Here is a 144,179-nt window from a genome sequence, read left to right on the forward strand (position 1 = left end):
AATGTCTGTATGTGGTATCGTAGCTCTCAAACGATTGACGTTTACGTGAAAGCGAATTCCTTAGCTATGTTAAAATAAAGTTTTAATCAATCAATCAGTGTTTGATAGAAATCAGTTCAGCTATTTTTAAGATTTGTAATTTGAACTGATAATGTCTTAAAACAACTTCGTTGAGTTTTTTTCCATGTTCTCCACAACAGAGGTTTTTCCGAATTGTTGGTAGTTTTTTTTTGACATTCATGAGTGCTTGTTACGGCCTAAATTGAATAAAGATATTTGACTGACTTTTTTTGGCTTTTTGTGCCAGTCAACCGATAGTTCTTACCTGGACATTAGCTGAATCATGAAGTATTGATGGAGCTATATTTTTTTTTTAGTGTGCCATGGTAAATTCTCCCGAGTTACTTATTAAAAGTATGATTTTATGGGGTACAAATGCGCTAAAAGTTAGGAGTTGTGACAGTTGGCAATTCCTTCATGGCTCATCTCCTAAACATGCTAAATGTTATTCCAACAAAGTGTATCACTGATGACTCCTAAGTGACGGGACCGAATACCATACACTAACCCCCTTATTCATAAACGACAATCAAACCTATTTTAGTTAAAATGCCGCTAAAATTAGTTTGTCCTTATCTGTCACTTCGACATTTGTATTTGTTAGAAAGGGACAAAGCATTTGTTAGTTAACATAGGCTTGTTAAGTTTTATGAATAAGGGGGTAAGGCAGTGCCGTAGGGTGGGTATTAGCCGCCCGGCGGAAGAAAATTTCGCCGCCCTCGTATTTAGGGTGCTCATTGTACTCGGTCATCATCATCCCAGCTCATACACGTCCCACTGCTGGGCACTCTCCTCTCAGAATGAGAACACTTGGGCTGTAGTTCCCACGCGGACCCAGTGCGGATTGGGAACTTTACACGTACTATTAAAAAAAATATGGTATTTGGCCGCCCCCTTAATGTGCCGCCCGGGGCGGACCGCCCTTCCCGCCCCAACTAAGCTAGGCCACTGCACTAAGGGCAGCGTACTCGCGGGAAAGTCAGCATGGCGTCCCAGCTCTATAATGTTACGCGCTCGCAGCGAAGTCGCTGCGAGCTCGCCTCGCCTTCAACTCGCCCGCAAATCTCAAGTGTGATAAGCAGAGCTCGGCAGGGGTGAGCCATTTTGACGTCACTTATGTCAAGTGTTGATATTAATATAGACACACCTTAGAAAGGAATATTAAAAAAATATAAAACTTTATTAATTATAATTAAACTAAAATGACAATGCATTATGTACAAAACGAGTAGGTACTAAGTTTTCTTATTTATTCTTAATTTTCTTTATTATTGTAATGTAATATGGCATCCTTGAACAGATTTATTGCCTATCTAAAGAGGTTTGATATCATATCATATCGCTTTATTAACTTTAATAGTATCATATACATATTATTTAAAGACGTTTGCTAAAAAAACTTGCTATAAAATTCATTTGTTTTAATGGCGACGTAAAGATCGTAGCGGAAAGGCAGCCTAAGGGGCTGTTTGTTTCACCATCCATTGATTAGTGTTAACTGGCGGTTAGGTGTGGTGCCGTCTCTATTTGTTTTGTTCGAATAGACGGAGACGGCATCACATTTAACCGTCGGTTAACACTAATCAATGGATGGTGAAACAGCCCCTAAATAAAATAATTTCTATAGTTATTAAATTACACCACATATACCATTGAATGACAAGGATGTCCATGTTATGCAAACTGAAAACAGCTCACCCCCGCCGAGCTCTGGTGATAAGGCACTAAATAAATATTTGATTGAAATTGAAATATTTGAATAAATAGTTGATTGACCCAAAAATTGATTGATTGACTTTTTGTGTGTTTAGGAGCTTCAGATCCGTGCGGTGCGCGGGCGCGGCAACTGGCAGCTGGCGTGGCGCGGCTACAGCGTGTCGACGCGGCGCGACCAGTGGACGCAGTTCGAGCTGTCGCCGGCCAAGTTCCCGCCGTTCGCGTTCAGCCGCGTGCGCGGGTACACTGCGCACGCGGCCGCGCCGCTTGAGTGAGTCAATTATTACATAGTCAAATAGGAGAAGTATGTAAACTCCGACCCTTTAGGAGATTTAACTGTCTATTCCGGCGCGGGCGGGAGGGTTGTCGATGTCTATTTTAGATTACTTACCTACCGGCAAATCATTTTTGTACGAATAATAGTAGTAACTTAAAATTGTCTTATGTTTGTAACAAGTTCTATGCCGCTATATTATTATTATTATTATACTAAATTTAAAAAAATTATTTATAAATTCGCTGGAGTGGCGATGGCGACTACGCGACTGTGTACAAACTTCTCATGTTTACCTACACATAATACTATAACTATATTATTTATAGGTAAGTAGGTATCTATTATTTTTGCATCCTTTTCTATTATTGTTTCCTTGCACGGGACTATTACACTTATATACTACTAATTTACAACTATACCTAATTCAAAAAAAAACGTAAATACGAGTACGCGAACGTAAAAGGTGATCATCTCTTGAAGCGAGCGCAAGACGAGCGAGTTAAAATCAAAGCGTACGGCACCGACGGCAGCGCAGCCTTGACTACAGAAAACTTAATCCTCCTTAAATTATCAGTGTGTGCGTGCGGCGGGTGCGTGCGTGCGCCAATCGTCGCGCACACATTTAAGCCGCACGATGTACTTTTGTTTGTAGTGAACTTACTTCTCCTATTTTACTACGTCGCAGCTCTTAAAAAAATGGACCGATTTAAATGCGATTTTTATAAAAAAGCGAGATTCCTTGCAATGACTCTTAGGTATGTTTGTTAAAAATCGGTTGAGGCCTTTTTGAGATATTTAACTTTGAAATGACAATGTTGGGGGTTTTCCAACTTTTTTAAAGTTATTACAAGCTTTTGTTTAACTTCCCTTGTATTTTTCCGTTTTTATTCTTTCACAGAGGTGATGCTTCAGTCATAACTTAGTGGCTTAATAAATCTATTTCTATTTCAGATAGGCCGACAACCTCGCAGCTCTGTTGTTAACTGCCGCGAAGTAAACTTTAGTATAAGAAATCTTAATGCAACGTATTTTTGTATGCAGTTTACTGAAATTGCTTGCATGTCAAACCATGTCATACTATCCAGGGCTGCCTTGTAGGGGTGCCTGCGCTGATGTCAAACATCGCCCCCTCTGTCGATTTGCAAGCGTCATTTGTGCCTAGTTTTATCTTTTATAAGATTTGGTACCTGTTCCACCACTCATTGATTAATTTTATGTGACCGATAAATATGATGTCGTCTTTGTTTATTCGTAAAAAACAAACAGAGACAGCATCACAGATATCTGTCACATAGATGGCATTGATCACTTTTTTATAATGTGCTCTAATTCCAAAACCATTTCGAGGAGATGGTTTATTAAGGGGCTGTTTCACCATCCATTGATTAGTGATAACTGGCGGTTAGGTGTGATGCCGTCTCTATTTGTTTTGTTCGAATAGACGGAGACGGCATCATATTTAACCGTCGGTTAACCCTAATCAATGGATGGTGAAACAGCCCCTTAATCATTTTATCTAATTTTAGTAAAAAAATACTAAATGATCGTGTGTATATTTGCAAAATAACGTTTGACCTTTATTTGACCTTCATCGTAAATAAACGTTATGTAACTAAACCGCCTAATCCTAACACTGACAGGTGACACTTCGTTATTTAAACGTAGCTTTTAACGTACGGTTAGCTATAATCCCGATAACTTATAAATGGGATAAAAATTTAAAACCCAACTCAAACCAAAATCCTTTAAATAGATGTTTTAAAATTGGTCCATTTTATGAAAAAAAAAAGTAAATAAAAATAAACTTTTTTTTTTGCGACCAATGCCAATCATTATCAATAAATGGTGAAACAGGGGAAAGTAAAATGCTGTCGAATAAAAATCGAGCTAAATGTGCTTGCGCGGCTAGCATACTTTAGCTGTTAAATACAAATTGAATAGAAGCCTAGCGAAGCTGCTTTGGATAATGATATTTTATATTTATTATTACAACCGAGACTTAAATCCGAGAACATTGTTCTACTAATGAAACGTCGAGGTAAAATTATTGTGTAGTTGCGCCCGCAAACATTTATAGCTTATTCATAAAAAGTTAGAGCCTCCTTGAAGGCTCCTTGAAGGCCCGATGCTAAAAAACATGATTCATAAACGTCTGTTAGCGCTAATCAGTCGATCATAAAGTTAGTGGACCGTAGACCCTCCTTTATCTCTCTGCTAAGTCACAAAATGGCCGCCACAAGTTTGAACAGCTGACTTTGACTAGAGCAAAAAACCTAGGTACGAAGATATTTATAGTGAGGCAGGGCTACGCAGATTAAAAAAAGGAAAATTTATTTCAGGAATTTGTATTTAAAAATCCTCTAAATAGCAACAATTATGAAAAATAAGGATGATTAACATAATTATGGCTTTTTGCACAACATAAACATGCGGATCGAAATGGCGGGAAAACAAATTCTCGCTTTTTATTTTTTTTCCTGGTAATTTGCTGTCACTGTGTCAATTTTTTTTTAAATTATCCATTAGGCCATTATTTGTCTTTGATTTGTCAAGGTGGCCAACATAACGCGTCTAATCCGTCTATCAGCAGCTCAACAACTAGCAGACTGCTAGCAAGCGTTTATGAATCATACTTGACAACCGTCTAACAAGCTTAATCAGTCTGCTAAGTAACAGACCGATCAAACCTCAATTAAGGATTTTTTATGAATAAGGCTGATTAGGCTTTTAACAGCCATGTTGTTTTATTTGTTGATATAAAATATGACTCGGAGTTTGATTCATAAATATCCCGCGACGCTCCATATTATGGAAATACTTTTACAACATTTTTCGTAATCCTCGTAGGTTTGTACAGTCGCGTAATCAAAATTATCGAAAAAAAAACTCATAATTTCTTGAGAATACAGTGCATGTTTCGATATTTTTGATCACCTCTTCTGTTCCGAAATATCTAATGGTGACTGTACAAACTCTGAATTTCATACCGAATCTAATGGTTTATGTACACGAAACCGCGGGTGAACCCTAATTATAAATAGAATAATTTGAGCGATACGAAATAAGTGAAAGTATAACGTAATGGCATTGTAAATTAACACTGATGAAGTACAAATAAAAAGAGCACTTTTATAACAGCACATGTTGGATATTCACACAAACGTCACGCCTGTATTCCCAAATAGGGTAGGCAGAGCACACGAAACGTTACCGCTTCGTGCCACTTGAATAAACTTGACTTGTGATCTCTCAACATCAGGCGTACCCACTTGCTTTGCCATCCAGTTGAATAAAAAAATCGCAACGATTAAATGCTGGTTCTATCATGAGTATTTCTGTTCACTTGAATCAACTAACTTATTTTTTTTTCTGTTCTATTAGTATGAAAATATTTTAATTAGAACTACTTAATAATAGAACATTCTGTTGACTATGTTTGAAATAGTACAATTCGCTTCAAAACTAGTGACGAGACAAGTAGTATTATGATTATTGTAGTAACATATGGGTAAGGTTCAAAAAGTTCATCATAACTGTATTAATTTTTAGTTATGCACTAGATTACCTTGCCTACATCAAAAGGTCTTGCTTACTTAATGTTCGTGTCAAAACTGAAATTTTCCATATTTATTTAACTACTCATTATAGTGTTTGTACTTTTTGAGCTCCACCCATATTTGGACCGGACTGCGGTTCGATTTTAATCCTAACACTGTCGTATTTAATAAATAAAAAGTTGTAAATATTTTTTCTAAAAAAATGCACGTCGAGCATACTCTAAGGTTTGCTTGGCTGTGCCCTAAATGTGCCTATGGATGCCAGCTAGCGCTTAAAGCGTAGCTTGCAGCGTCTGTCCTCCTTTCTCTAGTCTAAGTAGAAAGGGACGAGCTTATTTTACCCTATCTATGTCTTAAAACTTTAGGAATTATCAGTTTGACTTTGCAGTAATCTAATTAGAATAAACAATTAATTATAGATGATGGGGTGTATTGATTTTCCATCGTTTATCGGAAAAGTTTGTACTTATTTATCGCGCTATCTCAATTATTAGCTTCAGTACAAATCGTACAGTCGTTCTGACATTTGACACTAAATAATAAAGTTCCATATTATGGATATAAAAATGTCACTCATTTAATACATTATGTAAGGGGAATATTACTGCAATTTGAGTGCAGCACTAGCACAAAACCGTAAACAGGTTTTTGAGTATCTTAAATTTCCGTAGGATGCCATAATATCACATTATTTAAATTATTTTTTTTGGAAATATAGCTCTATCGTTACTATCGATGTAAATATCATGCTAGTTTGTTATTAATAAATAAGTCATCATGACTTAATCCGTCATGGCGATAAACTATAAAGAGAACTGACGTTGTCATGGCGGTTTGTTTACGGTTTGTGCTAATGTCGCCCCCTGCGCATAGCTTTGCTTAATATGCCCTATTGATTGACATTTCCGTCTTCAGAAGCACAAAACCGCTAAACAGTACTGATATCTTTTTAAATTTTTAAAGGATGCCATGTAATTCACATTATTTAAATATATGTTATGTTAAACATATATGACGACCGGATGGCTAAGTGGTTAGAGCACCTGACTACGAAGCTTGAGGTCCTGGGTTCGAATCCCGGCCGGGCAGATATTTGTGTGAATAACACGAATGTTTGTTCTCGGGTCTTGGATGTTTAATATGTATTTAAGTATGTATTTATCTATATAAGTATGTTTATTCGTTGCCTAGTATCCATAATACAAGCTTTGCTTAGTTTGGGACTAGGTCAATTGGTGTCAAGTGTCCCATGATATTAAAAAAAAAAACTTTATTTTTTTGGAAATATAGCTCTATCGTTACTATCGATGTAAATATCATGCTAGTTTGTTATTAAAAAATAAGTCATCATGACTTAATCCGTCATGGCGATAAACTATAAAGAGAACTGACGTTGTCATGGCGGTTTGTTTACGGTTTGTGCTAGTGTCGCCCCCTGCGCAGAGCTTTGCTTAATATGCCCTATTGATTGACACTTCGGGTGCCGCCGTCGTTCCGACTTTTCCCGATGGATACATACACCGCTATAATCTGTACTGCATCAACTTTTTAAATAATTTTAAAGTATGAAATGTAATTCAGTTTAGTTCAGTATAATTTGAGTGTTAAACACTTTGGTGCAATAATTAATGATTATGACCTTTTTTTAGTAAATAGTTATTGTAATAAGATAGATCGTGGAGGTCAACAGCTGAAATATCCGAACCTCTTGAGACAGTGAGTGTGCACCGTCCTGCTTACACAATAAGTAAATGAGCGAGATAGTGCGCTCCCTGTTGTCCTGATAGGTCTGGACTGCTTTGCACATATTAATTGTAAGTTGGGATTGTTGAATAAAATTCTTAATAATATTCCATAGCGTTTTTATTTCAAGCGAAAGATGATTTAAAAATAATCACAAGTTACATTTTAAAAATGGGGATAATTTGATGTGAGCACAGAGGAATCAACCAATAGAGTACGAATATCAAATCATACTACTCGTATTTGTTTGTATAAAAATTCTAGTCATGTTCTTAAACTCTCCTTTAGATATTTCGAATCGATGGCAGCGCTAAAAGAATCGAACCGCTATTTTGTTTTGTTGTCTGTGGACTGTAGACAGCGCCATCTGTATCAGTTCAATACCAGTAAAACGAAGACCAGTGGCTCTCTGAAAGTGCTCTTTTGCTGTCGCTTTCTGGCTAAATTTTATCTGTGCTTGATATACTGAGTAAAAATAGCTTGTACTTGTTTTGCAGTCAGCGAAATTCTTTTTCAAAATATTTAACAAATTCAAGATGGTGGACTATCGTTGCACATGCGCACTAATAGGCCAAGACCAGATATTAATGATATGAACCATCACCCAAATCGGTGGTCTATACCCTAAAGTTGATAATCGTTTTCATGTCATAAAACAATAATGCCGATAGACGTGTCTGTCGACTTGAAAGTTCGACTTAGCGACATATTCATTTGTTAGAAACTTGTTTAAAATTGATAGACAACTTATTTGGCTGATGGTACATACCTACACCTAGTCATAATGTTGTATTTCTTGTTGGCGCATCCAAGGGATATCACATTACAAATAAATACAAATAGTTTACTTGTTCAACATTTTTTTTAATGACTCTGCCCATTGGAGGACAATTTAGCCAGTAGGTTTTGCCGTAGTACGGTAAATAAAATCTATGAAACGAAATATGAGAGGTAATGGTGGACGAACGGTGACAGCGAAAAAAAAATCTTGTTCAACATTAAAATGACAGTTCTCTGAGAGGCTAGTTGGCGCTACTATCGTGACGTCCGTTTGACAACTTTGATACTTGTGTCAATTTGTGATTGGCTAAATAATTAAATGAACCAATCGCATCAAGGCTGTAACGTCAAACAGACCTCTCGATCACAGACCTTATATCAACCTTAAGAGTTTACCTACCTTGCGTGTAAAAAGTTTGATCCACGGTCAAAGTTTTGTCGGACCTAAATGCGCGATGCGCAAAGCCGCCGCTCGAGTCGCAGCGGCTCGCCTTTGAATCGGTACCGTGCGGTCTTGATTTCCCATCACTAAATCTCGCTCGTGACGTCATCGTTGGTACGAAAAATTCGCCACGCTAGGTTCTCATACAGATTGAAGCGCTCTTTTCGTCTATCTCGATATAAGGTCTGTGCTGTCGATACTAACGCCATCTAGCGATATTTAGCCCGTAAAGAAACCTTCATTTTGGACGCACGCGCAACGAACTCCAGAAATCATTTTCATGTTTTCATTTCACGTTTTGCACGTACCTACTTGGCTATTTAATTATGTTCCAAGAATTTTATCGAATGAACTTTGTCATATTAAAATCTGCCATGCCTTACTGACATATGTTTTGTAACTTGTTTTAAAATTGGGAAAATATTTACTTAACTATTTTGGCTTTAATACCTATAGTTCACATCAACCCATTTGTAGTCCTCTAGATTTTCCGGTTAGGTACTTGTTAGTTTCATTCACTGGCTACCAGCTAACATGCCCGATGTTATCTGAAGGTTGTATGGTCTAATGCGGGAATGTTCGCGATCGCATTCACCGTCTCTTTCTACCCTCATCCTACACTGATTGACAGAAGTGACATCGATAGTTAATTGTCTGAGTTAATGGAGTGCGTTAGACAACATGCCCACAGATTCTTTGACTAGCTATCCAAACTAATCTTCGTCAAAAGGGCACAAACTTACAAATGAAACAAATAGTTTACATATTTTAATATTTATTTTTACACATTTTCAAATAATACATGACTAAAAATAAAACAAACACTATTTCTAGAAATTACCTTTTTATTATATTTTTTAATTATATTTTTATATTGTTTTAATAATTTATGTACATAGTATAATTTTAAAATGTAATAAATGAGAGTGTCGTTCTCGCCGCGGCGCCGGGCGGCGGCCTGGGTCGCCGGGTCGCCGGGGGGCCGGGCGGCAGCGAGCGCCGGGCGCACGCGCCGGCCTTGAGCCCGAGGCAGGCGCGAGCGCTAGATGAGGCGCTCGCTGAGCCAGATTCAGGTGTCGGGCGGCGGTGGCGGCGGCCGCGGCGGCGGCGGCATCGACGGCTCCGTGTTGCGGCGCCGCACCTTGCCGCGCTGCTTGAGCATGGTCGCCTGCGGGACGGCGGGGGGCGTGAGAAGGGGCGCGTGTCACGGGCCCGCCGCCGCGGCGCCGCCGGCCCCGCCGGACCCGCGCTTGGTTTTCTTCAGCATCGTCGCCTGCCGGTCAACTGAGGTCACTCCCCGCCGAGTGACGCCCGCGCCCTCCCGCGCCCGCACCCCGCCCCCACTCCGCCCCGACCCAAGACTCCCGACAACGCGCACCGTTCATCTAACATCCCTTCCGAACGCCAATGACGACTGATATCTCGCGAGCTGTCGTATGCATCCAAAATGAACAACCCATCAGACCACAGTACCTGCTTAGCTTAAGGTAACCCTATTTCAGGCGTAGTATTATTATTGACCTTGCTGACTTTATAATAAGGCACTTATTAAGACGTTTCTCTTTTAAATAAATCTTGTCGTTAAACTACAATTCGTTCTCTGATCAAATCGTTATTTATCTTATCATTATTTTACAGAATGACAGTTGGAGCTGTCATTCAGTCGCAGACTCCTTAGTCAGTTCAGGACCTGGGGTGGCAAAGTAGAATGAGGCGCTCCCAGTCTGAAGAGTTGATGTAAGAGTAACCATATTTTAGCCTTGTCCAGGACTTGATCAAGAGACCTTATGGACATTTGGAGGCCCGAGGCGGGCCGCCCCTTCCGCCCCAATGTTAGTCCGCCTCTGCTGTCATTATAATATAGTGAATTAATTGTTAAGTATATGTATGAAGTTATCATTAATAGTAGCATTCCCAAATGGTATGGGCTTGAAAAAGGGTTAAATTTCATGTCCGCGAGAAATTTTTTTTTATTGGATGCGTCTTTGGCGTTCAACACTGACTGGTAAAGGATCTTTGATGTCATACATATCATCTCGACGTGTCGGGTCGTAACTCAACTTTTAGTTGCGTTACGTCGGGTGCGGCGGCGGAGTCTCTTACGTTAGGCCGTTGCGACCCGACGAAGCTTGTTGGTCTCTGTCGGGTCGCGCAGCCGTATGCATGGTTTGTGCTTTGGAGTTTCAAGTGCTCGGGCGTAACTCGACTCGGGGAAATTTTGGGGGTTAAATAGAAGTACTGGCCAACTTGCTACTTTATATTGATTTAATGTGAATAATATTTTATTTAACTGCTTGCTGCTTTAACAAAGACGCTGTACGATTTCTTAAAGATAGACTATACATCTACCTATTGAATTATATCAAAATGTAAAATTGAGTTGTAAAATAAAGTTTATACCATACTTAAGGAAGGTTTTTACTGTGGGCGTTTCTGTGTTATTGTTAAAGAAGAAATTGTACGCGAGCAGTTAAATAATTTGATTCTCTACATTCTGCAGTAAGTTTGAACTTAACGAGTACTTCTGTTTAATTATATTCAAATTGGTTCGATCGCTCTCATTCGATCTGGTATTCGAAAAATTTTGGAACAGAATTAGGAATAAGGTAGAATATCATGTTGTCTAGTGGTTGGTTAATAAAATTACAATTAGGTAAGAATTCTTAGTTTATTCTTAATTAATATATTTTATTACTTTGACAGGAAAGGTTCATTAAGTATCAGAAAAATATGAGGGTATGTTAGAGGAAAAAAGATTTCTGAAGTCACTAAAAAGTAGGTAACTAATTATTAAGCAAGTTCTAACAGTATTTAGAAAAAGAGAAAATTTTGAATTTCTCGTGTGTTCACAAGATAGGCCTCATATTGTTCAAGTCAGAAAGAAGACAACCAGAAATTCCACCTCAAGGACGGACAGACGAGCACATGCAAACGTTCAGGTAATGTGTTTACAGCATTTTTTGACCAGAGCAGGGGTAATTATAACAATTATGAGATTTATTTCATCTAAAATGCTATAAACACAATTTTTAAATTATTTTTTTTAGACAGAAAAAGAAAACCCATACAGCACTTATAAGTTCATGTATTGATTCTCTCTCTTATGTATTAACTATGTGAATGGGTCTAGTGTATATGGCATAGTGTTTGGAATTGGATCATTTGAATATAGTCTTAGGATATGACTCATATTTTCTGTAGTCACTCTTGTTTTAGGACAAATTGTTTTGTTTGTATCTAGTTATATATATGTTTAAAAACAGAGCTAACTTTAGGGCTCCGTACCATAGTGAAAACGGAACCCTCATAGGATCACTTTGTTGTCCCTCTGTCTGTCTGTCTATTCGTCCGTCTGTCAAGACGCTTTGTCATCATGTTTAAATTAATATCCAACACTCGAGTCTGCTACCCCTTGTAGCAGTAAAAAGTAAAACTTCTAAGTCAACGCAATCAGAATGAGAGGGCTTGGGCCGTAGTTCCCATGCGGGCAAAGTGTGGATTGGGAACTTCACACACCATTGAAGTGCTTCGCAGGTTTGTTTCCTCACGATGTTTTCCTTCACCCTAAAGCTCATGATAATTTTGCACATGAATTTCTAAAAGTACGAAATCGGATTTGAACCTGCGATCCCCTGCTTGAAAGACATGTTTGGAGAGAGATCCCTATTGTAGCCTCTCTCCAAGAAAAGTACAAAAAAACACTATTCTAACACGGCTTTTTATGGCCAGCCTGTGTAGGGCTTCGGAATTGTAGAATCCATTTAATTTCCTTTGGTTTTCCGTTAAACTGCGTCTAAAAATTTACTATCATACGTTTCAATTTTTTTTATACAGAAATAGACTTGCGTCTGACCACAATCACCCCTGATTCTAAGCACGATCTTCGCGTACCTCTAGTATATACTTAACCCCTTTAGGTGGGTATGGACTATGGATACTATGCCATAAGCAGTAGACCAGCAGGCAGGAAGGGGGGGGGGTACCTTGAGCGCCGACTTGAGGACCACGACCTCGCTTGGCGCCGCCACCCACGGCTCGCCGTCCACTTGGACTGGAATCTCGCTCTTCAGGTTTATCTTAATGTGGCCACCCTGGAAAATATAAGATGGCAATTAAGTACCCACAAAATAATAAAAAAACCCCTTTGTAAGTTTTTGTTATTTTCTTTTGAATATTTTGCTTATTGCTAAAGCCAAGCGGAGTTCCGCTCGCTTCGCTCGCGCGGAAGCAACTGTTGGATCCATTGCAACACCGCCCTAGTAGCCCACTCTTCCCGTTGCTTCTGCGCGGGGAGCGCCACTGTCGTTAAACTAGTCGGATTGTTTGATTTTGTCTTTTATCGCAGCAGTAAAATTTTCTCAAACATGACATGAAATATTGACGTTGTGTTACAAATAATAGGCTGAGATGTATCGCGCTGCAGGCTCTGTGGCTCAGCTGCGTGCGCGCGGTCACTCTAGTGGCCTGCAAAGAGATTTCAAACAACCTTGCAGGTCGCTGGCCGGCAATGCGACCGTCTTTTGTTTCAACGCGCGCTCTGCGACACGCACGCGGCCCACGCACAGCAACACCGCCAGCAGCCACAGTACACAACACCGCGACCAGACTAGCATCCCACCAGCTTCATTTCTTGTTTTATTTTTTTTCATCACACTTGCTCGTAAACAGTGTCGTAACATGCAGGCTACCTTGGTTGCAACCCCCCAAATAAAACCCTCGACCTTAATGTGCTTGTCATGAAGCCCAAGGTCGGTAAATGAGTCAATGCCCGTACTGATGGTGCTGCGCGCGCTGCTGCAGGACCACATGCACACGCACGTTGCGGCGCATGCTGCGCGGAGGGGGAGGGCGACGCTGCCAAGAGCGTAGGCTAAGGTATCGCCAATGTTTGGAACAATTTTATTTTTCTTTTACAAATATAAAATTTTACTCGCAAATGTGATGAAAAACATTTTATGTCGCACGGGCAGTACTAGAATTACGAACATCGACTCATCAAAGCCCTCAGTCTTCGACTCCGGGCTTCTGATAGACTCTCGTTCGTAATTTCTTATTTACCGCCCTTAAGACACAATATACTATTATTTTATTTCATGTAATGTTTGAAAAAAGCACTATAGAAGCCTACCGGCCTCTACAGTAATGTACTATTATTTTATCACAGAAATGTCAATGCTTAGATATTTTAATTAATGGGGGAATTCCAATGTTTAAGATACCAATGGACGTTGTTTTGTTTACATTTAATTGAATACCTATCCAAACCAAGTATAAGTCTGTGGCTAACATACTCGTAAAATGCTTAGATTAAAGGTGAAGGTGAGGCGTTACCTGCGCTATCCGCATGGCGCCGCGCATGCCGGACTGGATCTGCCCGAGGTGCACGACGCCGGTGACGCCGACCACCTCCAGCATGCCGTCCCAGTGGTTGGGCTTGCTGAACTGGTCGTCCTTCTCCGGGCCCCAAGGGTTCGCCCCCGAGCCCCAGCTGCACAAACAATGCTAAACGTTTACACCGATTAAGGTGTCTTGATGTGTCGCTAGATGGCGTTAGTGTCGGCCTCAACCCAGCACGTTACAGGGTGGGCTACAATGAAATTCGAAAATCGAATTTTATAAGCTTCAGAGGGACGGTAAGATACGAAGTTCGAATTTTGTACTTCGTAGTATAGGGCCAGTCTTACTTGAGATTGGCTCATTTATTTATTTAACCAACCACAAACGTGACGCAAATGTCAAAATTGGTAAACGGACTTCGTCTTTTATTGTTACGTGTCAAAGTCAAAGTCAAAATATCTTTATTCAATTTAGGCTATAACAAGCACTTATGAATGTCAAAAAAAATCTACCACCGGTTCGGAAAAACCTCTGTTGAGAAGAATCCGGCAAGAAACTCAAAGAGGTATATATTTTTTTTAAACAGATTTACAATATTATTAAATGATATGTATACATCACAAGTATTTAACACAACTTTATTTTAACACGTCGTTATGATTGGCGGGTTGTATGTAGCATGCGACGCGGAAATTTAACGATGACTGCGCTAAAGTATAAAATAAGGTATCGTGGGAGACGAGCGGTGCGCGGGGCGCCCATTCATTGCCGCGCGCCAGATTACGCTGGGCTAAAGAGTCATGAAATTTGGAATGTAGATAGCTGATGTCTGAAATAACACATAGGCTACTTTTAATATTCCCACGGGATAGTTGTTCTTAACACAACGCCTCTTATTTGACTGGATGGCAAACGAGCAAGTGGGTCTCCTGATGGTAAGAGATCACCACCGCCCATAAACATCTGCAACACCAGGGGTATTGCGGATGCGTTGCCAACCTAGAGGCCTAAGATGGGATACCTCAAGTGCCAGTTATTTCACCGGCTGTCTTACTCTCCACGCCGAAACACAACAGTGCAAGCACTGCTGCTTCACGGTAGGATTAGCGAGCAAGATGGTGGTAGCAATCCGGGCGGACCTTGCACAAGGTCCTACCACCTGCACAAAACCCCTGCCTCACCAAAACCAAAACAAACACAAAACCTGCCTCTATGAAGATTACGATATAAATTTTGGGATTTCCCACGGGAATTTTGTAAAATCCCGGAATTTCAATTGTAACTACCAGATCGAATAGTTTAGGGTAAACTCTGGTCTTGTAATAAAAACTGCAGCCCCGTACGTCATTGCGATGTGCGGAGCAGTGTGACAACCGTCTTATCCACAGGTCTTACCTGAGTATATTGAGGATGATGATGCCTTCAACGGCGGGCAGTTCCACATGCTTGCCGTCCACTTCGAGCCTGACGGCCTTGTGCAGGTCCTTGCACATTTTGCGGCCCACCATCTTACGGAGACCCATCTTCACGTAAACACCTTTGTTGCGGAGCCTGAGGATGCAATATGGAACTTTGAGAGGTCACTTTATGGCGTGCGGGTCCATATCGGCTCGCATAATTGTTGAAAGTCATGTTATGTTTGTCAGAATGTATTGTTTCTCTGAATCCATTAATTGTTCAGAATTGTAAAAGAAACGTAACCCATTTGAAAATTTCAGAAAAAAATACGATTTCGGTGATAAAAAAATTATGTCAAACAATAATTCTGACAAACTTATATCTAACATTATAACTTGCGAAAATTATGCCAAATCTGGCGCGCCCATGGCATGCATTGAGTAGGCCGCAGGATAGGCAGAAAATACAAGCCACAACAGTTTTTTTAGTCACATCTTGTTTGGTAGCCAGCTTCGGAATAGAAAAAATAAACTAGCTTCAAATGGGAATCTTATAGTTTCCTTCGTAACTAACATATCAAGTTACGAGATGAAAACTGGAAACTACCCATTTTTAAGCTAGTTACCAAATTTGGCTACGAAATAGGACTAAAAGTTGAAGTTCTCTGAAGGACTTGCTAAGACTTTTATACGTTTTCGATATCATCTGCAGCAGATAAAGCTGAGTAGGTACCAGATTTTTTAAAAACAAGTAAGTAATAAATTAAAGTACCTATTGTAAGTACCTACATTTAGAAAAATCATTATCCCGTTGTGTGTTTTCAGGTAAAAAATTAAATGTAGTTAGTTAATCGGTCGGGCACTGACCTGCTGTTGAACTTATTAGGGTTCTCCTCCCTCGCGTTGTGGAAGTCTAAGCAGAGGTCGGCGTCGATGCCGATGCCGAAGTAGTTGTTCATCACCAGGATTGCGAGTTGTCTTCGCTTTGGACCCTGCACAACACACGTCACACGTCACACGTCACGTCACATATACGAGGCTAACAACAGATTATAGGTGTACCTATACAAATAGTAGATTGTACAACAAGAGTATAAAACGAGCCATTTTACCCAAGACGTGCATATAGCCACCCGAGCCGGTACGGCGAGGGTGGATAGTCGTAGGGAGCCCAAGAGGGGATTTCGGGATTTACTAAAGCGCGACAGATTAATACACAGGGGGATACCTTGTACCCGGTTAAGTCCTTCCACCACTATGAGCCCATATACATGGCCGCTCGTCAAGGATAAGGATCAGATTACAGTTTTTTTTTACATTTTTGAAAATCTATAACTACTCCTCCCACCGATGAAAAGGTATATATTATATGACATTTTTTTCTTTTTATAATCTAAGCTTCGCAACCCAATAGGTCTCTATGACGCTCGAGTAAATCCCGATTTAGCATCGTGGGCTCCCCTACTATAGACAAGTCGAGAGGAAATGGATTTAATGCTCGAGTTTTACACTCTGCTTTTCACTTCGATGGCGAGGAAATGAAATAGCAACAGTGAAAACAATTGTTCACTTACTACGTAAATTTTATTTTTCATGCATTACTATATAATTATATTTTTATAAGTTTTAGTGATTTATTTTGATTGATTTGATTGATTTTTAGTTTTATATAAATAAAAAATGTATTAAAAAATATAAAGAAACTTCTTTGTTTGTGGCTGTTGACACCTAATTACCTTGGTCTTAGACAAAGATTTTATTTTATGCACTAGTGCATAAAAAGTCATTTTATGTCGCCTAGATCCAGCATAAACACCAACTTTACGAGCATGAGGAGTGAAAATGTAATTTGTTGAACATTTGACACAGGCGTTTCTTTGCGAAGGTCCTTATCAATTAACAATAATCTTTTACTTGCTCTTCCGAGCGTCTTTCTATTCCGAATATCTATCCCTTTGGTTGGAAGCGTAAGAGCAATATGGAAAGGCTGTAGTTTATTGCACTTGTACGGTGTGTTTAAAAGATTGTTTTTGAATAAGTATTTCAGCAGATCTTCCGGTTTGTGTGAACCATCTTAATTCTTATTTCAAAATGTAGTCACGCCTTTAACGCGGTAGGTACAGTTGGAAAACCAATTAATCCATAGAAATATTTATAAACCACAATAAAAAAAAAAAATCCTGAAGATTTTGAACATGAAACTACCGTGAGACTCACTCATATTAAATGATATTGTAACGGATACTCACGTCTTTCGTAGCCCTTCTTCTCAGGAAATACGAAGGAAGGGAGGAAGAAGTAGGAAGGGCTACGAAATAATACGAAATAATAGCTAAACTCGGTTTAAGACGTGAGTTATCCGTTACAATATCATTTAATACTTGAAGATGTTTGTTATAAGTTGTCGAATAATCTGTTGAAATATTACAGTTTAATCTAAATGCTGGAGCGACACTAACGGGAAACAGCGTTAATTATTCCAATGATGCACGTTCAACGTTGGTGTAGCCCCAACTTTTCGCGTTAATTTTTAATAAATTTTAAGATCACAGCTCTATGCATATATTAGTCTCAACTTGATGTCTACACGCAAAGAGCCATGACGTTGTTGTTATACATATAGAACTCCAAAAATGTCATACATAGTAGACAAACGAGCAGACAGTTCACCTGATGCTAAGTGATTACCGTCGCCCATATACATCCGCAGCACCATCAGGACTCCAGATGCGGGCCTTGCAAGAAATGGTACACTCGCTTTTTGTAGGTGACCATATCGTGGTAGAGTACTGACCGGGCAGCTGCTTGGAGAGCTCCTTGGGCTCGTCCTGCTTGTCCTCGGGGTGGAAGACGACGGTCCAGCGGTCGAGCCGGATCTCCTCGGCGTCGATGACGTCGCGCAGCAGCGACAGCGGGTCCTCGCCGCCCGTGTAGCCCGGGCCCCAGCGGAGCACCCGCGCCAGGTCGTTGCCTGCACCAAACAATGCATTCAATAAATGGGCTAGTTTCCTAAACGATACTAATTAATCCGTAATTTTTAGGGTTCCGGAGCCAAAATGGCCAAAACGGAACCCTTATAGTTTCGCCATGTCTGTCTGTCCGTCCGCGGCTTTGCTCATGGACTATTAATGCTAGAAAGCTGTAATTTTGCACGAATATATATGTAAACTATGCCGACAAAATGGTACAATAATAATTGAAAATAAATTTTTTTTAGGGTACCTTCCGTAGACGTAAAGTGGGGGTGATTTTTTTCTCATCCAATCCTATAGTGTGGGGTATCGTTGGATAGGTCTTTTAAAACCATTAAGACGCTAAGACGATTTTTTGATTCAGTGATTTGTTTGCGAAATATTCAACATTAAAGTGCAAATTTTCATTAAAATCGAGCGTCCCCCCTCTAAAATCTAAACCGGTAGATGGAAAAATTTGAAAAAAATCAGGATGGTAGTAAGTATAACTTTGGCTCAGAAACCCGGGTCAGTTAGATTATCAAAAAATAGTGGACACGTATTTTTTCTTTGTTTTTTATACGTGTAAATGAGAACTAAGATTTTCGGGAATTACCATGGCAATTTAGTGAAAATTCATAATAAATCAGCCGCCATTTCTAATGAGTCACGCTGGCAAAGTCACGGCTAGCTTTTTTTAATAACTAAGTACGCGATCTCTTTCCTTAATGTCAAGTACATTATGCTATTTTTAATGGCTGTTCTGTGTTGCGTAACTAATGGACGTTCATAATGCGATCCAAAAAATTACTTCCTATCAAGTTTCTTGTGGCGTGTTCTTTTTGGCGCTGATGGTCTTTCCGAAAGCGCGGGGACACTAAAGAAACATGTACCTACACGAGCCCCCTGTAGCATTGCAAAATATAGTTCTGATTTTGATTTGATTATTCCTCTGTACATGTCCATTGCTTCACAAAGGAATACCACCGACGCAAAAAGAGATAAGTTTGACGCCGACTCTGTCTGTCTACCTGTGGCATCGAAATTCTCAAACGAGTGGACCGATTTCAATGCAATACATTAGTTAGATACGTGAAAGGCAGCGGTTGGTTCTTAGCTAAGTGTTTTCTTCCAAAACATGCTATCTTTCAAACCATACTTCATCAGGTACGAATGGTGGTAAGAGCTTTCACCCATGATACTTTAATGGTTTAAGGGCAAGCAGTTACCAGTTCCAAGAGGTACGATGGCGCAGGGGGGGTTGGAGCACTGGGAGTCCTGGCCGACGTTGTCGAGGCACTGCAGCACCCAGCCGATGGTGCCGTCGCCGCCGCACACCAGGATCTTGTAGTTAGGAATGTGCCGGAACACGTACAGCCTGGGAAACACATAGATATATTACAACCCCGAATAAATCAGTGGGGGAGGCTACAATTGAAAGCTCTCTCTCCAGACAGGTGTTGTCCCTGGGGACCGAAGTTGGAAGGAGGAGCGTTGGAATATATATAGGTACGTCTGAGTTCGGAACTTCGATAGCGCGATGTAGGATTTGGTTGGATTTCACTGGATGGTTCATTTGCTCACTGGATGGCGCTTGCAGTCGCTACAATCCTATTGTCATGATCAGGGCTATTCTTTAATCTATCGGGGCTCATTCTTCGCGAGGAGGCTGTTGCTGCTGTTGTCACGGCTGCTGCCCCCCTCCCCTCTAAAATATCGAAAAAATTTACTTTATAAGTTTATTTATTATACAGTCAAGATCACGTTTAAGTTTTCACTTGCTCCATAAGCTCTCCACTGTACATACTTTTCCTACCCTCTATGCTTCTATTAGCCCCCCTTGATCATCGTCTGGCGACGCCCGTGCGCGTTTCTATTATCTCTGACGGTGTGCCACACACAGCACCTATTCTCCAAGCAACTCACGCGAAGCGAAGCGAAGACTTGGTTAAGGGTTGAGTAGTTTCCGGGAGAAGTTAAAGAGTTCATGCCCCTGTAGCCGGATTTGATGCTCACGAATACCAGTACCGACTTCCGTCCCGTGATTCTAGCATTTCTGATGGCTTTCACACCTGTTCTCCAAGCAACTCACCCGGGAAGCGACCCACCGTTCTCCAGATCGAACACCTGGTAAGGGTTGAGCAGCTTCCAGAAGGAGTTAGCCACCTCCGGCTCCTGGCAACCGCCGATTTGACGCTCACGAATACCAGTAGCGTCTTCCCTTTTATGACTCTTTTATCTCTGACGGTGTGCACAAACAGCACTAAGCAACTCATTCGGGAAGCGGCCCGCCGTTCTCCAAATCTAACACCTAGTGAGGGTTCAGCATTTTCCGGAAGGAGTTGGCGAATTCAAGCTCCTGGCGATTTCACGTCCATGATTCTATTATGTCTGATGATGTGCAACAGCACCTATTCTCCAAACCGCGGCCCACTGTTCTCCAGATCAGGGGTTGAGCAACTTCCGGAAGGAGTTAATCACCTCCGGCCCCTGGCAGCCGCCGAATTGACGTTGACGAACACCAGCAGCGGCTCCCCTCCTTTGCTTCTATTATCTCTTCTAAATATTTTCTCTGACGGTGTGCAACAGCACTAAGCAACTCACCCGGGAAGCGGCCCGCCGTTCTCCAGATCGAAGACCTGGTAGGGATTGAGCAGCTTCCGGAAGGAGTTGATGAGCTCGAGCCCCTGGCAGCCGCCCGACTTGACGTTCACGAACACCAGCAGCGGCTTCACGCCCGTCGGAACTTGCGCCGGCTCGATGCTGGGCAGCAGCATCACTGACGGACATAGTCCAAACACCAAGTTAACTCTAAGGGGTTGTTTCACCATCCATTGATTAATTTTATTTGACGGATAAATTTAATCATTGAATGATGAAACAGGTGGGGGGGGGGGTCAATGAGGGTTTTTGACAAGCTTAATAATCGATAAATGGCGTTGGTATCATGAGGTCTTCCTTGTGATTTTTTTAGCCTGTTAAAGTTTCCCATTGCTGGGCTTAGGCTTCCCCTTTTTTCCGCTATGTGTCCCTATCTAAAGCATGCTCCTGGCATTTTATTTGATGCGTCCAAGTCGTCCCTCCATCTCCTCTTCAGTCTGCCAACCAATCACAAACGTGATATGAACATGAATGTCAAAGTTGTCAAGTGCGCCAGATAGCTTGTCACGGACACCCTCATTTAGCTTAACTTGAGTACTTAAGAATGAGAGAGCTTGGGCCACGCAGGCCCAGTGCGGATTGGGAACTTCACGCACACCATTGAATTGCTTCGCAGGTTTGTGCAGGTTGGTTAGGTTATTTTGATAAGGCCTTTCTATTTAATACTAGAACATGTACAAAAGAGTGCGAAACAACGTTATGTCAGAGTCTATCTACATCTACAAGTTTGATGTTAAGTACATTTGTGGAAGAATTAGTTCCGGTCTTACCTAATAAATGCTTATCTTCATATTTGGCCTCTCTGAGAGCGTAGAGCGCGCGCACCGCTTTGCTGGCGTCCTCGTATGTGATCACCATCGAGCCGTACTCGTAGTAAATCGGCCCGATGGATGTGAATTTGTTATCTGTACCGACAATAATTAATGATAGGTAATTAAAAAGTCGCCTAGAAGAGATCGTTCTGTTGCCCGCAATTCTCAGGATGCCATCAGCCCACCTCGCCACTCTAGGACTTTTCTCTACCAACGGTTATATCTGTTCTTCGTTGGATGTGGCCTGCCCATTGCCACTTCAACTTGCATATCCCAGTATCAAAAAAATAAATATAATATATGGTATTGAAACCTTTGGGATTAACGGCTTGCATAAAATCAGAAGATAGATGAATTTTTTTGAGACATTTGGATCGAAAGTTTGTGCCTGCGATATGGCTAAGGTGTATGTACTGACCAGCCCCGAGGAACTCGACGAGTATGTTCTCGTAGTTCCTCTCGGAGAGGCCGGGCGGCAGCGAGGCCACGAACAGCGCCAGCGTGGGCCCGTGCGGGTCGCGCCGCGGCTGCAGGTAGAAGCGCGCCAGCTCCATGCGCCGGACAGACTCGCGCGCCAGCCGCACCACGATGCGCCACGGACGTTCATCTTCCTCCAGCACTCGGTCTGACACTGAGGGTGGAAGGTTAGGTTAGGTTAGGTTAGGTTAGGGCTGGTCAAGGGAAGGGAGGTCATAGGGCCTCTGACTGAACCCTAGGTATAGGTCTGGGTCAGGACAACAGTAGATATATATATATTTCTAAATTAATTTACTTATTTTTTTTTTTAACTAGCTTATAATGTGTCCCACTGCAGGGCAAAAACCTCTCCTTTCTTATTCCATTCGGCTTTACTCTTGGCCAGCTCTTGCCAATCTGACTTATAAATTTCATTATTCATTGTTTTTTAATTGATTGATTTTTCTGTAATAATAGAAGACAATTGATTTTATCTATGTACACCCATAGAGTAAATCCTCAATTCCACACTCGTGTTTTAAGGACCCCTATTACGATACAGTTTCATAAAATACTATTGACAATTTAATTAACGTTTGTTTACAGCATTGACATCTATGTACCTACGGGTTTACAATAAATACGATAACCACTACGTCATCGTTCATCCAGCTCTCATATTTCGTCTTCTAGATTTTTTTACCGTACAACGGCAAAACCTACTGACACTGGCAAATTGTCCTTCAATGGACAGAGCCATATTTTATTAATAATAATACAATAAATACGTTTGAATGCTCAAGGCGCTGCCAACCCTGGAGTTGACCCAATGCACGCCTATGGGTGCGTATGTGGCCTAAGTATAGATGTCATGTTGGTAATGGTGGGGTGTCGGATGAGACGGAGGTCTCACCGCCGCGGTCCAGCAGTATCTCTGAGCAGCGGTAGTCCTGCGTGGCCTGCGCGGGGTCGAGGCCGAAGCGCTCGAGCGCGGCGGCCATGAGGTCGGCCACGGTGTGCTCCCCGCGGCACGGCACCGTCACGAACGTCTCGCCCGCGCCCGCGATGCGCCCCGGGTACACCCGCACCTCGCCGCCGCCCGACTCCGGCTCCCTGCATCAAGTAACCATCCGTTAATCCTATTCAGCTACGTGTCTCGGTTTGGAGGTAAGGATTGTTGAGCCACTCACCGCTGTTCATAATTAGCAGTGTTACTCGACTTACTCGTACATAAGCTCTTAGCAAATTTTGTCATTAATGAACCAGGATAGTCTTAATACACGGCCACAAATAGAATGTTTTAACTCCCTTCCCCAAGCGCGCCTCTCAAAAATTACAAAAAAAAGCTTCAGAAAGACGTGGCTCAGACCTTCTCCTTAGAGAGTTGAGAGCATTATATATATAGTAGTTTATTGTTTAAAGCACTGTATAGTAGCTCTCACTATTTTTGACTCTTAAACTCACTTTGTCGGTCCCTAAATGCTCCTCTCATCTACTCAAAGGTTCACTGGTAGAGATCCCTTGAAGGGATAAGTCCGCCTCTGTACAAGCATCTCAAAGTTCTACCAATTGTATTTTTGTTTCTTTTCTTTTGTACAAGAAAGAGTTTTACATACATACCTACTACTATCTAAATAGCCCCTCCAGCGACATCTCCATTCGGTCTACTCGGTACTATCGGTACTCTCTCAAATGGAGCGCAGACATCTTAAACACGTTCACGGCTATACTCACTTGAACCGCAAGAAGAGTGCAGGCCGCTTGTTGGGGAGCCTCGTGACGCGCGCGAGCGGGGTCGGGTCCTTGAGCGGAGGCTCGTCGCCGGCCAGCGCGTCCGTCAGCTCGAACTGTTCGGGCTCGCGCGCCACGTGGAACGCGCGCAGTGCTGCCGAGACCAGCTCGCGCTCGTTCCAGTTGCGGCCCACCACCACCGGCCGGTACAGCCGCCGTGACCACGCCGCCTCGCCGTCGTACACTTTTACTACCTCTGTCGGAGGGACACAGGGTACTTCAGTTCAGACTTAAATTAAATGATAGCCCCTAAATTGGCAGCGTGCACCACAATACACATATGATTCAAGACTACCTACGTCGTTACCTACAAGGTAACGAGGTTGCAACCATGAACTTCTATCAATTTTGTTAATTTAAGGGTTCCAACGGAAGCAATTGGAGGTTTATATGACATGCCTATATGTTTTTGAGAGTTTTGTCTGTAAATTATTAAGCTTTAAAATGTCGGTATTTTATTGGTCTTTTCCAGACATGTTTCAGGTTTGTGAAAACCAGTTCTTGATAAAGGGATTCAGTTAACTTTAAAGATTTCAGCATTTTTGCGATACATTATACCCAACGTAAGCAGAAAAGCAGGTTAATAGTAGGTAGACGTATGGCCCCGGATTACCTTCATCTCTGTCGTCAGGCGTGCGGTCGCGGTGCTGCTTGTGGTCGGGGCGGTGGTCCTGGTCGGCGGGCGCGCCGGTGGAGCCGCCGCCGCCGCCGCCGCCGCCGCCGGAGCCCGAGCGGCCCTCGCAGCCCGAGCTGAACTCCTCGCTAACGCTGCGCGCTGCAACCACCCACACGCTCACATACACCCCCCGCGCCCCACAATACAACATGGATAGAACAAGGACATAGACTCTTTTTTTTTTCAAGGGATTCCAAATGCTAAAAGACAAAGGGACCTTAATGTCCTAAATTGAATTGGTCGAGTTTAGCGCTAAAGATGTTAGTTATTTGCTTTTTATTGTATCCATTTCATATCATAATTTAGAGTTTAATTTACACGAATTACTACGACATTTTATTAATTGTATACTATGTTATTGTTTGTATTAATTATTCTGCTTACATTTCAAGATAGCCCATAGACTTTTCAATTCATTGTACAACTTTGCGAATGGTTCAGACATTTATATATTAAGACAAAATTAACCTTTATGAAAAGTAAGTACTTAATGCAAAGCTCTTGATATGTAAGCTAACGTTAAACAATTATCTAGGATTAGAGATGCACGTCGATAGTTGGACCAAGGACCATGTTCAACTTTCTTAGCACAAGCTTCCCAAGTTCAGGTAGGTTATAAAAGCTTCTAACTTAACAAATAAAAACGTTACGCCTTACGTGATAACTTTAGGTCCAGTCCACACTCCGTCGTACATCTATTCTCTCTAACACAAATGGTTCCCGTTTAACACCAAGCCAGCCATGAAATAAACATAATTTTGTGGTCCAGCACAGCCGTTTACCACAAGACAAAATGACGGGACGCTATAACACAAAAACTCAAGTCATTTTCATCTATTTAATGTGCCAGACCAGAAGTGCTAAGTTTATCAGAATCTGTCTTTACAATATTACTGCGATAAACTGCACTTAAATCTACCAAACTAGTGCTTATCTAGGATTCGATTTTGCTATCCTTTTTCAATTAGTAAGCACCGAGAGGGACATTTTCAAGTCTGTCATAAACGCCAGTCTGGTAGGCAGATGTTCATGTTATGTCGGTGTACTATAGTCTGCGCCACAATACCTGGCCGATGGAATACTGCATCACGAGTATTCTTCAGGCGACGCCTTCGTTATAAATAAATGAGAACGAAAATATGAGGCGGACTTTAGATTGTAAAATTTACAGTCTGTAGAGATGTGAAAATTGAGATTTAGAAATAAAAAATTGGCTTGATATGCTCAACGTTTTTGAAAAGGGAAAGTCTGGAATCACTTTCTCAAAAATTATGCAATCGTTTCTAGAAATCTGCTGGATTTTGTTTTAAATTGTTTTCAATATAAAATATAACATTGTTTCAGATAGATATATGTATAATACACGGTCAAATTTTACCAATTTTACTGTGCAAGAACGCAAGGATATCATACCAAATTAGAAAGTAAGTTCGTCTCAAAGGCAAAGGACAAACCAGGAGTAGGTCTCAATTTAGTCGTATACTCGTAATCGTGCCAATGTGCGTGTGTGTGTTCAGTTATTGTTAAATTGCGTTGAAGCAATGTTAGAGCATGCGCAAGGCATGCGCGGAGCGTACCGGAAGGGGACAATGGGCTCGGCAACAGCTTTGAAATAGATCTGACGTTGAATGCTTTGAAGAGAGTGTAGAGGTCCAGTGTCATGGATAGTGAGTCGAATAAATGATAATATGAAGCACATAGCAAAAGCCTAGTGTACTGACTTAAGAATAACTATACTTCATGCTCCTGGTCTCAAATAAAAGTAAGTAAAAAAAATAGATAAGTAGTTAAGGAGAAGAAGACGCTGTATAGTCACTGTATAGTTGTGCTTAAGTAACACGTTCTTAGCATGCTTCGTAATCCTGGAGCTGACTCATAAACGTCAATACACCCGTCGCGAAAAGGAAAGTATTCTGCTGTAAACAAAAGTAAAAGGCAGTTTGACGGTCACGTCCAGCTCGCGTATCTCTCGGCTCGCACTGCATCCTCGTTCAGCTGCTCTGTTCGAAAAGTTTTAAGAATTTGAAAATCTAAATGCCAATGTCCGCGTGGTGGGGAGGCAGTGGAAGCGAGGTACAGGAGAACCACGGAGTACGACAGAAACCGATGTTGAAAAGAGGTTTCGACGTGCGTTTATAGTGGTTCCACATGCCGGTGGTAGGGGGCGGGGTACCTCTGGAGTAGGGCGGCGAGGCGCCGCCGTGCGGGGAGCAGGCGGCCGGCAGCAGGCGCCGCGCCAGCGTCACGAGGCGCGCCGGGCCCCAGCGTCGCTCCCGCGCTGCCCAAAGACACCGCTCACACTCCACCACTTTTACCTCTCACACATGTGCCGCGGTATTCGCTACTACCCTCCCCCCGCTCACGTTACAGGCGACTAATAGCTTCCAAAGATGAACTCAGATGCGTCTGATGTCGAGATTGGGGCGAACGACGATCAGGTTCAATCCGTATTTACTGTTGGCGGGGATGACGCTTGGAGATATTAAGACAGATAATAAACGGCCATCTCCGAGTAAACGATTGTTTAGACGAGGTGAGGCCAGGTTCATCGTTTACAGCTCCAGAGGCTTATTAAAGTAAGCTGATGATCTTGCAGACATCCCGACCGGCATACATAGCTATGGGTTGATTGAACGTCAGAATCTGATCGTGGTCGCAGCGATAGCTGACAGTCTACAAGCGGCTACAAAGCCTGCGAATGGCGAGGCACATGTCGGGCGGCGGCGGTGCGGCGGCTCCGCCGGCCTAGGCTAGCCCTAGGCTCCTAAATGGACTCAGGTCCATGGACTTACGGCAGCCGAAGTCTCGCTGCGAGGGCGGCGGGCGTACGTGGACGCCGATGATGGCCTCCATAGGGACCTCCGTGCGCGGGATGGACACCGCCGACGGAGGCAGGAAGATCGGCTGCAGCATGCCGAAGTTGCATTCTTCCGGGATTAGCGCCCTGCAGCCCGCGTGGCACTGCGCACCAAAACAAGCAGTGTAGTAGGTAGGTACAATTAACTGCAGTTGGGGAAAATATGATGTTAGTACAAAAATTCTTTTCCAACATGAGTTCACTCTTGAAGGATATTCGTGAAGTTGTGTTGATAAAATGAAAGGTATCTTCTCTTTGCTTTTACAAGATTTTATTTTTTCGTTTCACCTGTCCCGTTGTCTGTCTGTCTGTCTGCTTGTAATCAAATCTTGCAAGTTAAATTCGAACAACTTCCAGTGGTTGGATTGACTTGAAATTTGGTATACTTAAGTTAATTGCGTGACCTGGTAGTCCGGCCAGGAACGTCACCACAGGACGGAACTCTTCAACGGTTAATGGCATCGACTTGAAATTTGGTATACAAATGTAGTTTGGGTGACAATACAAATATAGTAAACAAAAAGTACAGTCAGCAAAAAAGCTTGTATTAAAAAATGACATTTTTACCAAAAACTTATTTATTAATAATAGCAAGATGTAATAGATAAGCATAGGTAAATGCTACATCTGAGAAGCAAGACTATACTAGGTACTTTTTTACGCGCAAGCTTCTTGGCTAATGCCTTCTGTTCCCTTGATGCAATTTCCGTTTTTTTATTGTTTAATTCAGATCTCCGAACGCAGATAAATTTCAGCCGCATACATATTATTCGTTTTCCTGGGGGGTCACTACGAAATTCAAAAATAAGTTCGTATCGTACCGTTCCCTCTCATAATAGGTATAAGCATCAGCGCGACGGCAAAATACGAAGTTCGAATTTTCCACTTCGTAGTATACCTAGAGCCTGACTGTTTTCTTACGGAAAAAATCTAACATTTTTGAAAAGCTTCTTGTTATAATCTGCTACTTACGTTCGTTCGGAGAGCCCAATTCGAAAAATTATTCAAAATCTAATCACGAAAGTAGGGCCTCCATTATACGGGACGGGAGCCCTTAAAATTTGATATATTTGCCTACATACACAGGGTCCCAAAACCCGCAAAAACATTTGGATTCCATTCGTCGAACCGCTAGGCTCTAGCGGTAACGCTTAGTATACCTATTATCTGTAATGTATGGATAATTAGCGTGTTGTCCACAGACAGATACTTGAAGTTGAAAGAAAGAAAAAATTTAGGTACCTACTCGTGACAATGTGTAACAAATAAAAAAGAATGAGATAAAAAATGCGCATGTCACGCAATAGTCCCAAATCAGCAAACTGCCGGTTTTGCGAATGGCGCTGAACTTGGATCTTGGCCTTTGGGATCATCAGGCACATTGAAAACACAATGAAAATGAAACTGGCACCGACAAATTTGACTTGGCAAGTAATGTTTGTTGACTGACCGTGCTGCCGCACCACTCGCAGCGGTATCCGGTGAGGCACTCCGCGGAGCAGCAGGCGCGGCGGCACGCGGCGCACTTGGAGTTGGCCGGCAGGTTGCCCTCGCGCCAGTGGTGCGCGGGCCGCGGCTCCGACCCGGCGCAGTACGTCGCGTTCTCCTTGCAGTCCGCCGCCGCGAAGTCCACACATTCTCCGTGGACGTAGTACTCGCATACTGGAAGGTAAGGGATGTGCCAACTCAGAAGAACACGAATTCACGTGACTAGAATCCAACTCGAGTTAAGCTGAGGCCTTTGGGCCTACGCTAGCTGGCACGGATGCACGGAGCGGACGCCCGTCCGGAGTTCAGATAAAAATCCGTCGCATGCGACGCGTGCAGTTAGCACTGCTCATAATTATTTTTCAATGGGTGTCCACCCGCTTTGTCTAAACTTAGTGTCAGCTAGCGTAGGCCCTTAACTATTGTCTACGCACTCGGAATCACAATCGTTTTCACCTATTCTTTCTGTTACTAGCTAGAGGGTAGAAAGAAATGGTGAAATACGGCCTATGGTACACATTATGCGTTTAAAAAAGCGCGCATGGGAAACACGCTTTTGAGGAATCAAGACACTCCGAAAGCTGTATATAAATACTAGAAAAGCGCGTCGGCTTGTGCACATCCAACTCATATATCTTAGTTCCTAAAAACGCGTGTCACTTTAGACGGTGCGAGAAATATATGCGAGTTTCATTATAATTATTGTCTGGCCACACGGGTACAGATGTATGTACCCGTCAGTGGCGTAGCGTGAGATATTTCCGTGGTAAAGCCGAAGTAAAGATCGCCCACATCCTTCATAATCATAAATAATTTGCGTCTTGTTCTCGTATTTTGTCAATACTGGGCAAGCCGTTGGGAATGGGGTTCTATGGAGGCTTCGCCACTGGTACTCGTATAGGTACATTTATAAATGCATCATCGACGGCAATCTATCGCACGTAACTGGCGAATATTTCTCGCATCGCCTAAATATTACTTTACATAAATCATTAAGGAAATAATTTTTAATATTCATCGTTCTAGCGATCACTTCAGACAAAACTAGCCGTAACTACGTAAAACATAAGTTAAAATAATTAATTACGCTTGCAGAATCGTCGTTCTGTATATCCTCTTAACAAATAAGAACAGTAACTGAAAACAAAAAAAATAGATTCACAAAAGAACTTTATTGTGACCACAAATAGAATAGAAAACCTAACCAATACACTACTGGAGACCAAAGGGCTGGCAGCTGTCTCTCTCAACGAATCGCCATCGCCATTCAACCAGAGAATGCTGCCAGCCTCTTGGGCACCATGCCACGGATGCCTTTTTTAGGTTTAATTTATTAGGTATTAAGTTTTTAAGTTAGTTTATAGTTAAGTTTTATACAGCGTGTATTTTTGATACTACCTCAAACTATAACCTGAGGAAGATTTAAGTGCTGTGAACCGATATCAAAACAAATTGTTTATTTAAAATTAACTATCAGAGCGTAATTAATTTTTGAAATATTTTCGAGCAGCAATGTAATGCGTACAATATTTTGATACGAGAGAGTTTAAATTTCGTGACAGCTGTCACGTCAACAAGTGCGACGTTTTGAATAAAAACAAAGCAATATCACTTTACATTGCGTGCTAATCAATTTTGTAAGGAAAATAATAAGTTTTTTTTTTACAAAAACATAATAAATTGTTATTATTAGGGCACTCACTAACTACCCTTAAAGTTTGAGGTAGTATCAAAAATACACGCTGGTTATTTTTCTTAAATTCTTGTATTTAAATATAATAATAATGTTTACCAATACACATAAAAAACTAAATTATCAACTGTACTGTATGTTGTATGGGGTCCCGACGCATGCAGACTTGGTTGCAAAAGCGCCTGGTCGACCCAACAAGAAACTAAAGGCCTAGTTCTCTTTCAACAAATTATCACTCCCATGTGCTGCCAGCATGTTGAGCACCATGACACTAAGTTCATTAGTAGGTATGTCAGTTATTTTCACAACTTACAAGTCGAGAATATCTTCTATAGGTAGTTCTAGTAATCAGATTGGCCTGTAATTAGGTAGGTACAGACAGAAAAAAAGCTTGCGTTAAAAATTAAACTTTCAACAAACGTACTACGAGTACTTTTAATTTTATTTAGTTGCGTGAGTCTATATTTAAATCGTTTTCAAGTATAAATAAAAAGGTTGTTACAAGCTTTTAATTCTGTCCCCACCTCGTGTACTTACTTGTATAAAAATAAGGTACAATTGAAGGAAAAACTATCCTAAAATTACCTAATTATACAGGGTGGCCCATTTATATCGGTCAGTATGGGAAAGTCTGAAACTATGCGACATACGAAAATTTCTTCTTAGGAAACATGACATTGATTTTAATAACAAGAAAAACTGCATTCATGCATTTTAAAAAAAACCTGTACTCAGCTCGGGAATCGAACCCGGTTGTTTTGAAAAAAAAAACTTCGAACACCTACTAAAATAAATTAAAGTATGTGAAAACAATGCATTTTATTCATTTTAGACATAATGTTTCATGGACACATTTACTTCTTAAGACGTACACAATCGATATCTAAATAGATATAGTGTAAGTTTTTTTTTTCAAAACAACCGGGTTCGATTCGATTCCCGAGCTGAGTACAGGTTTTTTTTAAATGCATGAATGCAGTTTTTCTTGTTATTAAAATCGATGTCATGGTTCCTAAGAAGAAATTTTCGTATGTCGTATAGTTTCAGACTTTCCCATACTGACCGATATAAATGGGCCACCCTGTATATACATTTCGCCTAAGCCTTGCCCCCACAGAAAAGTGCCCATAAGGCTGGCTGCATTTCCGCGCTGGATTGTGATGCCAATACGTTGGGTGATAAATGTAAATAAACATTATTAGTTTGTTTCAAATCTTCCAAGTTTCAAGCTTTTTCTAATGGTGGGATTCACTTGAAGTTTTGTATACATATGTTGGATGACAAACAATGCGTGTACAGTCGACAAAAAGCTTGTATTGAAAACGAATTTTTCAAAGCTTATTTTTAAATAAATTATACTTACTCATGCAGTGTAAAGCCGGTAATTCATCAAGCCGTTTGCGACACACCGTGCAGAATTTGCGTTTGTGGTGTGCCGGCTCGGACCAACAGTGGGCCACCGGGTTCTGCGGACGAAACAACACCTTAGTTCACTTCGAAGCAGGAGAGGATTATGGTTGACAGAGATTGATAGAGAGGAGAGGTTGATAGAGAGACATAAAAAGTTAAGACTTTCAGACTTTTCTTTCGATTGGTGCTATAAGATCAACCTGCATACCAAATTTCAATATGGAAACACTTTTTTAATGACTGTACTCGTATCTTTGGCCTACATCTTCAAAGGGTAGCAGACTTGCGTATGACATTGATTTCAGCTCGATACCTCCACGAGTTCCTGAGAAGGATTCGATTTGTAGCATTCGAACATGGCGGATGTAGACAATATCTAATTTTGCTATTTCTGTTTTTTTGGCTAGTTGAAGTATAATTTTGATAGTGTTTTATGCGGCGATTAACCTTAACGGTGAACAGTGATCACAAAATTCTATATTTCTCTCGTGTCTGACATTTTTTAATGCGCAAGTTGTGTCCACGTGGTTTCTGGAATTTTACTATCAAGTTGCAAAAACTACAACCACCGTACAACGTCCCTCTCAAAGAGAGTTTACTTTGACACTGGCGAAATTGTCCTATTAATTAGGACAGAAAAGCCATATTTTAAAAGAGAAGAAGAAGAAGAGAGTTCCTGAGAAAAAGGGCATTGACACACGGACAAACGGACAAAAAAGTGATCCTATATATAGCGTTTTTTTTTGATATCCGTTAACTTCAGCAGACGGCTCAGTTCATTGATATGAGCTGATAAAATAAATGAATAAATATGATGGGACACTTGACACCAATTGACCTTAGTCTAAACTAAACAAAGCTTGTACTATGGATACTAGGCAACATAGATAAATACATACTTAAATACATATTAAACATCCAAGACCCGAGAACAAGCATTCGTATTATTCATACAAATATCTGCCCCGGCCGGGACTCGAACTACATAGTCAGGTTCTCTAACCACTTGGTCGGTGATAATTAACTTTTCGTTAAGTTGAAAAAAGCTTCACATTCAATGTTAATAGTTAAATTGAAAAATGAACAAACTTGACCAGTGATGTTTAACTTTCTTTTGTTAAATAACATGTGTGTGTGAATTAAAAACGGATTAGTTATGGAATTTGAAAAACGTCACAAATCAAGGACCTTTACGCTGTTTTACTGCTGATAATTAATTATCTTAACCCTTGATTATCTTTTAAACAATAACAGTTAGGCCACTAGTGTCTTAGATAAATTAACTTAATTTAACCTGTAGATTGTCCCCTTAAAGGTAACAGATATCAAAAATAGCACGGTGTATAAAAGGTTTCTGTTTTTGATTTTTGAGGTACGGAACCCTAAAAAGCTTATTCATTCTCTGATACCAAGACAACTGTTGCCATTGTTGCGTAGCAGTGCTACGCGCGTAGCCGTGAAAGCTTGCGGCGTCTACGGCGTAGCTCTGTCGTAGCAGACGCGGGTGACAAACATTATAAATATGTAAGTGACCCGCCGCGGGTTCACGGTGGATGCAGGCCGCTGCCAACCGAAGCAACTGGAGGTCTATGGGGGAGGCCTATGTCCAACAGTGGACGTCCTACGGCTGAGATGATGATGATGTTGAATTCTGTGACAGACTATACTTCATTCAATTTAGAATTGGCGGCCACAGCAACATTGTATTGCGTCTGGTCAACTATTTCTTACCTAGCAAATAGTCCAGTACAATAGTCTGGCAGCAGCAAAATAAAATTGTTTGAATGCCACTTTATTTGCGTGTCGTCAATTGTTATTCTAGTACAAATTGTAAAGAGATTACAGTTCACGAGAATACAATGGCAATTATAAATTGAATGATAGTTAGAGTATCTGTCCGTTTGACAACTTCGATATTTGCGCCACGCCTGTGATTGGTTAAATAACTAAATGAGCCAATGAGGGCTATCGTTTTTTGTCTCACTAGATGGCGCACTGTTGCGTGAGGTTTTTAAGTATGGCTTTGAAAGTCTGTTATTACGGGCGTGGAAACAAAGTTTAGATTAAAATCATATTTAATACACCTTAAACCGTACCATATAAATATCGAGCATGCCACAGTGTTGCATAGTCCCCGTTTTGTTCGGAAAAAAGGGAGGACAAAGGTTTCCGAAAGACAAAACTGTCTCAAAACATTCATTGCCCCGGAACGCATATTTGCCATAATTAATTTCAGATATTGCAAAATATTCACAAAATTATTCTAATTATAAATAAACTCGCGTAGCTCACCCAAAAACTATGAGATTTGACATTTCGGAGACCTCAAGCTACACTAGCGCCTCTAGTGGCGAATTCATACGCGATAGCCCTCATTATAAGTATGTAGTCAAACGGGCCTCGATACTAACGCCATCTAGCGATATTTCGATCGCCTTTCAAGAAACTCTCACTAACCTAGTCCCAAACTAAGCAAAGCTTATACTAAGGTACGAAGCAACGGATAGACATACTTAATAATACATTAAACGTCCAAGATTCAAGAGCAAATTCGTAATATTCATCAAAATAACTACGCCTGGCCATCTGCATCTGAGTTTTTCGAACTTCATGTGCAAAATCGGGACCGCCAAAGTTAGGTAAGTACTCATTGCTAGTCATACCGTAATTTGTCCGAATTATCGTTTGTCATCATTTTTTTCCCATTAAAACCTCAATTTTTTTCTGAAGTTTTTAACTAAATGGTCATGCTATAGAAAACTATAGGTTAGCTTAGGTTTGTTCTATAATAATTCTGAACAATTATTGGATTCAGAGAAAAAAGAGATGACAAACGATCATTCTGCCAAACATTACATTCGGTCTTTCAACAAGTATTCGAGCCGATATGGACACTTGAAATCACATTTGAAATTTACTACGAGCTGTACCCGGCCAGGCCCGCGTGGGATCTGCGGACCAAGCCCTCTCATTCTGTTAGGAGGGCCGTGGCCAGCGGTGAGACGCATATAGGCTGGGATGGATGGGATGGAACATAGCGCTCCAAAAACAGATAATCGATGGAAGAGAAAAGTTCTCAAGTGGCCAACAGGAAGACGTAGCTTTCGTAGGCCTTCCACTAGGTGGAACTACGGCGTCGCGAGAATTGTGGGTAACGGGGGGATGTAGGTGGCGTCATAAGGAGTAGGCTTTGTTGAACAGTGAACGTCTTCCGGCTGATGATGATGATGTATACGTACTTTTATCAGGCTCGGCGCTACCCCGCAGCATGGCGTCACCACCTGCCCCACGCACCTCTCGTGCACTATGAAGTTGCACACTGTAACAAGACAGATACACATTAAACTGCGTACTAGTAGATAAAAAACACCTCCACTCCAACCCTCTCCGTAGTAAGCTCTAGGGAGTGGGGACGTGGAGCCAGGTTTTTTAGGTGAGAGTAAGGCACTATATGGATCCTCCCTTCTCAGTCGTCCTTATATTATGCTGGATCTAGGCGACATAAAACGACTTTTTATGCTCTAGTGCATAAAAATCTTCGTCTAAAACAAAGTTAATCAGGTGTCAACTGCTACAAACAAAACAGTTTCTAGATATTTTTTAATAATTTTGAATTTATATAAAACTAAATATCAATCAAATCAATCAATAAAACTAAAAAAACATTGGATTTTATGTAAAAAAAAAATATGGTGCACCAGAAAAATAATGCTTTATAGTTCGCTGACCAGATATTGATAGTCTTTTGCACACTGATAGTTTTTAACTTGGATGTAAGACATATCTTTGTAAAAAAAAACATTGTTCCCGTGGAAACATATCGAACGAATTCCTTCCGACAAAGTCACAGGTATCTAGTAATTCAATAAGTAAGTATCCATTCCGCAATTGATCCAAACACAACCCATTTTTGCTTATAAAATATGTAGAGAGATTAAATGATCATGCAGTTGGTTTACCACGGAAAGCCATCATCGCCGTCCATGAACATTCACATTTCACAATCACAAGTGCGTAGCTGGCCCAGGAAAAGGTCAAGGATATACGTTGTGTATCTCGGAAAAATAACAAATTATTACTGTAATCACGTGTTTCGAACCAATTCTTGATTCTTTTACGAGCTGAGCTCGTTTTTTTATACCAAATTACTGCCATACTTATTCAAGTATTTAACGCCAAAAATGCGATATATTAATGCGGGGATCATTGAAATAATAAAACCAGTCCAAAACTAAACAAAATAGGTACTATAAGTTAATGCTTACTTATACATCTATGTATTCCTCTAATGTCTTTAAACAACCAATTCATTTATTTATTTATTTCGGGGATCTCGGAAATGGCTCCAACGATTTCTATGAAATTCGCTGTGTGGGAGTTTTAAGGAACGAACAATCGATCTGGCCTGGTCTTATTTCTGAGAAAAAATGTGTCTTAAGTCGCCCTGGTATTTAAAATAATGTTAAAGTACCTATTCAACAGTCCACCCATTTCACGAAGAATAGAAATATTGGGAATTTCTTTGTAACTTCTGGATTATGGAAATAGATTCACATAAGAATCTATTTAAATCCTGGAACTTGATTCTACGAGATCTAATAGTCAGCGCAAGCGATGCCGCGGGTAAAAGCAAGTTCTACGTACATCGCGAGCAATAGCTAGTTAAAAATAATTAACATACGATTGCAGTCAAATTTAGCTTACTGAGAAACAGGGAAATGTTATCCGGAACGCGATTTGAGGAAAAATTCAGGGAATGAGTCACCGATTGCCTCGGATGTAGCATCCGGGACATCGTATTATTTTCTTTTTTCGTACCTACTCACATACGTTTATTTATAATTTACTCTATTACCTAAAGACCATTTTCCATACCCTCGTGAGTCCTCACTCCTCACGTACCATAAAAATAACTAATTGTTTGTGATATAAAAAGTTTTTAGTCTCGTAAGCCTTAAATTGTTACTGGCCATTGATACAACTCATATTATTTTTATAAATAAAAAAAGTTTCGTTTCTCTTCTGTCATAAGAAAATAAACACGTCTTAAATTAATTAATGTTATTATATTATGTTGTTAATTAAATTAATGTTGTTGTAGACGTGAATTAACACTATGAATAACGGCCGAAAGAGCACAATTTGTTAACTGAATAAAGAATGTTGAAATAACATCCAAAATAACAAAGCTGGTGACCCACGTCTAGGTCTTAAGAGAGTACTACACCTGTTAAAAAAAGTTAGGATTCAGGAGGAAAATTTTGGAAAATATAGACCCAATACGTAGTATGTACATAGGTAAAGACTATATAGGCCCACTCCTGTTGAAGCACCGACTTCAAATATAATATCAGTAGATATAGCGCACACAAAAACATATTTTGATTTATTTCTATGGTAGCGCATTAAATAATTTTTTTTTTAATAAATTTACCGATTTAAATTATTTTTCGCTTTATAGTCGTGATGTTTTGATTGACTTATTTTAAAACCTTCTCTAACATCGACTGTAGGTACAGTATAAACCTACCTACTGCTGCTACTGCTACCTGCTACCTAATGCTAAAATTTTCCACCCAAAACGTATTCAACCGTAGCGGGGGCGTCAGCTCCGAGTATATTACGAGTAGGTATATGTGTACCTAAATATAGACATTACATAGCCCTAAGCCTTGCCTTCAAAGCCTAAAAATCTACAAAAATAGCGTACCCCGTCACCTGTGAGCACTCGGATCAGTGGGCACCATGGGCGGCTACCTACGCCAGCCTTGTGCGTGTTGGGCAAAGCTGAATGGCCAATGTTGTGCAGCTTGGCAACTGGCCTCTATACAGGTACAATAGGAGCCATAGGTACCTCACGGCACAGATCCTATTCTATCAGGCTTTGGGCAAAGTCATATTAAAGAAGGATAGTCTATCGCTATCACAATAACTAAAGCGTTTGACTTGTCTTCACTATGCAGTTTTCTTTACTAGGCTAGGTATTTCGCGGAGGCACCGTATATTTTATAATCAAATATTTCATACGATCATAATAGTTACTAGGTACTTACTTGTATATAAAATAAAATCATATATAAAGTAAAAGCAGAATACATGCAGATACAACCCATAGGTACTTCGGTTTTTTGACAATAGAAATGACTACACAATCTTGACCTGACTTATATTGAAAAATAACTACTTTTACAAAATAAGTACCTAACAGCCACTAATTACATTGAGGCAAAGTCATTGACGTTATTATGGTTTCAAATGCACTTACTAAGTATTTAAAAAATATAAAAACAAAAGCATTTCCAACAAAACGCTAGACCAACATTGTGCAGTCATTTATATTCCTACATTTTTTTATTATTATTATGTGTTGTGTTAAAAATTGTTGTGAAAAATATTACTATATCATCTAGGAGCATCTAGGTTACTTAAACGTACAACGTTTCAAATCGATGCCACAGCTAGAAGTAAACAGTTCAAATCGACTTTCAAGATTTAATTATATACATACTTAGACAAACTTGGTTACAAAGGACGCTAATAAAAGCGCATTAAAAATACTCAGTGCTGCCACTAAACAAACTATGTCAGCTTGCAAAATAAATAAAACTATGCGTTGCGTTGGCTTTCAGTATCATTTCAGTAGTCAGTTTTGAGAGACGACAAATTTTTTTAGCAGAGGGACGCGAAAGATCTAGAAACATGCAAATTTGATGTCAGTATGATGAAGTGACAAGTGTAAGGCAATGAAAAAAAAATCAGCCAAGTGCAAAACAAACTATGAATATCTTAATCTATGAATATCCTAAAAGTGATTATGGGTTCTGTTTTGGCCAACTAAGGAACTCTCAAAATCAAAATGGTTTCCGGATGACGTTCAAATGTAGTGGCCTAAATTTTCCTATAGTTAAACTTAGAATATGTCATTATGACATAAATATTATGCGAGAAGCATCATGTCGATTTACTAAGATAAGGTTCCTATGTTGGTCCAGGAATCAAATTGGTTGACTGTCCCTATATATTTTTTGTAAACTGAAAATTAAAGTTAAAGCTACCTAATTTTATAAAATAGGTAAAAGTATCCCGTTAAATAAAAGGAGTGGAAGATGATAAAATTCGTACAGAGAAAAAAAACAAGATACGGTCTTTGTAAAATATTGGTATCCGATAGATTAGCCGACTAATCTATGCATTCTTTTAATCTGCGCCGTGGCCGCTCTGATCCTCAATCAGAGAGTCGGTTTTATTTTTCTTAAACACGAAAATCAGCCGTCGGCGTGCATTCTGCAAGGTTCAAGGAGGACGCCGGCAGCGGGCATGCGCGGCCTATCGATCGCGCGAGATGCCTCTCCGAGCGCAGCGTATCGCGAAACGTAACAATTTGTCTATGCCCAGGAATGTTTGAGCTGTTTAATCTGTGGCGTGAGGAATTAAAAAATCATGAGACGATTTTTGACTGTACAAGTACCGTTTTTTTACCACCATCATCAACATCATCATCCAAGCCCATATACGTAACACTGCTGGGCACAAAGCTCCTCTCAGAATGATTTTACCATAACCAGGACCCAAGTGCAAAAAGTATATGCAAATAGTATTATTGAATTTCAATACAAAATCACTAGTATTAGCTAGACAACAACTTATTTGTTGCCATTTACCCTTGATGCCAAAAAAAAAAACAATCAACTATGTATTATGTTTTCACTTTTACGTCAGTAGCTTATATCTTGGAAACAAATACTAAGCGCAATGACTAGAAATACAATGACAGATAGGTAACAGAAACACACCACCAATCGCAACATAGCATAACAGCATTCCCGAAGCGTTACAACTTATGGATCTTTAAAAAACGAACCTATCAATTTCTCAAAGGTCCATCAACGCACCTGTGATACCCCTCATGTAGCGGGTGTCCATGGGCGGCCTTATAGCTAACTTAACTCATCGAGCGTAGTTGGTATGTTAGCGATGGTGCATTTTTGCTACTACTGTGCAGTACAAACTAAGTAAAGTCTGTACTCGTATGGTTAAAGGCAAAGCTATGAACTTACCTCCAACTCGATCGGTAAGCTTCTGTTATCTTATCTTATCTTAACATTCGTTCACATTAACACTTCACTTTCCGAGACAAAAACAAAATGTAAGTAATTTTCATACATAGTTCTGAAAACTGTTGTTAAGAAGTGCTAGAATCAAATTATTTAACCATTGCTAACATGTTAACTAACCTTAGCTATAAGTTGGTCGAAAAATAAAATTATTATTATTATTATAGCTCAATTGCAAGGTTGTAAAGACGCTTACATGTTTTTAAGACTTCAATAAGTTTATATCTTAATTTGCTGCAATTCACATGTTCCGAATAGTTTTTTTAATGTGAAAGTAACTCATCGAGCGTAGGTTTAATTGATTTCTTAGATAAAACACTATTATTGGTTGATGAAGCATTTCTCAACACTCGACGAAGCAGTGTTAGCGAAAATGGAACTTTTCTTTTAACTAAATGCTGTGACAATTCAAGTCTTTAGTAACGACACTTTAATTTCAACAATTCTTACAAGATTCGTACCCAATTTGTGTCGTATGTGCTCAACGGATGTCTATGTCTAATATCTTTAACCTGACAAAGTTTGACATACCTAGATATTGAATAATTTCAGCAGAGCGAATAAAATAAATTTAAATATCATAGATCATAGGACAAAATTGATACCAACTGACCTAGAAAGAGCCTAGCCAAGCTAACTCTGCAGAGAATAATATGGTAAACTGCAAATGTAACGCATATTATGTACGTGATTTGACGTCAAAATACGGTGTTGCCAAATTATTCCGTTGCAAACTTAGCTTGGCCAGGCTCTATCTCAAATAAAGCAATGCTTGTCCACGGACAAACATATTTATAATATAGATAAATACATGCTCCATATAGATATGATGTACCCTCCGGTCGTCTAGAACCTAAGGACCAAATTCGATTCTAATAAATCAACTAATTAAATAAAAAAATCCTCATCACTCTGACAACATGAAAAACAATGGCATAAATGTTCGACGAATAAAACCAAGTGAAGTGGCGTAACGTGCACGGCTAGGTTTATAAATATGGAGGCACTTGTTGTGCCAATGGCAAGTTCAGCACGCCACGTGGTCATGCGATGGCATGCATTAGCAGGCCCCCGCCCCCAACCATTCCTAAGAATGAAGTTTTAACTTATGGCTATGTGGCTGTTTGCGTAGCGCAACCGCAAAAAAAGGTAGTGCGTTGCGTTTCTTTGATACGAACAGTCCTTGTGGACTAAGAAACTGCGGCTTAATTAAAATCTGAGTTTCGTGAACAGCTTAGCTTTATTTAGTTTTGCTGTCGCATCGTTAAAAAGTTTAAAAACGTCAATATCCAACCATAAAAAACCAGTGCCAGTGTAAATGCCAACTTTTTTTTTTTACTAGCCTACAATAGTGTCCCAGTGCTGGGCAAAGGCCTCTCCTCTTGATCTCCACACCTCCCGGTTCAGCGCAATGTCAGGCCTCGGTTTACCTCGCCGTCGATGGCCGTCCTCCGGTGCCCACCAAGTGATTGTGTGAGCCCACCTCTGTGGGTGCATGGGACAGACGTGTCCAGCCCAGTCCTACTTCAGCTTAGCAGTCTCTTTCCCAACGTCGGCTATACGTGTTTTTGAGCGCAGCGTAGTGTTTCGGATTCTATCTAATAATATAATGCCAACGTACAGTTATTAGGGTTCCGGAGCCAAAATGGCAAAAACGGAACCCTTATAGTTTCGCTATGTCTGTCTGTCTGTCTGTCTGTCCGTCCGTCCGCGGCTTTGCTCAGGGACTATCAATGCTTAGAAAGCTGTAATTTTGCACGGATATATGTGTAGACTATGCCGACAAAATAGTACAATTAAAATTAAAAAAAAAAATTTTTTAGGGTACCTCCCATAGACTTAAAGTGGGGGTGATTTTTATTTCTCATGCAACCCTATAGTGTGGGGTATCGTTGGATAGGTCTTTTAACTTTTACCATTAGGGGGTTGCTAAGACGATTTTTCGATTCAGTGATTTGTTTGCGAAATATTCAACTTTAAAGTGAAAAATTTCATTAAAATCGAGCGTCCCCCCCCTCTAAAATCTAAACTGGTGGGTGGAAAAATTTGAAAAAAATCAGGATGGTATTAAATATATCAAACTTTCAAGGAAAACTATAACGGCTAAGTTTGCTTGAAAATTATTAGTAGTTTATGAGTAAATAGCAGCCTAAGGTATAAAATATACCTAAACTTGGAAGATTCCATATAAAATACGAAATCCTTAGAAAAATATTACTTAATTTTTTCGTAATGAACCCTAGTTTTTTATAAAACGGGGATATTTTGTCATATGGATATGGTTGAGTTACATACGAGTAGTTTGGCTGAACACCCTTGTTAAGCTTTTTTTTAGGATTATGTGTGGATGACAAATGTTTCCATACATACAATACATACATTAATGGATGTTCAAAGTGTAAGTATCTACCGCGTCAAAGGTTCAATCTTGAATCAAAATTTCGATTGAAAAACCTTAAGAGGGATACTCCACTCCACTTTAGCCTTGTAGTGAACCTGGCTACAAAGCTTCAGGACCTGAGAATGTTTGTGCTCGAGCCTTATATATGTATGTATAATATTTTATTACGAACCTCAATGGTTAAATCTTTTATTATTCAAGCCTTCGTCCGTTTTTGACGATAGGGCTGTACCATTATAAGCACAGCATACAGTAACGCACCCGAACCCGAACGGGGTGAACCCGAAGTCAGTTAAATAGAGTTTCGAAGTTTTAATACAAATAAAACAGAAAATCTTTATTTTTTTTGCTTATAGGTACATCAAGAAGAATAAAATAACTAATACGTGGAGTTGACAAACCTATTGGAAGGATAAAGGCACATTAGGCATTGCCGTCGCTAAACATCACAGAACTAACGAATAAATTAACACTTATTTTATTAACTTGTTTCCCACGAAACTCGATCACAAATATATTCACAGTTATTTTAGTTAGCCTTTGAATACATTTCTATTTCAGAATATCCAATTTAATTCCTTAACAGCACACTAAAAACAAATCATCACACCTAATAATCGCGATACAACGCCATAAATTTTCCCGCGCTTTTGATTCAGCGGAAATAAAACCGATATCTTGTCTATGGTCTATTTTTACGCGCGCTGTCAATAAAGACGAGGTTCTTTATCGGGGAAGGGCGCAGCGATCAAGGAGACGCTAGTGTTGTACTACTGTATTGACGCGGGATACGTCACCGCGTATTTAAATAACCTCGGGGCGGGGCCGCGAATAGACGCTAGTGCCGGTTGTCGGTAGTCCGCGCGGCGTCCGCCATTCATTTACAAATACAACAACTATTAGCGTAAATAGTTAATTATAACTAGCACAATGAGAGCTGCGCCATCTACTTAACATTTTAACCCACTTAGATACTTACATAAATCTTCGAAAACAAAAATTCCGACTCATATGTATTTTTGGAATTTTGTAACGATGACGTACGTATAAGACTTTATTGCTATCTGACATTATCTGGTTGATGATCATAATTAAAGCATACGGTCAGTAAAATATTTAGAATCTCAAAACAAGGAAACTAAGTACCTATTTTAAAACCATGCTTTTTCAGCTGGTTTCAAAAAGGGTATGATTTTATTAATTACCTAATAAATGTATTTTCGGTGACCTAATAAATAATATTTGTTCCTAAAATAGTAGATCTGTCACCTTAATTGAATCACCAAATAATATTAAAACGGTTACCTAAATATTATTTAAAAATTACTTGGAAATAATATTGATCATCAAATAATTATATTGGGTTCCAAAATAATAAATGTGTCACTGAAACTGAATCACCAAACAATATAGAAATGGCTAACTAAAAATTAATTATAAATAAAATAGCGAACCTACTGTGTTAAAAATACTTGTGATGTTCATTTCATAATATTGTAAATCTGATTAAAAAAATATACCTCGTTGAGTTTCTTGCCGGATTCTTCTCAACCGGTTTTTCCGAACCGGTGGTAGATTTTTTTTGACATTCATAAATGCTTGTTATAGCCTAAATTGAATAAAGATATTTTGACTTTGACTTTATAATCACTGGAAAATAATATTGATCATCAAATAATTGAAAAGAAATTTGACGATATGATTTACAATGAATGAAATAAACATAATAATCTACTCACCAATTACACCAACTGACCCAGTCCAACACTAAGAAAAGCTTGTTCTATATGGGCACTAAACAACGGACAGACATAAGTACATGTATACTTAAATACATACAAATGTTATATACAAGTATTAGCAAAAAAAATCGGTTCTGGCACTTCGCCGGCCGCTACCGCGGCACGCTCGCTTCGTTCGCTCGGCTCGCGCGCTGAGTGTCGCTATTCTACCTAATACACCTCCTCCTCGCTTCGCTTGTCGTCGTACCTAACCAGACCTACCTTAGTAGGATAGGTAGAAGCATCGAATTAAGAAACTGATCTATTTATTAGGTGTCAGATCTATTATTTTAGATACAAATGTATTATTGCTGCACGTTTATTTTTTAGATGACAGATTCAGGGTATGAAAAAAGTGATCAAACTATTATTTAAGATAAGTACATATTTACTTTAATGTGATAATTCATACTTAGAGGCAGTTTTGATTAATATGATGAGTAATAATACTTCTTAGGGATAGATATTATAATTAGGATATCGCAGATCAGTGACAAATCTAAACTTAAATGACAGAAAATATAGTTCCCTTTCAAAAATACCTATTTTGTATTTGTATGTTATCATTGTATAGCTTCTTCGGTTATGAGCCGATTTCAAATATTATTTTTTAATTGTGTATTATTATCCTAAAATTGATCTTAAAAGTCTGTTTCTAAATACTTAATAAAAAAAACTTGTATCAGAAAAATTGATTACCTAAATAATCACTAAAAATGTCTAATATATTCGACAAAAAAATGCGTCTACTCTTAAAGTAATATTCTATTAGCAGTCATTCATCCGAGTTTGATAACTGTGCACAGCCCATGCTGTTAATATGCCAAAGTAAACAATACTCAGTATTGAATACTGGGTCTAAAATAGTCAGAGGGCAACACCCTAACTAGAATCTCTACGGGCGCACAAAGGTGATAGAAAGATTAACGCCGCACTCTTAGATAATTAAGTAGAACTAAGTAGTTTATTTTTAATAAGTTTCTCACTAAAGTCTCCTATTATCATAAGCTTTTATTGTAATTGGAGGTTCATCTTGAATTTCCTTCCAAATTCATCCAGCACTAAACACGAACATTCACATTATTATTTAGTGGGATAAAATTAACCGCACTTTAAATGCATAGAATATGCAATTCTAGCACGATATTTATTTACTCTATCCCAGGTAGAGTTGCTCGGAAGGTACCTAGAGTTCGACTTCCGTTGACTGAACTGAACGCAATATCATGGCGAATAGTTTGATTATAAACATTAAATGATGCATTTTTTTACTAATTATAAATTAGAATTTAAACATGTAACCCTTGTGTTTTTGCTTTCGGACTTATGCTAAACCCACGCCCCTATGTTGTATACTTGCACATATTTTCATATAAATACCAGACCAATATAGACCAAAACTAGCCGCTAACCCGCCGCTCTGCACGCGCATTATCATTTAGAAGTTAGAATACAAAACCGTGATGTCTTAAAAAAAAAATACATCGTGGATTACACTTATGTTGCATAAAAAAATACCTTCGCCACATTTCACGTCTACAACCCTAGCGGTTGACATTTCGAATTTTATTCCAATCCTGTGGAAATATCGAGATAAAAAATAATCTATGTGTTGTTCTAAGCGTTCAGCTAAATCCGTATACCTATTTTAGTGTAAAGGAGTTACAAACGCATTCATTCACGCACTCACAAACTTCAGCATTAAAACATTAGTAGAATATTAGAAATCCTGATAAAAAGGTCTTACTGTAAAGTACAAAAAGGATAGAATTAATTAAAATAAATGCATAGCATCTAAAAATAATAAACAGTGCGTATAAGTTTCAGCTACTTATATGTAAACAACTTAGTAAATTCCTTCTTGTATGTAAGTGTAGGATAGAACTTAACGTTTCTAATTTGGAACGTCAACCTGATTATACGGACACGTTACTTCTACATTACAAGAAAGAGGGGGCATACATTTTTTACTTATACCTATAAAAAACAAACTTGCACTGTACAAATGAAAATTACAAATCAAAGCGGAAAATCCAGATGCGTCTAGCGGTGCTAATACTAACTAATAATCATGGCATCTAACATGTAGAACATTAATCGCAACAAAAGAAAAAAAAACGCACCGTCCGAAAATCGGGAAATCGTGATTACTTCCCAACACGTGGCCTTCGGGCGGGCGCGGGGCGCGGGGCGAGGCCGCCATTGACGTCACGCGCGTCGGCCAATCAGACGCGTTCGAATTTGACTTAGCGCTAGCCCCGTTCGGGCTTGGTACGCCGGCTGTTTATCTTCAGGCCTACGTATTATGGGAAATATGGGGCGATTTACGGAAAATGGAGGCTGATTTTGAAAGCGCAGTGTTAATTAAGATGTGTTGTTTTTGGTATAATTACCCATGTTTAATTACTTTTTTCTGTGAAGGTGTTCCTTGTTCTATTTTCAATTATCGTCGCTTAACGTACGATGAAATAAAGCGTACCTACTATTGTGTATTAGTTATTTTTAGATTAATAATTAATAATCACATTGACGCTTGAATGTTTTTTATACTTATGAAAAACTTAGCTGTTGGTATAATATAACTTAAATTTGCATTAGATAACGGAAAAAATTCTACTCCTTTTCGATCCATAGAAAGAGTAGGTAAGGAAGGATATAATAAAAACTGAAATAGAAATCCGTATTCCGTTTAACATTGTCTATGATTACAGTTTAGCCATAGACAGCTGTAAACAAAGTTCAAACGGCAAGCCGGAACTACACGACACCTGCGCAGCGCGTAAACTGCTGTAAGGTAAGGGGCAGTTATTTTTAAAAGTGTAAATATGGCTTAATGTGCGTAAGTACACAAACACCATGTAGAGTGGAGTTGTCGAGACAAAAATATGTGGTACCGATGTAGTGGTTTTCATAATGGTATTCCATCGCATTTTATCGGAAAATTTCTTATTTATCGTGCCCTCTCAATTAGTTTTATACCTATCGTACATCAGACTTACATTATCAAATATTTAGGTATTTATTTAAGTAGTACCTTTTGCCCGCGACTTCGTCCACGTGGTATTCGGTTATCGCGCGCTATTCCCTCGCGAACTCTGTATTTTTCCGGAATAAAAAGTAGCCTATGTCACTCTCTGGCCCATAAACTATCTCTATGCCAAAAATCACGTCGATCCGTCGCTCCGTTTCGACGTGAAACACGGACAAACATACAAACACACACTTTCGCATTTATAATATTCGTATGGATGTTTATCCGTTGCCCATAACGTTCCGTATTTATATATATTTCTTATAATGCAATTACGGTTTGTTTTTTTTTAATGATAATAAATTTTCTTTACGTTAATTGAAATTGACCCATGATATCTTGAACATTTACTATTGTATGAAATTTAACGTAAAACTGCTGCAAATAACTGAATATTACGTTTACGTAAGCAAAATACATGTGTCCACATTGTTAAAAGTAATTTAATATAGGTAACAATATGCTAACCATATGTATCCGCCTAGCTAGAGAGAGATTTATTTCTTGTTAGGCAGGGAAATCCCCGCTCGTAGGTAAATGTAAACAAAAGTGAGTGTTTCTAATTATTTTAAGCAGTTTTTAAATATTTATTAAGAAAAGATGGCAGTTTCAATTACGAATTGAAAAATATCAACATTGACTCATATTGAAAGATGATCATCTAAAGAATGTTAACATTCGTCGTTTTGAAAAATAAAACAACTTTCGAAAGGATACTGTTTTTTCGTTGTTTGTGATCATCATCATCATCATCATCATCATCATACCAGCCTATATACGTACTGGGCACAGGCCTCCTCCCAGAATGAGAATGTTTGTGATCGCCTCAGAAAAAAACTGTTTTTTACAACTCTACGTCAGACGCGTCAGACACGAAAATAACAGTCGGTTAGTGTGACGTGCGACACGTCAGCGGGTGTCACAAGGATTCTAAGAGGATTTCGTCACCATCTTAAATTTAGAACATACTACCGTAAAAATTGTCAGTGTAAAGCATAGAGCATACAGTCACTTGGATTAGTATTTGCCACAGCGGAGGGTTTGTTAGATTATTTTCCGATAATCGTTTTTTCTTTGTAGCAAATTTTCATTTCGCTTTTTTTCACTAAGGCAATATTTCCAAGTCTGCTTTTTTAATGATGCTTATTTTCACATTCGCGTTTTTTCTGTGTCGTACGTCCACTGGTCTACTTACCTATCTACTAATTTTTAGCGATAACGACTGCCGAATTTTCACTGACGTGTCACTGACAAAGTCACGGACAAGGCTATAATTAAAAGCGAAATATAACCTTCCTTTACGGGCTGTCGGTTAATAAAATAAAGTGCAGCCAGTAAAACAGGGATAGTCGCGGTGACGTCACACTCCGACCTAGTTGCGACCAAATGCAATTAGATTCCTTTAATACTTTACTCAGCTACATACATAATCTTGTATGTATTTTATACGAGTACGTAAATTATGTATGTATAACTTATAGTGAGGTTGTGATCTGGACTTGACCCAAAGGTATGTTTAGACTACGACACTACACGGTATGTACCTACACTCAGTGAACCTATACATTTGAGCAATTTTTTTTTACAAATGAATCGTCTTACAAATGTTTCATTTGGCCAAATGCATTTTATTCTGAAACCCAACACTGTTTATTCATAATAATTAAAACATAGATCGTACTCATCAAACTGAACAAAATTAGTTCAGCGACTTTTAAAAATAAGTAGTTTATTTTTATTTTTATTTTTATTACACTGTAAACTTTATTCGAAGGATCAATGTAAAGCAAAATGCTTGATGTTTGTACCGTGACAGGCGCCGTCAGTTGGGTTCTTTTATGGCGTACATTTATAACAGTATTTAATTTGTATGAAAAAGGGAAAATCTAAAGTGGCTGAACTAATGTTGTTCAGCAGGGCTACTATGAAACTCGAAACTCGAAGTTCGTATCGTACCGTCTCTCTCGCTCTCGTATTAAATAGTATAAGTGTCAGAGGGACCGCACGACACGAACTTCGAGTTTGACGAGTTTTTTTTTTTATTCGACTGGATTGCAAACGATCAAGTGGGTCTCCTGGTGGTAAGAGATCACCACCGCCCATAAACATCTCCAACACCAGGGGTATTGCAGATGCGTTGCCAACCTAGAGGCCTAAGATGGGATACCTCAAGTGCCAGTAATTTCACCGGCTGTCTTACTCTCCACGCCGAAAGTATGACCTATGTTTTAATTATTTGCTCGTTTTACAGGCCACACCCGGTATGTGATTGTGATTGTCATCTGTCAAAATTTTACCAATCACAGGCTAAGGGGCTGTTTCACCATCCATTGATTAGTTAACTGACGGTTAAATGTCAAGCTGTCTCCGTCTTTTCGAACAAAACAAATAGAGACAAATACCTAACCGCCAGTTGACACTAATCAATGGATGGTGAAACAGCCCCTAAGACTAACGCGCTGAAGTTCGCGGTCGCATCCACCATCTCTTTCTACCCTCGTCTTATACCGTGTGACAGAAAGAACGTGGTGACAATGATTGTGATTCCAAGTGTGTTAGATAATAAGGCCTCAAGTTGGCGAATTACGGTCATATCGTAAATATGACGTCATTCTACACTCGTGTTTGTATTTACAGTCAAACGGGGATTCATCAGAAATGCCACCAACGCAGCTAAAAAACCACACGCGTGAGCTTAAAACCCAAAAGTAGGTTTATGACACTCATAATACTAAAAACGCGAACGAATCGGCTGAGCAAAACATGCGATTAAGTTTAAAGGTGTACTCTCTCTTGTCCGAAATTATTTGTTATTTTGTGTAGGTATTTCAGAGAAAATGTAAACGCACTTAAATGTGTATTTCTTCCATCCCAGCCTATATACGTCCCACTGCTGGGCACAGGCCTCCTCTCAGAACAAGAGGGCTTGGGCTATAGTTCACGAGTGCGGATTGGGAACTTCACACGCACCATTGAATTGCTTCGCAGGATTGTGCAGGTTTCCTCACGATGTTTTCCTTCACCGCAAAGCTCGTGGTAAACACACACGATACGTGGTTTAGGTACATGTATTTCTTACATTGATTTAATTTACTTTTAGAAGGTAGAGGAAATATTCATTATCATCATCATCCCAGACTATATACGTCCCACTGCTGGGCACAGGCCTCCTCTCAGAACAGAACAGAATGAAAGGGGTTGGGCCGTAGTTCCCACGCGGGCCCAGTGCGGTCACAACTTCACACATAGTACCATTGAATTGTTTCGTAAGTTTGTACAGGTTTCCTCACGATGTTTTCCTAAACCGTAAAGCTCGTGGTAAATTTCAAATGTAATTTCGCACATGAATTTTGAAAAATGGGGGTTTGAACCCACGATCCTCTGCTTGAGAGGCCATAGGTCAAACCGCTAGGCCACCACGGCTTAAATTTCATAAATATTCATATAGTTTAATTATACTTAATTAGTTTTTATCGATTAAAAACTAATCAATTGTAATAGTTTTTAAAACAGAAAATGTACCTAATTAATATTTCGTCAGAGGACAGTGTGTACAGTCAATAAATCAATAAATAAAGGGAAAATGGTGTGATAGAGAAAATTTATGTGTACACATATTCTCTATCACACCATTTTCCCCTTTATTTATTCAGGTCACATTTTCATTGGGTACCTATAAAGAGACACAGTAGTTTTTATTCTATTTAATCCGACGGTACATCTATATCAGAATTTCTAACTACAATAAATGAAACTAAAATGCAATGAACAGTTCTGCTGCCAAACACTTGCTAGCTTACGCGTGAAATCGGCACACTTAAAATACCACTGCGCACCTTAAAAAAACAAATTTGGCTATGACTCTAAATTCAAAATCAAAAACAAAAGCGTTCAAAATTCAAACTCACGATCCAGCCGGACAGTTCGTTCGGAAACCGGGTCGCTCCAGCAACTGTGTCACCCGTGACGTCAGCGGGCGTTCGGTGCGCGCGCGGATTATTATTATCCAGGGAATTTGTGTTTCTATTCTATTAAATTATGGAATGGTGTACTGTACTGTATTACTTTAGCAGTAATAACCTGTGTTTCATTTTGTTTGGTGTGGTGTGGAGGGGGATTTTTTTGTAATGGATTGGTGCTGGCTATTATACCAAAAGAAAAATGTATCATACTTGATAATATTTATTTTCTATTCTTGAATTTCAAGAAATTTTCCTGTTATCCCATGATTCACGTTTGTTTGGATATCAAGTTACGAGGTGCTACGTGGACCTTGCTACGAGGTGCTACGACGAATGTCTACGATATGTTACACGTGCTACGAATTGATAAGTTTTTGTTTGCAATATTTTTTCCATAAAATTATTAAACATTCAACACTGATTTATTTATCTATTTTATCTGTACCGTGTAATAGGCACTAATAGGGTAACGTAGTTCCGTACGTATAGTAGTAGAGTCTAACCTCCAGCCTTTACATGACCAAACGGGCACACACCATTAAGTTGCTTTCGAAGGCCTTTCCTCGCAATGTTATCCTTTAGCAAAAAGCTATTTTTTCTTCTTTGATCTAAGTAAATTACCGAAATACGAGTAGGTATGTACGTGAACGTTTATTTCTCTTTCTTGAGAAAATGTTTCATTGTATTTTTTTTAATACACAACCTATGAGTTTATCAAGATTTTATTATTAACCCTCAATTTTTAAGTCCTCGTCGCATATTGTACAAGTGAACTTAAGTAATATTTCTCAGATATTTTTTCACACTTTTACAAACTGCCGTTTTTAATGTTCTTTTGTGCTACCGCCCTCTCAGAATAAGGTTTTTGATACCACCAATCAATCAATTTGGTGTACGCTTGTGCCAAAACAAGATTTCCTAGTGAAATTGGTATTGCAATCATGATCCGGCACGTCACTTATTTTTCAACTCAATTTACTAACTATTTATACGTTTCAAAGCAACTTGAAAGTTATTGTTAATTGAATGTTAATCTGTGAGGCCCGAACAACAAGAGCATAAAAGGAGCCATTTTACCCGAGACGTTCATATAGCCACCCGAGCCGGTACGGCGAGGGTGGATAGACACGTCGACGGGAAAATGGGTTTAATGCTCGAGTTTTACACTCTGCTTTTCACTTCGATGGCGAGGAAATGAAATAGCAACAGTGGAAACAATTGTTCACTTACGCCATGTATTATTTTTAAATAAATATTCTTCTTTAGGTCTTCAGTGGTTTATTTGTATAGTATTAGTTACAATCTTAATTAGTTAATATTAACACGACCGGCTAGGTCAGAGGTCGGAGGCCAAGGGGGACAGTGTTGCCAACACACATAAAAAGAGAATTACTTTTTTTTTAATTACGTTCCAATACACTATGTACCTTTTATTGTTCACGCATTACTATTATAATTATATGTTTTTTGGTTTTATTTGATTTGATTCATTTTAAGTTTTATGAAAATTAAAAATATTATAAATATAATAATATGTTATTTTATGTCGTTTAGATCCAGCATAAAAACGAACTTTACGAGCATGAGAAGTGAAAAGTATTTTTTTTTCATTAAAGTTTCATCTCGGAATGAGTTGGCGTTTGTGTCACGTTTGTGGTTGGTTAAACAAATAACTAAATGAGCCAATCACAAGTAAAACTGCAACGTCAAACAGACCTCTCGATTATGATTGGTTTTTTGGAGTCTTTTTGTATTTCTTATTTCAACTCCAAATTTGTTACTTTTACGGGTATCCCGTGAAACCATATCGAAAATACAAACTGAGACATGGATGCACAGAAAAACCAGAAAATGAACTGAATTGCTGAGGACCTGGGTTCGATTCCCAGCGCTGGTCTCTTTTTCTGGTTTTTCTGTGCATCCATGTCTCAGTTTGTATTTTCGAGACCTAACGCAATCTAGCGGTATTTTGCCTGTCAAAAAACCATCATTATTCTTTAAAGGTATCCAACGTTGTAGGCCACAAACTTAGTACCCAATAAAAAGTAGTAACGTTGCGAAGGCCGGCGAGAAATCCGCGCAACCACGTGCGGCAGTTTACGCGGAACTAGGTCGCTGCGCGCGCGCCGCGCCGGCCGACACACAAATGTTGTTGATGTTGTTCAACTTAAAAGTTGAAACCTTCTTTCTGTTGTTTAATATGCAATGCGAATGCGCTTAAAGTACTCAACTTAAATAGTTTGAGATCTTAAGAAGCACATAAGTAGGATATTTTTTTATCCCGATTCGTATGCGAAGTCGCCGGCAACGGCTAGATCATTAAAGGCCTATGCAGTGGCGTAGTTAGGTAACCAAAGGCCCTGGGGCAAGAAATAAACTAAAGCTCCAACTAAACTATTTAAAATCGTTTGTTACGTATTCCGAATGTTCACACGAAAATCACTAGTTCAATTTATAGTTTGTAAGAGTCCGAGGCCCTGAGCCTGGGGGCCCGGGGCACTGCCCCGTCTATCTAGCCCCCCGGTAGCTACGCCACTGGGCCTACGCTTGCTGATGCGGTCCGCACGGGGTGGGTGGACGCCTATTAAAAAATAGCATGAGCAGCGCAAATTGCGCGCGTCACGTGCGACGGATTTTAGCTGCACCCACACCCGCAAGCGTGCGCCCGCGCCGTGCACCCGCGCCTGCTAGCCTAGGCCAGGCGTTCTCAACCTTTTGGTTTTAACGGCACACTTTTCGTTCATCAATGTTTCACGGCACACCAGTAAGAATAGCCAAGTGCGAGTTGGTCTGCCGCTTAGAGGGTTACTTACAGATACACGTTATATGTGTAACTGACAGCGGAGGCTTATTAATAGGGTATCGTTGACATTTTAGGTACGAATCGCGCACGCCACGCGTCAGTTGTTCTCGCACTGTTTTCTCATTAAAATTCATGATTTCAATGCAGCATACACTTCGCGGCAATCGCGGCACGCCTGTAAATATACGCGGCGCGGCACACTGTACCACTACCATGAGTTTACAGTGACCGTACTCGATAGCGACGGCGTAAATTATTTGTAGAGGCGCTGTACAATTCTCCATACAAATAATTTACGCCGTCGCTATCGGGTACGGTCACTGTAAACTCACGGTAGTGGTACTGGCCTAGGCCCTAAACAAGTGGCAGCCCTATTCGGATTAGGACTATGGACCTCCGGCTGGCTTTATGACCAGGATCACTAACCAATTACATTGATTAATTATTGACGGTTAATTACAATTAGATATGTCTGTTACGGGATGTAATCTGTGATTTCCTTAAATGAGATTCCGATAATTTGAAATTATCGCAGCATAGTTTTTCTTCGTGACTAGTTTATCCGCGGCTTCGCACGCGTTAACTATTCGATCTGGTATAGTTAATATTGAAATTCCGGGATCTTACAAAATTCCCCTGGGAATTCCCAAAATGTATATCGTGGTCTTCCTTTATTGAGGCTGTGTTAAGAACAACGGTTCAAAATTTCAAGACCCTAAACCCAGCAGTTGAAATTTTAAGATTTTATCCCTGTCCCGTGGGAATATCGGGATGGAAATAGCCTATGTGTTATTCTAGACGTCCAGCTACCTACATACCAAATTTCATGAATCTAAGCCTAACTGTTGTTATTTCGAGATTTTATCCCTATCCCGTGGGAATATCGGGATAAAAGTAGTCCATGCATTATTCCACACGTCCAGCCGTTTAAGCGTCAAGGAGAACAAACATACACACGCACACACACACACACACACAACTTTCGCATTTATAATATAAGTAGGATTATTATGCATGCCAACACCAACCACCAGCCACCTCGAGGGGGTATCTACGCTACGTGACTACCACTCAAGTACATAACATTGACCTGAGCCATCAGTTCTTCACGCACACATTCACATTTAATACACGCTGTTTCGAGGTATTAAATAAATCGTAATTCAGACATTTTTCCTTTAATGTTGACGTTTGTTATGAGGCTTTGTACATAAATACCTACCCTAATCAGTACGTTCGATTCATCTTTGTCCAGTTTGAGCACGCAGTGGCTTACAGTAAGGGTAGACAGCGCTAGTATTGCTCACCCTGTTGCTGGTGCTGACACGTATGGGTGCTTCTCCTGGCGCTGCCAACCCTAACTGCACGTCACTGGCACGTTGTTTATTTTATTTTCTATGTCCCTGCATCAAACTGCATGCTTTTTCGTTTGTATGAGGCAGCGCGCTCACGCGCACCGGACCCGCGCTATTTCAAGCGGTACAGGAATACGGCATGTTATTTTAACTCCCCGATATAAATAGAGCTATTGTGGACGCGTTGGCCTACATAATAGTCATTGCCAAATTTTATTGATCACTGTTGTTCTATATTGGGGAGTATATTTTTCCCATAAGACGTTTGTAGGGAACTATTTGATTTGGACTAGAACTTTCTTTCGGCGCCTACTTAAAAAATAGACAGTGTCTTGAAAATCATTTGTTATTCTTCACGTGGTTGGATTGAATATTTATACTTATAGGATTTTTTTTATAATTGATGTATGAATACATACATTGATCGATATTCAAAGTCTATTTATGAAAGCGTATCTCTTTATGAACGTGATTATATTTTGAATCAAGCATTCCTACTTATAGAAAAATCTTTACTTGGGTAAGGTGCAGGCAAAATCCAAATGCTAGTCACTGTCTCAGTTGTTGCCATCTTTTATTTTAAGGGCGTTGCCTACTGGACATTAGCATATCAAACTCTGGGACATTTAACTTATCCGCTCAAAAACCAAACCATCTCCATTCCATTGAAGTATTCCACTTTAATTTAAAACACCATGTATAAAATTGATTTCTTCTTTGTCGAATTGTGCAAACAAGTCAATTATAGCTTATTTTCATGCAACGTGTAGTTTTATCCTGCTAAGAAGTTCGTTGGTGTGACGTATGTAATTTTTTGGCAATTCGCACTGGGCATGCGTGGGAATAACTACGGCGCAGCCCCCTCATCCTGAGAGGCGCCTCTGCCCAGCAGTGGGACTATATAGAGAGAAAGAAAGAAGACACACAAATACAATAAAATTAAAATTAAAAAAAAGACACACGCAAATAAAACAAAGAAATACAAAAATGAAAATACATACACGGTGTGTTGTGTAGGCTGAGATGATGATGATGTCAATTCTGAACTAAAAGCTTTTCACTTTTGCGAACATCTCAAAGGCAAAAGAGGAAGCATAGGTACGCACAGAGACACGTTTTAAATAATCATAACATCTAACAAGGAACTAACGACCTCATTAGGGCAGCTTCACAAAGACGCTCGCACTCGACAGCTGGCTTCACACTTGCACGCAATTAAAGCAGAGGCTGCATAGACTGAAAGCCAGCGTTTTCTACAGAACGTCTCTTAGAAAGTTAAAATGTACAAGTGGAATGTGACGGTCCCAACGTAAAGGGAATTATAAAAAATGAAATGAGTTTATTTCAGACAGCTGCAGTTCATGCAGTAATGTGACAATGAAACGTATAAAATATTACAAGCGAACTAAAATTATAAAATTAATACTTAATCCTACAGTTGAAGATTCGAACCTTGAATTACATTTAGACAATATACGGCTGGCTGTTATTGTGAAAGGCGTTTTTAAGAATTGGCCTCAACAATTTGACAATAGTAATCGAGAAACGATACATAAGTGCGAAATATGTTATTGTGATTTGAAATAAGCTATCGTCGGGCAAACCGCTAGTGTTTTTTATTTCAACCTCGACATTCCCCGAAGCATCGATGGTATTGATGGATATTTATCAATATTCTTAAAAAATAAAATTAAATACCCTTTGTTTGTTAAAAAAGTACCATTATTATTATTTAATTCCTTAATTGTTTTACGTTCTATTGTAATATTTTCTCAATTCCAGTCGTTGAATTGACTTCTGTATGACGTAGATCCGTCAACTGTCAATAAAATGGCGCACACAAAATTGTTACTCAAACTTTCTTCGCAGTGATGTTTCATCGCTCACGTTCAGCCGAGAGGAAACGGATGCATTGTTCGTTGTGCTGTAACTTTGTTCCAGTTCTTGTCTAACTGGCTGAAAGGCTGCGCTGTAAATGGTAGGCTGAAGTTAAGGCGTGGTTTAACTACGCTTCACAGCGATCTCTCCCACTTCCAGGCAGGCGACCATTACTAATAGAAAGTGTAAGGAATAGATTTTAGCAGGCGGTGCAATTATATTAACAGGTGATACATTCAACTTAAACTTAAAATAACAGTAGCCGCGTCTAAGGTTTTTCAGTTTTATAATTAAAACCTTGTATAAGTTCGAACGTGCTCTTAGCCGTTGTTGGTACTGTCAGTCACATGTAACAAGGTTTATCTAGCCATGTTCATTTTCAACGTCTTCCTCATATCGAATTCATGTTTCGTTTCAGTCCATTTTAAAATTCAATTAAAAAATAAAAATTTTCGATGTCAAAATATTCATTCTCAGCTCAGCAGCCGTTCTATCCAAGACGTGACACAAAGCATCTCTCAGCTCTACTCCCTTATCATATCGATAACTTGCTGTGGAGGGGCGCGTCTTTGCAACAGATATATTATTTACCTACATATATATGGTACTATTCAATGGAAAAAATCAATTGTGTAAACAAATGTGGTGACCGACATTGACACTTGACTGACGACTGGCTGACTGACTGACTGACGTTGGCTCTAGTGATGTGAAAGCTCTTTAAGATACTTCAATCAGCAGTAAATAATTATTTTGAATTTACTCATATTTCATTATTTAATGTTTTCCCTAAGTTTAATTTTTAAAAATGGCGAATCACGTATTCTCTTAGTCCTGTTCAAGAGTCATTCACAATGTTTCCATGTCCCTTTTAACTTAAAATGTTTAATAGCATTTTCACGAAGTTTTAGAATTAGGTATATCTTCAAATATATATACCTAACGTTTTTTCCATACAAACTTACACTCCCCTTTATACCCCTTTAAGGGTAGAATTTTTAAAATGGTGAAACATGTATATCCACTTATATTTTTTGACGTATATTTTCCCCAAGGTTTATGATGGAGTATTTTAGAATTAAAAGGGTCAGTTAAAATATGGATTAATTTAGAATTTTTTGCTGCTTAAGTAGCGTAGTAGAAAAAGGCAACCTGAGATATGTGTGCATAGGAGAAATTTGTATCTTGACTCCTGTCCAACGGTGGTGTAGGGGTTATAGTACGCAGTACGGATTGCTGAGGACCTAGGTTCGATTCCCAGCGCTGGTCTCTTTTTCTGGTTTTTCTGTGCATCCATGTCTCAGTTTGTATTTTCGATATAATTTAGAAAAGGCATTTTTAAATTTACATAAGACAGGGAAATGAGAGTAGACACAGGGAAGTGATTCAAAATGATTGTTTGGTCCAACAATGGACTCCACAGTAAATATGATAAGTACTAGTAAATATAAAATCTACATAATTTCTACTATAATACTCTTTTATCGTCCAACTAGTGTTTACCCACGGCTTCGCACACGTAAATCATTAGGTCCAACAGCTGAAATACCGGGATTTTTAAAAATTGCCGTGGGAATTCCCGAAAATTAAATCGTTGTTTTCATTGACATTACATTAAAACAATCATGGTAAAATTTCATGACTCTAAGCCCTGCGGTTATTAGTTCGAAATTTTATCCCTATCTCGTGGGAATATCGAAATAAAAAGTAGGCTATGTTTTATTCCAGATGTCAAACTATCTATATACCAATTTTCATGACAAAGCTGAGCGGTTGTTATTTCAAGATTTTATCCCTATCCCATGGGAATATCGGGATAAAAAGTATCCTATGTTATCTAACTTTTCGCCAAATTTCATCCAAATCCGTCCAGCCGTTTCAGCGTGAAGAAGTAACGAACATATTAACTCACTCACTCACAAACTTTCACATTTATAATATTAGTAGGATTAGTAGGATAGTAGGATAGGATTAGAAACCTTTATAAACCTTCATTTAATAGTGTAACTTAACACAAATAATTAATATCTACGAATAAATTAATTTGCAGAGCCAGCCATAATTATCGTAGGTAAGGTTGGTTCAGTCAAATAATTAATTTTGTTGGTACAGCACTAAATTTCCAGAGACTAGACCGACCATAGACCAACTTCGGTGAGGAAAAAATTATCATGTCAATTTGACAAATATAACGGATTTTCGTTTTCCATTTAATTCTATAAAATAAACATATTTACACGATTATTTAATGATAAAATGATTGTTAAAAACAGTGCTGAGCTCATTGAGATGTGAATATGATCGGGATTGGCGTTCAAATGTAAGTAACTACGGAGTAATCGTGAAAAATGCTTTGTTTACACAATTGATTTTTTCCATTGAATAGTATATAATGTATTCCCATCGGGAAAAGTCGGATCTCGATCGAAATACGACGGCACCCGAGGTGTCAATCAATTATTGTATTACATAAATAAGTATCATTTTCATACCCATATTAATGGAGCTTTATTATTTAGTGTCAAATGTTTTGCTCTATTTGTCGATCCTTATTTTGATTGCTCTTCTCTACCACTCAAAGGTTGACTGGCAGAGATGCCTTCCTTGATAAGTCCGCCTTTGTACTAAACCCATTCTTGTATTTCCTTATTGTACAATAAAGAGTATAAAAGAACAAACAAACAAATGACAAAACAGCTGTACGATAGGTACAGAGAGAGTACAATAAATACGAAATTTTCCGATGAAATACGATTGAAAACCATTAACCGAACTATTCCACTGCATCTGTACTGTAGCTTACTTTGTCTAGCATTAAGAAACAATAGCTTCGTCCCACTCTGCTTTGTGCCTTGATAAAATATTACAGGCTGCGTTGAATGACACGTGCATGGCCTTTGTTCGCTGCCTTTGTGACAGTTTTAGAATGGAAAGAGAAATGAATTCTACTTACACTTTATATCTTTGCCTCTGTTACGGAGACACGTGTGTGGAAGCGGTGGAAGCTCTACAAAATATTTGAGCATAGAGAGCTATGCAAGGATCATAAAGTTTGAAATGTTATGATTATGAGTGGTATTAAATACTTTAATTAAATAAATGAATTTGAATTCATTACTAAAGTAAAACTAGGATATTCACCCAGTGTTTCGGTAAGTCCGAATGGACATCCCTCCGTAGTTTTGTAACTAGAATTTTCATTCAAAAAGACGTCACTTCTTTGACTTGATAATAATATAATAAATTAATCCCTCTAAATTTTTACAAATGCGAAAGTTGATGTTTGTTTGTTACCTCATCACGCCTAAACCGCTGAACCGTTTTAGATGAAATTCGGTAAACAGATAGTTTGAGTCTCGGGAAAGGACATAGGATAGTTTTTAGCTCAGAAATTTGCACAGCTCCCACGGAAGAGCGATAAACGTATTCTGCGCGAATGGAGTAGCGGGTAAAATAATAAAAACCTAAATCAGTGCAGTAGCAGCAATTTTAGCGTTTTTCATCCACCAAGACGAAAAAAAGAAGGCGGGACACTACCTACCTTTTCTCGAACCATTTCGTCGTATTTTCAAACCCTCATATCATCGTCCCAGTTGACACGAGAGTGCTCAAATTCACAGGATGTGGTTAGAAAACTTATCATCAATATTTCCGCAAACGAACAAGCGGATCACGGTGATTGTAAGCCATCTCACCACCATTGAGAACCAGTACCCTTTGGATAGCTGATCCATTGTCGTTAAAGCAACGTCTTTATTTCTCTAAATCAATTTCATTACACAGTCAAAAGTGGTGTCGTAAGAACTTAACTCTTTTTCAAAACTACCTTCTTCATTTCAACAAAAGTAGCTGTTTAGAAGTTACATTTTTGAGGACAAAAACTCCAAATTCAATATTCACATTATCAGCCACGCCCCCCACCAAATAAAGCAGGGTTATGCAGGGGGGGCACCATTGACGCGCGTCTCTCAATGGCGTTGGAAGTGGGTCACCACGGTATGACGTCACGACTGCCCTACATACGTAGGGGGCACCACCTGAACCTTAGACTGAGGGAATAAGAGCGGGTTCAGCGTAGCAAGGATAAAAGTTGGATATTGGAACGATTAAAGCTGCTTGCAACAAAGTTCTGCGAACGCTAACCCTGTCCGCGCATGATGGTTTAATTAAAAGTGATCAAGGTACTCCAACCAAATGTTGAGCTTACGGAGAACGGGAAATTCTCAGAGTTCGACCAATAAGGTAGAAGGTAGATTAATTCGAATAGCCAGGTTAAGTTAAAATGTTAATGGAGCTCTGAACAAAATTCTAATTATCCCACTGATATTATTAATATGAAAGTACGTCTTCACATATAAACCGCTGAATCGATTGAGATGAAAAGTTTATGGCAAACGTTGATATGGCACGTGAAATTCGGGCAAATGAAATTCGGGCAATAATATTTCTAAATAAACTAAGGCTACTATTACACATGCTTGTTACTAGCATGCTAATACCTTACTTGTATGATACTAAAAAAGCACGTCCCAATACACACCATGCTAGTAGTATTATATATAGTAGCATTATGATTTCGTATAGCATGCGAGTTCCCTTGAAGCCCGCTGCACAACTGGGACGGCATAGACAAGACAGCTTCATTCAGCCTCAACAAAGTTAACCAAACACGACATAACTTGTCTATTCCCATTTCCCGGCATCACACACTGCTATCTCCCACAATGCTCTTCCCGGGCGGCTATTGTCTATGCCACATTGTCTATGGCACAATGTGCTTGTCTGTGGCGACAAGCGATAGTGCTGCCACGACGTGTATAATGAAATAATGTTATTGTTATGTTGGCAGGCTTGAGATGGCTCTGTTTTTTTGTTCAGCGTGGGCGGGAAAATTGGATGCATACAATACGTACAATGCTGGGTTGTTTTTGTTTTGTGCTATGTGCGGAAAGGAGAGACTTGTATTTAGATCGATGCTATTTATACCATAAAATGTCATAACTTAAGTAGTCAGCGAAAATGTATAAAAATAAGGTTTGCGTCACAGTTGTGGCTAGACCTTAACAGAATGCTGTCAACCAATTGAATTACCAGGCCACCATACAACGTTGTCATTTTCACATTTTACATCACTCGACCAGCGTGAGCATACACCGCGTTTTCCTCGATTTCCGTTAAGTTCGACAGATTGCTCAGTTTATTGATAGAATTAACGGATGTCAAAAAGAACCGCTGTAGACGAAAAATTTTTTACTGCGATAAGTTTGTACTGTTGACGGCTTCGTACACAAATTTGTAGTTTAGATTTTAGAAATAATAACCATATTTTTTGCCAAATAATACAATTGTGCGAAGAGTTGGTATCATTATAATTTATGTCTAGGAACTTGCTGAGACAACCATAATTTGTATATCCTTTTTTTAAAGTCAATTTTCCGCAAGTTTCCAATCAAAATGGCACATATCATTCATTAAAAAAAATACTTACTTAACAGCAAAAAATCCGTTCATATAAGTTAAATCATCGGCGAACAATTTTTTTTTTTTTTTTATTCGTCTGGATGGCAAACGAGCAAGTGGGTCTCCTGATGGTAAGAGATCACCACCGCCCATAAACATCTGAAACACCAGGGGTATCGCAGACGCGTTGCCAACCTAGAGGCCCAAGATGAGATACCTCAAGTGCCAGTAATTTCACCGGCTGTCTTACTCTCCACGCCGAAACACAACAGTGCAAGCACTGCTGCTTCACGGCAAGATTAGCGAGCAAGATGGTGGTAGCAATCCGGGCGGACCTTGCACAAGCAAGCTTATAAGCTAAATCACAATAAAATAAATCCCAAGTAGGTACATCAGCCAATATGTGGTCTACCACCCTTAAGCTGATAATCGTTTGCATGTCATAAAACAATAATGCCAATACACGTGTCTGTCAACTTGAAAGTTCGACTTTAGCGACATATTAGTTTGATAGGAATTTGTTTAAAAGTTCATATACCACTTTAATGGCTGATGGTACAATAAGAATACAATGAGGGCTATCGCGTATGAATTCGCCACTAGAGGCGCTAGTGTAGCGTGAGGTCTCCGAAATGTCAAATCTCATAGTTTTTGGGTGAGCTACGCGGGTTTATTTATAATAAGAATAATTTTGGTGAATATTTGCATATCTGAAATTAATTATGGCAAATATGCGTTCCGGGACAATGAGTGTCTGTGTTTTGAGACAGTTTTGTATTTCGGAAACTATGTCCTCCCTTTTTCCGAACAAAACGGGGACTATGCAACACTGTGGCATGCTCTATATTTTTATGGTACGGTTTAAGGTGTATTAAATATGATTTTAATCTAAACTTGTTTTCACGCCCGTAATAACAGACTTTGAAAGCCATACTTAAAACCTCACGCAACAGTCCGCCATCTAGTGAGACTAAAAACGATAGCCCGCATTAGAATGTTAATGTCGCGCGGGAATCGTCAATTTTCATCGTTTTCTTGAAAAGAACGAAGAAGAAAAAGAAAACCGATCTTTTGTTTCAATTCCGAACGAATTTAGTAAACTAGTTTAAGTATGTATAGTACAACCAGTTATGTCACCACCACAAGCTCCGCGTAGACCCGCTACGCTTCCAGGGCTCTACGGGCTACGCAGACCCCGCTACGAGTTTAGTTGTATAGGCGCGTAGACGATTTCATTCTTCGAGCTACGAAGTTTGATTTCTGAACTATTTTAGATGTGTGGTATTTTAGAAAGAGAACGGGACGGAAAATTGAATGTTAATAATAAAAGTTTCCTTTGGTTTGTATGGCTGTTAAGGTTTACTAATGTTTCGACGAATACCGTTTGGCAACCTGTTTCATTTCGCAACTTTTCATTTCCCAACTGCTTAATATTTCTGAAACTGTAAATATTTCAGGATTTTCATAAAACTAACCTAATCAACTTAAAGGGTTCTACATGATGGCCCTCAAATAAATCCTGAAATATTTACAGTTTTAGAGTTTGCGAAATGAAAAGTTGCGAAATGAAACCGGTTGCCAAACGTTACGTTGCGAAAAGGCAGTACCCGGGCTGTTAAAAAACCTAAAATTAAAGACTCATATACTTATACGGCAGAGTTCAGTGATAATTGGAGATATAAACAAAATAACTGGGTTGAATCTTAATCCTTATATCATTATATTTGACTAATTGTTGTTCGCAACTTTGTCTGCTCCGGTGGGAATTTCACATTTTCCCGCTCTTTTCCCGGGATAAAAAATACTTCTCAATTAGTATCGATTTTTACAAGCTCTTTTGCAACGTTTGTATGAAAGTATGCAAAATTGTATGTACGTACCTAAGTCATGGTGTCAAAATTTGCAAACCATTTTTCGACCACTTCCTGGTATCCGACTAACGTACATCCGGTGACAATACAATAATCTGATAGTGAAATTCTGGAGGTCCGGCCAGGATCGTCTCCGCAGTGGGAAGCACTTCAACGGCTTACGCTATCGAATTGAAACTTGGTACGGATATGTAGTTTGGATGACAATGCAAATACAGTTAACAAAATTGAGTCAGCAAAATTAAGTGTTAAAAGTGTAATTTTAAGAAAAAAATATTATTATTGCCTTTTTTACCTTCGGTTCAGTAGTTTCAGAGATTATCTCGTACTGGCCCGTACATACATAGAAATAAACGAACAATAAATGTTTACTCCTGTATTATAATAATGCTATCCTCTACCTGCGGCTTTGTGTGTCACGATTAAGTCTAGCTGTTAAATTGAAATACCGGGATATTGCAAAAACTGTCGAATGAATTTGGCTTTAATTTAGTAGTTATCTAGATAGCTGGACGTCTGGAAAAACACAGTTTAATTTTTATCTCGATATTATTTTTTTTTTTTTATTTTTTTAAGCTTAAATCAGTTTTAACTACTTATCTCGAATTTAATTTAACCTCCAATTGGCTCCTATTTTAGATACGAGTTGTGGGGTCAGTGTTTCTGGTGAATTTTTAGGTTTCAGAGAGTTCTATTGTTTACTACAATATTTTTAGGTTTCAGAGAGTTCTATTGTTTACTACAATATTTTTAGGTTTCAGAGAGTTGTATTGTTTACTACAATATTTTTAGGTTTCAGAGAGTTGTATTGTTTACTACAATATTTTTAGGTTTCAGAGAGTTCTATTGTTTACTACAATATTTTTAGGTTTCAGTTTTATAGTTTACTACAATATTTTATTTGTTAACATAGGAAGTGCATTTTTTACTGAAAACGTAAAGTATTGAATTAGACATATAATTATGAAATAAATCGAAAATAATAATGTTTCGGCGTAAACTGCGTCACACAACGAAATCAGCGGAATTATTATTATTCAGATATATGATATAATGTATATAAGCAATGGGGCATTCAATTAAATGGTTCCAGCAAATATTTAGTTTATCTAATAGCGTTCCGTAGGTTTGAGAATCGATGGTTTGGACGATCATAACAAATTTTGACATGAAGTGCACGTACTAACATGTAAACCTTCTCCGTATGATCATGTATGATCTAAGTTCGTATGAATTAATGACAAAAGAAATAACTAAATAGCTGGCTATTTCTCGTCACAGATGGTTTATGGGTGTTACCATGATTTTAGTAACTTAAATTTACTCGCGAGTACATCTAGTAATTGTTTAGATATTGTGGTACTTTCTGCTTGATCTTAATGTATTGTGCGATGGTAACGAGACCTTTGTATGTGAGTCAGGCTCACTCTTGGCCGGTTTTGGCATCTAATTAAAATCATATAACATATAACCCAGTTTATACCTGATAGTATAAAGATACAAAAAAAGCTACAAGTGTTTGTATTTCTTTTATATTATTTTAAGCTGTTTATTTTCCAGCATAAATATATAATATAAAAAAAATCCAAAACATTTTATATGAGTGGGTAAGTTTGCTAAGTTTTTTCGTTTGTTTTTTTATATTCTTTTAGTCGAGGTAGACAAGTCTTTCCATACATTGGTCGTTGTTCAAAATGTATGGCGAGAAACGCGTGACCACTCAAGTCAAAAATTCCGAGGAAAAACCACCAAAGATGTGCCAGGATGTGTTGCGAGCTATGCGTTTTTCATGAACCAGACACGCTTCATTTGTTATATATAAGATAATGTGAGACTTAAAACTACTGATGCCGAAGGAAACTTTCCAAAATTGCGGCATTTTTCATATGGGAAAATTTCGGAAACTTCTCACAATTTTGTATGGGAATCGAAACTTTCCGTTTCTTAAATTTAAATTTCCTATATTTCTTGTGAAAATTTCCAGAATTTTCCGAGAACTTTCCCAACTTTTTGGAAACTTTCTGCAACTTGCACATCTGTACTTAAAAGCACGTCTTGATAGAACAGTTGCTGAGCTAAGAATGAATTTTGACATAAAAAGAAAGTGCTGAATAGAAAAGTAAAGTGGATATTCGAAAATTTAAATTTTGAATTGAATTTTTAAACGAACCGGAACATGAATTTGAGGAAGAGGTTGAAAATCAACAAGGCTAAGCTAACCATCTACTAAAATATTTCGGATTATTAAAAAAACCTTGTATAAGTGAGATGGAAGACTATGAAGGTCTATTCCGGAAAACTGTTGAGGATGTTCTAACACAGGCGTTTTCAATCTTCTTTTCGTTCATCAAAGTTTCACGGCATACCAGTAAAGATAGCGAACTGCGAGTCGGACTGGCGCGTAGAAGGTTCCGTACAGTATACCCATAATATGTGTAACATAACCGACAGCGGAGGCTTATTAATAGGGTCTCGTTGACACCTTTAGGTACGAAACCCCAAAAAGCATACACTTCACGGCACACCTGAAAATATACGCGACACACCGGTCGAAAATGTCTGTTCTAGCGGATAGCCTCCATATTTAACACACCATTTCCAAGACGGATTATTTTTGTAACTGAAATTGAAATTGAAATGATTTATTTTGCTGGAACATCACAGGTGTTACTTGTACATGTTAGGTGGGTGCAGTTACATGAATGCATGCTCCGCCCTAATATGGCACGCAAAAGTCTGAATCTAAATAATATATCTATATCTAATGTCAATTAAGTCACACAAATTTCATTAAAATAATTACAAATTATATCAATTAAACAAAATTAAATTAAACTAAGTAATGTCAAAAGAAATAAAATTATTACGCAATTACAAATTAAATACAATGCTAGTCTATTCATAAAATTTATCAAAATATTCTTTAAGACTGTAAAATGGTCGTATAAGTAAAAAAGATTTTAATTTCTTAGAAAATTCATAATATACATTGTTACATTGCTTTATGTCTTCATTCAAAAAATTATAGATTTATTATAAATTAGTAACTTCACCTATAAGTATTAGTTTGATCGATGACTCGAAGTTTATTAGTCAGAATATTAGACAGACAGACAGAGTATTAGTCAAAAGTCAAAAGGTTGTTAATACCTAATATAATACCTAATATATGATATATATACTTAATATACCTAAACATGTTAGTTAAAGTATTTCGATAATCAAAACAACTTAGAAAACTGAAAACACCCCCGACATTGGCATTTCAAAGTTCATTATCTCAAAAACGACTAACCCGATTTCTGTTGTAGACCCCAGGCCAAAAGTATGGAAACAAGCTTATATGACAATAGAAAACTGTGATTTTATTTTATTTGTGATTCGAAACAAAAGAGTAAAAATAAGAATAGAACATTTTCAAAGTAAATTATTAAAATTCTCTTTAATAAAATTGTGAATATTCAACATTCGTAGAAAGACAATAAAAAGGTCGATTTCTAACTTCTCGCAAATTCATAATATTTTTTACTGGTTTACAATATATTATCCGGATGTTTTAATATTTTGGGTGTAGTTTTAATCTTTTGAGGCACCTTAAGTAAGTTTTGCGTTACCAATACACAATGCCTATTAATAATAATGGAAATATTATATGCCTATTAAGAAAAACAACTTTTTCCATACTTTTTGGAGTAGCTTTCGATTAAAAAAACCGCATCAAAATCGGTCCATCCGTTTCGGAGTTATGATGCCATAGATAGACACACTCACCCAACGATCAAAGTTATACTCCACTTTTTTCGTCGCGATTTAAATAACTGGTGTGTCTGAAGAGCCAATAGGGAAAATAAGTATCTCCTGTAGCTACTTAACACAAATCCATACGTTATAAACAACTTGAAAACTGATTTTTTTAAATAGTGGTTTTTTCAACAAATTTTTTTTTGCTATTTGAATTTAGAACAGATGGCCTGTCCATTAGCCGAGTGTACGTTTTTAAAAAGTAATATTGTCATTTTGAAGAAAACATTGTTTTTTTTCCTCGCATTCAAAGTGAAAAGTAGAGTGTTTAACGCGAGACTAAACAACCATAATGCCACTCGAACTTATAGCCATCCTCGCTCTTCTCGGGTGGCTAAACACCTCGTGTCAAACAGGGTCTTTTATAGAGGTTCCTATTAAGCTAATTTTAAGGTATTTTAAGACAGATCGTGTTTATAAAATGTGAGTCTGTATTTAGGAAAACCTTTACGATTTTTGATAGCGGTTTCGGTAAGAGAGAGAGATTAACCAACACTCGCCAGGCGTGAAGTTCGTAAAATCCATTTTTCAGAGAGTAGCAACAATACGAGTATGTTTGATAAAGGGAACCGATTTAATTGCAATTATAAAAACCACGAAAGTTACATTTAGCGATAACACGAGGATAATCGGTTAGTTCACGCCATTCCGAGTGTAATGCTGTGACGGATTGGACTCTGAAACGATTTGCATCATAGTTAATAAGTATAACGCATTGGATAGTTCTAGAATCTAAACGTTCACTTTATGTTTTAACTGCGCGGAGAATGAAAATTTATCTTTACTTCATAGTAGACTTGTTTCTTTACCAACTGGTCTGAGACCCTCTGTAAATCGTTGGGGTGTGCGAAAATTTCCACTGTTAATGTTATTAAGAATCCTGTAGAAACTTAGAACGGTACAAAGGGCGTATTTTATACGAGTATGTATTGGATCAACGGGGAACCGAAATGGATACTCCAACATGGGTGCCGCTACCGCGTAGAGCGCATCGTAGCACATACCTAGACTGGGTGAGACTTGGAGGTTGGAGCTGGCCAGGGTCTATTGGGACATCTAGATCACTTCGAGCTTTGAGTTTTAAGCTTAGAGCTAGAGGGGGATGCAACGTCGCGCCCCGCGCCCCGCCCGCGCGCGGCCCGCCCCGCGTTAGGAAAAAACCTCTTACAAAACAGATCGATCGATATGCTCTGATATGTCCACTCGTTTCCACGATTCAGACTCGAAGTCGATCACCACCGCCTCTACCCGGCACACAGCACTAGGTACAACAAACTGCACGCGTTAAATCATGTTTGGTCACAATTTAAAGGGTGTCGTTCTCTCGGGCCGGGCGCCGGCAGCAGGCCGGGCGAGGGCCGAAGGTCTCGGCCGGGTGACAGGTGGTCGCGGCGGTGGTCTCCGGGTTGCATAACCCTGGTCGTGGCGGGGCGGTATCGACGCGCGCGGGGCGCATGCGCGGCGCGTACCTTCGCAACCGTAGCCCTGCCCGATGAGGCCCCACAGGAGGTCCGAGCAGTGGTGGCAGTAGGTGGGCTTGTGGAAGGTCTTCTTCGCGAAGGAGTGGGTGCGATGGGTCGCAGGCGCGGCCTGCGCCATGGCGCGCGCGGGCGGGCCGAGCGGGCGCGCTACTCATGCCGCGGCGCCCAGGGGCGCGCCGCGCTCTCCGAGCGGCTGTCGCGGCCACCATCGCGGCGCGTCTGCCGCTCCGCGCCGCCGGGCCGCGCCCCGCGCCCCCGCGCCCCCGCGCGTCTGCCACCGCCCTGAGCGCCGCCGCGCGCAGGCGCGAGTCGCTCCGACCGATGAATACACCTCGCACTCGCGTCCTGTCCTGTGAGATACAGTTACTGAAAACACTCAAATTGATAACTTGAACGAGGATTAGAAAACCTACACGCTTACAAGCAGACGCAAACACACACACACACACACCTTTGCTTTTAGCTTTGAGTTACGAAGCCCTAACAAGTAACTAAGCAACTGACTCTACCTAAACTCTACCTCCTACCATGAAGTACGATCCAGCCAAGACTACGCGCGACCTGCGGCGCGACAAGTGATTTTCTCTTCATTGCGAGGCCGAGAGAGTGAACACGCTCATCGCGCTAGTTTCTTATTGCCTGGGAATCCTGGGATCTCTAGGTCATCCAGGCCCTATACCATGCCTTATACTACGAAGTGAAAAAGACTGGAATTCTTGCCGTCCCACTGATACTTATATTATTTAATACGTGAGTGAGAGGGACGGTACGATACGAACTTTGATTTTCGAAGTTGTAGCCCCCAAGTACCTACACGCAATGAATAGAGAAAACGCTCGCCACGCCGCTTTTAATGAGGTCGTGTTTAATAAAATTCACTTTTGTTTCTTTTCTTCATTTATTTCCTTTTTTATTGTTCAAAAAAATATCATAAATATGCTGTGTACGCATTGTAGAGAATGCATATCTGTCTACACAGAAATAACTACTATTGACGGCTTATTTATAAGGATATAAAAATATAACTAGACCTCCTTCCAAAGTCAGTTCGGGCGGCGCGTGCGCGGTGCCGCCCACCAATCGAAAAAGCTCTTGTTTACAATATTAAGAAGCGCAGCATCCCGCTTCACTCTCTCACTCGTCGTCGTCGTCGCCACCTCACGCTGCCATCACTAACATTTTTAACGATTTCAAATGATCAATTAGATCAGAGGCTATTAAAATTTTGTTTGTTTAAATAATAAAGTTTTTCGACGTTATGGTTTTTAAAACTGGCTGGTTTTTTTTTTGATTACCCAGCCAGTATTTTTTATTTATTTATGTATACGCTTTACTACTGGCCGGCTGGTTACAAAACGAGTAATTTGATTTCGAAGAGTTTTTAAATGGAGTGCGTTAATATTTTAAACACCTTGTTGTAGTGTAGATTGTTTTTTATTTATTAAAATAAACTAAATGATCTAAGTACATTTTATTTGAACCATAAATATGATATATCTTATTTAATTAAATAATTTGCCGATTTCGCATAATTCAAAACGTACGTCAGCTAAAACACAAAATAAATAGAGTCATATTCTGACACTTTAACGCAAAAGTGCATCTTGTTGGCGCTGCTTCATTATAAAATAAATCCTTCGAAAAATATTACTTAATTTTTTCGTAATGGCTACGGAACCCTATTTCGAGCATGTCCGACATGCTCTTGGCCGATTTTCTCTGAAACCATTTATTTTTCAGAATTGTTATAAAACAAACCTAACCTACCTATAGAGTACTACAGGTGACCATTAAAAATGTATGAAAAATGTACATACCTACGGTTTCAGCGGGAAAAAAAATTATGACTAACAAAAATTATGAGAAACATTACATTATGTCTTATAAAATTATGGCAATCAAAAGGAACCGAATTAGGTATAATACTAAATGCTAAATACTTTAAAGTTCCGTAAGTAGTTGGATAATCCATCTGAAATAGTGACCAGCTTGAAAAATCCCACTAATTAGTCCCGATTATTAAAGTTTATTGATTAGGTAAATGTATAAATAACCAGAATCATTAAAAACTCTTTCCTCGTGATGTTTTCCTTTACACTGTAAAGTTCATGGCATAAAAATTTCAAAAGTTATCTTACCCATAAATAACTAGTACCGGAAATGACGTGCGATTATCTACCTATTATTTGCCGAAATTATCTCGACGTTTCGACCACATCGTAGCGACCGTGATCACGACTAGTCACGAGTAGACTCAAAACAGTAGTAGTAAATTAGTCCCGGGAGCTGTAATGTTATAAACGAGACTCTCGAATGTTTAGGACATATTATTATAACTAGGGTGCACTACTTTACAATTTCTCGGGATATAATCCTATATGGTGTACGACAGGGTTTCTCAAACTTATGGCTCCACGTACCCCTGTTAAAGTTTCTAGACGACAGCGAACCCCTACCTCCCCCCCAAAGAAAGTAATAAAATTGACTGTTGGAGAAACTAAGTTTATTTTTATTTCAATCATCATTATAATATAATGTATATTATTTATTTCAATAAAAGGTAACAAATATAGGTTAGAATCGTCTTGCCAACGAAAATACAAACTGAAACAAACAACAACAAATAAGTAAAAAATTTGGAGTTGAAATAAAACATACAAAAAGACTCCATAAACAAATCTTAATCATCTTGCCAGTCTTGCAGCCACCATCACGTTAACCTTGTCGCGAACCCCTACCGTCGAACAGCGAACCCCTAGGGGTTCGCGTACCCCACTTTGAGAAACCATGGTGTATGAAATCGCGGGCAAAAGAAACGCGTAGTACTTTAACGTTTTCTAAAATTTCAACCCTGAATCAGCGAAGCAGGGTTCCAAAGCTGGTAAGAATCATAATTAATTACGTATGTAGGTTGATTTTTGTATTACAAAATTTGCACCATCTGCCTAAAAGAAAATCTATCCGTATTTGTATTTCCATGTAATCCTCCGAAAATTAATCAAAACACGAAAAAAGGATCGCAGAAAGTAAATGTATGTTACTCCAAATTTAACGCGAGCGAAGCTGCGGGCAAAAGCTAGTATTATTATAATTCGCACATAAATTCCAAAAAACTCAGCTGTGCAGTGCGAGGTTAGGATCGAACTCACGACCCTCTGCTTGATAGGCCATAGGTCAAAGCAATATGGTACCTCATCTCATCTCCAACCGTACTCCTCACTCCAACTTCTAATAGCTATGTGTGACACAACTGCTTTGCTTTTACTTATATAAGTTTGAGGTTTACTTATATAGCTGTTCTGTCCGTGGCATCCTAGCTCTCAATCGAATGGACCGATTTCAATGCGAGTTTCCTTGCAGTGGTTCCTAGCTATGTTTGATAGAAATCCGTAAAGCAGTTTTTGAGATATTAAATTTTGATTTGGTGATTTTTTATTTTCCAAGTTGGTTATTTGCATTGTAAAGCCTATAAATAGTGGCGCCCCCTAGCGGCGGGTAATCGGTCGGAAGCACACGGGCCGCGGCTTCTGCTGTAATATAGCGGCAGTAACCCCGTCTGTACAGCTAGCTTACTTGTGGAAAAATCGCTGGAAGTTGATAAACATCATAAATAAATATCATCATCATCATCATCCCAGCCTATATACGTCCACTGCTGGGCACAGCCTCCTTCAGAACAAGAGGGGCTTGGCCATGTTTCCCACGCGGGCCCAGTGCGGATTGGGAACTTCACACGCACCATTGAATTTCTTCACAGGTTTGTGCAGGTTTCCTCACGATGTTTTCCTTCACCGCAAAGCTCGTGGTAAATTTCAAATGTAATTCCGCACATGAATTTCGAAAACTCAGAGGTGCGAGCCGGGTTTGAACCCACGACCCTCTGTTTGAGAGGCGATAGGTCAAACCACTAGGCCACCACGGCTTAAATAAATATATAGTTCCAAATTAAGTAAAGCTTGTACTGGGTATATGTAGTGCCACCAGAGTTGAGGTCACGCACTCATTGCATTCATTCTCCTTTTATGCAATTAGTTCTTTGTGTAGGTGTGTGTATAAACATTCACTTCAACTCTCGTGGCACTACCTATACCATATGGGTACTAGGCAACGGATAAACTAAACATACTTTTTTTTTTTTTTATTCGACTGGATGGCAAACGAGCAAGTGGGTCTCCTGATGTAAGAGATCACCAACCGCCATAAACATCTGCAAACACCAGGGGTTTACAGATGCGTTGCCAACCTAGAGGCTGAGATGGGATACCTCAAGTGCCAGTAATTTCACGGCTGTCTTACTCTCCACGCCGAACACAACAGTGCAAGCACTGCTGCTTCCGGCAGGATTAGCGAGCAAGATGGTGGTAGCAATCCGGGCGGACCTTGCACTAGGTCCTACCACCTGCAAAACTACTACACTTATACTATTTTAACACATACTTAAATACATATTAAACATAACAAGATTTGAGCACAAACATTCGTAGGTACTTTTCATACAAATTTGACTCGATCGGGAATCGAACCCGGGTGAGTACCTACCAGCCAGTAAGCTATTTGGTCGTCCTATGATAGAAGTTGACGCCATCTACTACTAATTTCACGACACTGGACTCTGTCTAATCATGGGGTCCAGCTAATAGGGTTGCCAACCATACTGTTAACCTAACCAAAAATAAGCTGGAAAACCCCCGACTTTGTCACTTCAAAGTTCAATATCTCAAATATGGCTAAACCGATTTTGTTGAAACTTGTCTAAGAGCCATCGCTTGAAACCCTGCTTTCAAATACGAATATCCAGAAATATTTACAGTTTTACCCCCTTATTCATAAACGACAATCAAACCTATTTTAGTTAAAATGCCGCTAAAATTCGTTTGTCCTTATCTGTCACTTCGACATTTGTATTTGTTAGAAAGGGACAAAGCATTTGTTAGTTAACATAGGCTTGTTAAGTTTTATGAATAAGGGGGTTAGAGTTTGCGAAATGAAAAGTTGCGAAATTAATCCGGTTGCCAAACGTTACGTTGCGTAATGAACGGATAAAATTAAATACTGTTTTTCACTACATCATACTTTTTACTGTTGAAAAATGAAGTAAACAAAATACTGTTTTCAACATCAAAATGCCTAACACTAAATCAGAGCAGCATAGTGACAATAGTGGTGTTTTAGAATCTACCAATGTAAGTTTAATAAAGGTCATCGTTCATCCGGTGAAATTACTGGCACGTGAGGTATCCCATCTTAGGCCTCTAGGTTGGCAACGCGTTTGCAATACCCCTGGTGTTGCAGATGTTTATGGGCGGTGGTGACCTCTTACCATCAGGAGACCCACTTGCTTGTTTGCCTTCCAGTCGTATAAAAAAAAAAAAAACCACCATTACCTCTCATATTTCGTTTTCTAGATTTTTTTACCGTACAACGGCAAAACCTATTAGACACTGGCAAAATTGTCCTCCAATGGACAGAGCCATATTTTTCTATAAAATCTAATCTAAGTTTAATAAAAATGTAGCTCCTTATTTATTTTAATTTTAGTTTTAATTCTGACGAGGTCTATGACACTTTTAAAATGATACTTAATTGACAAGTTGTGCGAGAAGCACCCAAAAATTTCTCTTTAAAATATAAAAAGAAGAAAATACTGTATATTTTTCTAAAATACTGTTTATTTCCCTTCTCAGACCTAAATATAGCTAGCGCTTTATTTCTTGTAAAAAAAAGTTGGCAATTGGCAACCCTAGGTTCAGCGCTGGCTCTAGGCGCTAGATGGCAAGGAGCTCTAAGTACAAGGTGTTAATGGGGGCTATCGCGTATGAATTCGCCGCTAGAGGCGCTAGTGTAGCGTGAGGTCTCCGGAATGTCAAATCTCATAGTTTTTGGGTGAGCTACGCGGGTTTATTTATAATCTCTTTATAATTAGAATAATTTTGTGAATATTTTGCAATATCTGAAATTAATTATGGCAAATATGCGTTGCGGGGCAATGAATGTCTGTGTTTTGAGACAGTTTTGTCTTTCGGAAACCTTTGTCCTCCCTTTTTTCCGAACAAAACGGGGACTATGCAACACTGTGGCATGCTCGATATTTTTATGGTACGGTTTTAAGTTGTATTAAATATGATTTTAATCTAAACTTTGTTTTCACGCCCGTAATAACAGACTTTGAAAGCCCTACTTAAAAACCTCACGCAACAGTGCGCCATCTAGTGAGACAAAAAACGATAGCCCTCATTAAATAACTGAAATCAGAAAGTAGTTCGAGAGTAGAACTTACTCTATGTTTTAAATTAGGTGGTGTTTGTCTTTTTAAATTCCTTTTTTATTGTGCCCAGTCTAAAAGTTACAACTGCAACAGACGCCAATTGTTGTATACTATTTACCCATAACACAAGCTTTGCTAAGCTTACTATGGGACTAGGTCAATTGGTGTGAATTGTCCCGTGATATTTATATATTTAATAGCGACTAAAGCTCCTCATTAATCTCTTATGGCTACTTGCTGGAAACACATAAATCTCGAGTTTGCGTTAAGCTCAGTTTAGTAGTGTCAAAATGTATGGAACTGTCAAGCTTAAGCCAGGTTTAACGACTAAATCTAGATTTATTTTTTCCTGCAAGACGGCCTTAAAGTTTTGGAATTAAAAGGATTAAAGTATTTTTTTAAATTTACTTTGAAACCCCTAAATAGCCAATAACGGAGGATTATCGCCATTTTCAATAATTGTCTATAGACAGTTTTAGGGTGTGGAAAAACCTCAAAATGACAAGTGTGTAATAATATGTAAAAAACACGATTTAATTTCGTGAAACACATTAATTAGGTATTACGAATATGAATCTATTTATGGGTTAACCTTTAAGGGTTAACCCTTTAATTCGTATTGTTAAGAATACTCTACATGGAAATCAAAAAAATATTGTAGTGTATTGGTAGGTAACTAATTTTTAAAAGTTCATTTTTGGGGTTCCGGAACCATAACGGCAAAAACGGAACCCTTATAGTTTCGTCATATCTGTCTGTCTGTCTGTCATATCTGTCCGTCCGCGGCTTTTCTCAGGGACTATCAATGCTACAAACTATGCCGACAAAATTGTAGAATAAAAAATTATCTTAAGGTACCTCCCATAGACGTAGTGGGGGTGTTTTTTTTTCTCATCCAACCCTATAGTGTGGGGTATCGTTGGATAGGTATTTTAAAACCATTAGGGGTTTGCTAAAACGATTTTTCGATTCAGTAATTTGTTTGCGAATTGTTTGCGAAATCTCATCTAAAATCTAAACCGGTGGGTGGAAAAATTTGAAAAAATTCAAGATGGTAGTAAGTATATCAAACTTACAAGGAAAACTATAACGGCTAAGTTTTGTTGAGAATTATTAGTAGCTTAACAGTATTTAGCAGCCTAAGGTATAAAATATACCTAAACTTGGAAGATTCCGTATAAAATACGAAATCCTTAGAAAAATATTAAGTACTTAATTTTTTCGTAATGGCTACGGAACCCTATTTTGGGCGTGCCCGACGCGCTCTTGGCCGGTTTTTAAATCTGACTTAAATTTTCCTCGCATTCAAAGTGAAAACTAGAGTGTTCGCTCTGCTCGGGTAGCTAAACCTCTCTTGTCATTATGGTTCGTTTTAGTCCCTTGTTGAACAATCTACTATATGATTATATGAATATAAAAAAGCACTTTCAAAATAAAATTAGTGTATCATGTTCCGGGGTATTAAATTAAAAATCAGTAATTTCTGCGTTAATACTGTGAAGTTGAGTACATATGAAGCTTTGTACAGTCGAATCAGCTGCACAGAAAGCCTCCCTACAATAAATTAATAATTAGGTATCCTGAATTAAAACTCCTCAACCCCAAAAAAACGCTAGCGGTTAAATTAGCAAGTGGTCCCGCTGCAAGCGACGCCGGCACGGCTGCCGGGCGGCAAGCCGGGCTCATTACGTACGGGACGGTAATTCGCGCCTTTGACACCAAAATAGGCGTTTTTGCCTGCCCCCATGAACTGCAAAACACGAGGCTCTAGCACTGATAATCTCACCGAAACCTTCTCACGTCAAATCTGTTCTCAAAGCTCATGACCATTTTGCAGTGATTGCGCAACGAGTTAGCTGCGCATAGCATAGCGCCAAAAACGCCTTATTGTAGACTCTCGTACAATAATAATCTTCGGCACTTTACGCCGCTAACTCACTGCGCGCTCGCAGCGTTATCGTTGCGCGTTGGCGGCGACATTCTTGCGCGCTCGCAGCGAAATCTTTACGCGCTCGTTTTCAACTCGCCCGCAAATCGCTAGTGTGATAAGGCCCTAATTGCTGTGGGGAGAGGCTACAATAGAGAGATTTCTCTCCAGGAGCGGACGTTAAGGCCGCCTTACACATGCTCATTCATCATGTCAGCCGAAAGACGTCCACTGCTGGACATAGGCCTCCCCCAAGGCTCTCCACTCAGACCGGTCTTGTGCTTTTCGCATCCACCGCGATCCCGCGATCTTAACCAGGTCGTCGCTCCATCTTGTTGGAGGCCTACCGACAGCTCGTCTCCCGGTCCGCGGACGCCATTCGAGAACCTTTTGACCCCATCGGCCATCAGTCCTGCGAGCAATGTGCCCCGCCCATGCGCACATGCTCATTACTAACACGCTAATAAGCATGCTTACTGCGTACTAAAAAAGCATGCTTAATAGTAGCACGTGTCCTATACAATACACATGCAATATGTAGCATGTTTTCGTGCTAGTAACCAGGGATACGGGGCTTCGATTCCGTTTCCGTTAAGTCGGAACTTCCGTTTGATATTTAAACATTAGTTTCGGTGCCGGTTCCGTTACTTTTGTGTTAATGCTTACCGCGGCGACTGGACATGAGCACATCAAAAACAAACAGAAGGCTAATTACGGGAGGAGCGGGGACAACGACATTCTAACGCTGGCGCGCCATGACAAAGAAGAGAATCATCATCATCATCAGCCTACAGCAGTCCACTGCTGGACATAGGCCTCTTCCATGGCGCGCCACTTGCCTGCTCTACCGTTCGTCATGGTTCATCGGTCCTGCGACAGACAATAAAACAATAGCCTGTAATAAAATAATAGCAACATAATGCTGCTTCTATAAATAATTTTATGACAGGAGTTCAAGAAGTAGGTACATAATGAAAATGCACACTTCATTGAATGAGACACAGAAAAAAAGACAATGTAGAAGAACCAGGACGATTGAAATTAATTATTGCTTGTACTCGTATAAGTAGTTTCACATAAATTATATACCACAAGCGTATTAATATAAATTTAACAAAAACATTATAGGTATTTCCCGTCATCAAGAACAGATAAATTTAAAAAGTCGGTTTAAACGCGTTCGTGTACCAAATTATAACTCATTTTAAACAGTTAGGTATTTCGTCTGCAAGGAATTCGTTTATCGTTATCCCTCCGTTATCCGGTTTAAGTTTAAAGAGGTAACACACAGACAGGCAGAGGTAGTTTCGCATTTGTAACTAAGTACTTACTAAAGATTCCAGTCTGTCGTTGGCTGAGTAATGTTAATTGTTGGCTGAGTCATGTTCGAATCATTAGGTTCGAATGGAAATGATAACCTTTAAAAATATACAACTTTGAATTTGGTACGATTGCAGGAAGGTAAGTAGGCTGTAGTGTCCCTGCAATAAGTGCCTATTACGTATGGACAGTGATGATTAGTTAGAGACTCGATACTTACTGATCAAAATCAAAATATTTTCTCTTTCGAAGTACCTAGAAGCGACTGACCCAAATCTAAGAACGACTAAGCTATACCTACCCCAAAAAAAATACACAGGTAAAAAATTTATACTTAATAAAGTGTAAAATTCCATAAACCGTTTAAATAGGTCACTGAACTTGCGTGCCCACCACTAACCTATTTAGGCAAGTGGGACATGACGCACCTTACAATTCAATAGACTATACCTTTCAAAAGATATGCAGTCATTCATAATTTAATAAGCCTCAATACCTCGGTAACAGTGCTTGCTGAGAATTATTCAATAACCGTTAGTGTCTTAATTAATGGAGAAACTTGCTAGATTTAAAAGTTAGAACCGACTGTTTTTAATTAGGTATTTTCTAAGGGTGAGCATAAAGATACTCGCGAACTTGACGCTTCCTTATCTAATTACGTCAGACAACATACTAGATTGATTAAGAAATTTAGCCGGGCGTAATAAAATAATAATTATGATACGTAATCATATCGCGAGCGCGGTGTGGTCGAGAATATTTATTAAATATAACATTCAGTCACGAATCGCGCCAAGTTAAGTGAACACACCTACTCCCGAACGCAGCGAGTCATTGCCCGACTCATTACACTACTCTTTGGCCCGACTGGCTGTCAAAAATGACCGAAGACACACGAAAGAAAAGTTTTTTGGGATTTGATTTTAGTACTCAAAGGGTAAGTTATAAGTACTAATTAATTAATAAAAGGGAAAACTTATATAAGCGCCGTCAATGTCATGTTTTTCTCTACTTAATTTCTACTGTTCAAAAAATTTACCAAATAAAGATTTCTCCGCGTAACTTAATTAGTAACTTTAATTATTGTTAGTGAGAGAATGCATTGTTTTCATGCTAATTAGACGCTGATTTGCAGTAAAACGGATTAAATTTAATTGTATTATAGCCTTTGAAAATTACTTACCTACCGTAAAATAAGTTTCATAGCAACGTAAAACAAGTAACACTTGACATTGAACTTGTATGTCGAAGTGATAGCCTTTATGTTAATGTAACTCAATGAAACATAAATAATACAAATATGAGTATTGTGTTGATGTTAGTAGAATTATTTAACTATTACATTCTCCGAAATTTAATGTTACTAACTTGGTAACTTATGTTTTAAGTTCTTTAAGTATAAGTTTTTTTTGTTTTAGTTAAAAGCATTAGTAATAGATGAAGACTATGGAATTCTTCAGGAAGCAGATGTTGAATTTGATGTGGATCTCCCAGAGTTCAGGTATTTAAATTAATCTTTTACTAATTTATTTATTAAATACCATGAAATAAAAAAAATATGTACCTACTTTAGGGCATACGGAAGCAGATCAAACATATGGAGCATGCAAAAAAAATGCATAAAAAAAAATACAATCAACGAAAATTATTTTATTTGTGCAAGGTCTGCCCGGATTGCTACCACCATCTTGCTCGCTAATCCTGCCGTGAAGCAGCAGAGCTTGAACTGCTGTGTTTCGGTGTGGAGAGTAAGACAGCCGGTGAAATTACTGGCACTTGAGGTATCCCATCTTAGGTCTCTAGGTTGGCAATGCATCTGTAATAACCCTGGTTTTGCAGATTTTTATGGGCGGTGGTGATCTCTTACCATCAGGAGACCCACTTGCTTGTTTGCCATCCTCAAATAAAAAAAAAAAATATTTTTATCTGTTAAGGTTTGTTCAAAATAAAGATTTTATAAAATTTAATGTCATTTTATGAACATTTATTTTCCGCATATATTGGTGATATTGACCACAGACCCTCCTCCTGACCCCTGTCATAAAAAAACTGAGCCATGTACAGTAATATGAAGGTGTGTAGATATTTTTGACATCTTGGGAATGTATATATATTTATGCCCTTAACTGTGTACATAGTTATCATTGTCATTTTTGTTTGTTTCCCAGGACGTCGGGCGGCGTGCGGCGCGGCGAGCAGGGTGAGGTCACGGCGCCGCCCTTGCTGTGGGTGAAGGCTCTCGACATGGTGATGGATCGGCTCGTGGTGGCCGGAGTCGACTTCTCCACTATCGAAGCACTGTCCGGAGCTGCCCAGGTTTGCAAATTAGAACATGAAACTAATGTGAGACTCAACATTTAGTGAAATAAACCCAAATAAATCTCATCTTAAATCGAGTTTAGCTGAACATGTTTCGGGCTAATCTGTAGGCCTTGCTCCAGGAGCAACGAGACACGGTGGCTGCTGTAAAACGTGCAAATGAAACATGCCAAGCTAATCTCTAAGACGTGAGTTATCTGGGTTTATTTAATTAAATATAACAATTACAATTAGAAACTCTATGGTCAAAGAACTCACAAAAATGTCCATACATCTGTATTCTGATTTTGAAGATATTAAGAGACTATGGATCTGTTCGTTTTAATGTATTCAAAATAAAAACTAACAAGGGCTGGATTTCAACTTGACTTCTGTTGTGGGGGCCCTCCTTTGTGGAACCCCAGGGCTATGGCCCTCCCCTAAATCCGGTCCTGAAAATAACAGTACAAAATCTTAATCTTAATATGTAATATAATCGCAGCAACATGGATCAGTCTGGTGGTCAAAGGATGCAGAAGCCCGACTCTCTAAGCTCTCTCCGGATGAGTTCCTTCACACCCAGCTGGCCACAGCCTTCGTGGCAGACTCCCCTGTGTGGATGGACTCCAGCACCTCAGCTGACTGCATAGCTCTGGAGGAGGCCGTTGGAGGCCCTGAGGTGAGGATACGGAATTAGTGAAAATTGAATTACCTATGTCATTTCCGTATAAGTTGGTGGTTTTGTATTCAAAATATGTAGGTAAGAGATATTTAATAAGCTACATGATACTGTTCAATTAAGTAACCTTATTAAGTTAGGAAATAATTTGGCCCTTACCAGCGCTGGTTATGCAAGAATCTGGCAGCAAGATAGTTATGTACGGGAAACAATAAATTTTTTAATGTCCGTACCAAATAACTCAAGTTCAGTAGATCTTAAATCGCATTGCAGGTGTTAGCCAAACTGACTGGCTCCACAGCGTACGAGCGTTTCACAGGCCCTCAGATCCGTAAGATGTTCCGCACGAAACCAAGGGTGTACCAAGCAGCTCCTCGCATCTCCCTGGTCTCCTCCTTCGCCTGCAGCCTGTTCCTGGGGCGGATAGCTGAGCTGGACTTGTCTGATGCCTCCGGGATGAACCTCCTTGATGTACATAGCAAGACTTGGAGCGAAGAGTGCCTTAAGGTAAATCAACCTATGCATACTTAAAGCAGGGTTTCCACTGACTGAGCCTCCGCGCGAGGCAAGCGCATGAACCATGATTTTGTTTGGCACAAGGCTCAAAATCGCATCGAAAATGGCTGCCGCGCGAGGCTGCTCGCTATGTGGAGACTCGGCTCAAGAAAAAAGATTATCAGCAAACTCTTACATTTGTCACAAAGTATTTTAAGCATTCTTTAAGCATACCTGACAGTCAGGGTTTGGAATCGTAAAATTTTTATAGAATGCTAGATCACACAAGAATAGACGGATGTTAAAAATTAAGCAAGTTTCAAAGTCTATCGCTAAGTTAATTAAATTATTACCCATTCAGAATAGCACTAATGATAAATTACAAAATGTGTTTCACTGTAATAGTCATTCGCTCCAAGAGAGGTCTGCGATGAACCTATTTTAAATCTTGTTAAATGAAAAATCTAACAATGCTTACTTGTTAGCTATTTTACTAAGCAAAAGCGAATTAAGTACGTTATGCAGGTGGTAGGACCTTGTGCAAGGTCCGCCCGGATTGCTACCACCATCTTGCTCGCTAATCCTGCCGTGAAGCAGCAGTGCTTGCACTGGTGTTTCGGCGTGGAGAGTAAGACAGCCGGTGAAATTACTGGCACTTGAGGTATCCCATCTTAGGCCTCTAGGTTGGCAACGCATCTGTAATCCCCCTGGTGTTGCAGGTGTCTATGGGCGGTGGTGATCTCTTACCATCAGGAGACCCACTTGCTCGTTTGCCATCTAGTCGAATAAAAAAAAAAAGTTATTACCTAACCTAACCAAGAAAAAGTTGGAAAACCCCCGACTTCGTCACTTCAAAGTTCAATATCTCTAAAACGGCCGACCTGATTTTGATGAAACATGTCTAAGAACCATCGCTAGAAAACCTGATTTCAAATAAAAAAAACCACCCGTTTGAGAGCTACGGTGCCACAGACAGACAAGACACACATAGCGATGAAACTTATAACACCCCCCTTTTTGCGTCGGGGGTTAAAAATCATATTATCACAAGACGAGTCTTATTCCCCTTTTTGGCCTTCATAAACATGCATCTTCTCACTTACCTAAGTTATTGACTCACCTTGAATTTATAAAACAAAACATCTAGATACTTAGTTACACATCCATTGCATAATGAAACGTCAAAATAAAATTATCATCCGCTTCCATTTCTCTGATAAAAGTCGGAAATTTTTACTAAAAATAAGTACAATAAATAAGCAAATTTTCTAGTTAGTGAATACTAACGCTTTCGTGCGTGAAACAGACAAAGGAAGAGCTGTTAACTCTAGCTGCTCATATTTTATGTAATCAGCAACACAATCACTATTGTTCAGGCGTATGGCATAGCCCTTCAAGTCACGCAACGAGCTATGGAGAGAGCTATGCTTGGAGTTTCTTTGCGCCATAGAATCCGGAATACGGAAATTCGTCGAAGAACTAAAGTCACTGACATGGCTGGAAAAATATGCAAATTGAAGTGGAAATGGGCAGGCCACATCGCTCGAAGAACAGATAACCGTTGGGGGACAAAAGTCCTCGAGTGGCGACCACGAACCGGAAGACGAAGCGTTGGCAGGCCTCCCACCAGGTGGACTGACGACATCGTGAGAGTATCGTTAAACCGGTGGATGCAAGTGGCGAGTTGTCGTTCATTGAATTCATGATGATGGCATAGCCCTGGATAGCCAGGACAGAGCAATTTGAGAAATGTTTTGCATGAATACATCGTGACGCATGTGATTACGTTAGCAACATTCGTATAGGTATTATTCGTACATTAGCATGAGACGACTATCTATACATATGACTCATCCTGTACCACAACGCTAAGATGTCACTAACTTGACGTAAATTACGGGCCAACTAAGATAACCTCCACCCCCTTATAGGCCGGCAACGCACCACCAGTTCTAATTGCTGTAGCTGTCCATGGGCGACGATTACTTACCATCAGGTGACCCGCAAGCTCATTTGCCAGCTATACAGTAAACCAAAACCTTACTATACTATCACTTATCCCGTTTGCCCACTGGGTAGGGTACCTAAGTTAGAAAGATTCGCGAGTCGCGGCCTTTCGTGCTGCCCGTTCATTATATCTACGTTAATGGGATAGAATAGCAGAACTACAAATGTTGATTGTTGTATCAAAAATCGTCGAAATATTTTTTGTTCTTTTATCGCCTAAAGCATAGGTTTCACTTGTGATCTAGCAAAGACATAATGAGGGCTATCGCGTATGAATTCGCCACTAGAGGCGCTAGTGTAGCGTGAGGTCTCCGAAATGTCAAATCTCATAGTTTTTGGGTGAGCTACGCGGGTTTATTTATAATTAGAATATTTTTGTGAATATTTTGCAATATCTGAAATTAATTATGGCAAATATGCGTTCCGGGGCAATGAATTTCTGTGTTTTGAGACAGTTTTGTCTTTCGGAAACCTTTGTCCTCCCTTTTTTCCGAACAAAACGGGGCCTATGCAACACTGTGGCATGCTCGATATTTTATGGTACGGTTTTAAGGTGAATTAAATATGCTTTTAATCTAAACTTTGTTTTCACGCCCGTAATAACCGACTTTGAAAGCCATACTTAAAAACCTCACGCAACAGTGCGCCATCTAGTGAGACAAAAAACGATAGCCCCCATTCCATCCATAATAATATCCGTCCATCTCGTCAGGGGACATCCTAAGACCTTAGACTGCGCTTGCCGATCCACGGTCTTTATTTGAAAACATTTCGGCCCCAACGACCATCTGTTCTCTGTGCTATGGCTTTTCCATTGCCTCTTCAACGAGCTAAGGCTACGTAACGTACGCACTATGCGGTAGGCCGCGCAGTTTTAGCAGGCCGTCCCTTTTAAAAGTTTCGCTTGAGAAAGAGACGGCTCTTTTGTAACAAGCGTTTATTTAGTTTCACCTGTCCTGTTGTCTGTCTGTAATCAAATCTTGTAAGTTAAATTTGACCAATTTCCAGTAGTCAGATTGACTTGAAATTTGGAATACTTATGTCTCTAGTAGTGACATCTTGGTAGTCCAGCCGGGATCGTCTCCGCAGGACGGAACTCTTCAACGGTTAGTGGCATCGACTTGAATTTTGGTATGCAAATGTAGTTTGGGTGACAATGCAAGTACAGTCAACAAAAAGTAAAGTCAGCAAAAAAAGCTTTTATTTTTTATGGTTAGTGAATTAAATGAACTAAAAGAATTTCTTTGTCGAAAATACGAACTGAGACATGGATGCACAGAAAAACCAGAAAAAGAGACCAGCACTGGGAATCGAACCCAGGTCCTCAGCATTCCGTGTCTCAGTTTGTATTTTCGATATGGTTTTACGGGATGACCGTAAAAGTAGCAAAAATTTGGAGTTGAACTAAAAAAAATACTCCAAATAAACAATCAGAATTTCTTTGCTCGCCCGCGACCTTATGACAGTTAACTTTAAACCGTACGCTTAGCCGCACAGTGTGTTCGTAGCCTAATTCGTTTAGCGGAATGAACCTATTTAATTTATCAACAGGCGTGTGGCGACGAAACGCTCGCCGAGAAGCTGGGGGCGCCGGTGGCGACGGCGACGGCGCTGGGCCCCGTGTCGGAGTACTTCGTGCGGCGCTACGGGTTCCGGCCCGACTGCCGGGTCGTGGCGTTCACCGGCGACAACAGCTCCGCGCTGGCTGGTGAGTGGCAATGTCGGGCTGTGAAGACACGCTGGCAAGCATGGCGCGTCGGGAGTATGCCGTCACCCCATGTAGAGTTCAGACGAACAAACTGCAGGGCTACTACGAAACTTGAAACTCGAAGTTCGTATCGTACCGTCCCTCTCGCTCTCGTATTAAATAGTATAAGTGTCAGAGGGACCGCACGACACGAACTTCGAGTTTCGTAGTAACCCTGCTGAATCATGTACACTCGAACCAACTGAACTGTGACCCACTGTGGAACCTTTTCGTAGAAAAAGTCATAGTCACATTCGCATTTCTTGACCAGAGAATTTATTATGATACTTACTGTGAGAACGTTCTACGGTGGGTGAGGAATCAAATGGTTCGACTGTACCAGGGTGGAACCTTTGTTCTACTAATGTCATGTCGACATCCCCTTTTATCAAGGAAATCATACCCTGGTACAGTCAGCAGCAGAAGTTGATGAGCGGTTGTAGCGCTCAAAATAATCTAAACAGTCTCTTATTACCGTAGCAGCAGAGTTGTGTGTTTAACATTTTGAGCACAGCAGCCGCTCATCTACTACTGCTTCTGACTGTACATGAACCGATTTCTTCGACTGTACACCTTTACGTAATAAGTTTCACTGTGATGTCTTTGCTAAATGAATAGGATGTCAATATGACATCAGTAGCGCAAAGCTTCCACCCTGGTACGCGATTCAGTTTCCTGCACTGTACTTCCTCATCGCTGTCGTCGCTGCCACGATACTATTTGGCAGTTAAAGCCCAAATTATTTATTTTTTACAAAGACTGGCAGTACCTTCACTTATCACAGATGTATGAAAGGCCAGGCTGTGTTTCCACTCAACCTTAGTCAAAAGTATGTTTTATTACTTAAGTTTGTTTTATGTGATGCAGTACAGTATCAAAACTATTTAAAAGTGTTAAGTCTGGCAATGTTTGATTTTATACTCTTATGATAATCATTTTACAAGCCGTCTTGCTAGATTGACGTAATAATCTAACGTAAACCCATTACAAACTCATTCACGTCTACAATCTCAAGTAGGATAAGCAATGAGCATCGTAAGGCATTAGATAAGATACAAATACTGATATACTATCGCCGACATTTTTTAATGGCTGACGATATGTGGTATGCTTAAAGTCACCTGTAGTCTCTAAGGTTCCATATTCCAAAGTGTGTCAATGGAGCGCCATTACTATACTCCGTTTAATTTAAAGCTTGAATGAACGGTCAAATTGTAACACACGTTTCTCGGTATTTCGAACACAAATGGACTAAAAATACCTACATGTGCATTTATTAGCGGTACTTATTATGTTTTTATGATAGAAGTTAACACAATTTTAAATAGTTAACTTGTTGTTGTTGTTTCTTTAAAAAAATATGGCTCTGTCCATCGGAGGACAATTTTGCCAGTGTCTAGTAGTTTTTGCCGTTGTACGGTAAAAAAATTCTAGAAAAACGAAATATGAGAGGTGATGGTGGATGAACGATGACCACTATTATTCAATAGTTAAGTTGTTTCATTTAAAAACGTGTGCAAATTTTACCGTTAAGTTTCAAATGTTAAAATAAATGGAGTATAAGGATGTCTACCCGTCTGTCTGTCATGGCATGGGGCATTCACCTTGATGACCTTCTAGTTTTCAAGAAAAGAGCGTACTCCTACCTTAAAGGCCGGCAACGCACTTGTGACTCTTCTGGTGTTGCAGGTGTTCATGGACGACGGTAATCGCTTACCATCAGGCGATCCGCCTGCTCGTTTGCCCCCTATACCATTAAAAAAAATAAAATTGAAATCCGCTAAATGAAAAAATAATAAAAATATAAAGCTGGGTCTCCACTGAGCAAGCCGCTCCCGCAAAATGTTGCCTCATGTGCTTGCCTCGCGCGGCGGCTCGCTCAGTGGAGACCCGGCTTAAGAAACATAGCCATAGGCAATATAAATTTTTCGTGCAAAACGATCTCAAAAATGGTTGTGTAATGTAACCATCTGAAATAATGAAAGCAAATGGTTTGGTCGGTCGCCTTTAGATGAATAATTGTCCCCCAGGGCTCCGCCTCCGTTCAGGCTGGGTCGGGCTCAGCCTAGGCACCAGCGACACGCTGCTCCTCGGGCTGCAAGAGGCCGGGGCCCCGCCGGCGGGCCACGTGCTGGTGGGCCCCACGGAGGCGCCCTACATGGCGCTGCTCTGCTTCGCCAACGGCTCCCTGACCCGCCAGAACCATAGGGACCGACTGGCCGGCAACAGCTGGGATGCCTTCAATGAGCTGCTGAGGGCTACCGTCAGAGGGAACATGGGCTATATGGGTAAGTGCTCCTTTCTGTTATAGGTCAAACATAGGCGCCCAACATGGTGTAGGTACTGCGATAATTAATTAAGAGTAGAGCTAATCTTACATAGCCAGAATGGATCACTGCCGCTGGGTGCGAAGAATACTGGAGTGGAGATCATGTGCCAACACCACGGTAGAGGAAGACCTCCTAAGAGATGGACGGATGACATCTGGCAGCAAGCCGGCATTAACTGGATGAAGGTGGCAGGGGACAGACAGACGTGGAAACGTGAAGAGGAGGCCTACGTTCGAAGACGGAAGCAACAAGGGCTGCTATAGATAGATAGATAGAGCTAACCTTAAGGAACATTAATTTTGTAACATATTGGGACTGTCAAAACTAGAGATACCTACTGTCTGTACAGTAAAGATGGGTAAATCCAGATCTGAAAATTCGAAAGTGTCAGATCCTTAAGCGGATCCGAACTCCTTATCGGCCCCTTTCAAATCTTATCGACTCCGAGGGGTTATTAACTCCAACTAACCTATTGGATTGAGCGGCTCGTGATCGGCGGTTCAGAACGCCTACTCCGAAATTCGAAGTTCGTGTCGTACGGGCCCTCTCACTCTCGTATTGAATAGTATAAGTGTCAGAGGGACCGAACGACATGAACTTCGATTTTCGGATTTCGTATTTAGTAGCCCTGCAGCACTCACTTCACTTGCGTTGCGTTCAATCACATCGGATTGGATCCAATATGTTTTTAAGGTTCTGGTCGTATATTTACTACTAAATTCGAACTTCGTATCGCGCCGTCCCGCTCATGCCTATAACATTTATTAAAAAAGAAGAGGGATAACGTGATATGAATTTACGCCAGTAGTAAATATACGTGAAATGACTTACAGATTCAAAATAGTCATTATAATGAATCATTCCTTCAGTACTTCGGATTTAGATTAGGTGTCAAGAAATATAGATAGCCAGTACGACACTTTTTAGCAGGCACCCTTGTGGTACAGTCAACGTCATAAATAAATTATCACTTTTGTACCTTGTCACTTTAACGTCATGTTTGAAAAGCCATTACGAAATTGAGTAACGACTGAAAGCGACAAGGTACAGAAATGATCACTTATTTATGACGTTGACGTACCCCCTCTCCCCAACTTCTTCGTCTTTGTAATTTTTTTGTTTGACTTACAAAAGAAAAAATACGTGTCCAATATTTTGTAACTGACGTACGTACTAAAAAGAACAATATTTTATTTCCAACTTCCCAATTAGGGTTTTCACAGAGGCGAAATATCGCTAGATGGCGTGAGTATCGTGAGGTTCGTTTTACTTGCGATAGGCTTATTTAGTTATTTAACCAATCACGAGCGAACGTCAAACGGACCTCACGATTACTAACGCCATCTAGCGATATTTCACCTCTGAATTATTTAGATTAGGAATTTTATTACTTATTAACATTGGGATTTTATACATCCCCTTGCTTTATAATAATTTTATTATTAACTCAGGGACTTTATACATCCCCTTGCTATGTTTAAGGCTGTATATTGTTAAACTTATGGATTTTAAACTTTTATATTTTTAGTTTAAATAGATCCCATAGAGCTTATGGGAACGGAAGCAATACCATGCCCTCGGTACCGCTCTGCTTTCAGAGCATGACATGAGTGCGTGTGAGCTAACTTTGGGGGCGGCAGACGTGACTTGCCTTCGAAATCCAAAAGCTTAATGTTACTTTCTTGACCTGAAATGTATATTTCAGAACTAAATTATTGTTATTATTATTTTAAAATTTATGACGGTGGAAGCATTCTACACTTCCACTGAACGTAGATATAGTTAGTGTTTAGTATTGTAATTAAGGGACCCCATACATCCTGTATTTTTATTATTATTATTTTTGTATTATTTTTTCTTTAATTGTATAATATAGCTTTTAAGTATTTTATTTGTAATTATATATATTGAAAAATGACTTTCTGCCAAGTTTCCTGCGGCGCATTCTTCTTGGCAATGATGATCTTCCGAAAGCGCTGGTAGTTTAAAAAAAATGACGTGTAAAAGTGCCCATTGCGGCCTATTTACTGAATAAATCATTTGAATTTTTTTTGTGGAAACCCTCATTGTCTTATACTTAACTACCCGTTGCAGGTATATACTACGACACGGCGGAGATAGTCCCGCGCGCGGCGCCGGGCCGCTGGGTGGTGGAGGGCGCCGGGCGGCCCGTGGAGCGCCCCGCGCCGCAGTTCGAGGCGCGCGCGCTGCTCGAGGGGCAGGCCGTAGCCCGCCGGGCGCACGCCGAAGACATGGGCTTCGAACTTGGTAACTAGCGCACTCGCCTAATATTAGTATACAGGGTGGCCCATTTAGATCGGTCAGTATAGGAAAGTCTGAAACTATAATACGAAGATCTGTTTTTAGAAACCGTATCATCGATTTTAGTAACAAGTAAAACTGCATTCATACATTTTTTTAAAAACTTGCACTCTGTCCGGGAATCGAACCCGGACGTTTTGAAAAATAAAACTTACATTATTAAAAATATGTAATACAATGCATTTTATTCATTCTAGATATCGTATTTCATAGTAACATTTATTGCTTATGACCTACACTACCGATATCCAAATAGAAATAATGTAAGTTTTATTTTTCGAAATGACCGCGTTCGATTCCCGAACTGAGTACATTTTTTTTTTAATCTTGTTACTAAAATCAATGACATGGTTCCTAAGGACAGATCTTCGTATGTCTTATAGTTTCACTTTCTCGTACTGACCGATCTAAATGGCCCACCCTGTATAGGACACGGAATCACACTTTTCAAAATTCTTTCTGGATTCGCACTGTCATCGTTCATCCACCATTACCTCTCATATTTCGTTTTCTAGACACTGGCAAAATTGTCCTCCAATGGACAGAGCCAAATTTTTCCAAAAATCTAATCTAATCTAAAATTCTTTCTGTCACTCGAATTACAATTTGAAGTGGGTGCCTCAGCACCAGTCAGCAGGACGGACCTATTATGTTCGGGACTGGACGAATGATTATAACGCTGCTTGATATGAACTGACGTTTATTCATCGTGACAGCCATTTAGGCACCCCGGGCGAATTACGCTTTTGGCACCTTTTAGTTAATGCGAGCGACAAAATGACAGGATTGTTAGACATAGAATGCTCATACTCACTCCTACGAGATATTTTCTTTTCATCATCATCATCATCATCATCAGCCTGAAGACGTCCACTGCTGAACAAAGGCCTCCCCCTTAGACCGCCACAATGAATGACAACTCGTCGCAACTCTCACGATGTCGTCAGTCCACCTGCTAGGAGGCCTGCCTGCCAACCCTTCGTCTTCCGGTTCGTGGTCGCCACTCGAACGGAACTTTTCCCAACGGTTATCTGTTCTTCGAGCGATGTGGCCCGCCCATTGCCACTTCAATTGCAATTTTCTTTTAGATCGATAAAAGTAGGTATTCAAATTGAGTAATTAAATTGAGTTGGCGCGCACGGCGCTATACCTAGTGCCTCGCGCCCCGGGTCGCCCCCCTCCCTAAAGCCGACACTAAATCAGCAGGAATGATAGACAGAAGCCTAAGGTAGACTATTATAGGCCCACTCCTGATGTCTCGTGTTGAGGGACTTTGAACTAACAGAAAATTATTTACATCATTTTTAGGGTTCCGTATCCATTGGATAAAAACGGAAACCCTATTACTAAGACTTCGCTGTCCGTCCGTCTGTCATCAGGCTGTATCTCATGAACCGTGATAGTTAGGCACTTGAAATTTTCACAGATTATGTATAACTGTGGCGGCTATAACAACAAATACTAAAAACTTATAAAACAGTTAAGGGGAGAGCCCCCATACAACAAACGTGATTTTTTTGCCGTTTTTAGGGTTCCGTACCTCAAAAGGAAAAACGGAACCCTAATAGGATCACTTTTTGTCCGTCTGTCTGTCAAGACCCTTTTTCTCGGGAACGCGTGGAGGTATCAAGCTGAAATTTGTATCAAATACTGAGGTCTACTGTCCCTTGAAGCTGTGAAAAAATCAAACTTCTAAGCCTACGCAATCAAAAGATGCAGCCGTTTATACTGAAAATTTCCGCAAATTTTCGAAACTCGCAAGGGAATCAAAACCTACAGGGCACTTCCCGTGAACTCAGAATCTTGAAATTTGGTATGAAGGTAGCTATACCAACTAGAAAAGTCTGAAAATCTTGATTTTTTTGTCTGTCTGTAAATATCAATGATCAATAGAATCTGACCCCACACTGGGTACATTTTGCTTAAGAGTAGGGCTCTACACTGGATGTATTAAATCACTCGGAAAAAGCGAGAAATATCTTCCAGACACGATTCCCGTTTACTTACATGCCTATAAATGTGCGCGGTTTTTTTTGCTAATGTCTAATGAATGTTTTATAGATGGTACGGAACCCTTCGTGCGCGAGTCCGACTCGCAATTGGCCGGTTTTTTTAGAATCACTTTTGTATGTTTTTTTTTTTCAATAGAGTTATTGTTATTGCAGTCGAGTCGTCCCGGCTGATCGCGACGGGAGGCGCCTCCGTCAACAAGGAGCTGCTCCAGATATTCGCTGATGTCTTCAACACGCCCGTCTACGTTCAGGTAGAATTTGACACTGATCCCAAATTCATATCCCACAAGTTCTTACTGTTTTTTTTTTTATGGTATAGGGGGCAAACGAGCAGGCGGATCGCCTGATGGTAAGCGATTACCGTCGCCCATGGACACCTGCAACGCCAGAAGGGTCACAAGTGCGTTGCCGGCCTTTAAGGTTGGAGTACGCTCTTTTCTTGAAAACTTCAAGGTCATATCGGTCCGGGAATACCGCAGGCGATAGTTCATTCCAGAGTTTTGCTGTGCGAGGCAGGAAATTTCTGGAAAAACGCACAGTAGAGGACCGCCAACCGTCTAAATGGTGAGGATGGAAGTGTTGTCGCGTGTTATTATATAACAGCCCCGGATCTTCTATTTTTTAGAGGCGGGGCAAAAACTGAAAAATGCCGCCCCCACCCCCGCCGCTTATAATTGTAACTTTACCATCGTCATCATTTCAGCCATTAGACGCGAAATTATGGACATAACCTTCCCGGAAAGAACGCCAGCACATTGTTGTTTGAGTAAAAGGATTTTATACAGGATGTCTGGCAGATCGTGTGCCATATGGGTGGGTTCAGTGACGATTTTTTAGTTATTGAGGGCGTCATTTAATTGGCTTCGTTTAGGGTCTTAGACGTATTCAGTATTCATTTATTTGGCAGAAACATAAAACATAAAGACTTACAAATACTAGTACTTACAGAAATTATGCACCCTGGTAGGGTATAGCCACAGTTGATTTGTTTGTTAGATTCCTGTATACCTGCCTAAAAACTACTTAAAAATACTAGACTTAAAAAAAATATTTCTATTATTGAAATTGCACAAAGTTAAATTATGTATTAGGTATGGCACGATAATAATTTGTCTTAGTGGTCTGGTCAATAATGAGTTGTGTATTCGTTTGCCAAGTTTGAATTTGCCGCCCGGGGCATGGGTCCCGGCTCGCCTTCCCCTAGATCCGGCCCTGTTATATAATGGCTGCTTTGATGATAACAAAGTTAGTGCAGCATATCTTAAAGCGATTTATTAAATCCTATATTTAAGGATTTATTATGCAGTTTTTATTTTCAGGAGCAACATGCGAACGCAGCTTTACTAGGCGCTGCTATCCGCGCGGCCGAAGTGTGGAGCGCTAAAGCTGGCGTCACACTCGCTGGTATGTGTATCTTCAGACAGTATTCATAGTAACGTCGACTACAATAAGGCTACGTATGCACTATGCGCCTTACCGTTTGATGCGAGTGCGCCATCTCTTTCTCAAGCGATACTTTGAAGAGGAACAGCATGCTAAACCATGCGGCTAACCGCATAGTGCGTACGTAGCTTAAGAACAGAGGGGCTACTATGAAATTCGAAGTTCGTATCGTACCGTCCGTCTCACTCTCGTATTAATCGTCCGCCATCCATAACCTATCCTAATTTTTAAAGAGAAGTGGTTGGTCCTTCTTGAAAAAAATAAGTAATTTTCGAAGAGAAAATCTGTTAACACAATAAGTCCCTGATCGCAAGAATTTCAATAACCGTTGAACATATTTTTAAATCATAGAAATCGGTCTAAAAAATATGACAAAATAATTAAATATTTTTTTCTGACGCAGATCTAGATCAGATTTACTTTGTTCCAGGCTCCGAACCCACAGTGGCGCCAGTGGCGACCCCCTACCCGGACGCGGAGAAAATATACAAACCGATGATAGCGCGCTATCGAGAAATGCTGCAAAATATCCCTAAACTGCAACAACAAACTAACACGAAAACAGGGTAAATTGCCCAATAATTGGCACTCGACATATGTCAGATCTTGACATTTTTCTTGTGACTACTGCAGAGTAGTTTACCCTAAATGTCGAAACGATGAAACTAATACATCTATGGTTCAAGTTGGTGACACGCACCTTGCTTTAATTAAACTGCAGCAAAAACTGTTTTTTAACGAAACACAGGGAAGAAAGAGAGAGTTAATAAAAAAAAAACCTAATTTAACCAAATATTTGAATTCTGATGCAGATATAATTTTAGTGATATTGATTACATTCCTGAATAACTTCTATAACACGCGACATATCAAGTTTAGATACATATTTATTAGCTTCTTTATTATTTTTTACATGTGTTCGAACTAATTTTACAAGCTGTGGTATGAAAATGTGACAGAAAATTTAGTCTAGAGTTATGAACCAGTGGCCCACGTAAGATTAAAATCTAATTTCAAACGAACACGCGCCGCTATGCCCTGGCATAAGTTTTTAAATGTTACAATTACTTATGTTCATGTTTTCATAAAAGTTTATTTTGTATTAATAATTACAGTTTCTTTTGAACGTTGTGGATACTATAATAAATAATGAAATCAGTGTTCCCTGGTCAAAAAAGGTTGGGAACAGCTGCTCTAAACATAGTGCCTTATCTATGGAGCTTACTAGACCTAGCATAGATTAGTAAGAGCTCCAAAACTAGCTCAAACTGACCTACAACACGTAGCTTAAGGCTTTAAATAATAATTTTGCTGTGAAAGTAACATTACAATTCCTCAAGTCGCTTAGCGTTTATATAATTGTTATCTAATTTGTATTAGGTCATTGTCGTCCGAACCGTAAGAAATCTCGCAGCCAGGGAACCCCAGTAGGTATTGTCTTTTCCATAAGGGGTCTGGGCCTGTGGCCTAAGCCCCGCCCTCACTAGGGCCCAAAAAGTCAGATATATTCACTTAGAGCAAAACAATCGTTTTCCTTCATTTTTTTTCATTCCAAGTGTCCAAAATGCTTTGGTGCCCAAAGATTCTGCAAGAAACCGATGGCGCCTATGGCACGATTTTCAGCTGTCGCGTTTTGCCGACCGTGGCGTTCAAAAGGCAATGCATGTTGACATTTGACATCCCATACTTTTCTCAAGGAAAACATAGTGAAATTGATTATTGGAAGGTTCCAGTACCTACATAAATCAGTTTGCTCAACTGTACGTGTGACTTTAGTCCTCTTTCTTTTGCCACCACTTTCTCTACCCTTTGATAAGTCACTAATATCTGTTAGATATTTAAGTGGACTTTCAAGAGAATGGTCAAACGGACCCTGGTTGTGAAATAATACTACATTGTAGACCCGTGATATGGGTCAGTAGGTAGACACTTTAAAATATTTGTTTCTCAGTGGTTCGGACAGCTATGGCCTTCTTTTCGTGATCTAAGAATGAATCTGACATTCCATGTGATTGTATTTTGCTAGAGTAAATCGATATCGTTGTTAATTATGTTTTGTAATATTATTTACACTTTTCTTTACAAATCACAAGCATATCACTATTCAATGGTGCCTTGCCGTGCAATATTTTATTATGTATTTTGTTAAAGAATATAATTTTTGCAATACCATGTAAGCTGTGCAAGTATTTTTACGCGTTTTTAATAAAAAAGTTTAACTAAATGTTTTTTTTTATTCTTTAACTCCTTTTTCAGGCATCAACACAGAGATCCGAATCTGCTTTCTTTAAATTTCATAACTATATTTTTTACGCTTCTATTTAATTAAACTAAATTACATTTATGATTAATTTTGTATTATCGTGTCTTAAATTGGCGGGGCTTTCGTTGGTTAAAATTGTATAACACATTCGCGACCACATATCGCATACTTTTGCTTGTGAACAGAGAACCCGGTTGTCAGGTTCTTGGCGTTGGTTGTGTGGAATTAGCTTGTAGAGAAAATTAAACGAACTCTTATAATTACATATTATATTTTGTCTAATAGGATACATAATTATGAGTTTCCCTTGACAATTCAGTTTCGTCAAAATTTTCGTGGCATTTCTTAACTACCACATACTATACTTAAATCCGTCGGATTAAAACTTTTCTTGGTATTTATTCCACTTACTTTGCATGAAAGGAACACAAATTCTAAAATACTTCTAGTAGTCATCACATCAGTCAATAAATATATGTCGGATCAATTGAATGCCACTCATTTGCCTACATAGCTTTCGATCAAAGACCTGCCTCGCCTAAAGGTTATATCAGCTTCGGAATTAGTGCACCAATTTTATTTTTTGCAATTTTTAGACGAAGTTGCTGGCAACATACAACAGTAACATCATCCCAGGCAAATTAAGGAAATGTAAATTTGATGTCAGACATGCAAAGTAAATTGAATAGAGTGGTAATAAGTCCCAGGAGTTACTTTTTGCGGCCGCCTCGCTCCTTGACTTGCAGCTGTAAGACGGCTCCCGGCGGCACATTGTAGTATGCGAGCGTGTTGCTGTCTTTGAAGAACAGGCCCTGGGGACACGGATACATCATCAGTGAGACCCAGGATTTTAAAAAGTATTTATAACTGTCTTGTAAAGTAATGATATTATTTTTTTTAATTTATAAAACTTTGCTTTCTGATTGAGCTGAAATTTGGTATACTTAAGTAATTTAGTGCTGATACAATAATCTGGCAGTGTAAAGAATTTTGGTGATCTGGTCAGGATCGTCTCTGCTGGACGGAAGCTCTGTTCCATCTGAAAGCTTCCGTCTTACGGAGACAACAGGCATCATAGACAGCATAGGACACGGCAACTGACCTCGTAGTGCAGCTTCTGCTTGGCGATGGGCATGTTGGTGGAGCGCTGCAGGATGGTCTTGAGGTCGTGCACGGTCGCGGAGAGCGGGAGCGAGACGGGCAGCGCGCGGCCGTCCAGCCGCCACTCGGCGCGCTCGGGCAGCGCCGGCAGCGCCACGCTCAGCGGCGCCGCGCCGCCGTGCCGCGCCAGCCACGCCGCCTCCGGCTCCAGCGAGTCCTCGGTGCGCGCGCGCTTGCTGGCCGGGCCCTCCTCCTCCTCCGGCGGCGCGTAGTACGGCGCCGGCGTCGCGATGAGCGGCGCGCGCGGCGCCAGCGCCGGCAGCACCATCAGCGGCGGCAGCGGCGGCAGCAGCACGGGCGGCGCGGGCGCGGGCGGCGGCGCGGTCGCCACGCGCGGCCCGGCCGCGGCGCGCGGCGCCAACACCGGTTTGGGCCCGATCTTCTCCTTCTCCTCGTCGGGCAGCAGCCCCTTGACCTTGTGTATCTGCTGGATCTGGTCCTCGAGCGTGATGTGCGCGCGCGCGGCCCTCGTGGCCGCCTCCACGCTGGAGGTGTGCCCGTCCCAGGTGACGCGGTCGTCGCGGCGGCGCTCCTCCTCGCCGATCTTCTTGCCGATGGCGGTCTCCTCGTCGCCGACGCCGAAGATGTCCGTACGGCGCTCGGCGAGCTGCTTGAGACTGGCCTCGATGGCGGTGCCGGGCGCGAGCGCCTCGTCGCGGTCGGAGCGCTCGGCGGCGGCGCGGTCGCGCTGCTCGAGCCAGCGCGGGTCCAGCAGGCCGATGCGCACGTGCTCGTGCACCTTGCTGGCGGGGATGCGCTCGCCCGTGATGGGCGACACGAGCCACTCGTCGCTGGCGGGCGCGGCGGCGGCGCGCGGCTGCTTCGGGTCGTACTTCTTGACGACGACGCGGTCGGGGCGCGGCGGCAGCGGCGCGTCCTCTCGCGCGCGGCGCGGCGGCCCGGGCGGCGGGCGCTCGTCCTCGCTGGAGGAGCTGTCCTGCTCCATGTCGGTGACGCGCGTGTCGTCGGGGCGCTGCTGCGTGCGGTCCTCCATGGCGGCGAGGTCGGGGTCGCTGTCGGACTCCGAGTCGGACTCGAGCTGCATCTCGGTGTCGTCGTCGAGCGGCGCCTGGCCGCGCTCCTGCGCCAGCACGCGCGCGCCCACCTCGAGCGGCGTGGTGGGCGGCGGGAAGTCGCCGGGCTCGCCGGCCGGGTAGTCGACCGTCTCGACGACCACGAAGTCGTGCCAGTCGACGGCGGCGTAGGCGAGGCGCTCCTGCTCGACGCGCGCCTCGTCGGCAGCGCGGCGGCGCGCCTGGTGCGCGTGCCAGGCGGCGCGCCCCCTGGCGGCGTCCAGCGCGCCGGCGCGCAGCTCCGCGCCCAGCCGCAGCGGCAGCTCCTTGGGCGGCAGCAGCACCTTGGTGTACTGCTCGAGCAGCCTTGTGAAGTACTGGAACAGCGAGTGCTGCGGGCGCAGGAAGTCGAACTGGTGGTTGCGCTCCTCCTTCTTCATGAGGTCCGTGAGGAACTGACGCCCGTTGCGGGCGACGAACTGCGCGGTCAGCTTCACGATGTCGAGCTCCAGCGCGGAGATGGACGGCGCGTCGGCGAGGAACTCGAAGTCGGGCGGCGGGTCGCGCGGCGGCGGCGGCTCGGCCGGCGCGGCCGCCTTCAGCAGCTCCTGCTGGCGCGCCGCCTGCGCGGGGCCAGCGCGCCGCGCAGCCCCGGCGGCCCGCCCGCCGACGGGGGAGGCCCCGTGTCTGAGATCGACATACAAAGTTATTTATCCACTTTGACAATTCAGTATTTACCCCTATGAATAAAAGAATATAAAACAGGCCAGCCGCCATCCCATAGATTGACTGCACCCACACTACTCATTTATGGGTGTAAGATGCAGACAAACAATCAAATCAATCCCTAGCTTACTATTTTATCCTGTATCTTCCAGTAACTATAAATAAGACCACAACACCTAACTATCATTGAGTCAAATAAAGAATTATACCATTGTGTGGATGTTATTTATGTCCAGACAATAAAAAATAAAATGTAAAACACCAAGATATAAAAGATAAACCACCATTAACTTGACCTTCAATACAATACTTTTATAATAAAAGTCCAATTGACTTTCTTGATGTGTATCTGTACAGCTGCTAGGAAGCATAATTGTACAGCGGAATGAGCTTACAGCGCTTCAACAAACAGGATGGTACAGTACAGATTTTCCTGTACAATTTACAGCACTCGATTGACTCTATTATAATTTTAACACCACTAAGTAATGACCTAGACAAATATAATTACAACTTTAACATACCTTTTCCTTCCCTAATCTCCTTGACTTTGTGCTGATAGTAAGCATGGTACGGGTCCCCAGAGTTGAGGAAGTTGAACTTGGGGTTGCCAAGCTCATTCTGCCGGATGCGAGCCTCAAACTCTGGCCCGTTCCTTGCCACGAAGCTGGCGGTTTTATCCACAATATCTATGACAACCAGTTAAGGATTCTATTTTCTTCTGGTTATGAATCATTAACCCTAACCCTACCCAGTAACATTCCAAATATAGTAATAAATGCAAATAGTTTTACAATATTTCTATATATTACATCCTTAGTTATGACAATGGGCATATACCTTTAGTTAAGATTACGGAACAGCTCCAAATTCACATGTGAACTGTTAACTATATCTCACACCCAATCTCGCAGAATGTTTGGATGTGCAAACATGGCCCATCCACATGCAGACTTATTTTTTGAGGACCAAGGGTTGACTGAGATGACAGATATCTGTGATACTGTCTTCGTTTAGTTGAAACAATAAAAAAGACGGCAGCACAAATATAGATGTCACAGAGTGGTGAAACAAGAAGTAAATAATTGTAATAAATTAGTTCTTTAGAGTCATCACTCTCCACAGAAAAAACAACCAAAACTTTCTTGTTGAATATTAAAGATTCCAAATTGCCCCTATCTTGGTCGACTGAGAAGTGTCATCATGAATTAAATATAGGTTATGTTTCACAATTTTTCAGAAATTACCAGGGTGATTTCATAGTTCCAATCTCATGTGTAAGCTATTAAATAACGCAAAAAGGATACTCCTGACTTCAGGTGGAGGATAAATGATCCCGATGACCGGCGGCGGAGGCGCCTGCGGCTCCTCGGGCTCCATTTCCAGAGGCTGCCCAGGAGGGCCCATCATGTCTATTGAAGGCATAATGCCAACAAAATTTGCTTTTTTGCACTTCTAACTTCCTTATTTTTACATTAAATCTGCAGGAAATCACAAAAAATTAACGCGAAGCGTCGCTACTCGCTACAATACAATACAAACGTCATAAACACGATGACGGACGCGGGACGACAGAATGAAATGAATGTTTTTTTTTTATCGCTTGTTCCATAATGGAAAGGCAACAGGAACTAAGCTCATACAGCAATAAGTCATCAGGCAAACAGCACGCACAAATACTTTATTTTATTAAAGACCAGACAGGGTAGATTGCAATCAGTATTCCAGTGGTGCAGCTGGATTTATACCTCGCTGTATAAGTGGTAGATTCGCTAATAGCATTTCTGTCGCTAACTATTATAGTAGATCACGATTGTAAGCTCAACCTCGGCCGATTATCGAAAGGCAGAAAAAATAGGCACTTAGGTATATCTGAGTGTACTTAATTTGTAATATGCAGAAATAAAGTTTACGAAAAGTTTTGAATACCTAATACATACAACTGGGAGATCACGGACGAGTTTATAATCAGTAAACAAACATTTAATTTTGGGTCTTATTAACTTGGCTACCCTCTACCCTTGATAAAGCTAACATAGTGTCAATAATAATTCAACAAATGGGTGATTCAAGCCCCGGCTCGCACCTGGTCTCCGAGTTTTTCGAAATTCATGTGCGGAATTACATTTGAAATTTACCACGAGCTTTACGGTGAAGGAAAACATCGTGAGAAAACCTGCACAAACCCGCGAAGCAATTCAATGGTGCGTGTGAAGTTCCCAATCCGCACTGGGCCCGCATGGGAACTACTGCCCAAGCCCTTTCATTCTGAGAGGAGGCCTGTGCCAAGCAATGGGACTTATATAGGCTGGGATGATGATGATGGTAAAGCGTAAGCTCGCATTCTTTAATACCTACAATAATTTAAGTAGGTATAGACACTTTTATTGTATTGGAGGTACTTATTGTACACCTATGGGCCAAGTTGCCCGAAATAAATGAATTTATTATTATTATTCTTATTTAAATCTAAAAAAAACAATAGGTACATTTTTATTTATTTATTGCCTTCTACAAACGATGGTAAGTCATTTAACATTTGTTGTTCTCCAGGTTGCACCCAGTTGGCTTCATAATGCAAGGTACGAATGCAGAAGGTAATGGACATCAGCAGAAGATAAGTGATCAGGCACATAAGCATAATTACTGAAGTGAACGTTGAATTCAAGTTTATTGCGTTCATTGTCAATATTACTTCCTGGAAAGTCGATGGACGTGTACGTTCTTCGGGCGATAGACCCAACTCCTCAGAATAGTTGTTAATTTCACATAATCCTGTAATGCTTGCACAGGAGCCCGAAGGTTTGCCGTTTTTGATTTTAATAGGGAAAAACATTTTCGAATCTCGTTATTTTTAGACAATTTAAAAGAATGAAGCCATTTTTCTCTCTAGTAATGAGTCAAATGTCTTTGTCAAAGGTCTTTGTCACATTTTGGACTGACAGAAATGCTTTTCTTTTTTTCTGTTGCTTTTATTTTTTAACTTCGAAAGTTTTCTTGGCAGTTTGAAATGGGCTACGTATATGTATAAAGTACCTGTGTGGGCTACCCTACCCACATCACGTGCTACTGCTAGTACTAAAAAACTTACTAAGTAAGTAGTTAGTGTACACTAGCTATCCTAGCTCGCTAAAGCACACTTTATGACTCGTGTTTTTATCTCCAGCGTTCCGTATGAGCGCTCCCGTCGTGAACGCATTCAACCCGAGAAGATCTTTTGAAGAGGCCACATCCATTCGGACCGTTCTCGCATTATTTACAAACGCGCGTATATTTTCTTTAACTCTTTGACGCAATAATGGAATTTATAACAGTTTGTAACCTGGATACATTTATCTCGGAAAATTGCACATTTTCCGCGGGGTTACACCTTCCCTTTCAACTCTTGGCAGAGTGGTCATCACGCGGGATACCGATTGACAGTGTTATGTACAAAAGCTAACCATATATTATAATGTATAAATCATCTATCTGAGAAGATGACGGTATTCGTGATGTAAGTAACAAAATAAAAAACAGCTTGGCGTGGTGTAGTAAAATGATTATAATAATTAACAGTCTTTTACAACATATCAACATTTCCTTACACTATTTAGCTAATTTTTCATTAATTCTATGTTCTTTACATTAATTTTATTTACAGATTGTCTAACCGACGTATTCATCATCGGGTCTTTTTTACCCTGAATGAAATTAGGGTAGTCGTTACTAGAGCTGTCCTGAGCCATGGGAGCTTCCTTTTGATTTATAATGGGAACTTCAGTAACAATTCGGTTTGCTTCGTTAACTTCAACCGGCAAATTGTTAATAGGTACATCATTTTCCAGAAAATGGAAATCATTGTGCATCAAATACAGTGATTCAAGGGGGAAATTTATATCGTACCGTGACAGTAGTTTGTTGTCGTCTGAATTGTCGTCGATTTCGATCACGTCGTTCTGAGGATCGTCCGACACCTCCGAAAGCGCCGCTGCCGACAGGTCCATGTGGCCCGAGTACTGTTCGCCGATGATATTATCGATCAAGTACTGATCAATGATAGACGGGTTCGTCGTTGTATTGTTCAAGGCCATGTTATAAAACGAGTCCGATTTGACCTCATTCTTGATTTCGTTGAGGTTTTTATGAATATCTTCTAATGGGGGTGAGGCCTTGTATTCCCTGCTCAGTGACTGGTTATTCAAAATGTTCGCGTTGCACATGCGCTCGAGACTCGGCGACTGAGTGTTCTGCTTTATCGTGGCTTCTATTTTGATGTAGCTGGGATCGTTGGTTTGGATTTTTTGCGGCGTAGGCAGCAGCGTGATCGAGTTCACGTTCATTTGATTGTTGAAGTTGAATAGTTGCGAGTTGTCGGCGGTGTCAGCGGGAGGGGTGGCGGCGTCGTGCAGCAGCGTCTCCTGCGGGTACGGGATGATGTTGGTCGGGGACTCGCTCAGTTCCGGCTCCGGCTGGAGCTGCATGAACTGCGTCGTGATCAAGTTGTTGAAAGTGACCGCGCCGAGACCAAATCTCTCGTTGTCCTCTAACCGTTTGAACGCCATCTTTTGTTGCGAGTGGAACATGTTCTCCTGATCTGGACCCTTCAAAATCAAGTTGCTTTTTACTGATATTTTCGGCTTCTTCCTCGGCATGCCGTCGGGCTCATTGAAGATGTTAACAGGAGAGTTACTAGACGATGGCACTGGTAATATTTGCGTAGGTTTTATGATAGGACCAGTGACTTTAGTCATAGGGATAGATATTGTGTGGACGGGATTTAGGGTAATGTTGTTGGACATGGACATTCGCGGCACTGGAGGCAGTCGGATGGGGAAGTTCGGCATGATGTTGTTTATCATGCTTCCTCCCATGACGGAGTGGCTAGACACGAGCGAGCTCACGGTACTGTTAGGACACAAGCTCTGATCCATCTCTACGGAAGAATTCAGATACCCGTGAAGATTCGTCTGCGTGTTGTCGTACGTCAAGTTTTGTAGGGTGTGCTGCGTCGGGAACTGGTGTCTCAATGTGTCGTTGGAACTCTCAGAGATGAGGCAATCAGAGTTATTATCATCCTTGCTAAGGTAAGTTGCTACTTGCGTCTCGAAATCCGTCTGCTGCTTATCATTTGTTGTCATGCAGTAATTCTTAGGAAAGTTTTGCGTCAAACTTTCCGATAAGCTGTCGCAGTCGAACACTTCTATCGGTATAGTGTTGACCGTCTTAGGGGTAGCTTCCTCATCCTGTTTGGGCTCTTCGGCGGTTTCATCGGTTTTTTTCTCCGTCTCGCTTGGTATCGTCCAGCTAAGTTTGTTGGTTTTGTTTTTCGTCATCTCTATCAATAGCTGCACTCCTTCCTTGTCCGTGTGTTTTGTCAAGTGTCGTATGTACTTCTCTTTGCTGACGGATTTGAAGACGCAATAGGGGCACCGGTATACGTCGTTGGAGTTGACGTTGGGATGCTTGGAGATCATGTGGGAGGCGAACATGGTGGACTGGATGGAGCTGTAGGGACAGTACTTGCACTTGTAGAGGGAGTCCTTGGTGTGCATTTTTTTGTGGCGGCGCATGGCGTTGTGGTCGGAGGAGCGGTAGCTGCACTGGTCGCACGAATACGGCTTAACACCTGCAAACATGACAGTAACATATGATTTTACCAACAATAATATTGTTCAACCTTGAAGATTGAATGTAAGATTTTTTTAAACGAAAATGATTACCAATGGTATTCAAACCCACAATGGCTGACCACTGGGGAATCTGGCCAATCAATCTGGCAAATCTTAATTGCTTGCTTGCTAATAGGGCGTGCTAACACTCCTACCTATGTTTCAAATCCCGTCCAGCACGAGACACACAACATAGGGCCACACTAGGTGTGGATTTTTAAATGAGGAACAAAACGATAAACTTTCGAGGTGCGAGGGCGTAGGCTGTGGCCGACGTCAACTACATCTAGCGCCACCCCTGCCTTCCAGGATGCACATTTATGTCATTCGATTTGATACGTCATACGATTCTCCATTACCTACCAGTATGTGATCTTGAATGCAACTTCATCTCCTCTTTTCTAGCAGCAGTGTAGTCACAGTGGGAGCACTTGAAAGGGCGGAGCCCCTCGTGCACGGCTGCAATGTGTATCCTGAGTCGACGATTATTGGTAAACTTCATGTGGCAGATGGAGCAACTCATCTCCTGCTTGTGGACACACTTGTGTTTAGACAGCTGGTTCGCGTTCTTGAAGGATTTTGGGCATTGGGTACCTGTAAATATTAAGGTTTGGATATGAGAACTGTTGCAACTGAACTGTTGCAGGAAGTAGACCACAATTAAGCTCCCAATGTTTACTTGATGGCTATCCGCAATCATGAAACCAGTAGATGCATCAAAATGTTATACATCAAAAAAAAAGAAGGGAGCAAACTATTATAATTATAACTGGTGTAGACCTAAAAATGGGCTATCTTTTGTTATGTGGGTAACACTCTTGTTTTTATGTTAATTAAAAGGATATAAGATAGATTTAATTTTAGAAAATTGCATAGTTCCCATGGGCTATTATTAACAAATTCTTTGCCAAAGCATTTGTGGACAACAGACAACAGGTAGTAAAAAATAAATAAGAACAATCAAATAGTTTCAAAAATCTTACATGCATAATTTTTCGCATCTCCATGACATTTCATGTGTACATTATAAAGTTTATGTTTCTTGGCATTCTTGTATCCACAGATCTCACATGTTGGCAGCTCCAGATCTATCTTATGCAACTTCCAAAGATGAGTGTGCAGGGAGTCCACATCCTTAAATATGTTAGGGCAATCTGGGCATTGTAATTTACCATTCTGGTGGCATTTCCTATGATATTTCATTTTCTCTGCATCTCGTAACCTAACCCAGCAGTTATTTACAGCACAGGCTTCTATGATTTCCACAGGTTCTTTTTGTTTTTTAACTTTAGATTGTTTATTCCGAGCATGGTACATAGTTGTTTTTGATCCAACAGGCCTGCCGGGATGCACAGGTGCCGGATTAGCCTGTTCCTTACTTTGAGACGAGGTTAAGGTAGTTGTATTCATTGGTACTCTGGGCTGAATTGAAGAAATAAGATCTGGAGTCACGCTAGACATTTGAAGCACATTGCAACTTGTGACTGGGGTGACTGCACTAGTTACATTGATGTACTGTGTGGGGACCTCATTTGTGTATACAATGTTGATACTAGCTTCCTGTATAATCTCTTTAGGGTCGACTTTTTCGAAATTTGGAGTTCTCATCTTTTGTAACTCATCAACTGATATGAAAGCAACACCTTTAGGTAAAGAATTGGGTTCACTAGTGGCATTAACAACATCAGGGACAATTTCAATCACTTGTGGGATAGAAACATCTACCTTCTGCTGGGGTTGTGGAATGCAAACATTATCTTCCTTTTTAAGTTTTGCATTTTTTAGGGCTAATTGGATAAGACTTTTTACCATTTTCTTCACATCTTTGATACCCATTTTGTGGTGGTTGCGTAGATGGTTTCTTAGCGTTTCCTCGGCGTCAAAGACGCTCGAGCAGCCAGGGCAGGCTATCTGGATGTTGTCAGCGAGTCCATTACTCTTAGCAAGGTCAGGATGCTCAGTGAACAGATGGAATTTGATGTCATCTTCTGCCAATGCCATGTAAGGACACGCCTCACACTTGAAGAAGGCAGTGGAGCCCACGGATTTCTCTTCGTACGACATAAGTTTGTCCTTAGTTGCTGGCTTTGCTCCACTAGCGCTGGTCTGACCGGCCTGCTCCACGTTCATGATGAAACGTTGTGACGACATTGTATATGCCGCTCACTTTTGGGCTACCCAATCATTTTGATCCAAGTAGAATTTTTAAATTTAAACAAAGGGGTCCCTGTGAAATAAACAGGGAAATCAAATCAAATCACGCACAACACAACAAACGTCAATTATTTCGAACTGTCACTGTCACTTGTCATTTTATTTTTTTTATTTCTGAAAAGAAGAGGAACCTAAGTCCATCAAATTTTTACGTAGGTACATTCTACTTCACGATTAATTTCATGAACAATAAATTAAATTAGAATCATTAAACAGTATCAGTGTCAATACGATAAGTTGATAGATGATGCAATTTGGATGCAATTTAAATTTAGTTTCATTACGAGTATTCTCTTCTCATTCTCAGTAGGTTTGTTTTACATTAATCGTGCATTAATCCATGAACGCACTATTATGAACTATTGTATTTGTATTTGTACTATTCCCCTCACTCTCGTATTAAATAATATTAGCATCAGCGGGACGGTACGATACACAGTACGATACGAATTTATTCGAATTCGAATATTTTCGATTTTTGTAGTAGCCCCTCAGCGTTTCATTTTACGCATGTTCTGGTTATGAATAAAACCAAATTAAAAAAATGACAAAAACAATTTTATTAAGGCACAAAAATTTGATGCATTCATATCTATTTTAAAATAAAGCATATTTGAAAGGAAGAAAATAATCCGAAAACTACCATTTAATTGACTTTTTCCTCCAAGCAACAATAGCTTCTGCGTGAGTTGAGACGTCTCCTAAACGCTGACGTTTTCTCCTCCTAGCCGGTGCCTTGCCTCTGCCTGTCAGTTCTAGAGTGCTGCGTGTAATTTTATCGTAATTAAAATCGCTTAAAAATGACTGTAAGTTTCAATTCCTAAATGGTCTTACTTACAATAATTAAAGTAAGGAAATTAATTTAATGTTTTTTATATTTCCAGTTGGAAATTGAATCGATGGTGCGCTATGCGTCGCCTATCAACCCGGCGATTTTCCCACACCTCACGATGCTCCTGCTCGGAATTGGGATATTTTTTACGGCTTGGTTCTTCGTCTACGAGGTCACGAGCACAAAGGCGTCCCGGGACCTGTTCAAAGAACTCCTGCTGTCCCTCGTAGCTGCTCTATTCTCTGGATTTGGAATTCTGTTCTTACTCCTGTGGGTGGGAATCTATGTGTGATACACGAGAAGTTTTAGCTATTAAGTATATATTATAATGCACCATTCCTGGGAGATTGATTGGGACAGAGTGTACTCTGTTAGAGTTTTATATTTTAAGAATTAAAGTTTATGATATAGAAAATCTTTTTTGTTTAATCTAATGACCATTTGCTGGAAAAATCACATTTCCATCATTCAGTGTCAATCTGTTTATTAAGAAAATGTATAGATTTGTCAATCGTAAATCAGACTGAATCCACCATAACCCCTTGCTGTTTGATAGAGAGGCGTGGTGAAAGCAAGTGTGTTAGACTATATGGACTGGACTGTGGACTCAGGTATAACAATTAAATGCAGATTATATTTATCATTCAAGTTGCCATAAGACAGTATAGTTTCAGTGCTGTCTAACATAACAAGTTTTATCTTGAGCGTGACAATTAATAGTGGGATCAACAGTTTGGCCAATTTACAATTATTATGTCAAAGTCAATATAAAAACGGTATATTTGACTTTGGCACAATAATTGCAGATCCGACTCTGTTAATTGTCACAGTCGATCTATTAACAACTTTTAGCAACTAATAAGACAAGACGTTTCCGCAAGAGGATGTTATGGACAAGCTGTATTGGGACATGGTTTTAAAAAAGAACCAACCGCAACAATTCAATTTTCAATTTTGGATCTAGTTTCAGTAGCGACAAAAGCGTAGTTAAAGAAAAACGCGACATTGCCTTGGATCCTTTTTGTTAAGCAATGTCCTGATGAATCCATTATTCTGCATACTGAGTTTTAAGAGCGGTGTAGGAGAGTTAAGAATATGCAGATTTAAGAAAGTAAAAAATAATAAAACAACAATGACCTTATGCTATATTTTTAAAAACAAGCTTCCTAACTGACATATATAGTTAATTCAAAGAAAAAACTTATTTTAATTCAATTTAAAATAAAACAATATTCTTAATGGAATAAATAGGTGTACCTAATACATTTGTTAAAACAGTAACATCTCTTTTGTCATCATTCTGTTTCACCACTAGTATGGCCGGTGTTACTGCTCCTCCATAGCTTGGACAGCATGAATATCTGCCATGCTTGAAATCCTAGTGTCAGAAAGGTTCAAAGTTAAACTTTATGTCATTTTGTTTATTAAAGGCCAATTCACATCGGAATGGCAGCGACGTGACGAGACGAGGCCGGCAGAAACGAGCTTTTCAAGCAAAACCAGTCTTGAAACTATGTTGATAAAGTTTAAAATTCTCTAATACTGGAAGTGCTCGCCACTTTACTGCCGGCCGCTGCTATTCCAGTGTGAATGGATCTTAATAAAAGTTATACGTGATACAAGAATTTTACTTAATACTGTACCTCGCGTCTCGCTCGCGCCGCCCGTTCATTCTGGCCGATGCTGGCCCTGCGGCCCTGTACTGTACCTCGCGTCTCGCGCCGCCGGTTCATTCTGGCCGTTGCTAGCCCTGTACTGTACCTCGTGTTGCTCGCCGCCGGTTCATTCCGGCCAGTGCTGGCCCTGTACTGTACCTCGCGTCTCGCGCCGGCGGTTCATTCTGGCCGGTGCTGGCCCTGTACTGTACCTCGCGTCTCGCGCCGGCGGTTCATTCTGGCCGGTGCTGGCCCTGTACTGTACCTCGCGTCTCGCGCCGGCGGTTCATTCTGGCCGGTGCTGGCTCTGTACTGTACCTCGCGTCTCGCGCCGGCGGTTCATTCTGGCCGGTGCTGGCTCTGTACTGTACCTCGCGTCTCGCGCCGGCGGTTCATTCTGGCCGGTGCTGGCCCTGTACTGTACCTCGCGTCTCGCGCCGGCGGTTCATTCTGGCCGGTGCTGGCCCTGTACTGTACCTCGCGTCTCGCGCCGGCGGTTCATTCTGGCCGGTGCTGGCTCTGTACTGTACCTCGCGTCTCGCGCCGGCGGTTCATTCTGGCCGGTGCTGGCCTGTACTGTACTCGCGTCTCGCGCCGGCGGTTCATTCTGGCCGGTGCTGGCTCTGTACTGTACCTCGCGTCTCGCGCCGGCGGTTCATTCTGGCCGGTGCTGGCTCTGTACTGTACCTCGCGTCTCGCGCCGGCGGTTCATTCTGGCCGGTGCTGGCTCTGTACTGTACCTCGCGTCTCGCGCCGGCGGTTCATTCTGGCCGGTGCTGGCTCTGTACTGTACCTCGCGTCTCGCGCCGGCGGTTCATTCTGGCCGGTGCTGGCTCTGTACTGTACCTCGCGTCTCGCGCCGGCGGTTCATTCTGGCCGGTGCTGGCTCTGTACTGTACCTCGCGTCTCGCGCCGGCGGTTCATTCTGGCCGGTGCTGGCTCTGTACTGTACCTCGCGTCTCGCGCCGGCGGTTCATTCTGGCCGGTGCTGGCTCTGTACTGTACCTCGCGTCTCGCGCCGGCGGTTCATTTTGGCCGTGTACTGTACCTCGCGTCTCGCGCCGGCGGTTCATTCTGGCCGGTGCTGGCTCTGTACTGTACCTCGCGTCTCGCGCCGGCGGTTCATTCTGGCCGGTGCTGGCGCGCCACTCCCGCTCGCGCCGGTACGCGTCGTCCACGAGGACGGTCTTGTTGATGCGCTGCATCATCTGGTCTTCGATATGGTGGAACAACTCTCGGTTGTCCATGACGAAACCACTGAATATAGGTACCGTTCTATAATGTACCTATAGGTACAATTTACCTACCGACAGATCTTATTTCACTCCTATCCATACTAATATATGCTAATATTATAAATGCGAAAGTGTGTGTGTTTGTAGTTTGTACGTTTGTCCATCTTTCACGTCGAAACGGAGCAACGGATCGACGTGATTTTGGCATAGAGATAGTTCAAGGGCTAGAGAGTGACATAGGCAGCAGGTGGTAGGACCTTTTGCAAGGTTCGCCCAGATCCACCTCCATCTTGCTCGCTAATCCTGCCGTGAAGCTGCAGTGCTTGCACTGTTGTGTTTCGGCGTGCAGAGTAAGACAGCCGGTGAAATTACTGGCGTGAGGTATCCCTTCTTAGGCCTCTAGGTTGGCAACGCGTCTACAATACCCCTCGTGTTGCAGATGTTTATGGGCGGTGGTGATCTCTTACCATCAGGAGACCCACTTGCTCGTTTGCCATCTAGTCGAATAAAAAAAAGACTACTTTAAACCCCGGAAAAATGCATAGTTTCCGAGGGAACAGCGCGCGATAACCGAATTCCACACGGGCGAAGCCGCGGGCAAAAGCTAGTAGGTACATAAATCGTTTGTTTATCGCTAACCCTTAGGAACTACCTATGCGATATATATACTTTTCACACCTCTCCTTCAGAAAAGTAACTTTTCCTCCCTGACGAGAGGGAGCAAAGTAGTAGGTAGTTCTATTGTAGAAACCTTCGCTACATTCTGGATTCAATGTATGCCCTCGCCGACAGCGCTATACTCATATTTGCATTTATGACATTACTAACTAATAGGATTAGGATATGAAAATGATTCAGTGGTACTTGCACTTACTAGAAGTCGTCTGCGTCCAGCCGGTAGACCTGCGTGATCTCGATGGCCACGACAGTTGCAAAACGCTTACGGTCTTTGACCATGAGCGCCATCGCGCCGAAGAAGTCTCCGTCCTCCAGGTGGCATACCTGATCACGATCAGATCGAGATGAGGAGGTAACGTCTACGTAAACAGCACCTACCAGATTATTAGGTCCATGAACTAAAAGAATTTCCTTGCTCACCCGCGACCTTACGATAGCTAAGCTTATGCAAAATATGCGTGTTCATGCCGATCCTCCACCTCCACACTGTAAGACACACACAAACCCATTTAACACTACCACCACCACACTACACTGACGCGTTTCGAACTCAACCAGAGCTCATCTTCAGAGTGACACAACCGTACACCATGCTACCAGTTGTTAGACCCTAACAACGACGAGACGTCTGTGTGTGTGTCAGTGTCAGTGGTGATAGATGGGTTTGTGTGATTTGTGTGTGTTCTTACAGTGTGGAGAAGGAGGAACTGCATGAACACGCATATTTTGCATAAGCTTAGCTATAGTAACGTAAGGTCGCGGGTGAGCAAGGAAATTCTTTTAGTTCATTGATATGGACCTCCGCAAAGTAACGCCTGATTCAATAAATTATTAGGTCCATATTTTTTTAGTCCTTCGTCATCATCATCATCGCAGCCTATATACGTCCCACTGCTGGGCACAGGCCTCCTCTCAGATGAGATAGTTTGGGCAGTAGTTCCCACGCGGGCCCAGTGCGGATTGGGAACTTCACACACACCATTGAATTGCTTCGCAGGTATGTGCAGGTTTCCTCACGATGTTTTCCTTCACCGTAAAGCTCGCGTTAAATTTCAAATGTAATTCCCCACATGAAATTCAAAAAACTCGTAGGTGCAAGCCGGGGTTTGAACCTACGATCCTCTGCTTGAGAGGCCATAGGTCAAACCACTCGGCCACCACGGCTTGTCCTTAGTCCAATCCTTATCCAAAGTCTTTACAATTAATTAACAAAGAAAGAAACAAACAAACAGATTTACAAACTTTCGCATCTCACATATTATAAATGCGAAAGTTTGTAAGTCTGTTTGTTTTTTACTTCATAACGTCTAAATCACAGAACCGATTTACAGATAATTCGGTATACAGATAGTGTAGTCCCGGAGAAGGACATAGGATAGTTTTTATCCCGGAAAATTGCATAGTTCCCGCGGGATAGCGATATAAACAAATTCTGCGCGGACGGAGTCACGGGTAACGGCTAGTTTATAATACTTATTAAGAGGGATTTTAATTTATGATAAATCTTTTAGCCTGCGACATAGACTTCTGCAGGGCTACTACGAAACTCGAAACTCGAAGTTCGTGTCATGCGGTCCCTCTGACACTTTCACTATTTAATACGAGAGCGAGAGGGACCGCACGACACGAACTTCGAGTTTCGTAGTAGCCCTGCTGTTGTACCTACCTAGCTAACCCTAGTACAGGCACATGTGTTACATACTTTTGTAAAACTATAGAGTCTCTTTGTTATCTTGTATACTGCAAATTATTAAATAACTATCTTATTAAAGAAATATCTTGGTGATAGCAAAAGTGGACGAAAACGAAGTTAATTCATAATTTTGACGTCGGTGCCTTTATAGCCTACCTACCTACCTAGATGCCGCAGTAAATGTTCCTCGCTCCAACTTCTGGCTAACCCGGAGGCTATATTCGTAGCCCGGAGGAACATTTACTGCGGCAGGTACCTGGCATTCGGAGTCTAAGAGGCTGTTTCACCATCCACTGATTAGTGTTAACATGCCGTCTCCGTCTATTCGTACGAAACAAATAGAGACGGCATCACATTTAACCGTCAGTTAACTTAACACTAATCAATGGATGGTGAAACAGCCCCTAAAGAGTACCTTTTAATTGTTAGACTTAAGACTCAAGCATGTCGCTGAACAACTCGGATTTCGTAACCGATCTCGTGCTGCCTTGGGATGTGAAGGAAGAGAGAAGTGACATTTAGCTGCTTCGCGTCTATAGCTTGCATGAGAGTCTCACACACGGTGAGACTTCTATTCCTCTTTTTACTAACCTCTTCACCCCACAAAACAAACGAAGAGACGTGCTCTGTATGCCACAGAAAAACCAGCGACAAATCAACTTGATTTTTAATTCCATTCCAGAAGGATTAATTTCGATTGTGAGGTATTCCATTGGCTGTCACGACTGGATGACTCTGGCGGTGAAGAGGTAAATCTGTGGACTGACCTCCGCGCCCTTACTGGAGTAGACGGCGACGGTTCCGCTGGAGATGAAGTACATGCAGTCCCCGAAGTCGCCGGCGCGAACGATCAGGTCATTCGGCATGTACACCTCACATGCAAACATTCGGTGAAGAATTTATTGAATCAGGCGTTACCTACTTTTGCGGAGGTCATTTCAAAGAATTACAGATAATTACTTTGCTCACCCGCGACCTCGACAGCTACGTTTATGCAATACCTAAATATGTGTTTTTGTGCAGCTTTCCCACCTCTATACTGTAAGAAGATACACTGAACGTACTGAACTGAACCAGAGCTCATCCTCAGAGCAACACAACTGTTCAACTGTTAGGCACAACACGTGGTGTGGTGCATAGACGTAGAGCCATAAGGTCGAGGGTGAGTGAGCAATGTAATAGTTTTTAGATCATGGATATGGATTTTGCTTCGGCCGACTGTCGCTGATAGCCTCAGATAGCTTTTACAGTTTACCGGAGAGAGGGCGTACAGAGGCGCTACTACGAAACTCGCAAATCGAAGTTCGTATCGCACCGTCCCTTTCACTCGCGTATTATATGACATAAGCGTCAGCGGGACGGCAACATACGAAGTTCGAGTGTTGCACTTCGTGGTATAGGGCCTGTCGAGTTCATAAACTTGTGAGCAAAAATTTGATCAAAAATATCTGAACACGACTCTATTGTTAACGGCGTAGAGAGGGTGTTCAGATATTTTTGATCAAATTTTTGTTCACAAGTTTATGAACTTGACTGTACCTACTGCCAGAGGGACCGCTTAACAAAGGTCAGTTTATCTTAGCATGCCAAAGGGACATCGATATAAACCTCCACAAATTAACGTCTAATTCTGTCTAATTCAATAAATTATCTGAAATCTGTAGACGCTGTAGGTTTGATTCATACAGTAAAGAGTTCCAAAATATGCTGTCAACTATATCTACTGAAATTATGGTTTCTGGCCAGGTTAGATATCGCTAGATGGTGTAGTATCAAGAGTTCTATTTAACGTTACGGTCTTGCTTGCGATTAGTTTATTGAGAACCCTCAGAGCGCGAGTCCAACTCGCATTTGGCTAGCTTTTTCTACATTTAGATACCTCAAACTTGAGGCACGCGAGCAGCGTTCCGATGAAAGTTGGCGGTAGAGTCTCGAAGATGGCCACCTTGTCGAGTAGGTTTTGGCAAGTGTGAAGAGATAGCTCGTTGCGGAGTTGCTCTGGAACCAGGTTATGCCGCTAATTATATTGCTGTGTATACATAATAATATTGTAGAGCTTATCTTGTAAGTAGCTAAATCCCTACCAATATTATAAATGCGAAAGTAACACTGTCTGTCTGTCTGTCTGTCTGTTACGCTTTCACGTCGAAACCACTGAACCGATTTTGATAAAATTTGGTATATAGATATCTTGAACCCCAAGGATCAACATAGGATACCTTTTATTCCGGTAGAGGGCGCCACTGCGCGATAACTTAGATCCGCGCAGACGAAGTCGCGGGCTTAAGCTAGTAATAAATAAATAAATAAAAAATAAATAAACCCAAAAAATAAATAAATGTACTCAAATTCAATATAATATTGCATCTTAACTCAAAATAATAATAATTAAAATAAAGGACCAAACATTAAGTAGATTAATTGAAAACATAAAAATATTCAGCCACATGAAGTACCTACAGGTACATGAGTAGCTAAAGTCTATTGAGAGCTGGCAAGTATTATGATAACGTCTGGGAATAGCGACTGTCGCTAAATGAGGGCTATCGCGTATGAATTCGCCGCTAGAGGCGCTAGTGTAGCGTGAGGTCTCCGAAATGTCAAATCTCATAGTTTTTGGGTGAGCTACGCGGGTTTATTTATAATAAGAATAATTTTGTGAATATTTTGCAATATCTGAAATTAATTATGGCAAATACCTATGCGATAAGGGGCAATGAATGTCTGTGTTTTGAGACAGTTTTGTCTTTCGAAAACTTTTGTCCTCCCTTTTTTCCGAACAAAACGGGACTACGCAAGACTGTGGTTGCTCGATATTTTATGGTACGGTTTTAGGGTGTTTTAAATATGATTTTAATCTAAACTTTGTTACGCCCGTAAAAACAGACTTTCAAAACCATACTTAAAAACCTCACGCAACAGTGCGCCATCTAGTGAGACAAAAAACGATAGCCCTCATTGTCCCAAACTGTATGACGGGTGTTGCTTGTCACCGTGCGCACTGAGTTTCGTGGTACCAGACACGCGGTTCTGGCCAAACGTGTGGCCGGGCTGGGGAGCGATCGCAACGGCCATATTGCCATTCCATTATGGAATGTGCTGGAATGTGTCTCGAGCGTGTAGTTTGGATGATCGTGTTAAGAATTGTTTAGAATTATTCTTTTTATCGGTAAAAATAAAAAACGGATCGCATTTACAATATGTCTCTCTGGTTTCATGAACTCTCGATGAGCAGACTATGTCCTACAGGCGAATAACCTAATCCATGAACCAGGGTGGAACCATTTAATAATGAATTTCACTATGATTTCCTTGACAAAAGTATGGGACGACTGATACATGGCATTACTAGCACAAAGGTTCCACTGGTACAGTCACCAGCATTAATATCTGCCACAGCGGAGTGTGCAAAAATATCTGACACGTCCTTCCGGCCCTAGAAATAGAGTCGTATCAGATATTTATGCACGCTTGTTGTGTCAGATATTGGTGCTGGTGACTGTACGCGATTCAGCTTGTTTGACTGTCAAGGTACCTGAAAGGCACTGGAGCGCCCTCTCCTCCTTGAAGTACCGCTCCTGGTAGCGGTAGTCGTAATACGCGCGCACGCGCCGCTTCAGCGCCAGCGGGAACTGCTTGTGCCGCATGTATTTCTGACAGCAAGGAAGTTGATAAAACTAAAGTGCGGTCGCGGAGCCCGAAGAAATCGAAGAATTTCGCGCAATGACCTTCACTACTTGTCCCTGTCATTCGCGCGTGAATATTTGACGTCGCATTCATGTGGGAGAGACACGTTGTGAAAGGTCATTGTACGAAATTCTACGTGCTCTGCGACCGGACTTTTGCAACGGCGCGAGTGGCGTGCGAAGTGACGAGGAAAGACTTCAAAATGTACCGTCAACGACTGTCTTCTGATAATAATTATTTTTTAAATTAAAAGTATTTTTTTAGGTAAGTATCCCATTAACTATACAATAAGATTCATTTCGTTTCTGTAGGAGTCGCAGTTCTAACCTAACCTAACTTACTTTTCTGGTACCGGTTCGTCACTGTTTGGGTCTCAGTTCTAACCTGGCACGCAAGTCGCTGTTAGCCAACAAGTGCTCTATTATGGCATTTGATATTATTACTGGTAAGTTTTATGTCTTACTATATTAGTACAAAACATATTAGGAGTTTAGAGAGGACATGTGATATTATGGCTTATGATTATTAGGACATAAGATCATTATGGCAAAAGTATGATATGTCAAGTGTTTATGGCAAAAGTGTTATGGCATTTGAGTTTAGGACAAACGATATTAAGGTCAATGTGGGCAAGACCGTCTATAAGGCAAGTCCGTCAACACGTTATAACTTTTGAATTTGAAAGCGGTTCCTGCTTTAGCGTCCAGTATATAAAGCAGTTTGTCGCGCTTGTTCCCTCACTCTAAAACAGATGGCGCTGTGACAACGAACTTCAGAGCAATCCGCCTAAACAAGTAATTGCATGTATGGAACTCGAAATGATAGTGCGACGGTCTCTGCTAACAAAATTGTTAAAAATAGTTCGTGACAAGATTTTGCACCAGAAAGTAACTACAGAATAATATAAGAACCAGCTATCTTTATTCTGTGTTTAATTTATCAGAAATTGGTTTACTTTTGTAATTATACGTACCATCATTTATCACAATAAAATTTCTTTAAGTTGGAAAGTCCGTCTACTATGTACAAGGCAAGTCCGTCATATGCCGGACTTCCCTTGAATCAGAAGTTACCAACTGTTTTTACGATTTCAATATTATTACGATTTCATAAGGCATTTTGATCTTGAAACTAGTACGGAAATGTGTCCCTCACCCTCAGCACTATGCTGTGGCACTATGTCACCGAAAATATAAATTAAAAATACCTATCAAATAAATAAATAATCAAATAAATATTAGCCCCAAACTAAGCAAAGCTTGCACTATCAGTGCTAGGTGACCCTCTTTGATCTCAGTAAATTAAAAATTAAACTATTAAAATACATTTTAAAATCCAATTGATCCTTATTTGGGAAACCTTATAAATAAGTAAGTACTTATTATATTTTTTTTTGCCAAAAAAGGTTTACCACCCCATTTACGTAATATATGCCGGACTTGCCTTTGAAAAAGAAAAATTGTGTTTATTCCGAATCTAAACCTTATGTTAACACGTTTAAAGTACACTTTTCATTGTCTTGTTTCATTTTTTTTAAGGATTCGAATACTTACACATAAGCACCCATAGTATGGCCGATATCATTACTAGACGGACTTACCTTAAACTACACGGGAAGTCCGTCTACTCGCCGAATTTTAGAAAATACTATTTTTTTGCTTGATTTGTGAATAAAATGATCTGTCTCTATAGCTTAACTATTATTTATGAAATTCTTCATCGTATGCAAGTACAATTGTTAACGCAGGTGAATAATTAACGCAGCTAGATCACTCCGAGGTAAAAAAAAAATGAAGTATGCCGGTCTTGGCCACATTGACCTTATGGATTACGAAGGAGATCCCCGCCAATCAATGAACAGAGAAAAAACTCGCCGAGTCAAAAAGAGAGATTCCGTTAAGTACCTACTCAATTCCCTGCTCTTCGAATTACCTCCACTTGATCCATCAGCTCCTGGTATTGCATACTCGAGTTGAACACGATCAAGTATGTTACCAGCAGGAAAACTAGGACAACAACAACAAAGTTGCGAAAATTACAAAATTAAATGGTTCAACTCACGATTAGGTGCGTTTCCACCAGAGCTGTGCGAGGATGTGTTGCGACGAATGTGTTTTTCATTAACCAATAGAAACGCTTAATTCATTTAGCACAGCTCTGGGGGAAACAGCTGAACGGAGTAGGTAAAAGACAATTTGGAAAAAAAACGTTAATAATTCTGGATTATAAGAAATCTTTGTGTTATTTTACTAGAAATCAAAATTATATCTCATGGGACAGTCATAATCTCAGTGTGAAATTAATTATTCAATTAGATATTTTAGGATTCATGACCACATTATTGCGAACAATGACGCTAATGAGGGCTATCGCGTATGAATTCCCCACTAGAGGCGCTAGTGTAGCGTGAGGTCTCCGAAATGTCAAATCTCATAGTTTTTGGTGAGCTACGCGGGTTATTTATAATTAGAATAATTTTGTGAATATTTTGCAATATCTGAAATTAATTATGGCAAATATGCGTTCCGGGGCAATGAACGTCTGTGTTTTGAGACAGTTTTGTCTTTCGGAAACCTTTGTCCTCCCTTTTTCCCGAACAAAACGGGGACGTGCAACACTGTGGCATGCTCGATATTTTTATGGTACAGTTTTAAGGTGTATTAAATATGTTTTTAATCTAAACTTTGTTTTCACACCCGTAAAAACAGACTTTGAAAGCCATACTTAAAAACCTCACGCAACAGTGCGCCATCTAGTGAGACAAAAAACGATAGCCCTCATTTGTTCAATCCCTGCAAGGAACAAACAAAAAACGATTTTTTTAGTTTTTTTTTCTGTTTCGTGGATCTCTGGTTGTAAACTTATATTATAAGACACACTGACCAACATTATAGATCATGCACATGCTCGCCAACAGTATAACGATCGAGTTGATCAGGATCTCCGCAGGAAGGTTCACCTGGACCAAGGAAAAGCCCGTGCCTTGAAAAAAAAAACACCATTTTCTAATAAAAACACATCTTTAAAAACTATCAATATGGTAAAAGCCAACGTTAAATTTTTATTAATTATTATCGCAGCCTATATATGAAGGGTCCACGGAAAGAACGTGTCTATAAACAACTTTTTAAGTTATAACGGTTTGAAAGTTAGTTATCTATCACGAACAATTACATACTACCATTTATTTAAAAGTTAAAAAATATATTTTAAGTATATTGTTTTCAGATTATTTAATTCAATGGTACGTATAAGTACCTACTTTGCGAGCTCTACCTTTTGAGATTAAAATCTCAATTTAAAAAAACGGTGATGTTCTTTCCGTGGCCCCTTCATATGTAGACGTCCACCTCCCTACCGGACACAGACCATCTCTCAGACTGAGCCCTGTGCGGATTGAAAACTTTTTACACACCATTGAATTGCTTCTCAAGTTTCCTCACGATGTCATCCTTCACCATTACGTACATAAAGGTCGTGGATGGATGAAATTTGGCATATGAAATTCAAAAAAATCGGGGGCGTTTTCCCGGAATTCGACCCACGATCCTCTGTTTGAGAGGCCACCATGTTAAACCATTATGCCACCACAGTTTCTTTTACAAGCTTATATTTAACTTGCAATGTTTGTATGTAACCACGGGTCACATCTTGCAAGTTAAGTAAATGCATAGACTGATGGCTGATAACCCGACACAGAAAGGGAGGGGGGACGGAAGGAAGAAGATTACGTACTTAACAGTCAACACTTCTTCAGGAAGTTAAATTACGTCGCGATATAAAGTTAATTTGTCCTAATGAGGGCTATCGTTTTTTGTCTTTCTTGATGGCGGGGTTTTTAATGTGGCTTTCAAAGTCTGTTATTACGGGCGTGAAAACAAAGTTTAGATTAAAATCATATTTAATACACCTTAAAACCGTACCATAAAAATATCGAGCAACCAGTGTTGCGTTCGGAAAAAAAATGGAGGACAAAGTTTCCGAAAGACAAATCTGTCTCCAAAAAAAAAAAAGACTACACTAGCGCCTCTAGCGGCGAATTCATACGCGATAGCCCTCATTATCAGGGTCTCCACTGAGCGAGCAAGCGCATGAGACATGATTTTGTTTGACACCGGGCACAAAATTGTACCGAAAACAGCTGGCGTGCGAGGCGGCTCGCTCAGTGGAGACCCGGCTCCGTTTCACCAGATGTGCAAGGATGTGTTGCGAGGCGAGGAATGAGGGCTATCGTATCGCGTATGAATTCGCCGCTAGAGGCGCTAGTGTAGCGTGAGGTCTCCGAAATGTCAAATCTCATAGTTATTGGGTGAGCTACGCGGGTTTATTTACAATTAGAATAATTTTGTGAATATTTTGCAATATCTGAAATTAATTATGGCAAATATGCGTTCCGGGGCAATGAATGTTTGTGTTTTGAGACAGTTTTGTCTTTCGGAAACCTTTGTCCTCCTTTTTTCCGAACGAAACGGGGACTATGCAACACTGTGGCATTCTCGATATTTTTATGGTACAGTTTTAAGGTGTATTAAATATGATTTTAATCTAAACTTTGTTTTCATACCCGTAATAACAGACTTTGAAAGCCATACTTAAAAACCTCACGCAACAGTGCGCCATCTAGTGAGACAAAAAACGATAGCCCTCACCTAAATGAAGCGTTGTTAATGGTTCATGAAAAACAAATTTAGTTTGCGGTTTGCAAACAGTTTGCGGGTAGTAGGACTTAGTGCAGGGTGCGTCCGGATCGCTATCATCTTACTCGTTAATCCTACCGCCAAGCAGCAGTGCTTGCACTGTTGTGTTCCGGTGAGGAGAGTAAGACAGCCGGTGAAATTACTGGCACAAGAGGCATTTTATCTTAGCCCTCTAGGTTGGTAACGCACCTGCAATCCCTCTGGTGTTGCGGGTGCCCATGGGCAGTGGTGATCACTTACGATTAGGTGACCCACTTGCTCGTTTACCTTCATATGGCATTTAAAAAAAAACTTTCAGGTTACTTACCAGTTTTCGGCTTTGTCCTAATTAACAGGTTCTAAATTAGTGGACTCACCAAAGAAGGATGAAACGGAGATGAACAGAGCCTTGAGGTAGCGTTCACCGACGGGGACCATCGTGATGTCGCGGTTTTGCCCTTTCAGCCCCAGAAAAGCGTTGTACCCCAACGGGATCGAGCCGTAACCTGCCATGATCGTGTAGGTACAGTTAGCAGCAGAAGTACCTAGATAAGCATGTTCTCAAAATGATCTATTATAACACATTCTTTTCTTATGGCCTTATCAATAGAGTCGTGTAACGTAGATCATTTTGAGTAACGTAACTGCTCTAAGTTCATCCACTTCTGCTGCTGACTGTACAACATTTATAAACAAACATGGCTGCGACCCGTGACGTATTGTTTGCATAAAATTCGTGAAAAACTGTGCAATTTTACTTCCGCGTCCTGAGGAAATTTTGTTCTTTACCGTATCAAAAAAGCCTATGCGGACCAGGAATTGTGTAGTTTTTTTATCTGTTTCTTTTGTTTTATCGATTCAGTATGCACTTCCAGTGATTACCCCCCGCACTCACACAATCAAAACAATGTAAATGGTTACCTAATATAATATCGATGTGAAGTACCTACTTTATTATAGTACCTTATTGCTATTCCGCGGGAACTTAGTAATTTTCCGGGATAAAAACTACCCATCCTTCCTAGCCAGGGTCTCAAGCTAACTTCATACCAAATTTCATCTATTTCTCTTCGTTCAGTAGTTTACGCGTGAAGAGATAACAGACCCACAGACAGTCAGACATACTTTCGCATCCGTAATAAAGTAATAGACAGGGCCGGATTTAGAGGTGTGAACAGTATACTTATATTTGTACTAAATTACTATAGGTAAAGGCACAATATACGTGACCTATTTATGTGTATTGTTTGTGGTAAAGGTAAAACAGTGAAAAAAAGTATCAAAGGAAAATTTTTATTGTGGGGTCCATCTTTTATAGAGGCCCCAGGGCTGTAGCCCCGGATGCTGTAGCCCCGGATGCCCTCCCCTAAATCCGGCCCTGGTAATATTAAGGATTCAGTGCCAAGTACAAAACAGTTGGAATACTTGAAATCTCTGTTCGATTCAAAGACAGTTTTCGATATGAGTACACAAAAACGTTGGCACCGGGCTAGGGTAAACCCTCCAGTGAATGAACCCCCCCCAGTGAATGAACAAAATCACGTTTTTTGCCTAAAATAAGCAATAATAATATAGCCATTTCCACCAACTGTCGTATTTTTTTTCTTACCGGCAACTCGATTTCCTATGCAATGGCAACAATCGGTAAATTTATTTTCGACCAATTTCAACATGGCAGGCGTTTAAAGTTCACGTATTTCTGCTTTTGAAGTTTTGTACCTACGAGCGCGCGTAGCGAGTAGCCTCCAGCAGGGCTACTCCGAAACTCGAAACTCGAAGTTCGTTTCGTGCGGTCCCTCTCGCTCTCGTATTAAATAGTATAAGTGTAAGAGAGACCGCACGACACGAACTTCGAGTTTCGAGTTTCGGAGTAGCCCTGCAGTGGCGGTGAATTTGTGAACGACAACGACGTAACTTACAGTAAAAGTTGATAATAGGTGGCAGGTAAATCAGGCAGGAGAACCAGTGCATGATGAGAGCGTAGACAAGAACGTGACGAACCACCCGGTAGACTATGATAGACTTCGTCATCGTCTGTCAAAGGCAGAACAACTGATCAAACATAGGTACCTACCATCAGCCAAATAAGTGGTCTATCAATTTTTAAACAAGTTCCTATCAAATGAATATGTCGCTAAAGTCGAACTTTCAAGTTGACAGACACGTCTATTGGCATTATTGTTTTGTAACATGCAAACGATTATCAACGTAGGGTGGTAGACCACATATTTGGCTTATGGTACTATCGCAACCTCTCAACAAAAGTCTGCCAGAATTAGATCAATTTGTTTTAACAGGGTGTAGGTAGGTGCATTGTTTTCCGTTTAGTAGGTCTCAGTCAACATAAAATTCTATTCAAATTTAAAAATATTTAATTGATCATTTTATTATCAAAATATGTAGTCCTGTAGAATTACGTAACGTTAGATGATCCACGTGGCCGTTTGTCGGTTTTAATTTAAAAAGATACAAATTAGAAATTGCTAGAAATGTGGGTTAAATCAAGGACCAATTATAAGGTCCTTGGTTAAACTAAGTAAAACATATTCTATTTCTCCATTAAAATATGGCTGAGTTCTAAATGGTTCTACACTCAATCCAGCACAGAGTAACGTATAGGTATATTATATGTCAACGGGAGACAATTAGACTTGATTTTGTATTTTACATTAAAAATACGCATTTTGAAATTGTCAATCCATATAAAACATTCCAACGTTGAAGCCGTACTAAATTTGTTTAAAATCTTCCCAACATTAGAACACAATAAAGAGTTGCGAGTTTGAAGTTGGGATCGTTAAGGAAACTGAATCACATACCAGGCTGGAGCCGTTGCGTTACTAATGTCATGTTGATGTTGATGTCACATTTACCAAAGAAATCATAGCGAAATTGATTATGAAAAGGTACACCCATTTAGTTTCCACGACTGTACCTGTAGCAGTGTTCTTAGATCCATGACAACCGAGAAAATGCGAGTGGCTCGGCAGACGACTGGCAGGCTGTGCGCTATAAGGAAGCAGTAGTGGATACCACAGCCAAGAGCTATGAGGATCATGGTTAATGGTAGGCACGACGCCAGGTCCGGGAAAAAGTAGTGCCGGAGATAGTTCCTGAAATATGAATTTCTGATTTAGATGTTGCTGTGGTAAATTGTGAAATTTGTGGACAAGGAGAGAGGGCATGGATAGAGGAGAGCGGTTAGGTTAGGTTAGGAGAGAGAGAGCATGGAGCCAAACAATTTTATCTAAATAGCTACGAAAATTAAATTTTCATTACACTTGCTCGTAAACAGTGTTGTTACATGCACCATAACCTTGGTTGCAACCCCCCAAATAAAACCCTCGACCTTAATGTGCTTGTCATGAAACCCAAGGTCGGTAAATGAGTCATTGCCCGTAATAATTTTCTGGCCATGATGCTGTTGGTCGGTAAATGCGTAGTCGCATGCTGCGGGAGGGGGAGGGCGGCGCTGCCAAGAAAGAGCGCAGCCGGTGGTATCGGCAATATTTGGAAGAATATTTATACTATTTCTTATTTTACAAATATAAAATTTTACTCGCAAATGTGATGAAAAACATTGTGCCTATGTAACACGGGCGGTACTAGAATTACGAACATCGACTCATTAAAGCCCTCTGTCTTCGACTTCGGGCTTCTAATAGACTCTCGTTCGTAATTCATTATTTACCGCCCATAAGACACAGTATAATATTACACGATCATGCTAGGAAACGCTCTACTTAGTAGGTAACTGCTCATCAAAAATTTTATTATTCACGATCGGATCGGTCGGTCGGACGAATAGTCGGTAAAAACCTCGAAGCAAATTTACCGTCGCTTCGCTTGAATGCTCGCTAAAACACTCCTGTGCCTCTACCTACCTAGTGTGGCGTTTTCACAAAACATTAGTTTACTATTCGAAGACGTAAATCGAGTGTTCGATCGTCGATACGTAGCCGCTACATGTCCACGGTGCGGCGTCGTCACCCGTTTTCGTTACGATACGCAGACGAAATAGTTTACGTAGCAAACCTACACCCACAAAAGTTGTTCTGCAAACTTTCCGCTAGAGGCGCTCTTCGTGTTTCCATACAAATTGAGATTTTAACGCGAACGCGATCGAGACGTATTTTGTGAACGGGAATATACACTAAGCGTACTGTACTACCATGAGTTTACAGTGACCGTACTCGATAGCGACGGCGTAAATTATTTGTAGAGGCGCTGTACAGTTCTCCATACTTACAAATTCTACATACTTTGGTACTGTTTATTTTGTGAGATTTTACCTATTTATAATGTAACATTCGCTAGAATGCTCATTACAAGTGAATGCTTAAGTTATCTTAAGATTCTACCTATAGTTAAGAAGACGTACACCCACAAGAAGATCTTCTTGTACAAGTCGTGTCCGGCAAATAGGTAAGTACTAGATATTTCTAGTTTTAACGCTTGCTTAATATCCCTTTGAGAATAGGGATGTTGACGCCATTAAAACATAATTCGAAGACACGACTCCAGTAAAAAAAACGCTTTATTTTAGCCCTGAAAACCAGATTAATTTTCGATTAACTGCAAAATTCGATTTTTGTTGCTTTAAAACAAATAAATAGTTAGTTGATCGAGTTGGCGAACAAGTGACGTCAAGTTGCTAAATAGCAAATCCATTCAAACTCTATGGGAGAATTGTGTTATGACAGCTCATAAAAAGTACGTCAGTTGATTGGTGGAGTCAGCATCCCTATTAGGAGCAATTTCAATAAGATATTAGGCAAGCGTTGGGTTTACATAATTTAATTATGAGACCTATGTCTCATATTATGTAAACTCAATGTCAATTTTAGTATCTTATATTTAATAGTTTTAAAACTACTTCTAGTGAACCATGGCTTATTTCAAACTCACGAAGCAATGCTCCGGCGATCCAGCACAACGTTGGCTGGCGATCCTTCAACATACCCCGTGTTCAGTCTGATGAGTATGTCCATTAGGCACAAGATATGTAGCGCCAAGAGAACATAGTCAGCTTTGAGGAACGTCGGGTAGGAGGGGTTGAGGTAGTAGCAGAGACGCAGGCTTGACACCACCATGTGGGCCACGTTCACGAACATCATGAAGCTGTTCCAGATAAGGCTGGGAGAAAGGATGTCCCGTGAATAAACAGCACGTGATGATTCTCAAAAAACTATGTATAGTAATTTTTATATAAGTAATTGGTTATTTGAAACAAATCAATACGGTATTTGACTATTTTGTATATGTTTTATAAATTAAAACTACACAATGCCTGTTATCGAATAGAAAAACAATTTTTAAGCTACCTTTACAAATAACAAAGTTATAAAGGTTTGAAATTCAAGATTAGACAGAGAAAGACATACTGGCATGTGACGCCACACGCCAGTACCGCCATACTTGCTGCATAGAGAAAAGCGTCCGAGAAAGAGACAGGTATATACATTTTTCAAAAAAACACTATTAATCCAATTTTCAACCGATTTAAATTTTCTCTTCGCTAAACACTATCTGTATATCTATATTTTCATAATAATATTAAGATATGGCAAAATCAGGAGTTGTCAAATACCGTATTGTTCAATTGACGTAGTTTTATGAGCTTTGGGTCAACTAAAAATAAAATGTTAAAATTTATTTAAGTAAATCCTGCCATCAACATTTGCGACCCACAAAGTGTCTAAGGTCACGGTGCGGTTGGTTCGTGGTTAGACTGTTAGGCGCAGTTTTTCACGAACAATAAGTAAACAACACTCGAAGGCTCTGTTTCCACCATACACAACAAACACAATACAATACAAATATTCTTTCCACACTACGCCACAAATCAGTACAAAAAACTAATAATATTAACACTTAGATTCAGGGTTAAGAGCGATCTCTTCCAGACAACCATTTGGGTACAAGAACTTATGGTTATGTCAAACAAAAATAGGTGGCGGAAACAGAAACAGAAAACAAGGACAAACAAAGAATCAATAATATTAAAAAAAGGATGTGTTTTGAGGAATGAGTTTTTCATGAGCCAATTGAAACGCTGCATTTATCTACCCTCCCACCAGAGCTGCAGTGCGATGATAGAATAATTAAGATGGTAGAATGATTTCTAGGTTCATGAGAGTGAAGAGCCTGACGCCAATGTGTTTTTAGACGACCAGATGGCCTAGTGGTTAGAGAACCTGACTACGAAGCTTGAGGTCCCGGGTTCGATTCCCGTGACGGGGCAGATATTTGTATGAAAAATACGAATGTTTGTTCTCGGGTCTTATGTGTTTAATATGTATTTAATTATGTATCTATATCTATATAATTATATTTATCCGTTGCTTAGTACCCATAACACAAGCTTTGCTAAGGTTACTTTGGGACTAGGTCAATTGGTGTGAATTGTCCCGTGATATTTTTTTTTGTTATATTACAGCGCCTGTCACTATGCAAAAGCAAACTCCGTAGTCTCTATTTGTTTTGTTTGAATAGGAGACGGCATCACATTTAACCGTCACTTAAGACTAATCAATTGATGGTGAAACAGCCCAGTCTAAATAAACATGGACGATATCAGGGAGCAATGGTCCTTTAGCTCACCTAAACTGGCTGAAAGGGTGTATAATGCACCTTCCACCCTCGACGACGTGTCGCTGCCGCTCGACTACCATCGTGGGGTAACTGCGGAACACATCGAAGGTGAGGGGGTGGTGTTCCGACACCTGGATCATCTTTTGCAGTGCGCGGATCGCACGCTGGCACCAGGTGGGATTCCTTAGCTTCGGGAGCATACTGTCTGAACCTAAATACGTCATCTTGGCGTTAATTTGAGGCCAAGTTATGTCAAGTGCATATGCGAAGTAATTAATTATTCTGATAAAAAGTTTATGTGATTCGTGTAATGCTAAGTGGATTTCGGGTAAACAAGGTTATGCCGATAAGGAGTACCGCAGTAAGATACCTTAAAGGTTTTGCCAGCCTATCTAGCGTGGGATGAGAGCATTATAATCAGTCACAACTCGCATAGTACCTTGGTACGTTTCGTTTGTTCTGAACACCCCCAACATTGTCCTGGCACTCCGCCTACTTACGTTCACTGCTGCGTTCTCCTTAGTCGTCCTTATGATCGTTAATGATGGTAATGGCATCAGAATAAGTTTTTGTGAGGCGAGGTTCGAGTACCTTTGGAATTTCATATTGTATAAGAGAGGAGAAGTACCCATAAGTTATTTACCTATTCCTAAGGTGCACCCGTGTTTGTCGTGAAACGTCATTTTTCCTCAGTTTAAAATGCTGTTTGTTGCGTGTTTGGGAATTATTTTACAGAAAAATTATCACGATGTTAATTTGACATAAACAGCGACAGAATCTTGACAGAACAAAATGTTGGTCACATTGCACATGCATACAGTTTGTAATTATTTGCCATCTCCTTTGGCCATCTCTTTGCCTTACTCCCTTGACATGATTACGATAGTCAATCCTTCTTTCTTTTATTCATCAAAAGAAACTTATCGCTTATAGGTACCTACCATTTCCTACTCTCAAGCAAAGCAAAAATATTTGAATAGATTTTAATGAGGTATAATATGTACGCAGATAGTTGGATCTCTGGAACAGCACTTGCTAAGTACTTTTTATTGAGAACTTCTCACGGGATCGTCGGGATAAAATCTCGAAACGAAATCTGAACCGCTAACTTAGAAGCGTCATGATTTTATGCAACGTTATAGGTTATGAAGATCACGATAGGTATGGTTTGAAGTAATTCCCTTGGGATCTTCTGCGAGATCCCAAAATCTTAATTGAATACCAAATATATGATTAATGCAAGCGGAGTTACAGGTAAAAAGTCTAGTAAATAATAAAAGTAGTAAAAAAATAAAACATGCATTTATTTCTTATTTATCACATAGGTTCTGTACATTTTTACAACATTATGCTTAGGTACCTAATTAGTTACGTAAAATTTAAATACATTTAAATAATGATTAACAATAAAAATATACATGAAGTAGAGTACGATAATAAAAATTAGAAGATGGCTAAAATTTGTATACTTTCCTGTAAAACTGTTGTCATAATGACTGAAACAGTTAAATAGAAAAAAATCTTTGATTTGAACACACTCTATTCATTGAACATACTTTCTTTATCTAATGTTTATTTGGCGTTCACCGGTTGAAAACAAACACCTCTAGATTTAAAAAAAAGTCTACGGTTCTTATACTAGGTTAGGTTAGTTTCTTTTGAACTGGCGGTCGGTGAAGTCTGAACTGAACGGGCTGGTGTTGAACCCGAAGTTATTGCTGTGGTTAGGGATGACCCCTCTGTGGACAGCCTGTGAATAATAACGGACATGAGCGAGAAAAGAAAAGATCTGAATGTTCAGGGCCATTATCGTGTATTCTATTGCCGCTGTCTATAGCAACAAATTGTTAAAAAATAGTTGGGAATCAAGGTCGTCTTAACTCAAGTAACCAATATAAAATGATATTAACACACTGCCATAGGTATATTTTGTTTAGAAGTAGGGCTCTTCTAACACTCATAATCATCATCATCATCATCATATCAGCCCTAGGACGTCCACTGTTCCTCCGGCTCCCTCATAGACCTCCAGTTGTTTCAGTTGGAATTGACCGTAAACTCGCGGCTTTAATCAGGACATCCGTCCATCTCGTTGGTGGACGTCCTATGCTGCGCTTGCCGATTCACGAACTCCATTCGAGAACTTTCCGGCTTCGGCCATACACTACGAGTATACACTGCTAACACTGGGTTTTCGTAAATATGGCATAGGTACCTACAAATTGGAATCGCTACCATACCGATCGAGCATAGTCGTAGCCCGGTTGGAAAAATAGTCGAATGAGATATCTTAATTATTTCAGGGCAAAACACTACATTTTATGATCTCTTGTATATGTAGTTTAATTAGAAACTTAGCTAATAGTTTCAGATAGCGGAACAGGTTTAGCTTACCGGAGTGTCGAAGACGCCCTGGAAGGAGTCATTATCTGCGGGCGGGAAGAAGTCGTTCCGGAACTGCGGCAAGTCTTCGATGCCGATCAGGTCCGAGTCATCAGACGCGTCGCTAAAAAAATATAAAATTGGGACTTGATATTTATTCATTTTTATACAATATTGCCTGTGTACGTTTGAAGTCAATTTTGCTACCTAGTGTCGAGTGTAAGATTTGCAGTTGTTCCAGAAATAAAGTGAGAGATCATGGTGGATGAATAATGATCGCTTCACGACTCTAGGACAATTTTGTTTCCTCTTCCAGTTCCTTCTTCTGACAAAGGTAGGTGATAGATAGAGCTATATTTAGCTTCAAAGGTTTTTGAGGCCCGAGATCAGCCGTAGTCAAACTTTTTCCAAGGGCCACAAATGGTGTACCAAAAAATGAAATGTGTGAAAATCCCAATCTGCACCTGGACCCGCGTTGGAACTACAGCCCAAGCCCTCTCATTCTGAGCGGAGGTATATGCCTAGAATTGAGTGAGACATATATATAAAATCCGGGCGATTTAACCGAATATGTTGAAAAAAAAACCAGTGCTTAGCGGGCCTTATGTGTCGAGGTTGAATATGCTGCCTTAGATAATAACGTTAACACGTAACTCACGACGTTGACGACTAGATAGTCAAGTCGTTAGAGAACCTGAGGCTGTATTGCCTAACGTTTATAACGCTCGCAATCGCAATCAAATGACAGATTTTGCAATTTCGCATACAAAAACTGTCATTATATTGCAATGGCAAGCGCCAGAAAGATAGGCAATACGGCCTCTGACTATTAAGCTTGAAGTCATGTAAGTATGTTTATTCATTGCCTAGTACTTACCTACCCATAGTACAAGCTTCGTTTTGTTAGGGGACTAGGTTGATTGGTGTCAATTGTTCGATGATGTTTATATTTACCTCATGGCATCAAATTCTGGCGCCTTGAGGGTCTCATTCCAGATGGGGTTGGCGCCCTCCGTGGCGTACTTGTTAGTGCCGGGTGCCGCCAGCCCCGCGCGGTTCAGCCCCGAGTCCACCGAGCCGTACTTCGTCATCGACAGAGCCTCCAGCCGACGGTTTAACCTGGAAAGCAGAACTCGTAATTAAATACAAGACATTAGATCACAATTAGAGAGTCAACGGGATGATGTTACATTTTCATTAGAAATGAAAATAGGGCAGAGTCTATCAAGCTCTACACAGGATCATTTCTCTACTCTTCATAGTCATAATATCATTAATTTACGGTCTGTCAGGTTGTCCTCCCACTATAGTGAAGAAGAAAATCAACAAAGTTTCAATCATCTGAATATTTCGGCCATGCCTATGCATGAAGCAGGTGAACTCACAAGTTAGGATTACATACATACCTTTGAAATGAAAATGCTTACGGTCCTGAATAGTCCTGATGAAGAAGATAATTAGCAGTGAGAGAGAGATTGTAAGGACGTAACTAGACAGAGATGAGCTCGTGTCAAAACTCTTTTCAAGTCTCACGTCGATGATAATTTTTAATTTTGAAGATATTGAAGAGTTGAAGAGGCAAATAAAGGCGAGCGCGTTGGAGACCGTGGCGAAGTCATAAGCAGTGACGAGGCTGGCGTTAAGGGTTCTCTTTGTAGCTCAAACCAACCACAATAACTATAGGGCAAACATCTTGTTTATACTCACGCCCGTCTTCTACCGAATGTGAAGTGATAAGCAGCGAGCAAGTAGACAGTGATGAGCTAGCGTGAGATCTCTCTTCAAGACTTAAGTCAATGATGATCTTTAATATAGACCGAGTTCTCTGTACTCACGCCCGTGTTCTGATGAAGAAGGTGATTAGCAGCAGGAGACAGAGGAAGGCAAGCACGGCGGAGAGCGCAGCGAGGACGTAGATAGTAATGAGGCTGGCGTCGGAGCTCTCTTCGGGGCTCAGGTCGGTCACGAAGTCACTGAGCTGCAGGTCGCGATCGCGAAGAGCCATTTGGATGGTGAATAGCAGCTGCGTGTCGTCACGTAAGCTGTAAGTTAAAAGTATTATTTAGGAGCTTTTTAGCCTGTAATTACATGAACTTATTTCACGATTTCCGCTTGTGTTCGATCTTAGTGCTCACTGCGGCTTCTCCTATGCGTTTGCTTGTGGTTAATAAAGATATTTTAACTTTAACTTTTACTTTATCGGTAATTTGCACAAAGCAGATTAAATTTTAGGTTTCTTTTTCCGGATAAGTAGGTACGATTTAGCGTTAGCAAGGCCAGAGTGATATGACTGTAATTAAACTAGTGAGCTACATATTTATTCAGCCCCATCAGCAATGATCATCAGGTGGAGTGGGATAAAGGTTGATCGGTGGTCAGGTCAGTATTAAATACAAAAGAGTGGGGTAACAAGTCCTTGCGTTGAAAAGGACAATCTTAGTCTCAATCTCAACTGTTACGTACACTTCGATCTCGGTGGCGGGCACAGGCACGTCGGCCCGGATGAAGTGTGCGCGCACTTCGGTCCGATCCGTTTGCGCGACGCCGGCCGAGTTCGTCGCCGGCAGCACTTGATCGATGTTGCACGTCATGCTGAAGCCCGTAGAGAAGGTTTCTGCTATCTTTGTGGGTGAAATTGGGAGTCAGTACAAATTATGTTGATATAGTGAACGGACAAGAAACGAGACGGTTCATGGTTGTAAAGGATGTTTTGAGCTCGGTTAAAAAGCGGCGTAAAGGTAGGGTATAGAAGTGGCGCTTGGCGCGTAAGTGACGTATTTAAGCTACGCCTACGGCCTCGCACTCTCAGGGGCTTCGGGCTTCGCGCCTCAAAAGTTTCTCGTTTTGGTGTTCATTAAAAAATCCGACATCTAATCTGTGGTTTGCCATTATGGGGCCTCGTAAAATTTATCTTGCCTACACCAAATTTAAGTCCTACGCCCACAGGTAGGCCACATTATGAGACATGTTAAATACAAACTCCTCCAGCCACCGTAAAGGTACGTGACGCCAAAGAATAAGCAGAAAAAACGACATGGTTGGAAAACCGTTGGGAATGGTTCGGAATGAGCACACGATCGCTGTTCAAACAGCTGTCGATAGAGTACAAATTGTTTGTAATGATGGTCAACTTCCAGCAACAGAAAAAACTCATACTTACGAAGTCTCTGTTCTGTTCGATTTCATCCACAGTGTTGACAAAGATGAAAGTGACGCGGTTGAGCGACGATATCAGGTAGACCTTTACTTCAGTGGTGTCAGTCGCTCCAGCTAAAAAAGACATTGTCATTAGCCAGGGTTTCTGAAGTTGCATCCTACTAATATAATGTTATCCGTGTTGTATGTTTATCCGTTGCCTAGTATCCATAGTACAAGCTTTGCTTAGTTTGGGACTAGGTCAATTGGTGTCAAGTGTCCCATGATATTTATTTTATTTATATTATAAATGCACAACTTTGTCGGTATGTTTGTGCGTGCGTGCGTGTGCTTATGTGTTTACTCCATCACACTAAAACGGCTGAACAGATTTGGATGAAATTTGATATATAAATACCGTCTGGAACAACACATACAGGTAGGCTATTTTTATCCTGAGCTAAAGTCTAGAAACGAAATTCTGCACGAGTTTGCGCGTGTTAAGCCCATGTTGTAATATTTGATAATTCCCGTTGGGATTAAGTGTAAACCTGGAATTTCATTTCGACGGACAGGTCTAATAATGGTATAATTGAGCGAAGCTAAGCTTTACCTGTATCTTAATACTACTAGGTTAAAATAAATAAATAATATGCCGTGCATAGCAGCTGTGGGCTGTATGCCAAGCGCGAGCGCGCCACTGGTGGCAAGCAGCGAGAACGCCTCCACAGACGAGTCTATCTGCATCCTGCTGTAGTCCATGCTGTAGAATATTGTGGTCTCGGAGTGTGTTCCCTATCGGACTTACCAGCGTCCTCGGCGATAACGTCGAACTCGAACATGCCGTGCATAGCGGCCGTGGGCTGTATGCCGAGCGTGAGCGCGCCGCTGGTGGCGTGCAGCGAGAACGCCACGTCCCGGACCGCCTCCAGAGACGCGTCCACCTGCATGCTGCTGTAGTCGATGCTGTATGTTATTGCCGCGTTCTCCGAGTGCGTTGCCTGGGGATACGTCAGGTTATTACCTATATGACCTTATACCCCCTTAACCCTAGTTTCACCACTCTCTTTTTACGATATTAAGTAGTTCTTGTTACGTTACCTTACCTTATGTGACAAATATAATATGACGAATGATTTAACTTATTTTTACGTAGGTATGATTTTTTACTTTTTACGGGAATAAATGCTTTATCTGTCTTTCTTTCTCTCTGTCTCTCTCTCTTTCATTCTTCCTTTTTTCTGTCTTTTTTTCTCTTTCTTTTTTCTTGTGTAATGCTGAACCTTTTTTAGCCGAAAATATACCTATGTTAAGTTATCTTAAATTGGAACTGCGATCTCAACTTAAACGAACGGATAACCCTGCAATACCTGCACAACAAGCAGCTCCCTGCCGATGACGTCCAGTGTAGAGATGCCGGCGGTGTACAGCTCCCGGACGAACGTCGGCCGCGGGTTGGCTTCACGGACCTGATAGATATACATTTCTATTGACATATTTATTATCTTCTTGAAGTTTTAACCTCGTGCCTCGTGAAATTATGGACAATGTAAGAAAGTAAAATTTATTTTGTTTCTCTATTGTTTTACGCCACGGTAGTTTGATTTTATTCCCCAAACAATTGTATTAAAAAAGAGTACTCACGTTGACAGTGACGGTGAGGGTGGAGCTGGCAGCGGCGGGCGCGGGCGAGTTACTGGCGGCCACGACCAGCTGGTGCGACGCGGCCGCCTCGCGGTCCAGAGCGCGCACCACCCACAGCGTGTTGGTGGACGCGTCCAGCTCGAAGTGCCCGTCGGAGTTGCCATCTGCGGGCAAACATTTATTTACCCACGGGTTCCATTTATGTACCCGCTTCCAACCGAAGCAACTGGGGGTCTATGGGGGAGGCTTATGTCCAACAGTAGGGCGTCCAGGGTCGTCTTTCACATATTAGAGGCCTTGGGCGCATAGGATAATGGGGCACCTATGACCATAATAAAGCACTATTTAGTTATAGGTTATCGTTTGGTAATGGAGTAGGGACTAGGGGGCCCCAGCCCCAATGCATCGCGGGGCCCTGAGCACGTGCCCAGTGTGCCCAGTGGGTAAGAGGGGCCTGAGGACGTCCACTATGGATGAATGATGATGATAATGATTTAGCCACGGGTGAAACGTCTCGTTGTAAGTATCAGGCCGCATTGCTAAAAGAACAGATACCTAACCGTTGGGGAGAAAGATTCTCGAGTGGTGACTACGAACTGTTACTGTGTCCCAAATTAAAGATCGTGACTGTACAAACGCCGCAATGTATTTTCCCGTTGAAACCATCAAGATAACAGAGTCAACGATAAAGTAAACCTAATATTTTTTGGAATTTATTTTATTATTTTTCATACCAATGTATCGCCTGTAAATCAATTCCATTGAAGGTTATATTATTGAACGGTAACCGTGTCTGAGTTATCACCTTGATTATAACTGGGAACTCACCAACGATCCTGTAGTAAATGGGATAGCAGTCATCTGTGCACCCGTGATTTTTCAGGTCCTCAGCAAGCGATAGTTGATGCCTCTCGCCATCTACTTCTTGTTCTAGAATAAAAATAACGATTTTTTTAATCAGAGCTGCTTATAGGCATATATTATACAATGGCCAATTTTTTAGACCATTATATTTTATAACGTTATAGTTTAATACGTGGTTGAAATTTAACAAACAAGAGCACAAAGTCGCTCTTTTTCCTTAGTGCTGATAAATTTCATAATAGAGAACTAAAAAGAGTTAAAAAAAGAGTAAATTCAAGAAAAAGTATAAATCATGATGTTGACGACCTGATGGCCTAGTGGTTAAAGAACCTGACTACGAAGCTTGAGGTCCCGGGTTCGATTCCCGTGTCGGGGCAGATATTTGTATGAAAATACGAATGTTTGTTCTCGGATCTTGGGTGTTTAATATGTATTTAAGTATGTATCTATCTATATAATTATATTTATCCGTTGCTTAGTACCCATAACACAAGCTTTGCTAAGCTTACTTTGGGACTAGGTTAATTGGTGTGAATTGTCCCGTGATAAAAAAAGAAAAACATGTAATATATAAATCTGGAATGCAGTAGTCTACTGCATCTTTGGCTTACCGAAGAAAGCAACAGTATCAGTGCTCTGAGTGAAGGTAGGGTCCACTAGAGAGGGCACGAAGATCACGTTGAGTATGGTGTCCGTCCACAAAGGACCAGGGACCGTGCCACGATCAGTCGCTCGGATCGTAACCTGCAACACAAGCCGTATTATTATTTTTTCTTGGCAGTAAATAATTTTTTATTTAAAGGATATACCCCTGACCATGTCTGCTCTACTCGCCTTGGAAGGGGGTATCAGGGTTTCAATAAAAACATCTAGAGTTTTGTTATAACTTAGAGAAGGTATCCCACAAATTGAAGACTTCACTCTTCACTCTTTTCTTTTTTGAAATTCCCTCTTTTGCAAATGTATCGCCTGAGCGTATAAAAAGTACAGAGCTTTATCAATAATTGTTACTTCGGCATCAACCAAAGGCCTCAATGTTGCTTTACTTACTTGGAACTCTCTAACGTATTCGTCGAAGGTACTTCTCAGCCTTAACTGTCCACTATTCTCTCCGAGATTCTCCACTTCGAAGTACTCAATTGCATCCACTGTCAGAAAAAAAAATTGTTAACTTGCGTACATCTTTTGATAGCTATTCCTATGAACCTGGGCCCACTGCCTTTTCCTTTAACATTCCAGATCCTTTTATGAACTTCTTTTCAAAATTATCAGATCAACTGTCCAAATATTACTAAAGAGGTCCAGGACAAACCAGGAGTTTCCAAGCTGGAGGTAAAGCAGATTTCACACTGGAAGTAAAGGAGTTTCCATTCCAAACAGGAGGTAAATGAGTTCCCAAAACAGAAGGTAAACAGTAGGTAAGTTTTTCTCACCGTTGCCGCTAACGGAGAAGTCGACGACGCCGGCGTGGAGTCCATCCTCATCAGTGGCGTGCAGGTTCTCCAGGAACGCATCCCCCACCGTCACCAGCGGGCCGTTTGCTGACCTCTCCTGCAAACATTTCAGGTGTAGTCAGTTTATAGTTGGTACTAGCCAGTACGTACAGCCACCAGCATTAATAACTGCCACAGCGGAGCGTGCAAAAATATCTGGCACGTCCTACCGGTCCCAGAGTCGTATCAGATATTTATGCACACTTTGTCGGGTTATTGGTCTGGTCACTGTACCTACTGGCTTCGCATGCGTTAGCCATTTTGGTAAACGGCCGTGTTTAATATATCCATTGTTCTAGCCGAAGCCTACTTGCAAGCAAAATTTACCAAGTACAGAGTAATTTTAACTGACTGCAAATAAATCAATATATTGGTATTTGTTAGTAAAATATACGGAATAAGAAGTAAACATTAGGACTTAATTTCAATGGCAGGGTCAATGGGAGGGAACTTAAAGAAAAACATCTCTATTTTTTTTTTTCAAAAGTTGACTGGTGGCTTTTATGGTTTCGCTTTGTTTTCAAAAAAATTTTTCTATCTTAAAAAACAAACAACGATAGGTACCCGACGGACCTCACGAAACTAACGTTATCTAGGGATATTTCACCTGTCGAGAAACCCTCATTGTAATAAATTTTATTGTAAAAACATGATTACCTTGGAAAGTCGCACAGTGGTTCCGCTCAGAGGGAACACGAATACCGGGTTGTGGAAGTTGTAAGGGGCGATCTCCACCTCGTACCATTCGAAAGAGTCCAGCATCGGGTCGCCATGGTCGTAGGCCTGCGGGTGTGAACATTACGATTAAGATTGTGTGATATATATGTTCTGTAAACAACATTATACATTTTCGACAAGTTACATCTGTTGAGATGCCATTGAAATACGAACGGTTTATGTTGGTATTTCAGATATACAACACTCAAACCCCGTTAATCGTTAGTAAGAAAAAAAAAAGAAAGAAATCATTAATTTATTCGCGACAACATGGGAAAATGGATAAAATAAAATCAGTAAGTAAATAGTAGATAAGTTACTACAGATGGATTCTTCAGTAAGAACAGTTCTACCCACAGATCACACATCTAATACATATCTAGATCTGTTATCCGTGGTCCGACCATATCCTTCCATATCGAGACAAATGGGCAATTTGGTATGTCAGTATCTTGATCTTGTACTTTCAGGATTTTGCATCCTTTTTCTTTTGCATGTGTTAGTGCTAGTGTGTTAATATGTTCAGGCCATGGCTACTACTGATTCTTCAGGGATGTCCAAAATGATGATTGGTCTCTCAAAATGACTTCATTTATTGCTAAGTATAACTTGTCAGTTTGAGGCGGTGGGCGAGTATTAGCCATAAATCGCAAGCTAAGCAATCCTTATCGCTACAGAGATTATCGCAGATCTTTATGCCAATCAACTTGTACCTTGTAAACTTGTAACTACCTATGTAAAATAAATACCTACATATGCTCAGTGGCACAAAATTTGGCCCACTCCACATACAAAATTACCTATATATTTGCGGGCCAGATTTTTGCCACTCAGTATATAAACGAATGATGCAAGTTTCCGTGCTAATTTTGTACATCACGCTGCCGATACTCACCCGCACGCGAATCTCATAAGTGCCCCAGTAGCCCCTCAGATCCATGGTGGTGAAGAGTGCCCCGTAGAACTCCCAGGCGGCTAGGTCTGGTATGGTCTCGATGTCGAACAATATCGGGACCTCGATGTCGCGGTCGACTGCGCGGATGTCGACGACCTCGTACGAGACGCGGGAGTTGTTGGTGAAACGCTCGTCGCGGTCGGTAGCGTGGATCTGAGGGCTGAGACGCGCTCCCTGGAAAATAAAAATAGGCTAGTGTCCAAAAGTGATATCAGAAAATATTGGACACAAATATTTTATTTTCTTATCGTAAGAGGATACCTGTGTCCAGCAGTGGGATGTACATAGGCTGGAATGATGATGATGTTTTTTTTATTTTAGCCAGTTAAAGTTCCGCGTGACCTCACACCGTGCGATACTTTTAGCACGGCATGACGTCACTGGCCCCTGAACTTTGGTGCGCTTCCTCTTTGTAATTTTTTACTAGGAAGGCAACAGCGAGAGAGGATTTAGCGAAGAATAGTGTGGCGTATTACCACCCCAGATCCGTTTTATTATTGTTTTCACGCAAAACTAATTTTGACAATTATTTATTTATAGTACTTACAATCTTTATTTTATTTAGAAAGCAAAACCACGAAAAACGTACAAACTCTGAATGATTGACAACATACCACAAATTGGTGAAAATCGGTTAACGTTTAGGAATTGTATACCGTTATCACTGTTTGTATTTATTACAGCTTGGCCGCATTTCGCTGTGATAATAATTATACCTGTACGAGTCCCTCGGTGATCGGCCATCTTCTTTCATCAGGTGACGGCAACACTGGCGCGTTGTCGTTCACGTCTAGAAGGATGACCAGTACCTCCGTCGCCACGATGTTTGGAGGGCCCTCTGAACACACCAACCATTTTAATCAGGCAGGAGGCGTTCGTAAATGATTAATTCTACGGCCGTTACCTGTCGCATGTACCATCAGCCAAATATGTGGTCTACCACCCTAAAGTTGATAATCGTTTGCATGTCATAACTAACATAAAACAATAATGCTAATAAACGTGTCTGTCAACTTGAAAGTACGACTTTAGCGACATATTCATTTGATAGGAACTTGTTTAAAAATTGATAGACCACTTATTTGGCTGATAGTACCTATTGTATATTGCTAACAACAGTTAACATGAAATTATGCCACACCCCAAACTGATTATCGAATTAATTGGAATTGTACGGCAAGCACACTATTTATTGTTTCTTGGTCGAACCAAAATTCACGACATCACGGAGATGGGAAATGAGTCGTTAAATCGCCAAAATCGTTTGACGCATTGAAGGGTTCTTTTATCAAACATGTCGACAAAACCTTCTTAACAGCTAAGATCATTGTCCATGTTCAAACGTTTAGGGCCTGCGATAAAATCCCAATGACACCTAGCAAGGTGTCATTGGGATTTTATCGCTTCGCCATGATTTCTTTAGCCAATGTATGGAATGTCGAATAAGAGTTTAGTAGCACAGTGACATACCTCCTCGAGTCAAAGAATTATTTATAAAGCCAGCATTTGTTTGCTGAATATAAGAAAATGTTAAGGAACTAAAAACAGTGGGAATTTTTACTACCTCCTTCGGAATAAAGGTTGTCAATGAGGTTGACGAAAATCCTATGCGTGGGCTCGTCTCCATCTCTGAAATAGAAGCAGATCGTTTTAAATAAGAGTGAGAATTATAGATGGCAAGCACAGTCGAGGATACTGAATCGCGTACCAGGCTGGGACCTTTTCGTAATCAATTCGCCATGATTTCTTTAGCCGATGTATGGAATGTTGAATAAGAGTTTAGTAGCACAGTGACAAAGGTTATGTGGTATGTGGTTCAGTTTCTTTCACTGTACAAGATAAAGTGCAAACCATGGCTTACCCTAAGACATATAACAGATGGTAGATTTTTTTTTGACATTCATAAGTGCTTGTTATAGCCTAAATTGAATAAAGATATTTTGACTTTGACTTTGAACACATAAATTAAAAAAAAAAACGGTTACAGCGAAAAATTCTATGTGAATTCCTAGCTGTGGCCGATGGTGGATAATTTGTACCACCTGTCTAAAACCGCGCCGGTGGTGAACTCGATGTAGATGAGTCCAGTGTCGACGTCGACGGCGAAGAACCGCCGCAGGTCCGGGTCGATCACGTAGTTGATCTGATAGCGCACCGTGTGGTATATATCTGGGTAGTAAAAGTTGGCAAAGCAATCAAGCTGTCCATTATTAAGACTACTCATGGAAACCTTTGCTTGCACTCATACGCGTAGACATAGCTCCGGGCACTTTCATACCATCTCCTGTTTTATACAATTATTATATTAAGTATTATGTAGTTTGTCTGTAGTTAGATTATCAAAAAATATTCGATACGTGCTTTTTCATTGCAATTGTGTTTGCATTGTGTGGGTCAGCGCAATTTCAAATCTCTTCTCGTCCCATCTCGTCTCGCCACGCCTCGCTGGTGGAAAATCAATTAAGTCCATTGATGTTCCGTAATCTTTATCTTTATTTATATTCTCCTTACCATCCCTGTCCAGGTCACTGGCCACCAGCCGCACCACCTCAGTGCCATCGCCGGCGTCTTCGTAGATGCGCACCTCCGTAGGGAACTGGTCGTACTCCGCTTGCGGCAGCTTGTTGTTAGTGTCTATGATGTATATAGATATCTATGGACACAGGAATAGGTAATAGTTAGGATAGATGACACCATAGAACAATATTAAGACGAGACTAGTAAAAACTGGCCAAATGACTTTCAGTGAAAATTTTCGTTAAGCAACCGGAAGAATTAGAGAGCCGTGAGTTTGCATATACCTTCGAATGCACAACCTCGCAGTTAGTGTTCACAATATTTGGCATATTTGTAACCGCGTAAAAAAATAGGTAACCCTCGGCACGGCGCCTCGCTCGCTACTGCAAATGATGCAACGCTGATGAGCAAAAATAACGGAACTTTAAATACATGAACTGACTCGTTAGGGCTTTTTGTTATGCAGCCCAGGGCCTCGTGGATATAAAGAACCTCAGAGATCGCAGAGGCAATTATTTCATGCTTCAAATCCAGGAGTTTGATGCGATGCGCGTCGTTATGTAGGTATATTTCAATCACTCACATCTCCAGGTGTCTCCCAATACGTGGGATCGTCAGGGCAATTCTCACGGTCCTCCTCTTCGCACCGATCGCTCGCAATGACCGTGTAGTACAAATATTCCCGCGGGGGGATGTCGGCGTCGATGGCATGCTCCAGGTTGGTCGTTATCTGGCCCGTGACGGGATGAATCTGGACTAGATTGTCGGGAGTACCTCTTGTTGGACTGAAAAAAGGATTTATTTCTAAACGTCCTGTTTATTCATTACATACTTACTAACTTTAACCACAATTTAACTCATAGCGTCGCGGTCTAAGTCTAAATGGCCATAGTGGCAATTTAATTAAAATTTCTGGACTTTACTAAACTCCCGCAGGAATTCTCAAAAGTGTCTCTGTGGGCTTTATTTACTTTGTAAGAAGAATGCCGTTCATAATCCGTGTCTTGCCCAGTTTTAGAATAGGACGCACCCACCGCTTCCTATGGGTGTAGTAAAAGACGACTAAGGAGCCTAATGTGTGCGTGGGTAACAGCGCTCTCTATTGCCAATTACGAACTCCGGGCTCTAGCTCTGCGGTGTGGAAGGCAAAGGGAAAACACCACACTAGTTTCCCAAGAATATCGACAACAACGACCACTCTGTCAAGAGTGTAGCTGTATCGACTTAGATGAGAGAAGAACAATACCCGTGCAAAAGTTCAGGTCTCTAACCTAGCAATTTAGATTTCATGTCTATTAAATACCAAGAAATAGTCCACAAATCCTTTGAGAATATTGAAACCACTAAGTAGTCACAACATACATAACATATGCAACGTTTCAAGTTAAGTAAAAGCTACTAAAAATATAAAGAAGTCATACTCACACGATGCTGTACCGTATTTGGTTATACAGCGGGCCGTCGATGTCAGTAGCAAGCACGGAGCCGATGACCACGTTGCTGGTCG

At 40.5% G+C, this 144,179-nt stretch overlaps 8 protein-coding genes across 12 annotated transcripts in view; 3 read left to right on the forward strand and 5 right to left on the reverse strand.

The window, feature by feature from the left end:
* The window catches only part of LOC141434438 (uncharacterized), a 10,171-nt gene extending 6,166 nt beyond the window's left edge, over positions 1-4,005 (forward strand). Inside the window, exons 7-8 of the mRNA XM_074096858.1 lie at positions 1,872-2,047; positions 3,005-4,005. Of these exons, the coding sequence (XP_073952959.1) occupies positions 1,872-2,047; positions 3,005-3,008 (180 nt within the window). The 3' untranslated portion in view covers positions 3,009-4,005. The remainder of the gene's footprint in view (positions 1-1,871; positions 2,048-3,004) is intronic.
* Positions 4,006-9,333: 5,328 nt separating this feature from the next.
* LOC141434221 (diacylglycerol kinase theta) lies at positions 9,334-70,268 on the reverse strand. Its single transcript, XM_074096591.1, is given in 19 exon segments — positions 9,334-9,743; positions 12,559-12,666; positions 13,907-14,063; positions 15,308-15,463; positions 16,177-16,276; positions 16,279-16,301; positions 18,100-18,280; positions 19,490-19,638; positions 20,865-21,039; positions 21,692-21,826; positions 22,152-22,364; positions 23,103-23,302; positions 23,924-24,176; positions 24,594-24,755; positions 27,449-27,617; positions 28,964-29,175; positions 32,058-32,160; positions 35,344-35,423; positions 70,031-70,268. Coding segments are annotated over 19 exon segments (2,805 nt in total). The 5' UTR covers positions 70,161-70,268; the 3' UTR covers positions 9,334-9,644.
* Positions 70,269-80,241: 9,973 nt separating this feature from the next.
* On the forward strand, positions 80,242-97,111 carry LOC141434205 (xylulose kinase). Its single transcript, XM_074096562.1, has 11 exons — positions 80,242-80,491; positions 80,973-81,055; positions 81,723-81,870; positions 82,355-82,531; positions 82,805-83,038; positions 86,585-86,741; positions 88,811-89,068; positions 91,205-91,378; positions 93,598-93,695; positions 94,764-94,848; positions 95,318-97,111. The coding sequence occupies exons 1-11, from the start codon at positions 80,435-80,437 to the stop codon at positions 95,455-95,457; spliced, it is 1,611 nt and encodes a 536-aa protein (XP_073952663.1). The 5' UTR covers positions 80,242-80,434; the 3' UTR covers positions 95,458-97,111.
* A 293-nt stretch (positions 97,112-97,404) lies between these two features.
* Positions 97,405-101,614, reverse strand: Sf3a1 (splicing factor 3a subunit 1). The gene is made up of 4 exons (XM_074096563.1): positions 101,358-101,614; positions 100,571-100,739; positions 98,253-100,011; positions 97,405-97,962 (listed from the first exon to the last, which is right to left on the reverse strand). Exons 1-4 carry the CDS (start codon positions 101,473-101,475, stop codon positions 97,861-97,863), a joined length of 2,148 nt encoding a protein of 715 aa, XP_073952664.1. The 5' UTR covers positions 101,476-101,614; the 3' UTR covers positions 97,405-97,860.
* Positions 101,615-102,536: 922 nt separating this feature from the next.
* On the reverse strand, positions 102,537-107,985 carry LOC141434207 (uncharacterized). Its single transcript, XM_074096564.1, has 3 exons — positions 106,685-107,985; positions 106,065-106,295; positions 102,537-105,658 (listed from the first exon to the last, which is right to left on the reverse strand). Exons 1-3 carry the CDS (start codon positions 107,850-107,852, stop codon positions 103,647-103,649), a joined length of 3,411 nt encoding a protein of 1,136 aa, XP_073952665.1. The 5' UTR covers positions 107,853-107,985; the 3' UTR covers positions 102,537-103,646.
* A 627-nt stretch (positions 107,986-108,612) lies between these two features.
* On the forward strand, positions 108,613-109,164 carry kud (oligosaccharyltransferase subunit 5 kud). The gene is made up of 2 exons (XM_074096570.1): positions 108,613-108,721; positions 108,800-109,164. The coding sequence occupies exons 1-2, from the start codon at positions 108,716-108,718 to the stop codon at positions 109,037-109,039; spliced, it is 246 nt and encodes an 81-aa protein (XP_073952671.1). The 5' UTR covers positions 108,613-108,715; the 3' UTR covers positions 109,040-109,164.
* An 89-nt stretch (positions 109,165-109,253) lies between these two features.
* Positions 109,254-129,736, reverse strand: LOC141434208 (potassium/sodium hyperpolarization-activated cyclic nucleotide-gated channel 3-like). Of its 5 annotated transcripts, none has more exons than XM_074096566.1 (14): positions 129,609-129,736; positions 128,975-129,176; positions 127,334-127,507; positions 125,307-125,484; positions 124,291-124,405; positions 122,749-122,877; positions 120,579-120,677; positions 119,628-119,701; positions 117,544-117,661; positions 115,888-116,006; positions 114,776-114,880; positions 112,512-112,639; positions 111,504-111,659; positions 109,254-110,125 (listed from the first exon to the last, which is right to left on the reverse strand). In XM_074096566.1, exons 1-14 carry the CDS (start codon positions 129,646-129,648, stop codon positions 110,074-110,076), a joined length of 1,689 nt encoding a protein of 562 aa, XP_073952667.1. In that variant the 5' UTR covers positions 129,649-129,736; the 3' UTR covers positions 109,254-110,073. The 5 variants fall into 5 exon arrangements, with proteins under 5 accessions (XP_073952667.1, XP_073952666.1, XP_073952670.1 ...); XM_074096565.1 differs by having other exon boundaries at positions 127,280-127,507; XM_074096569.1 differs by lacking the exon at positions 127,334-127,507.
* Positions 129,737-130,248: 512 nt separating this feature from the next.
* LOC141434210 (cadherin-AgCad1-like) overlaps positions 130,249-144,179 on the reverse strand; it is a 28,964-nt gene continuing 15,033 nt past the window's right edge. Inside the window, exons 16-36 of the mRNA XM_074096571.1 lie at positions 144,098-144,179; positions 143,256-143,457; positions 142,667-142,808; positions 142,198-142,324; positions 141,720-141,784; positions 140,872-140,993; positions 140,096-140,329; positions 139,141-139,266; positions 138,424-138,541; positions 138,041-138,138; positions 137,602-137,734; positions 136,955-137,056; positions 136,127-136,290; positions 135,853-135,951; positions 135,291-135,483; positions 134,508-134,617; positions 133,811-133,968; positions 133,183-133,389; positions 132,302-132,466; positions 131,360-131,471; positions 130,249-130,715 (exon numbers count right to left, since the gene is read on the reverse strand). The exon at positions 144,098-144,179 is cut by the window's right edge and continues 93 nt beyond it. Coding sequence (XP_073952672.1) covers positions 130,614-130,715; positions 131,360-131,471; positions 132,302-132,466; positions 133,183-133,389; positions 133,811-133,968; positions 134,508-134,617; positions 135,291-135,483; positions 135,853-135,951; positions 136,127-136,290; positions 136,955-137,056; positions 137,602-137,734; positions 138,041-138,138; positions 138,424-138,541; positions 139,141-139,266; positions 140,096-140,329; positions 140,872-140,993; positions 141,720-141,784; positions 142,198-142,324; positions 142,667-142,808; positions 143,256-143,457; positions 144,098-144,179 — 2,861 coding nt within the window. The 3' untranslated portion in view covers positions 130,249-130,613. The remainder of the gene's footprint in view (positions 130,716-131,359; positions 131,472-132,301; positions 132,467-133,182; positions 133,390-133,810; positions 133,969-134,507; positions 134,618-135,290; positions 135,484-135,852; positions 135,952-136,126; positions 136,291-136,954; positions 137,057-137,601; positions 137,735-138,040; positions 138,139-138,423; positions 138,542-139,140; positions 139,267-140,095; positions 140,330-140,871; positions 140,994-141,719; positions 141,785-142,197; positions 142,325-142,666; positions 142,809-143,255; positions 143,458-144,097) is intronic.

This window comes from Choristoneura fumiferana, chromosome 13 (assembly GCF_025370935.1).
Source record: "Choristoneura fumiferana chromosome 13, NRCan_CFum_1, whole genome shotgun sequence".
In the NCBI taxonomy this organism is placed as follows: domain Eukaryota; kingdom Metazoa; phylum Arthropoda; class Insecta; order Lepidoptera; family Tortricidae; genus Choristoneura; species Choristoneura fumiferana.

What these genes read in the sequence shown, in the direction of transcription:
- LOC141434205 (XM_074096562.1), top strand. Translation starts at nt 80,435, where the DNA reads ATGACCGAAGACACACGAAAGAAAAGTTTTTTGGGATTTGATTTTAGT. An exon ending in AGGGAACATGGGCTATATGG is followed by an intron (nt 89,069 to 91,204) that starts GTAAGTGCTCCT and finishes TACCCGTTGCAG; the next exon opens with GTATATACTACGACACGGCG. An exon ending in AGCTGGCGTCACACTCGCTG is followed by an intron (nt 94,849 to 95,317) that starts GTATGTGTATCT and finishes ACTTTGTTCCAG; the next exon opens with GCTCCGAACCCACAGTGGCG.
- Sf3a1 (XM_074096563.1), bottom strand. Translation starts at nt 101,475, where the DNA reads ATGCCTTCAATAGACATGATGGGCCCTCCTGGGCAGCCTCTGGAAATG. An exon ending in TCCTCCACCTGAAGTCAGGA is followed by an intron (nt 100,740 to 101,357) that starts GTATCCTTTTTG and finishes TGGTTGTCATAG; the next exon opens with ATATTGTGGATAAAACCGCC. An exon ending in ATTAGGGAAGGAAAAGGTAT is followed by an intron (nt 100,012 to 100,570) that starts GTTAAAGTTGTA and finishes TGTCGATCTCAG; the next exon opens with ACACGGGGCCTCCCCCGTCG.
- LOC141434207 (XM_074096564.1), bottom strand. Translation starts at nt 107,852, where the DNA reads ATGTCGTCACAACGTTTCATCATGAACGTGGAGCAGGCCGGTCAGACC. An exon ending in AGATGCGAAAAATTATGCAT is followed by an intron (nt 106,296 to 106,684) that starts GTAAGATTTTTG and finishes TAATATTTACAG; the next exon opens with GTACCCAATGCCCAAAATCC. An exon ending in GCATTCAAGATCACATACTG is followed by an intron (nt 105,659 to 106,064) that starts GTAGGTAATGGA and finishes TCATGTTTGCAG; the next exon opens with GTGTTAAGCCGTATTCGTGC.
- LOC141434208 (XM_074096565.1), bottom strand. Translation starts at nt 129,648, where the DNA reads ATGACGTTTCACGACAAACACGGGTGCACCTTAGGAATAG. An exon ending in ACCTATTATCAACTTTTACT is followed by an intron (nt 122,878 to 124,290) that starts GTAAGTTACGTC and finishes CGATCATGGCAG; the next exon opens with GTTACGGCTCGATCCCGTTG. An exon ending in ACTCCAGTAAGGGCGCGGAG is followed by an intron (nt 112,640 to 114,775) that starts GTCAGTCCACAG and finishes GATCGTGATCAG; the next exon opens with GTATGCCACCTGGAGGACGG.